At 44.7% G+C, this 114836-nt stretch overlaps 1 protein-coding gene across 1 annotated transcript; it reads right to left on the reverse strand.

The window, feature by feature from the left end:
- Window positions 1-5650: 5650 nt before the first annotated feature.
- LOC115138759 (FERM domain-containing protein 6-like) lies at window positions 5651-70955 on the reverse strand. Its single transcript, XM_029675954.2, has 14 exons — window positions 70486-70955; window positions 39161-39480; window positions 38690-38780; window positions 34413-34492; window positions 31636-31712; window positions 30643-30829; window positions 28795-28950; window positions 28651-28716; window positions 28477-28545; window positions 21694-21868; window positions 20943-21254; window positions 16758-16895; window positions 13455-13546; window positions 5651-9240 (listed from the first exon to the last, which is right to left on the reverse strand). The coding sequence occupies exons 2-14, from the start codon at window positions 39260-39262 to the stop codon at window positions 8944-8946; spliced, it is 1842 nt and encodes a 613-aa protein (XP_029531814.2). The 5' UTR covers window positions 39263-39480; window positions 70486-70955; the 3' UTR covers window positions 5651-8943.
- Between the last annotated feature and the right edge of the window lie 43881 nt (window positions 70956-114836).

Raw genomic sequence — 114836 nt, forward strand, 5'->3', positions numbered from 1 at the left:
GAAAGTATTCAGACCCCTTGACTTTCTCCACATTTTGTTATGTTACAGCCGTATTCTAAAATTGGTTAAAAATAATGTATTTCCTCATCGATCTACACACAATACCCCATAATGACAAAGTGAAAACTAAGTAATTGTCCGTAGAGCTCCGAGACAGGATTTTGTCGAGTCACAGATCTGGGGAAGGGTACCAAAAAATATCTGCATGTCTGAATACTTATGCAAATGTGATATATATATATATATATATATATATATATATGCAAACATTTCTATATATTTTTTTGTTACTTTGTCACTATGGGGTATCTTATGTACATTAATGAGGGGGGGAAACAATTTATTTAGGTTGTAAAGTAACAAAATGTGGACAAAGTCAAGAGGTCTGAAAACTTTCAGAATGCACTGTATACACGTGCTTATAGTGAGCTACAATAAACAACTATGATTATAGTTCTAACCTGGGTTCTGTAACAGCTTTTCATCACACTCAAGTACTAAATATAAACGCAACATGTAGTGTGTTGGTCCCATGTTTCATGATCTGAAATAAATGATCCCAGAAATGGTCCATACGCACAAAAAGCTTATTTCTCTAATGTTGGACACAAATTAGTTTACACCCCTGTTAGTGAGCATTTCTTCTTTGCCAAGATAATCCATCCACCTGACAGGTGTGGCATATCAAGAAGCTGATTAAACAGCATGATCATTACACAGGTGCACCTTGTGCTGGGGACAATAAAAAGCCACTCTAAAATGGGCCATTTTATCACACAACACAATGGCACAGATATCTCAAGTTTTGAGGGAGCGTGCAATTGACATGCTAACTGCAGGAATGTCCACCAGAGCTGTTGCCAGAGAACTGAATGTTTATTTCTCCACCACATTGCCTCCAACATGTTATAGAGAATTTGGCAGTATGTCCAACCGACCTCACATACATAAACACTATTCACGCATACACTGACATACATAAACACTAGTCACTCACACACTCACATGAACTCAGCAAAGAAAGAAACGTCCCTTTTTCAGGACCCTGTCTTTCAAAGATAATTCGTAAAAATCCAAATAACTTCACAGATCTTCATTGTAAAGGGTTTAAACACTGTTTCCCATGCTTGTTCAATGAACCATAAACAATTAACGAACATGCACCTGTGGAACGGTCGTTAAGACACTAACAGCTTACATACGGTAGGCAATTAATGTCACAGTTATGAAAACTTAGGACACTGAAGAGGCCTTTCTACTGACTCTGAAAAACACCAAAAGAAAGATGCCTAGGGTCCCTGCTCATCTGTGTGAAGGTGCCTTAGGCATGCTGCAAGGAGGCATGAAGACTGCAGATGTGGCCAGGGCAATAATACATTGCAATGTCCGTACTGTAAGAAGCATAAGACAGCGCTACAGGGAGACAGGACGGACAGCTGAGCGTCCTCGCAGTGGCAGCCCACGTGTAACAACATCGAAATAGGATCAGTACATCTGAACATCACACCTGTGCGACAGGTACAGGATGGCAATAACAACTGCTTGAGTTACACCAGGAACGCACAATACCAATACCTGAGGGCTTGTAGGCCTGATGTAAGGCAGGTCCTCACCAGAGATCACTGGCAACAACGTTGCCTATGGGCACAAACCCACTACAAACTGGACCAGACAGGACTGGCAAAAAGTGCTCTTCACTGACGAGTCACGTTTTTTTTCCACCGGGGTGATGGTCTGATTTGCGTTTATCGTCGAAGGAATGAGCGTTACACCGTGGCCTGTACTCTGGAGCAGGATGGATTTGGAGGTGGAGGGTCCGTCATGGTCTGGGGCGGTGTGCCACTGCATCATTGGTCTGAGCTTGTTGCCAATGCAGGAAATCTCAAAGCTGTGCGTTACAGGGAAGACAACCTCCTCCCTAATTTGGTACCCTTCCTGCAGGCTCATGCTGACATGACCCTCCAGCATGACAATGCCACCAGCCATACTGCTCGTTTTGTGCGTGATTTCCTGCAAGACAGGAATGTCAGTGTTCTGCCATGGCCAGCGAAGAGCCCGGATCTCAATCCCATTGAGCACGTCTGGGACCTGTTGGATCAGAGGGTGAGGGCCATTCCCCCCAGAAATGTCTGGGTACTTGCAGGTGCCTTGATGGAAGATTGGGGTAACATCTCACAGCAAGAACTGGCAAATCTGGTGCAGTCCATGAGGAGGAGACACACTGCAGTACTTAATGCAGCTACTGGCCACACCAGATACTGACTGTTACTTTTGATTTTGACCCCACCCCCCCTTTGTTCTGGGACACATTATCCAATTTCTGTTAGTCACATGTCTGTTGAACTTGTTCAGTTTATGTCTCAGTTTTTGAATCTTGTTTTGTTCATACAAGTATTTACACATGCTGAAAATAAATGCAGTTGACAGTGAGAGGACGTTTTTTGTGAGTTTACATAAACACTATTCACTCACATACATAAACACTATTCACTCACATTCATAAACACTATTCACTCACATACATAAACACTATTCACTCACATTCATAAACACTATTCACTCACACACTCACATTCATAAACACTATTCACTCACACACTCACATTCATAAACACTATTCACTCACATACTCACATTCGTAAACACTATTCACTCACACGCATATACAAATCAAATCAAATGTATTTATAAAGCCCTCCTTACATCAGCTGATATCTCAAAGTGCTGCACGGAAACCCGGCCTAAAACCCCAAACAGCAAGCAATGCAGGTGTAGAAGCACGGTGGCTTGGAAAAACTCCCTAGAAAGGCCAGAACCTAAGAAGAAACCTAGAGAGGAACCAGGCTATGAGGGGTGTCCAGTCCTCTTCTGGTGCCGGGTGGAGATTATAACAGAACATGGCCAACCTTGAGGAACACCGAAATTTACAGTTGATTTGTCAGAAGACAAACCATCCATATTCATTATTCACTCATACAATCACATACATAAACACTATTCACTCATACATAAACACTATTCACTCATACATAAACACTATTCACTCATACATAAACACTATTCACTCATACATAAACACTATTCACTCATACATAAACACTATTCACTCATACATAAACACTATTCACTCATACATAAACACTATTCACTCATACATAAACACTATTCACTCATACATAAACACTATTCACTCATACATAAACACTATTCACTCATACATAAACACTATTCACTCATACATAAACACTATTCACTCATACATAAACACTATTCACTCATACATAAACACTATTCACACATACACAAGCTTTAAGAAAGTGATATTAGTAACAACGTTCTCTGACCTGTATCCTTGGAGACAGAGCACATAGTGAGGGGCTATAGAGAGACAGGCATGTCCAATCTATGTGCAATGTTTGTGTGTGTGTGACTAAACATTATGTAGCTTCATGATCCCTCATGTCTCCATTAAAAAACTTGCAGTTATGGTTTGTCAACTTGATACACAGACAATTAATTTATCATATTGAATGTTGAATTACATTGAAATATAATTTTAAAACTATATTCATTCAATTCAGTATCAAAACATGAAATACAAGTTCAATTTATGAATTCAACGATTCAATTTGTGAATTACAAATGCAAACATATTGAATTAAAATAGTTAGGGTTAAGGTTATTTTTGAGATACAGTCAACCCTTCTCAGACTGCACAGCTCTGGCACAGTGTTTTGGGACAAAGACAACACTGCCACTTGGTGGCTAACTATAGTATGATGAGGCAGAAAACTAATGACTGCGGAGGTGAGATGTTTTCTACGGACAGCAGAGGGGAGCATGTCTCCATGGATACAGAATATTGGCTTCTCCCAGTGTTCTCAGAATGTCAGTCGAGAGGAGAGGTCTCAGTTCCAATACTTCCCTCTTTGAAGTAATTATTGATCTGACATTATTTGGACATAAAGCAGGGACTCCAATACATATATTTGCTTTGATAAACCCACTGTTAGATCAGTGAAAATGTCAAGGAAGGTTTAGGTATAAGAGCATTAGTCATTTAGTATACGCAATTTACAGTCAGTGGTGCATTCAAAAAAGTATTTGAGTAGGGCACTGCGTTTGACTCTGTTTTCATTGCTCCGTCTGTTATACACAGAGTACACAAAAAACTAAAGACAACTTCCTGATATTGTCACCTAAAACTGTCAGGAGAATTCTATACTCCTGTTCATTTACTAATTAAATTATGTTAACTTCAGTCTGTTATATCAGGACTTGTAAGATACTGATAGAAACTAAAACAGACAGAGTCCCAGTCTACCAAAGTTAAATGTTTATTCACGGGAACGTTCTGACGTGTACAGTACAGGACCTTCAATTTATAGCGACACACATACTTCCACACCAACCATCAAATCCGCCAGCCAATAGAGCCTAGGGGAGTACGTGAGAATAGTGTCTTCCTACCCTCCCCTAAGATAGGGAGAGACCTGGGACTGGGAAGTGTGCCAGCCAAGGTCTCCCCGGATCTGGCTCAGACAGATAGTCTGTTCTCAAAACACTAGACACACTGTTCCCAAAACGTTGATTCTGACTAAAACCACACACAGTATTATAATATAATCCTCGAATGAGTCTAACACTTACACACATGTATTATAATAATCTATTGATTCAAATTAATGTCATACAATCACATGGTATCAGACCTATGGTTTCAGGACTGTAACATTCTAATCATTTATTAAAGCAGTTTTATACAACTTCTCAACATTTTGAAACGTAGTTTTTCTTCATGGAATGGCGGTAGCTATTCACGTTACGTTCTAGCTCTTTTTTTTCCAGAATGTTGGCGCCAATTGGTGTATGACTTGAGGTTAGGAGACGGACTAAGAGAATATTGAGTTTTGATTGGCTCAAGATAAACTGCTCGTCATGCAGCTTCTGACAGCTAATTTGTAATAGCTGTCAACTTAAACATATTAATAGCAATATAGTATAATATGATTGGTTACTGGAATCCCACGAGTAACGATAAGTATTCAACATTAGTTGACCTGCGTTACACAAGCATTAACATCTGCTAACCATGTGCATGTGACCAATAAAATTTGATTTGTGCCTCCCACTTTTGCCCTCAGAACAGCCTCAATTCGTGGGGACATGGACTCTACAAGTTGTTGAAAGCAATCCACAGGGATGTTGGCCCATGTTAACTCCAATGCTTCCCACAGTTGTGTCAAGTTGGCTGGATGTCCTTTGGGTGGTGGACCATTCTCGATACACACAGGAAACTGTTCAGCGTGAAAAACCCTGCAGCTTTGTAGTTTTTGACACACTCAAACGGGTACGCCTGACACCTACTATAATATCTCGTTCAAAGGCACTTAAATCATTTGTCTTGCCCATTCACCCTCTGAATGGCACAGATACACAATCCATGTCTCAATTGTCTCAAGTCCTAAAAATCCTCCCCTTCATCTACACTGATTGAAGTGGATTGAAGAGGTTAAATCAATAAGGGATCATAGATTGACCAGGTGAAAGCTTTCATGGAAAGAGTAGGTGTTCTTAATGTTTTGTACACTCAGTGTATATTGTCTTGCACAACATTGACCAGACAGAATATCAGAGAGGTCAGGACAGCTTAGACAAATAAATGTATTTTTTTTATTGAATATTGTTTCACTACAACAGGGTTTGACAAAACAACGAAATCATTCATTTTTTCCTGAAGGGCGATCCTTTCACAGAAAGGACTATGGATACTTAGTTGCAGACATACAGTAAGGGTGTGTGTAGAAGCTAAGCCACCAAAGGAGAGAGTTGAACAAAATGCTAAGGTTTTTCAGGTTGTTGTTCTGGTTTTATGGCGGTGCACCTGGACACACACTGGCTTTATACAGCATAGAACATCAATGATCTACCAGAAAAACATTTCAACTTGTGAACAAGTCTTTGTTTGCTCGGATACTCAATATTAATAAGTAGAAATTATAAGAGTAAAAAAAGAGAAGCTAGGTACATGTCGTTAGAAATGAAATGTTACAGTATGCGCTTTTACTTTGAAATCACACAACAATATCAATTTTATAAGTGTATTCATTATTACACATTTCTTTCCAACAATCACGTCTTGCTGCCTTGGCCTGATCTGTGGTTCTAGATCAAGACACCTTGCTCTGTGGTTCTAGATCAAGACACCTTGCTCTGTGGTTCTAGATCAAGACACCTTGCTCTGTGGTTCTAGGCCGACGTGTCCAGCTGATGAGACCAGCTGTGAAGAGAAGTGGAACTGTCAGGTCTCTCCACTGTACCACAGCGGAGCTGTTTCTAGAACATTCTTTAAAAAAAAGGTTCTAGAGCGTAGCTCCCTGGAGCAGCATTGGAAAAGCTCAGCTAGAATGTTGATCCAAAACAATTACTTAACTGAGGGACATAGTGGTCTATAATTCCAAATACATCAGGAAGTCGCATTTTGTTTATTACTCCAGAGATATTAGGTAACACAAATGAGGGTAGGATTACAAATGTACATGCATAGTGTACTATTACCATACATGAAATGAAGAGGTTAATGATACTGACACGGCCTTCTCAATAAGGTTTTACTGAGTGGGGAAGAAATGCAAAAGTACTGTGTGAAAGACATTTGGAAGACAAACTTTACTTTCCATTGAGAAGGTATGGTTTGGAGATGTATTAGTTAGAACTCTAAGAGAATAGATCATTGGACAAAAAAAGAAGAACAAAAAGAGGCCAGACAGCCTTGTCTGGATCCACACACAGTAAGGTATAATAAAGACATCTTTATATGAACATGACTTGTGTAGTTGTGTGTTTCAAACCTTGTGAAAATTGTTTAGCTCTTGGCCAATTAACTGAGCAATGTAAAAATCCTTAGGCATCAACTTTCTTCAGCTACTGTAAGATAAAATGAGACTATCGCTGAAAAAAAAAAGGGCACAATATTTTTTTAAAAGTGAATGTGATTTCACAGGTTTGTAATACTGTCAGATAAATGTGCACTGCTTATAATACTGACTGACATCAACCACACAAATAATAACTTTTCAAAAAAATACAATGCATCTCATTGTTCTAAAAAAGCTCCATTCCAAAAAATATTACTTAAAACTTCCAATTAGCTAAAATGATCAAATAAAAAGTAACAAAAATGTTGTAACAAGTTCCAGTTTGAAATAATAAATTGAGACAGAACAAACACGACAACCCCCAAAACGAACAAAGACAGCTGAGTGAATAATAATATCATAATGTTTCAGCATACAGAAAGAAAAGTCTAAATCCCAGTTTGAGAGCTGGCCTAAACACTACCAAACTCCATTTTGTCTGTGTGTGGATTACGTCTTGGATTTTCTCAGCTCTGCGCACACAGACAGGTGAGGGCATGTAGAAACTCATCCTGCCCCAAGCAACAGAGCAGACCTGAAACAGCCAATGACGTCGCCCGTTCTCCACGTCGCGTGACAGGAAACGAACTGTCACAGATTCAAATATGTCTGTTATAAGGATGGTAGGATAGGGATGGTAGATGACATCATTATAGAGGTAATCCCCTTCAATGATTACTGGTTAATAAACAGACTGTTTGAATAATGATTTTTAAAGTCTGATAAATACCAAATATACTGCTGACCAACAATAAAGGTAGAGGGGAGCCTTATGACATAAAAACTGATCTCCGTGATTCGTGTGGGCAAGTGTTGCTAAGCGAGAAGATGGGATTGATTGTCAAGGCACGGTTGTGGTTCAGGACTTGCATAGGTGTAATGAAGGCATGTGGGGTGTGTTCCTAATTTCAGTCTACTCCCCACACTAGCAGACAGCTCTACAGAGGAACTGTTGGCACATTGCACTTCCTGGCAAAGAGAGGAGAAATGGCGTGTCATGTCTAATCTCAGACTAGCGCATGCTGGATTTGGTTCTGGGCTCCGAGATGATGTCATATCATGTCATACATACTACATACTGGAGACCGAGGGAAGGGAGATGCAGGACATCATCAGTGTTTCTTCTTCTGGATCAACCTCTAGATTCTGGATCAATCCAGATCCTGCTCATTGTGACGTCATAATATCCTGTCATGGACTCACAAAGCTGTATCATTTCATTGATTGGTTACACACTACAATAATAATAATAAGTGGACATGACATTTTTTCTTTAGTTTAATGCAACTTGTCTTTGGTTTATAGCACAAATAGCTTCACTATGTCTTTTTTGTAAGGGAAGGAGTGGGATTCACTCTTCATGGCAGAACATTTTGATATTGGCTGTGTGTGTTTCATGGTATGTGTGTAGTACTGCGTTAGTAAAGTCATAGTAGGCAAACACAAGACGTTGATTTTAGTTTTCTGTGAAAGCATTATTTTGCTTAGCACACCCAAGGTTCAGATCCAAAAAAAACATTCTGGATAAAGTACATGCTTTGGAAGAAAGTCAGAGGTTGATGGTGAGATATTCCTTGACGTTCCTTAACTTTTCCCTTTACTCTCCCAACCAGAGTGTCACTGTGGACTATTATCAGTCCGATTAAAAGATGCTGTCAGCTTTTCTTGAAACCCAGAAAAGGTTTATCCTTTTTAAAATTTTTATATTTGTTATTGGCAAAAGATTCCTCTGAAAGGGCTTTCGTTATCAGTTATCTGTCTCTCCGGTGTAGGTCGTCTCAGGTGTTACCATGGTTACGTTGACTGGTGATGTCATTCTGGTGGATATAGGGCTTTTAACCTCCATCTGACTCTTCCCAGTACGGTGCAGATGGCTGTTATGGCTGACAGGTTATGGCAACAGACAGATAAACCAAACCTCAAATGCTCTTCTCTCGTCCCATTCTGTTTCCTGAGGCACCTACAGGTCTGAGCGGTGGAGGCAGGGGTCATGAGGCCACCCTTTTTTGCCTCCCCCATCCATCCATCACACCACAAACTCTGGGACCTCGTCGCTGGTCAGCTCCAGGGAGAAGTACTTGCTGGTCCTCTTGATGGGGAAGCCGTCAAGCTGATCACCGCGGATCCCGGCACACTGCTCGGCAAGGTTGCCCTGGTAACCACTGCTGTCGCTCAGCTCCTGGGCACAGCCGAAGGTGTAGCTGTGGGCGGTGTCCTGGCATAGCTCCGCCCATTGGAGGCAGCCCTTCTGGTAGAGACGCACATCGTCCAGGGATTGGCTGTGGCGGTCCGTCGATGTCTGAGGCTTCCTGCACACCGTCGTCTGGGGAACAGAAGGAAAACGAAACAATCAGTAAATGTATTCCATTTTTTTAACAATGTAAAAACTGCTGTACTTGCCTTTTCCCTTACTATTTCTAGCCAGAGAGCAGATATTTTTTTGTGAAGGTTTTACTTGACAATTTAAAGGAATAAGTGATCAAAATTGATCAAAATTTAGTTCAATGCACTGATTGTAAGTCATTCTGGATAGGAGGGTCTGCTAAGTAACTCAAATGTAAAATGTCAGTACTAGGGATGCAAATTTTGGTAAATGTTGATGCAAAGTAACCGACCCTCATTAACCCGGTTAACAAACGGTTAAATTGGTTCCAAATAGTTAAATGACCAACAAACAAATACAAGGAACAGACATGTTTCATTATAGAGCTTACTTGAATCATGCAACAGTAGCAAGCCAATCATCTCACTGTCAAAAGGCTGGTATTGAACATACAACTACTGTAACGAAGCAGCCAATGTAAAACATTTCCAACATTTGCCAAAATGCAATTCCCAGGAAAACACTGTTCTACACAGCGAACCAGATGCCGGGAGTTCCATATGTGAGAGATGAAAACATCTGTTAGAAACGTAGAATGAGGGAGACTCTAAAGATGCAACAACTAGGATGGGGGTTGTTAATATGACTAGGATGGGGGTTGTTAATATGACTAGGATGGGGGTTGTTAATATGACTAGGATGGGGGTTGTTAATATGACTAGGATGGGTTGTTAATATGACTAGGATGGGGGTTGTTAATATGACTAGGATGGGGGTTGTTAATATGACTAGGATGGGTTGTTAATATGACTAGGATGGGTTGTTAATATGACTAGGATGGGTTGTTAATATGACTAGGCTGGGTTGTTAATATGACTAGGATGGGGGTTGTTAATATGACTAGGATGGGGGTTGTTAATATGACTAGGATGGGTTGTTAATATGACTAGGATGGGGGTTGTTAATATGACTAGGATGGGTTGTTAATATGACTAGGATGGGTTGTTAATATGACTAGGATGGGGGTTGTTAATATGACTAGGATGGGGGTTGTTAATATGACTAGGATGGGGTTGTTAATATGACTAGGATGGGGGTTGTTAATATGACTAGGATGGGGGTTGTTAATATGACTAGGATGGGTTGTTAATATGACTAGGATGGGGGTTGTTAATATGACTAGGATGGGGGTTGTTAATATGACTAGGATGGGTTGTTAATATGACTAGGATGGGGGTTGTTAATATGACTAGGATGGGGGTTGTTAATATGACTAGGATGGGTTGTTAATATGACTAGGATGGGGGTTGTTAATATGACTAGGATGGGGACTAGGATGGGGGTTGTTAATATGACTAGGATGGGGGTTGTTAATATGACCAGGATGGGGGTTGTTAATATGACTAGGATGGGGGTTGTTAATATGACTAGGATGGGGGTTGTTAATATGACTAGGATGGGGTTGTTAATATGACTAGGATGGGTTGTTAATATGACTAGGATGGGGGTTGTTAATATGACTAGGATGGGGGTTGTTAATATGACTAGGATGGGGGTTGTTAATATGACTAGGATGGGTTGTTAATATGACTAGGATGGGGGTTGTTAATATGACTAGGATGGGTTGTTAATATGACTAGGATGGGGGTTGTTAATATGACTAGGATGGGGGTTGTTAATATGACCAGGATGGGGGTTGTTAATATGACTAGGATGGGTTGTTAATATGACTAGGATGGGGGTTGTTAATATGACTAGGATGGGTTGTTAATATGACTAGGATGGGGGTTGTTAATATGACTAGGATGGGTTGTTAATATGACTAGGATGGGTTGTTAATATGACTAGAATGGGGGTTGTTAATATGACTAGGATGGGGGTTGTTAATATGACTAGGATGGGTTGTTAATATGACTAGGATGGGGGTTGTTAATATGACTAGGATGGGTTGTTAATATGACTAGGATAGTGGTTGTTAATATGACTAGGATGGGTTGTTAATATGACTAGGATGGGGGTTGTTAATATGACTAGGATGGGTTGTTAATATGACTAGGATGGGTTGTTAATATGACTAGAATGGGGGTTGTTAATATGACTAGGATGGGGGTTGTTAATATGACTAGGATGGGTTGTTAATATGACTAGGATGGGTTGTTAATATGACTAGGATGGGTTGTTAATATGACTAGGATGGGGGTTGTTAATATGACTAGGATGGGGGTTGTTAATATGACTATGATGGGTTGTTAATATGACTAGGATGGGGGTTGTTAATATGACTAGGATGGGTTGTTAATATGACTAGGATGGGGGTTGTTAATATGACTAGGATGGGGGTTGTTAATATGACTAGGATGGGGGTTGTTAATATGACTAGGATGGGGGTTGGTAATATGACTAGGATGGGGGTTGTTAATATGACTAGGATGGGGGTTGGTAATATGACTAGGATGGGGGTTGTTAATATGACTAGGATGGGTTGTTAATATGACTAGGATGGGGGTTGTTAATATGACTAGGATGGGTTGTTAATATAACTAGGATGGGGGTTGTTAATATGACTAGGATGGGGGTTGTTAATATGACTAGGATGGGGGTTGTTAATATGACTAGGATTGCGTTGCTAATATGACTAGGATTGTGTTGCTAATATGACTAGGATTGTGTTGCTAATATGACTAGGATTGAGTTGCTAATATGACTAGGATTGTGTTGCTAATATGACTAGGATTGTGTTGCTAATATGACTAGGATTGTGTTGCTAATATGACTAGGATTGTGTTGCTAATATGACTAGGATTGTGTTGCTAATATGACTAGGATTGTGTTGCTAATATGACTAGGATTGTGTTGCTAATATGACTAGGATTGTGTCTTTGGCTTCTGGACAACAAAATAGAATTCATATGAATACCATATGAATAGAACAGGTCTCACTGTCCAACCGGTGATTTTGTTGTGCTCATGTAGCATATGCTGTGCGCGTGTTATAAAGAAGATGCATGACGAACTAACGACAATACACACACATCAATTTAATTCCATTACGCAAATTGACCTATAGGCCGATAAGCATGACCGGTAAACGGTTAACTGTTAAAACTTCTTTGGGATAGGGGGCAGCATTTTCACTTTTGGATGAATAGCGTGCCCAGAGTGAACTGCCTCCTACTCAGTCCCAGATGCTAATATATGCATATTATTATTAGTATTGGATAGAAAACACTTTGAAATTTCTAAAACTGTTTTGAATGATGTCTGTGAGTATAACAGAACTCATATGGCAGGGAAAAACCTGAGAAAAAAATCCAAACAGGAAGTGGGAAATCTGAGGTTTGTAGTTTTTGAACTCAGCCCTATCGAATACACAGTGGGATATGGGTCAAGATGCACTTCCTAAGGCTTCCACTAGATGTCAACAGTCTTTAGAAACTTGAATGAGGCTTCTACTGTGAAGTGGGACCGGATGAGAGCTCTTTGAATCAGTGGTCTGGCAAAGTGTCACAGCCTCATGACGCGCGATCACGAGAGAGTTAGCTCTCATTCCATGGTTTTTCTACAGACAATGGAATTCTCCAGTTGGAACATTATTGAACTTTTATGATAAAAACATCCAAAAGATTAATTCTATACTTAGTTTGACAAGTTTCTTCGACCTGTAATATAACTTTTTGAACTGGTCCGACTGGACCAGATCGCGCTTTTGGATTTGTTTACCAAACGCCCTAACAAAAGAAGCTATTGGACATAAATGGACATAAATGATGGACAATATCGAACAAAACAAGCATTTATTGTGGAACTCCGATTCCTGGGAGTGCATTCTGATGAAGATCATCTAAGGTAAGTGAATATTTATAATGCTATTTATGAATAATGTTGACTACCCAACATGGTGGATATTTCTCTGACTGGTTTGGGCTCTGAGCGCCGTTCTCAGATTATGCTTTTTCCGTAAAGGTTTTTTGAAATCTGACACAGCGGTTGCATTAAGGAGAAGTGTATCTAAAGTTCCATGCATAACACTAGAATTTTCATCAACATTTATAATGAGTATTTCTGTGAATTCATGTGGCTCTCTGCACAACCACCGCATGTTTTAGAACTACTGAACGTAACGCGCCAATGTAAAATTAGATTTTTTTGAACGGGGTTCCGCTAGACAGGTTAACATCCCTAGTCAGTACCAAACAGGATAAACTGTCACTGACCTGAGGAAGAGACTCAATGCTCTGGCCTCTCATCTTCACAACGGTCTCAGAGGAACTGGAGGTGGATGAGCTGACCTCCTTCACTATGAGTCCTACAGTGCAGACAGAGAGGATGACATTCATAAAAACAACAACTAATACAACACCATCTGTTGACCACCCAGCCAAGTTCAATTCAACCAGTCTCACTGAGATAGGAGGCTGTCCTAAATGAGTGAATGAAGACAGCAAGACAGTAAGAGGTTGTATGTACCAGAGTCTGGACTGGGTAGAAAATAAAGACCGTGGTTGTATGTACCAGAGTATCCGTTGGTCTGGTGTGGGTAGAAAAGCTACGACAGTGGTTGTATGTACCAGAGTATCCGTTGGTCTGGTGTGGGTAGATAAGATAAGACAGTGGTTGTATGTACCAGAGTATCCGTTGGTCTGGTGGGATAGATAAGATAAGATAGTGGTTGTATGTACCAGAGTATCCGTTGGTCTGGTGTGGGAAGATAAGACAGTGGTTGTATGTACCAGAGTATCCGTTGGTCTGGTGTGGGTAGATAAGATAAGACAGTGGTTGTATGTACCAGAGTATCCGTTGGTCTGGTGTGGATAGATAAGATAAGATAGTGGTTGTATGTACCAGAGTATCCGTTGGTCTGGTGTGGGAAGATAAGACAGTGGTTGTATGTACCAGAGTATCCGTTGGTCTGGTGTGGGTAGATAAGATAAGACAGTGGTTGTATGTACCAGAGTATCCGTTGGTCTGGGTAGAAAAGCTAAGACAGTGGTTGTATGTACCAGAGTATCCGTTGGTCTGGTGTGGGAAGATAAGACAGTGGTTGTATGTACCAGAGTATCTGTTGGTCTGGTGTGGGTAGATAAGATAAGATAGTGGTTGTATGTACCAGAGTATCTGTTGGTCTGGTGTGGGTAGATAAGATAAGAGATTGGTTGTATGTACCAGAGTATCCGTTGGTCTGAGTAGAAAAGCTAAGACAGTGGTTGTATGTACCAGAGTATCTGTTGGTCTGGTGTGGGTAGATAAGATAAGACAGCGGTTGTATGTACCAGAGTATCCGTTGGTCTGGTGTGGGAAGATAAGACAGTGGTTGTATGTACCAGAGTATCTGTTGGTCTGGTGTGGGTAGATACGATAAGACAGTGGTTGTATGTACCAGAGTATCTGTTGGTCTGGTGTGGGTACATAAGATAAGACAGTGGTTGTATGTACCAGAGTATCCGTTGGTCTGGTGTGGGTAGATAAGATAAGACAGTGGTTGTATGTACCAGAGTATCCGTTGGTCTGGTGTGGATAGATAAGATAAGACAGTGGTTGTATGTACCAGAGTATCCGTTGGTCTGGTGTGGGAAGATAAGACAGTGGTTGTATGTACCAGAGTATCTGTTGGTCTGGTGTGGGTAGATACGATAAGACAGTGGTTGTATGTACCAGAGTATCTGTTGGTCTGGTGTGGGTACATAAGATAAGACAGTGGTTGTATGTACCAGAGTATCCGTTGGTCTGGTGTGGGTAGATAAGATAAGACAGTGGTTGTATGTACCAGAGTATCCGTTGGTCTGGTGTGGATAGATAAGATACGACATTGGTTGTATGTACCAGAGTATCCGTTGGTCTGGTGTGGGTAGATAAGACAGTGGTTGTATGTACCAGAGTATCCGTTGGTCTGGTGTGGGAAGATAAGACAGTGGTTGTATGTACCAGAGTATCCGTTGGTCTGGTGTGGGAAGATAAGACAGTGGTTGTATGTACCAGAGTATCCGTTGGTCTGGTGTGGGTAGATAAGATAAGACAGTGGTTGTATGTACCAGAGTATCCGTTGGTCTGGGTAGATAAGATAAGAGAGTGGTTGTATGTACCAGAGTATCCGTTGGTCTGGTGTGGATAGATAAGATAAGACAGTGGTTGTATGTACCAGCGTATCCGTTGGTCTGGTGTGGGTAGATAAGATAAGACAGTGGTTGTATGTACCAGAGTATCCGTTGGTCTGGTGTGGGAAGATAAGACAGTGGTTGTATGTACCAGAGTATCTGTTGGTCTGGTGTGGGTAGATAAGATAAGACAGTGGTTGTATGTACCAGAGTATCCGTTGGTCTGGTGTGGGTAGATAAGATAAGACAGTGGTTGTATGTACCAGAGTATCCGTTGGTCTGGTGTGGGAAGATAAGACAGTGGTTGTATGTGCCAGAGTATCCGTTGGTCTGGGTAGAAAAGCTAACACAGTGGTTGTATGTACCAGAGTATCTGTTGGTCTGGTGTGGGTAGATAAGATAAGACAGTGGTTGTATGTACCAGAGTATCCGTTGGTCTGGTGTGGGAAGATAAGACAGTGGTTGTATGTGCCAGAGTATCCGTTGGTCTGGGTAGAAAAGCTAACACAGTGGTTGTATGTACCAGAGTATCTGTTGGTCTGGTGTGGGTAGATAAGATAAGACAGTGGTTGTATGTACCAGAGTATCCGTTGGTCTGGTGTGGGTAGATAAGATAAGACAGTGGTTGTATGTACCAGAGTATCCGTTGGTCTGAGTAGAAAAGCTAAGACAGTGGTTGTATGTACCAGAGTATCCGTTGGTCTGGTGTGGGTAGATAAGATAAGACAGTGGTTGTATGTACCAGAGTAAGATAAGACAGTGGTTGTATGTACCAGAGTATCTGTTGGTCTGGTGTGGGTAGATACGATAAGACAGTGGTTGTATGTACCAGAGTATCCGTTGGTCTGGTGTGGGTAGATATGATAAGACAGTGGTTGTATGTACCAGAGTATCTGTTGGTCTGGTGTGGGTAGATAAGATAAGACAGTGGTTGTATGTACCAGAGTATCCGTTGGTCTGGTGTGGATAGATAAGATACGACAGTGGTTGTATGTACCAGAGTATCCGTTGGTCTGGGTAGATAAGATAAGAGAGTGGTTGTATGTACCAGAGTATCTGTTGGTCTGGTGTGGGAAGATAAGACAGTGGTTGTATGTACCAGAGTATATGTTGATCTGGTCTTGGTAGAAAAGCTAAGACAGTGGTTGTATGTACCAGAGTATTAGTTGGTCTGGTGTGGGTAGATAAGATAAGACAGTGGTTGTATGTACCAGAGTATCTGTTGGTCTGGTGTGGGTAGATAAGCTAAGACAGTGGTTGTATGTACCAGAGTATCCGTTGGTCTGGTGTGGGTAGATAAGATAAGACAGTGGTTGTATGTACCAGAGTATCTGTTGGTCTGGTGTGGGAAGATAAGACAGTGGTTGTATGTACCAGAGTATCCGTTGGTCTGGTGTGGGAAGATAAGACAGTGGTTGTATGTACCAGAGTATCCATTGGTCTGGTCAGGGGACATGGTCAGCATGTCCTCGGTGATGTGGATGCACAGGTCCTGGTTCAGGTCCAGGGTCAGCTCATGGAGCTCCTCATAGTCTTTCGGGTCGTCCACTAACATCTCAATCTCTGGAGGGAAAGACAGACACTAATATTAACCTCTGGGGGGACAGTCAGACAGAAAGACACTAATATTAATCTCTGGGGGGACAGTCAGTCAGACAGACACTAATATTAATCTCTGGGAGGACAGTCAGACAGACACTAATATTAACCTCTGGGGGACAGTCAGTCAGACACTAATATTAACCTCTGGGGGGACAGTCAGACATACACTAATATTAATCTCTGGGAGGACAGTCAGACAGACACTAATATTAACCTCTGGGAGGACAGTCAGACAGACACTAATATTAATCTCTGTGGGGACAGTCAGACAGACACTAATATTAACCTCTGGGGGGACAGTCAGACAGACACTAATATTAATCTCTGGGAGGACAGTCAGTCAGACACTAATATTAACCTCTGGGGGGACAGTCAGACAGACACTAATATTAACCTCTGGGGGGACAGTCAGACAGACACTAATATTAATCTCTGGGAGGACAGTCAGACAGACACTAATATTAACCTCTGGGAGGACAGTCAGACAGACACTAATATTAATCTCTGTGGGGACAGTCAGACAGACACTAATATTAACCTCTGGGGGGACAGTCAGACAGACACTAATATTAATCTCTGGGAGGACAGTCAGTCAGACACTAATATTAACCTCTGGGGGGACAGTCAGACAGACACTAATATTAACCTCTGGGGGGACAGTCAGACAGACACTAATATTAATATCTGGGGACAGTCAGTCAGACACTAATATTAATCTCTGGGGGGACAGTCAGTCAGACACTAATATTTATCTCTGGGGGGACAGTCAGTCAAACACTAATATTAATCTCTGGGGGGACAGTCAGACAGAAAGACACTAATATTAATCTCTGGGGGGGACAGTCAGACAGACAGACACTAATATTAATCTCTGGGGGGACAGTCAGACAGACACTAATATTAACCTCTGGGGGGACAGTCAGTCAGACACTAATATTAATCTCTGGGGGGACAGTCAGTCAGACACTAATATTAATCTCTGGGGGGACAGTCAGTCAGACACTAATATTAATCTCTGGGGGGACAGTCAGTCAGACACTAATATTAATCTCTGGGGGGACAGTCAGTCAGACACTAATATTAATCTCTGGGGGGACAGTCAGTCAGACACTAATATTAATCTCTGGGGGGACAGTCAGACAGAAAGACACTAATATTAATCTCTGGGGGGGACAGTCAGACAGACAGACACTAATATTAATCTCTGGGGGGACAGTCAGACAGACAGACACTAATATTAATCTCTGGGGGGACAGTCAGTCAGTCAGACACTAATAGTAATCTCTGGGGGGACAGTCAGACAGACAGACACTAATATTAATCTCTGGGGGGACAGTCAGACAGACAGACACTAATATTAATCTCTGGGGGGACAGTCAGACACTAATATTAATCTCTGAGGGGACAGTCAGACAGACAGACACTAATATTAATCTCTGGGGGGACAGTCAGACAGACACTAATATTAATCTCTGGGGGGACAGTCAGACAGACATACACCAATATTAATCTCTGGGAGGACAGTCAGACAGACACTAATATTAACCTCTGGGGGGACAGTCAGACACTAATATTAATCTCTGGGGGGACAGTCAGACAGTCAGACACTAATATTAATCTCTGGGGGGACAGTCAGACAGACACTAATATTAACCTCTGGGGGGACAGTCAGACAGACACTAATATTAATCTCTGGGAGGACAGTCAGACAGACACTAATATTAATCTCTGGGGGGACAGTCAGACACTAATATTAACCTCTGGGGGGACAGTCAGACAGACACTAATATTAACCTCTGGGGGGACAGTCAGACAGACACTAATATTAATCTCTGGGAGGACAGTCAGTCAGACACTAATATTAATCTCTGTGGGGACAGTCAGACAGACACTAATATTAACCTCTGGGGGGACAGTCAGACAGACACTAATATTAATCTCTGGGGGGACAGTCAGTCAGACACTAATATTAATCTCTGGGGGGACAGTCAGTCAGACACTAATATTAATCTCTGGGGGGACAGTCAGACAGACACTAATATTAATCTCTGGGGGGACAGTCAGACAGACACTAATATTAATCTCTGGGGGGACAGTCAGACAGACACTAATATTAATCTCTGGGAGGACAGTCAGACAGACACTAATATTAATCTCTGGGGGGACAGTCAGACAGACACTAATATTAACCTCTGGGGGGACAGTCAATCAGACACTAATATTAATCTCTGGGGGGACAGTCAGAAAGACAGACACTAATATTAATCTCTGGGGGGACAGTCAGACAGACACTAATATTAATCTCTGGGGGGACAGTCAGACAGACAGACACTAATATTAATCTCTGGGGGGACAGTCAGACAGACAGAGGGCCCGTGATGATCACTAGTGGAGCAGGGGAGAAGGCATGACAAAATAATTGTGCGTGTCCCTTGCCGTGTGTGCGCGTCCCTTGCCGTGTGTGCGTGTCCCTTGCCGTGTGTGTGTCCCTTGCCGTGTGTGTGTGTCCCTTGCCGTCCCCTTGCCCTTCCGTGTGCGTGCGTCCCCTTGCCGTGTGTCCCTTTGCCGTATGCGTGTCCCTTTGCCGTGTCGCGTCCCTTGCCGTGTGTGCGTGTCCCTTGCCGTGTGCGTGTCCCTTGCCGTGTGCGTGTCCCTTGCCGTGTGTGTGTCCCTTGCCGTGTGCGCGTCCCTTGCCGTGTGCGTGTCCCTTGCCCTGTGTGCGCGTCCCTTGCCGTGTGCGTGTCCCTTGCCGTGTGCGTGTCCCTTGCCGTGTGCGTGCGTCCCTTGCCGTGTGCGTGTCCCTTGCCGTGTGCGTCCCTTGCGTGTCCCTTGTGTGCGTGTCCCTTGCCGTGTTGCCCCTTGCCGTGTGTCCCTTGCCGTGTGTCCCCCTTGCCGTGTCCCTTGCGTCCCTGTGTGCGTGTCCCTTGCCGTGTGTGCGTCCCTTGCCGTGTGTGCGTCCCTTGCCGTGTGTGCGTCCCTTGCCGTGTGTGCGTGTCCCTTGTCCCTTGTGTGCCCCTTGTGTGTGTGCCCTGTGTCCCTTGCCGTGTGCGTGTCCCTTGCCGCGTGCGTCCCCTTGCCGTGTGCGTGTCCCTTGCCGTGTGCGCGTCCCTTGCCGTGTGTGCGTGTCCCTTGCCGTGTGCGTGTCCCTTGCCGTGTGCGTGTCCCTTGCCGTGTGTGCGTCCCTTGCCGTGTGCGCGTCCCTTGCCGTGTGCGCGTCCCTTGCCGTGTGCGTGTCCCTTGCCGTGTGTGCGTGTCCCTTGCCGTCCCCTTGCCGTGTGTGTGCGCGTCCCTTGCGTGTGTGCGCCGTCCCTTGCCGTGTGCGTGTCCCTTGCCCTTGCCGTGTGTGCGTGTCCCTTTGCCGTGTGTGCGCGTGTCCCTTGCCGTGTGCGTGTCCCTTGCCCCCTTGCCGTGTGCGTCCCTCGGTCCCTTGCCGTGTGCGTGCGCGTCCCTTGCCGTGTGCCCTTGCCGTGTGTGCGTGTCCCTTGTCCCTTGCCCTGTCCCTTGTGTGTGCGTCCCTTTGCCGTGTGTGCGTCCCTTGCCGTGTGCGCGTCCCTTCCCTTGCCGTGTTGCCGTGTGTGTGCGTCCCTTGCCGTGTGTGTGCGTCCCTTGCCGTGTGTGTGCGTCCCTTGCCGTGTGTGCGTGTCCCTTGCCGTGTGTGCGCGTCCCTTGCCGTGTGTGCGTGTCCCTTGCCGTGTGTGTGTCCCTTGCCGTGTGTGTGCGTCCCTTGCCGTGTGTGCGCGTCCCTTGCCGTGTGTGCACGTCCCTTTGCCGTGTCCCTTTGCCGTGTGCGTGTCCCTTGCCGTCCCTTGCCGTGTGTGCGTGTCCCTTGCCGTGTGTGCGTCCCTTGCCGTGTGCGTGTCCCTTGCCGTGTGTGCGTCGTCCCTTGCCGTGTGTGCGTGTCCCCTTGCCGTGTGTGCGTGTCCCTTGCCGTGTGCGTGTCCCTTGCCGTGTGTGCGTGTCCCTTGCCGTGTGCGTGTCCCTTGCCGTGTGTGCAATTGATTGCCTTACCATCATCGTCCAGCATCCGCTCCTTGCCCCCGCTCTCGACCCCCGAGGTGTGTGAGCTCCCATGGCTAGTAGTTAAAGAGCTGCAGGTTCTCAGGGCCCTGTGTAGGGCCCCTCCAGGGGCCAGGAAACTGTCTGTCTCCACCCCAGAGGTTCGTGAGCTGCTGTGGCTGGCAGTGGAGTGGCGAGAAAGGCGTTTGAGGTGAGACACGGTGCTGCCGGCGCTGCTGCCGCTGGCCCGGGAACGCTTGTCCAGCCCGTCCATATCCAGCTCCAACGCATCGCTGATGTACGACTCACGGTACTGCTTCTTGTCTGGAGAGGAGGGATAGACAGAGGGTTAGACACAGCAGTACCACAGATAAAGAGCCTCACAGGAGCTGGTCAGAATAGAGAATTCACTCCTAAGGAATCATGGATATGCCCTACAGGTATATGTGACGGCAGGTAGCCTAGTGGTTTAAGAGCATTGGTCAGGTAACCCGAAAAGGTAGCTGGGTCAAATCTCAGAGCAGACTAGGTTAAAAATCTGTCTGTGCCCTTGAGCAAGGCCCTTAACCCTAATTGCTTCTATAAGTCACTCTGGAAAAGAGTGTGTGCTAAATGATTAAAATGTAAATATCAACATTACAACTGGCTAAGGGAAGGAATGCTGAATTACACAGAGACACCAGGAGAATCCTGGGAGTCAAATTTCTCCAGTATGGCAAGATGGCAGCATGGCCAGGTAGGTGTGTCCAGGTATGTAATGTACCTTCGTTCTCCTCCAGCCTTCGGACTTGTTTGAGAACAGGCTGCAGGTTCATGTAGAGGCGATGGCTGTTGCTGAGTAACTGTAGGAGGTGGCGGGACCGCAGGGGACAACCGGTGTAGTAGATCAGTTTACGGGCCGACGGGAGACCATCCGGCAGGATCTCAAACTTCTTACCCTGAAAACAGACAAGAGAGAGAGGAATAGGAGTTAGAATCCTTGTAGGATATCTCTATGCTATCTATGCTATCTATGCTATCTACACGTCATCCAGCTGACGTAACACTATGATCATGGAAGATCTTGGTGTCTGAGATGCTAATGGAGCGACGATCCTGTGTGATTCAACAGACACCAGTGTGAGTGTTGCATCTTTTTGAATGATCAGTTTGTTTGCAGAGGGATATACATGAGAGGATTCAGACACTTCGCCAGAGAGCCAGATATCCCCACAGGCAAAAACACACAATGGGGGGGCGCAGAACCGTCTCTTCTTTGAAAACTATTCTGCGCCACTTCTTACAACCAAAACAAGAGCTGAATCTCCAGATTGAGGGACACAAACCCAACTGCAGACACGTTTCAAAGTTTTCTTATTTGTTTATTAGGATCCCCATTAGCTTTTGTAGCAGCAGCTACTCTTCCTGGGGTCCACAAACAACACAAAGCATGACAAGTAACAAAACACTGATACAGTGATAGACGAGGACAGTCACGCAAACTCAAAATACGATAAGCAATAATACTAAAAAATATATGAGCATTAATAAAAATATATATAAACAATAAAACAAAAAAAAGTGTGTGTGTTAGACTGTCTGTGTGTCTCTTTACAGACCTCGCCGTTCCACGAGACGTTGTTTCATCCGATTTTAAAAAGGTCATTTTGCTGTTTGAGTAATTGGAGATTGAAGGGAATTGCATGTGATCATGGCTCTGTATATTACGGTGCGCTGCTGTGAATTCAATTTTAACATTCTGATCAGAAAGTTATTTGATTACGCAGACAAAAATCTGGAATTTTCATCACAGTAATATTTATCATTAAAACTAAGAGAAGCAGTTCATCTCTTTTCAACACTCAACCAGGAAAGAATGGCACGCATGCTGTTGTTGTTGTTGGTTCTGTATGTGAGGTTAAGGGCGAGGCGTGCTGCTCTGTTTTGAGTCAGCTACAGCTTTGCTAGGTCTTTCTTTGCTGCATTTGACCACATTACCGGACAGTAATCAAGATGGGACAAGACCACAGTCTAAACAACTAGTACCGTTGATTTGTGTCAAAAACGCAGAACATCTTTTTTTATAAACAGACATAGCCTTCCCCATCTTCACAACTACTTTGTCAATATGACTTGACCATAATTGACCATCCAATGTTATACGTAGGAGATTAGCTTCCTCCACGGTGACACACTTCACACACAACTCCAGTTGAGGTTTAGTTCTTTCAGAATGTATTTGGTTCAAAACAATGTTATAAGTTTTAGATGTATTGAAGATCACTTTATTATTAAACCATGAGAGTTTCAGCCATGTCTAAGCTTGGGGAGTGTCTACTAGGCTATATGGAATTGTTTTAAGAAGGTCATACCATGGATCATTTGGCTATTTGATTTTAAATCTTAAGACCCCTTGACGTATCAATTTAAAGAAAATTAAAAATGGTATTTGGCCTTACTGCTATTAGCCTATACAAAAGCATTGAATAACAGATTCACTACATAGAACAACTGTCATGTATACTCTCACTCCCCTCCGGCGCCCGAGGTAGTCAGGCTGCTCATTATTACACACACCTGTCACCATCGTTAAGCGCATCATCAGACCTAATCACCTGCCTGATTAACCTTCCTGATTAACATGTCACTCCCTTTGGTTCTTTCCCTAGGCTTTGTTTCATGTCTGTACGCTACTAGTGTTTCTTGTTTTGTTCCTTGTGTATTTATTATAAAGTCACTCCCTGAACTTGCTTCCCGACTTCCAGCGTAGACGTTACAACAACAAATAGCCCCCCCCCCCAAATGAAAAGTGCATGTCCTATATCTGAGAGATATAAGAAAGATCAGAAAACATGTATTTAACCGCTTATTTTTAGCACTTTTCAACTGATATCAGGGGACCTTCAGACGAGTCGTGAGGCCTGTGGGTTTCCTAGAGAACAACAACCGTCATGTTTGTGTTCGTGAGAGTCTCACCTTTACACGGAGGGGTCATACTAGTGTGTAGGCCAAACTGTTTGGACGCTACAGACAGAAGTTGGCCGATCAACTGAACCAAATTCAGACGAGTTCCATGCAGAAGATCAAAGCGGAGAACACCATCTTGTTCGTGAGAGTCATCTTTCTCTAGAGGGGTCATAATAGTTTGTTGGCCAAACTGTTCGACAACACAGATGATTTTGTGAGAACACAGATTTGCGGGATGTCTCGTGGTCTAACAAACACAGCTCTAGCTCTGTCACAGCAGATGCACGACATAAAATAGATCTCTAGCTTAAACTGACATGTTGATTTTTTTGTTTGTTTTGTTGTTGTTGTACTATTCACCTGCTTGATAGTGTGTTTGGTGTTAACAGATGTTTGTTTTCTGGTTGACCTGAACATTGACTAGTTGGCAACTAGCTATCCTCCCAAGGGGTAGTTTCTATCCATGACTAACGCCAGTAATATGACTCAGGTTATCACTAAACCAACTAGAGTGTATACCAATAGTGTTGGTTCTGTAACATCCAGTTGTATCGATCATATCGTCACTAATGCTGCAGAGCTTTGCTACAAAGCAATATCAGTTCGCATTGGCTGTAGTGACCCTAACAAGGAAAGCCAAAGTGCCAAAGGTTGGATAATTATTAAAGAGATCATACAAAATGTTCTCAGGACACTTTTGTTGAAGATGTAAAAAAATGTATGTGGGTCTGAAGTGTATGAGGAAGTGAATCCAGATGTGAATGAGGAAGTGAATCCAGATGTGAATGAGGAAGTGAACCCAGATGTAAATGAGGAAGTGAATCCAGATGTGAATGAGGAAGTGAATCCAGATGTGAATGAGGAAGTGAAACCAGATGTGAATGAGGAAGTGAATCCAGATGTGAATGAGGAAGTGAATCCAGATGTGAATGAGGAAGTGAACCCAGATGTGAATGAGGAAGTGAATCCAGATGTGAATGAGGAAGTGAATCCAGATGTGAATGAGGAAGTGAATCCAGATGTGAATGAGGAAGCGAATCCAGATGTGAATGAGGAAGTGAAACCAGATGTGAATGAGGAAGTGAATCCAGATGTGAATGAGGAAGTTAATCCAGATGTGAATGAGGAAGTGAATCCAGATGTGAATGAGGAAGTGAATCCAGATGTGAATGAGGAAGTGAAACCAGATGTGAATGAGGAAGTGAATCCAGATGTGAATGAGGAAGTGAATCCAGATGTGAATGCGGAAGTGAATCCAGATGTGAATGCGGAAGTGAATCCAGATGTGAATGCGGAAATAAATCCAGATGTGAATGCGGAAGTGAATCCAGATGTGAATACGGAAGTGAATCCAGAAGTGAATGCGGAAGTGAATCCAGATGTGAATGAGGAAGTGAATCCAGATGTGAATGAGGAAGTGAATCCAGTGTGAATGAGGAGGTGAATCCAGATGTGAATGAGGAAGTGAATCCAGATGTGAATGCGGAAGTGAATCCAGATGTGAATGAGGAAGTGAATCCAGAAGTGAATGCGGAAGTGAATCCAGATGTGAATGAGGAAGTGAAACCAGATGTGAATGAGGAAGTGAATCCAGATGTGAATGAGGAAGTGAATCCAGATGTGAATGCGGAAGTGAATCCAGATGTGAATGCGGAAATGAATGCAGATGTGAATGCGGAAGTGAATCCAGATGTGAATGCGGAAGTGAATCCAGATGTGAATGAGGAAGTGAATCCAGATGTGAATGAGGAAGTGAATCCAGTGTGAATGAGGAGGTGAATCCAGATGTGAATGAGGAAGTGAATCCAGATGTTAATGAGGAAGTGAAACCAGATGTGAATGAGGAAGTGAATCCAGATGTGAATGAGGAAGTGAATCCAGATGTGAATGCGGAAGTGAATCCAGATGTGAATGCGGAAGTGAATCCAGATGTGAATGCGGAAATGAATCCAGATGTGAATGCGGACGTGAATCCAGATGTGAATGCGGAAGTGAATCCAGAAGTGAATGCGGAAGTGAATCCAGATGTGAATGAGGAAGTGAATCCAGATGTGAATGAGGAAGTGAATCCAGATGTGAATGAGGAAGTGAATCCAGATGTGAATGCGGAAGTGAATCCAGATGTGAATGCGGAAGTGAATCCAGATGTTAATGCGGAAGTGAATCCAGATGTGAATGAGGAAGTGAATCCAGATGTGAATGAGGAAGTGAAACCAGATGTGAATGAGGAAGTGAATCCAGATGTGAATGAGGAAGTGAAACCAGATGTGAATGAGGAAGTGAATCCAGATGTGAATGAGGAAGTGAATCCAGATGTGAATGCGGAAGTGAATCCAGATGTGAATGCGGAAGTGAATCCAGATGTTAATGCGGAAGTGAATCCAGATGTGAATGAGGAAGTGAATCCAGATGTGAATGAGGAAGTGAAACCAGATGTGAATGAGGAAGTGAATCCAGATGTGAATGAGGAAGTGAAACCAGATGTGAATGAGGAAGTGAAACCAGATGTGAATGAGGAAGTGAATCCAGATGCAGCACTGGAAGTATTTGTAAAATGATTCATGCTAATGATTGACAAGCATACACCTGTTATGAAACACGTGCCACCTTTCCAACTAGTTAGTTCATCCAATTTATGCCCTGCTAGAGCTGCCCCGGGTCAAATGTAAGTACTGTTATTGTAAAGTGGAAACGTCTAGGAGAAACAACGGCTCAGCCACAAAGTGGTAGGCCACACAAGCTCACAGAACTGTCAAGTGCTGAAGCGCAGAACGTGTAAAAATTGTCTGTCCTCAGTTGCAACACTCACTACCGAGTTCCAAACTGCCTCTGGAAGCAACGTCAGAACAGGAACTGTTCATCAGGAGCTTCATGAAATGGGTTTCCATGGCCGAACAGCTGCACACAGCCTAAGATCACCATACACAATGCCAAGCGTCGGCTGGAGTGGGGTAAAGCTCGCCGCCATTGGATTCTGGAGCAGTTGAAATGCGTTCTCTGTAGTGATTAATCACGCTTCACCATCTGGCAGTCCGACGGACTAATATGGGTTTGGCAAATGCCAGGAGAACACTACCTGCTCGAATACATAGTGCCAACTGTAAAGTTTGGTGGAGGAGGAATAATGGTCTGGGGGTGTTTTTCATGGTTTGGGCTAGGTCCCTTAGTTCCAGTGAAGGGAAATCTTTACACTACAGCATACAATTACATTCTAGACAATTCTGTGATTCTTGTGGCAACAGTTCGGGGAAGGTCATTTCCTGTTTCAGCATGACAATGCACCCGTGCACAAAGAGAAGTTTGCACAAAAGGGCTTTATTACAGACAGAAATACTCCTCAGTTTCATCAGCTGTCCGGGTGGCTGGTCTCAGATGAATATGCCAGATGAGGAGGTCCTGGGCTGGCAAGGTTACACGTGGTCTGTGGTTGTGAGGCTGGTTGGATGTAGTGCCAAATTCTCTAAAACAACATTGGAGGCAGCTTATGGTAGAGAAATGAACACCGGCAAATGCTCCCCTTCGATGGCCAATGGCACGCTGGAGAAATGTGCTCTTCACAGATTAATTTAGGTTTCAACAGTACCGGGCAGATGGCAGACAGCGTGTATGGCATTGTGTGGGCGAGCGGTTTGCGGATGTCAATGTTGTGAATAGAGTGCCCCATGGTGGCGGTGGGGTTATGGTATGGGCAGGCAACGAACACAATTGAATTTTAGCGATGGCCAGTTGAATGCACAGAGATACCATGACGAGATCCTTGTCATCCCATTCACCCGCTGCCATCACCTCATGATAATGCACGGACAATGTTGCAAGGATCTGTACACAATTCCTGGAAGCTGAAAATGTTCCAGTTCTTCCATGGTCTGCATACTCACCATACATATCACCCATTGAGCATGTTTGGGATGCCCTGGATCGGTGTACGACAGCGTGTTCCAGTTCACGCCGATAACCAGCAACTTCGCATAGCCATTGAAGAGGATTGGGACAACATTCCACAATCAACAGCCTGATCAACTCTATGCGAAGGAGATATGTCGTGCTGCATGAGGCAAAGGGTGGTCAAGCCAGATACTGGACTGGTTTTCTGATCCACGCCCCTATCTATTGTGCATGGGAATACTTTGGAACAGATTTCCAAAATTGAAATCGATTTGAGATTATTTTCTGTAGCTTAAACAACATTTTCTGTCCAACAATTAAAATATATATATTTTTAAACTTGTGGTCCCAACTAAAATCACCTGCGGGCCCCTGCCTTTTGGTAGTGAAGTGACTGTAGGAGCTAGGGGTAAGACCCAACAGAGAAGAGGAGCTCTGTGTCACTATTTCCACAACTATAGTCTGTGTAGGAGCTGAACTTTCACTAACCACTGCCATAAGTCAAGACTGGCTTCAAGTTTCAAAGACGTCATCGCTGAGATCATGAGAGAAAGAAACAGAACTTCCAGAAAGAGAGAGACTCCCCTAGGCCCTCCATGTGCCTAACGACGTCCGACTTCTGACATTTCCTTGCCACGATCCTAACAAGTATTGCGATACTGGCATCGTCTCAGCCTTACCTCTTAGTATATACCATCTCCATGGCTCTACTCACCACAAATACCAGTTTGCCCACATTGGTCCAGGGGAAATCATACAGGAGCTCTTTCACTGTCCCCACGTTCTGAGAGAAAACAGAAACACGATATAAATCGTCATAGAAACCATACATATTAATAACACATGACATAGACACATTTATCCCTCACAGCCAGCCTTCCTACTGTACCTGAAATATTTGGATCCCACGTAAGGTCAGTCCTAAAGTCATGGAACCCTCCACATCCTTTTTGTCCTGGGGAAGAGATAGAAGTTTATTAGTAATTATATGTTTGTGTTTGTGTGTGTGTGTGTGTCTAGGTTGACCTCTGACCTTATAGAGTCTGTAGTAGTGGACTGTAACATCATCCAATTGGGCACACTCCTTGATGTATTTGAGATGAGCCTCTGAGGCGGTGAGGGAAAACAGGTCTTTGTGCATGTTGGGGATGTGTCTCAGGATGTAATCCCGGCCTCGCTTGGCCCTCACCTGCAAGAGACAGAGACAAATAGGCTGGTTTCAGTGAGGTGACAAAGGAATTCTCTCATACAAGCATCTCAGTAGAGTGAACTCCATCTGCTGGTTGTGATGTCAGCTCACTGGCAGAAGGAAGGAAGGAAGGCTTGCCAGTTGGGTTAATGGAGGTGGATGAAACCCCCGCCCAGGGGAAGACAGATGCCTCATATACTGATATTACATCCCAAAAGGCGTTGTCCACCTTATTTCCTGTACATTGAGTATACAAAACATGGCACTAGCCATAACATAGATTTCATCTGGATTCACCTAGTCAGCCTATGATCCCTTATTGATGTCACCTGTTAAATCCACTGCATTCAGTGTAGACGAAGGGGAGGAGACCGGTTAAAGACGAAGGGGAGGAGACCGGTTAAAGACGAAGGGGAGGAGACCGGTTAAAGACGAAGGGGAGGAGACAGGTTAAAGAAGGATTTTTAAGCCTCGAGACAATTGAGTCATACATTGTGTATGTGTGCCATTCAGACGGTGAATGCGCAAGACAAAAGATTTAAGTGCCCTTTGAACAGTGTATGGTAGTAGGTGCCAGGTGCACCGGTTTGTGTCAAGAATGGTCCACCACCCAAAGGACATCCAGCCAACTTGACACAACTGTGGGAAGCATTGGAGTCAACATGGGCCAGCATCCCTGTGGAACACTTTCGACACCTTGTAGAGTCCATGTCCTGACGAACTGAGGCTGTTCTGAGGGCAAGGGGGGTGGTGCAACTCAATATTAGGAAGGTGTTTTTAAAGTTTGGGATACTCAGTGTGTAGTGCACTACTTTTGTCCAGAGCCCTATGGACCATGGTGCACTACTCTGACTATATAGGCGATAGGGTGCTATTAGGGAGGGACCCACAATCCCACTGGACTCTGGATTTTGGGCTTTTCTCCGGAACCCAGCCACTCACTCAGAACCAGTTAGAGAACACCCTGGGAGGATGTATTAATGTACCATTCCTGAATGTACAACCATTTCCTGACCCTGTGGCTTCAAAGTGGATATGGGACCAATGGGACGGCAACAGACTAATCACAGGAAGTGGTTGGTAATTAGAGGGGTGGGGCACCGTCGTGTCCGGGAGGGGGGCATGTCGAATAGGAGAGGAGAGGCAGCAAGTTTAGCCAGCTCGCATGCAGATCATTTCTCTAAAGAGTCAACCGTGCTGTGTGCCACTACCAGGGACGAAAATAAAACTAGCGTCCTAGATCCAGCATGTTCCAATGAGGTAGCGTCCTCAAATTGTTGGAGCTCAGTGATTAATGAAACTGGCCACAGACCTACATTCAGGCTGTGTGCTAGACTACACTTTGCCGGTCCCAATTTACTCCTTATCCCTTTTCCCTCGGTCCTAACCCTTCCATGTTTTCATATCTGTAGCAATATGGTGGAAATTCCAACACTACACTGACTATACCCATTTTCAGGTCTGCAAACAATGAAGGGTTATGGGGGCTAAGGGGGATGGAGAGGAAGGCCATGATACTGCCTGGGCAACTCCAATCAATCACATTCATTAAACCCTTTTTACATGAGCAGTTGTCATAAAGTGCTTTACAGATACCCAACCTAAAACAACAAAAACAAGAGCAAGCCATGCAGATGCACAGTGAAAAACTCAATTTGGTATTGGTTAGGTCAGAAGGATAGATCTACGTACCCATGGAGGGAAGTAGGCCTCAGGTTCAAAGTACTTTCCAAAGTGCTTGTTGCGTTTGAAGTTGCCCAAGTCGGCCTGGAGGGCGAAGGCTGCCAACAGGAAGTAGGCCTCTTCTCTCTGCATACACTGCGATAGCAACACCTGTTTCCTCAGGTGCCAGTAGTAGTAGTACCGGGCTGAGCGGTCACTGGAAGTGAAGAGAGAAGAAGACATGATACAAACACATCCCACTAGGCTAGATCACCATTCTCAGGTTCCTGTAGTACAGTAGGAGAAGACATTACCCTGGGGGAGGAGATGTTACCCTGAGGGGAGGAGACGTTACCCTGGGGGAGGAGACGTTATCCTGGGGGAGATGTTACCCTGGGGGAGGAGACGTTACCCTGGGGGAGGAGACATTACCCTGGGGGAGGAGACGTTACCCTGGGGGAGGAGACATTACCCTGGGGGAGGAGATGTTACCCTGGGGGAGGAGACGTTACCCTGGGGGAGGAGACGTTGCCCTGGGGGAGGAGACGTTACCCTGGGGGAGGAGATGTTACCCTGGGGGAGGAGACGTTACCTGGGGGAGGAGATGTTACCCTGGGGGAGGAGACGTTACCCTGGGGAAGGAGACGTTACCCTGGGGGAGGAGACGTTACCCTGGGGAAGGAGACGTTACCCTGGGGGAGGAGACGTTACCCTGGGGGAGGAGACGTTACCCTGAGGGGAGGAGACGTTACCTTCGTAACGTACTTACTTAATCCTTTTAACCCCCATTGGGACCTTATGCCACAATGAGCTCCCTCACTTTTCTATCCTCGTCCTCAGAAACACGTCATCATATTAGATCTAATCAAGCAGCTTAAGTATCAATCAATCCAAACCACTTATTCAGAATGATTTCACACCTGTCTCTGATTGTTAAACTTAAGTATGTGTAAGAGGAGATTACTCACAGAATTGCATACAGAATCCAATAGTAATTTATAGGATCTCTGTGGGACTACTTGCCTTATTAATCTCCCATTCTCAACGTAATATTGAGCCCTGAAGTGGATGATCATGGGAGGCCCAAATTGATCGATGCCCTGAAAACAACAAGATACAAATGAAAAATACTAGTAAATCAAACCATCAAGACAGTATATTCATTCTACAAATATAAAATCAAAAACTTCCATCATGACAGCGAAAACAACAGCAGTTGCTCACAAATTTGAATTTAATTTTGACTGTCTGTTGGGGGTAATCTTGCAAATCTTGAAACCCTGATAGACCGCTTGCTGTTGAAACGATAGTTTAATAAAGGATTCATAGATTGCCATAGAGTCATACAGTTAAAGTCGGAAGTTCACATACACCTTAGCCAACTACATTTAAACTCAGTTTCACTCAGTTTTTTTTATCCTAGTAAAAATTCCCTGTTTTAGGTCAGTTAGGATCTCCACTTTATTTTAAGAATGTGAAATGTCAGAATAATAGTAGAGAGAATGATTTATTTCAGATGTTATTTCTTTCATAACATTCCCAGTGGATCAGAAGTTTACATACACTCAATTAGTATTTGGTAGCATTGCCTTTAAATTCCTTAACTTGGGTCAAACATTTCGGGTAGCCTTCCACAAGCTTCCCACAATAAGTTGGGTGAATTTTGGCCCATTCCTCCTGACAGAGCTGGTGTATTTGAGTCAGGTTTGTGCGTCACCTGAGTGGGTTGATTCACTGATGTGGTCATCCTGTCTGGGTTGGCACCCCCCTTGGGGTGTGCCATGGCGGAGATCTTTGTGGGCTATACTCAGCCTTGTCTCAGGATGGTAAGTTGGTGGTTGAAGATATCCCTCTAGTGGTGTGGGGGCTGTGCTTTGGCAAAGTGGGTGTGGTTATATCCTTCCTGTTTGGCCCTGTCCGGGGGTGTCCTCGGATGGGGCCACAGTGTCTCCTGACCCCTCCTGTCTCAGCCTCTAGTATTTATGCTGCAGTAGTTTATGTGTCGGGGGGCTAGGGTCAGTTTGTTATATCTGGAGTACTTCTCCTGTCCTATTCGGTGTCCTGTGTGAATCTAAGTGTGCGTTCTCTAATTCTCTCCTTCTCTCTTTCTTTCTCTCACTCGGAGGACCTGAGCCCTAGGACCATGCCCCAGGACTACCTGACATGATGACTCCTTGCTGTCCCCAGCCCACCTGACCGTGCTGCTGCTCCAGTTTTAATTGTTCTGCCTTATTATTATTCGACCATGCTGGTCATTTATGAACATTTGAACATCTTGGCCATGTTCTGTTATAATCTCCACCCGGCACAGCCAGAAGAGGACTGGCCACCCCACATAGCCTGGTTCCTCTCTAGGTTTCTTCCTAGGTTTTGGCCTTTCTAGGGAGTTTTTCCTAGCCACCGTGCTTCTACACCTGCATTGCTTGCTGTTTGGGGTTTTAGGCTGGGTTTCTGTACAGCACTTTGAGATATCAGCTGATGTACGAAGGGCTATATAAATACATTTGATTTGATTTGGTTTGTAGTCCTGTAGCTTTTTCAGTTCTGCCCACAAATGTTCTATGGGATTGAGGTCAGTGCTTTGTGATGGCCACTCCAATACCCTGACTTTGTTGTCCTTAAGCCATTTTGCAACAACTTTGGAAGTATGCTTGGGGCCATTGTTCATTTGTAAGAAGCATTTGCAACAAAGCTTTAACTTCCTGACTGATGTCTTGAGAAGTTGCTTCGATATATCCACAATTTCCCTCCACATGATGCCATCTATTTTGTGGAGTGCACCAGTCCTTCCTGCAGCAAAGCACCCCCAAAACATGCTGCCACCCCCGTGCTTCATGGTTGGGATGGTATTCTTCGGCTTGCAAGCCTCCCCCTTTTTCCTCCAAACATAACGATGGTCATTTTGGACAAACAGTTCTATTTCATCAGACCAGAGGACATTTCTCCAAAAAGTACGATCTTTGTCCCAATGTGCAGTTGCAAACCGTAGTCTGGCTTTTTTAAATGGCGGTTTGGAGCAGTGGCTGCTTCCTTGCTGAGAGGCCTTTCAGGTTGTTGATATAGGACTTGTTTTTACTGTGGATATAGATATTTTTGTACCCGTTTCCTCCAGCATCTTCACAAGGTCCTTTGCTGTTGTTCTGGGATTGATTTACACTTTTCGCACCAAAGTACATTCATCTCTAGAAGACAGAACACGTCTCCTTCCTGAGCGGTATGACGGCTGCATGGTCCCATGGTGTTAATACTTGCGTACTATTGTTACTATTGCATTTGGAAATTGCTCCCAAGGATGAACCAGACTTGTGGAGGTCGACCATTTTTTTCTGAGGTCTTGGCTGATTTCTTTTGATTTTCCCATGACGTCAAGCAAAGAGGCACTGGGTTTAAAGGTAGGCCTTGCAATATGTCCACAGGTACACCTCCAATTGACTGAACCATGAAGAAACGTTATGCTGAAGTACTGAAATTTCTAAATAAGGTTGTTTAACTATTTGAGAACATTCCCAATGTCAAACCAGCTGTAGAACGTTCATAGAATATCACCATTTGAACTTTTGGGAAACATTCTGTTGGAAGTAATGAAATACCAACTAATTAAAGTAGATTTTTTTAGTCAAAGTCCTTACATTTACTGAGCAAAGCCAAGCAACTATCCTGCACCTTTCCCAGAAAGTTGAGGGAGGTTGTATGCAAAATAACCATAGGACAACCACGCTCACAGCAAGCCCTAAGAAACATATGGTTCTCAGAACGTTATGTGCTTGCTGGGTACTATTTGGTTGTGCAGACTGACTCACCTTGCTGGCCTCTCTCTTCCACTCCTTGGGACAGTACTTAGACAGCTTCTGACCCAACTCCATGTAGATGTGCTCATTGTCTGGAGGGACACACACAAAGGGTTAACTTAAGTCGCTTTATGATGACAGAGTTGTCTCTGCGTCGGTGATATGCATGGAATGAGTCACTCCTGTATAGCAGTATAGCAGACAGACATAGGTAGTTGACAGACAAAGGCAGTGACAGTTGCAAGCAGCTGCAAAGGAAAACAAATCACAGCAGGGCCAGTCAGCCAGTGCTGTTCTGAAAATTGGTTCATCTCATCTGATGGCAATCATATGCCCTTGCAGGACAGGTCTATTGACCAGGAACCAGTGGGGCTGATTTAGGGACATTCCTGAGCTGCTTGTCAGAACAAGGCAAACAGTGACTAACCAAATCAAATCAAATTTTATTTGTCACATACACATGGTTAGCAGATGTTAGTGCGAGTGTAGCGAAATGCTTGTGCTTCTAGTTCCGACAATGCAGTAATAACCAACAAGTAATCTAGCTAACAATTCCAAAACTACTACCTTATAGACACAAGTGTAAGGGGATAAAGAATATGTACATAAGATATATGAATGAGCGATGGTACAGAGCGGCATAGGCAAGATACAGTAGATGGTATTGAGTGCAGTATATACATATGAGATGAGTATGTAAACAAAGTGGCATAGTTAAAGTGGCTAGTGATACATGTGTTACATAAGGATGCAGTAGATGATATAGAGTACAGTATATACGTATACATATGAGATGAATAATGTAGGGTATGTAAACATTATATTAGGTAGCATTGTTTAAAGTGGCTATTGATACATTTTACATCATTTCCCATCAATTCCCATTATTAAAGTGGCTGGAGTTGAGTCAGTGTGTTGGCAGCAGCCACTCAATGTTAGTGGTGGCTGTTTAACAGTCTAATGGCCTTGAGATAGAAGCTGTTTTTCAGACTCTCGGTCCCAGCTTTGATGCACCTGTACTGGCCTCGCCTTCTGGATGATAGCGGGGTGAACAGGCAGTGGCTCGGGTGGTTGTTGTCCTTGATGATCTTTATGGCCTTCCTGTGACATCGGGTGGTGTAGGTGTCCTGGAGGGCAGGTAGTTTGCAGGTAGTTTGCCCCCGGTGATGCGTTGTGCAGACCTCACTACCCTCTGGAGAGCCTTACGGTTGTGGGCGGAGCAGTTGCCGTACCAGGCGGTGATACAGCCCGACAGGATGCTCTCGATTGTGCATCTGTAGAAGTTTGTGAGTGCTTTTGGTGACAAGCCAAATTTCTTCAGCCTCCTGAGGTTGAAGAGGCGCTGCTGCGCCTTCTTCACGATGCTGTCTGTGTGGGTGGACCAATTCAGTTTGTCTGTGATGTGTACGCCGAGGAACTTAAAACTTACTACCCTCTCCACTACTGTTCCATCGATGTGGATAGGGGGGTGTTCCCTCTGCTGTTTCCTGAAGTCCACAATCATCTCCTTAGTTTTGTTGACGTTGAGTGTGAGGTTATTTTCCTGACACCACACTCCGAGGGCCCTCACCTCCTCCCTGTAGGCCGTCTCGTCGTTGTTGGTAATCAAGCCTACCACTGTTGTGTCGTCCGCAAACTTGATGATTGAGTTGGAGGCGTGCGTGGCCACGCAGTCGTGGGTGAACAGGGAGTACAGGAGAGGGCTCAGAACGCACCCTTGTGGGGCCCCAGTGTTGAGGATCAGCGGGGTGGAGATGTTGTTGCCTACCCTCACCACCTGGGGGCGGCCCGTCAAGAAGTCCAGTACCCAGTTGCACAGGGCGGGGTCGAGACCCAGGGTCTCGAGCTTGATGACGAGCTTGGAGGGCACTATGGTGTTAAATGCCGAGCTGTAGTTGATGAACAGCATTCTCACATAGGTATTCCTCTTGTCCAGATGGGTTAGGGCAGTGTGCAGTGTGGTTGAGATTGCATCGTCTGTGGACCTATTTGGAGTGGGTCTAGGGTGTCAGGTAGGGTGGAGGTGATATGGTCCTTGACTAGTCTCTCAAAGCACTTCATGATGACGGAAGTGAGTGCTACGGGGCGGTAGTCGTTTAGCTCAGCTACCTTAGCTTTCTTGGGAACAGGAACAATGGTGGCCCTCTTGAAGCATGTGGGAACAACAGACTGGGATAGGGATTGATTGAATATGTCCGTAAACACACCAGCCAGCTGGTCTGCGCATGCTCTGAGGGCGCGGCTGGGGATGCCGTCTGGGCCTGCAGTCTTGCGAGGGTTGACACGTTTAAATGTTTTCCTCACGTCGGCTGCAGTGAAGGAGAGTCTGCATGTTTTAGTTGCGGGCAGTGTCAGTGGCACTGTATTGTCCTCAAAGCGGGCAAAAAAGTTATTTAGTCTGCCTGGGAGCAAGACATCCTGGTCCGTGACGGTGCTGGTTTTCTTTTTGTAATCCGTGATTGACTGTAGACCCTGCCACATACCTCTTGTGTCTGAGCCGTTGAATTGAGATTCTACTTTGTCTCTATACTGACGCTTAGCTTGTTTGATTGCCTTGCGGAGGGAATAGTTACACTGTTTGTATTCGGTCATGTTTCCAGTCACCTTGCCCTGATTAAAAGCAGTGGTTCGCGCTTTCAGTTTCACGCGAATGCTGCCATCAATCCACAGTTTCTGGTTTGGGAATGTTTTAATCGTTGCTATGGGAACGACATCTTCAACGCACGTTCTAATGAACAGGCTCACCGAATCAGCGTATTCGTCAATGTTGTTGTCTGACGCAATACGGAACAGATCCCAGTCCACGTGAAGGAAGCAGTCTTGGAGTGTGGAATCAGTTTGGTCGGACCAGCGTTGAACAGACCTCAGCGCGGGAGCTTCTAACCCCTATCCCAAACCCAGTTCTATACCTACCACCCATGCCCAACCCCCTGCTCTACCCCCAGCTCCACCCCCCAGCTCCAACCCCCTCGCACTGACCAATCACTCTACCCACATACTTCTGTCACCCCACCCAACCCTCGATCTAGCGCAGCTAGGTAGCAGACTAGTCAGCTGTTTTTGGGGAAGGACATTGTTTGTATCCATGAGCTAGCTAGCTTTTTTTTTTAAATGACCAGCACTGTAGGTGCACGAGACAACTTTACCAGCATCATAGCCTACATGTCGATGAATCGTTGTCACATATGAAATACGAGTGATAGTGTAATCAATGTGAAACTACGTAAATAATGAATGAACGCGTTAAATGATGTGACGTGCAGTCATATTCAGGTCCTGATTGGTCAACTTGTGTTATTAGACGTGTATCTTTCTTTGACAGCAAAGACTCAAACTGCGCTCCATAGCAAAGACCCAAACTGCGCTCCATAGAAATCCTGGTTGAGAATGAAACGACTGAACAAATGAACAACGAAACAGCACAGCAAGTAAGTGAAATAAATACGTTTTGATTATATTTTACTGGTAATGGGGACATACGTAAATGCCAACAAAATAACTTTTCGGTCAGTGTGGTGTGTGTGTTACCTTTATTTAACTAGGCAAGTCAGTTAAGAACAAATTCTTATTTACAATGACGGCCTACCCCGAACGATGCTTGCCAATTGTAGTGACACCTCTTTCACTGAGATGCAGTGCCTTAGACCACTGCGTCCATGTGTGTGTGTGTTAACTATTTAACTGTACTAGAATGCTTAAAAGGCTGTTAAAATGTTAAATATCGGTATTGTTTTTTTTTGGCAAGGAAAATATTGGATATCGATATCGTCCAAAAATGTCATATCGATGCATCACTAACAGAGTCAGAGAAACCAACAGACAGAGAAACCGACAGACAGAGAGACAGACAGACAGAGAAACCGACAGACAGAGAGACAGACAGACAGAGAAACCGACAGACAGACAGACAGACAGACTGACAGAGAAACCGACAGACAGAGAAACCGACAGACAGACAGACAGACAGACAGACAGCACCAGAAGGACTGGTTAAGGCTGTCTGACAGAGATGGCTCCTCCCATGTATACACACCAATATAATGCTTTTCATTGTGTGGGGAGAAGTACACACTTCTGGAGAATTGAGGTGTAACTCATTGGGACTGTACAGAGGGAAGGCTAACTGCTCATAGCGCTGATATAACACACAGTAAACTATGCTGTGACTTTAACCACAGAGACATTGGGCCCCATTCAGTAAGGCTGAGATGGGAAAAGACATTACAGTGAGGTGAGAGATGTCAGGCACAGCAAACAGAGACACACACAAAATGGTAAACCATTCTTACTCTGAATGACGCTGAGTCCAAACAGGTGACAGTCCTTCAGTCGGAGCAGGTCACACACCTGGACCAGCAGCTCCTGACACAATGTCTTCACCTGAGCAGAGAGAGAACACACAGCATGGGGTTAGAGGTCAGGACATACAGGAGGAGATCAGAGAGTCATTTAGACACACTGTGAAACAACCATGAATGGTATTGCCAGTTTGAAAACAATTACTGCCATTCCTGACCCTGGCTTTTGGACAATACACTATAATATGTGTGTTACTCACAAATATAATCCAATCATACATATAACTGTTTCCCTGCTGCAGTCTTCATACCAGTGGTCTTATCTCATATGTACCTGAAAAGTATTGAGGTACTATAGACACACATTTCCATTTGAGTCATTTAGCAGACGGTCTTATCCAGAGCCACTTACAGTAAGGCCATTCATCTTAAACAGCTAGGTGAGACCCCCACAGAACTCACATTGACAATTACGTTGAGAGTGTCGTCGTTGGGGAGGAAGACGCAGACACAGCGGCGGTCCTGCATAGCTTTGTTGTTGTGGAAGCTGGTCAGTTTGTTCATCTTCGTGTGTCTGGGAGGTGGTCCAGAGAGGCCCCTTGGCCCAGACGGACTAGGCTCCTCCAGGCCCCTGCGATGGGACACTCACCAGCACCAGTAGAAGCCCTGGTTCAGCTCTAGCCCAAGCCCAGCGAGCAGACACCAGACCCAGCAGCAGCCACAGCCTCAGCCTCAGCAGGCCAGGACATGGGAGGCACCAGGACACAGGGCAGTCCCACACACTGTAGAAGACAGACAGAGGGGACATCACGTTAGCACTGCTGCATGGGAATGTAGAGTTCGGGGAACCCCCAGTTGTTCTATGTATTTGAACTATTCCAGAGCTAGCACACCTGTTTCCACTTGTCAACCAACTACCAAGCCCGTAACTAGGTGAATTAGGTGAGCTAGTTCTGGGCTACAACACAATTGTGAAACATCTGGGGGTTCCCGAGGAGAGGTTTGAAAAACAATGAGGTAATACTAGAGGTCGGCCGATTAATTGGAATGGCCGATTAATTAGGGCCGATTTCAAGGTTTCATAACAATCGGAAATCGGTATTTTTGGACACCATTTTTTTTTTTTTTTTTACACCTTTATTTAATCTTTATTTAACTAGGCAAGTCAGTTAAGAACATTCTTATTTTCAATGACGGCCTAGGAACGGTGGGTTAACTGCCTTGTTCAGGGGCAGAATGACAGATTTTCACATTGTCAGCTTGGGGGATTGTTGTAATTGTCATTAGTACAAAAAAATTATTATAATAATAATAATTTGAAATCGGCCGATTAATCGGTATCGGCTTTTGTCTGGGCCTCCAATAATCGGTATTGGTATCGGCGTTGAAAAATCATAATCAGTCGACCTCTAGTTAATACACAACATAATAAACCGATAATAAACATAATAAACCGTTGCCGTGCAACCAATGATGTATATAAACCCTGGATTGCTGATGCTATGCAATGACCATTAAGAGGCCTTTGAAACTGTCAAATCATTTTGTGTAACTGATTCCCCTGCTTAGTGCAACGATAACGCAACTGTTCTTGGAGATCTATTTCATCCCTATTCAAAACGTGTTCTGATGTACACAAACACACCCTGACAGCTGGTAGCAGTGTATCAGATCAGGCTGGCTGAGCACAATCAACAAAGAGCTTTTGATGGGCCATGTCCAGGAGGTGTGTGTGACTGGTGAAGAACCATCACTTACTTCCTGTCTAAAACAGAACAGCCATCCCCGCACTACAGACCAGAACAGCCATCTCCCGCACTACAGAGCAGAACAGCCATGCCCATACTACAGAGCAGAACAGCCATCTCCCGCACTACAGAGCAGAACAGCCATGCCCATACTACAGAGCAGAACAGCCATCCCCCGCACTACAGAACAGAACAGCCATCCCCGCACTACAGAGCAGAACAGCCATCCCCACACTACAGAGCAGAACAGCCATCCCCCCACTACAGAGCAGAACAGCCATGCCCCCACTACAGAGCAGAACAGACATCCCCCGCACTACAGAGCAGAACAGCCATCCCCCCACTACAGAGCAGAACAGCCATCCCCCCACTACAGAGCAGAACAGACATCCCCCGCACTACAGAGCAGAACAGCCATCCCCCGCACTACAGAGCAGAACAGCCATCCCCCGCACTACAGAGCAGAACAGCCATCCCCCGCACTACAGAGCAGAACAGCCATCCCCGCACTACAGAGCAGAACAGCCATCCCCGCACTACAGAGCAGAACAGCCATCCCCCGCACTACAGAGCAGAACAGCCATCCCCCGCACTACAGAGCAGAACAGCCATCCCCCGCACTACAGAGCAGAACAGCCATCCCCCGCACTACAGAGCAGAACAGCCATCCCCCGCACTACAGAGCAGAACAGCCATCCCCCGCACTACAGAGCAGAACTCTCTCTCTACAACAAAACACAGCACACACACACAGAGAGAAGAAGAGAGAGAGAGAGAGAGAGAGAGAGAGAGAGAGAGAGAGAGAGAGAGAGAGAGAGAGAGGAGAGAGAGGGCGTGCTAACAACCACCATTATCCATCATGTCTGACCTTTTCTTTACCTACTGTCTCTAGTACCAAACATAAATAAACTCAATGACTTATGTAATAAAATATTTGTCTTTATGTGCGAGACCCCAACTGTGTATATAAATGTATATACAATATAAATAATCACATTATCCTGTTATTCCTTATGGTCATGAGATGTATTTCAAATATATATATATATTTCACCTTTATTTAACCAAGTAGGCTAGTTGAGAACAAGTTCTCATTTACAACTGCGACCTGGCCAAGATAAAGCATAGCAGTGTGAACAGACAACACAGAGTTACACATGGAGTAAACAATTAACAAGTCAATAACACAGTAGAAAAAAAAGAGTCTATATACATTGTGTGCAAAAGGCATGAGGAAGTAGGCAATAAATAGACCATAGGAGAGAATAATTACAATTTAGCAGATTAACACTGGAGTGATAAATGATCAGATGATCATGTGCGGGTAAGAATTCCATGAGTTATTAATAGCATCCTGTAGTAAAGTAAGGAAGTTAGTTGAATGCTGCGGTTTCAGCTGTGTCCTCTATTAAAATCACATCCTTTTACACTTTCAGGTGGGAATATAATCCTCACTCCCAACGTAGTAACAACACCATTCAGCGACAAAGGCATTTCACTCTACTTGTGCACCTGACAATAGAAGAAAAGGGAAACTTGACACTCAGTACAGTTGAGCTAAATGATGAGGATGCATGTGTTGGGCGGGCCGGGTGAGGAGGGGTAAACCGCCAGTCAATAAGACACTGTGTGAGATAGGGGTGAGTCATCAGATCACTAATGGTTTAGAACCCAATTGTGTCATGTCTAATCAACACATTAGACATCCCAATGTTCCATAGACTGTTAAAGACGGAGCTCTACACAGATTCCCCCAGTGTCCACAGCAGTCCAGTGATGAAATACCAGAGCAGTGTCCACAGCAGCCCAGTAGACTAGTGATGAAATACCAGAACAGTGTCCACAGCAGCCCAGTAGACTAGTGATGAAATACCAGAGCAGTGTCCACAGCAGCCCAGTAGACTAGTGATGAAATACCAGAACAGTGTCCACAGCAGCCCAGTAGACTAGTGATGAAATACCAGAACAGTGTCCACAGCAGCCCAGTAGACTAGTGATGAAATACCAGAGCAGTGTCCACAGCAGTCCAGTAGACTAGTGATGAAATACCAGAGCAGTGTCCACAGCAGCCCAGTAGACTAGTGATGAAATACCAGAACAGTGTCCACAGCAGTCCAGTAGACTAGAACAGTGTCCACAGCAGCCCAGTAGAAATACCAGAACAGTGTCCACAGCAGCCCAGTAGACTAGTGATGAAATACCAGAGCAGTGTCCACAGCAGCCCAGTAGACTAGTGATGAAATACCAGAACAGTGTCCACAGCAGCCCAGTAGACTAGTGATGAAATACCAGAACAGTGTCCACAGCAGCCCAGTAGACTAGTGATGAAATACCAGATGTCCACAGCAGCCCAGTAGACTAGTGATGAAATACCAGAGCAGTGTCCACAGCAGCCCAGTAGACTAGTGATGAAATACCAGAGCAGTGTGAAATACCACAGCAGCCCCAGTAGACTAGTGATGAAATACCAGAGCAGTGTCCACAGCAGCCCAGTAGACTAGTGATGAAATACCAGAGCAGTGTCCACAGCAGCCCAGTAGACTAGTGATGAAATGAGAACAGTGTCCACAGCAGCCCAGTAGACTAGTGATGAAATACCAGAACAGTGTCCCAGTGACTGTGATGAAATACCAGAACAGTGTCCACAGCAGCCCAGTGATGAAATACCAGAGCAGTGTCCACAGCAGCCCAGTAGACTAGTGATGAAATACCAGAACAGTGTCCACAGCAGCCCAGTAGACTAGTGATGAAATACCAGAACGGTGTCCACAGCAGTCCAGTAGACTAGTGATGAAATACCAGAACAGTGTCCACAGCAGTCCAGTAGACTAGTGATGAAATACTAGAACAGTGTCCACAGCAGCCCAGTGATGAAATACCAGAGCAGTGTCCACAGCAGTCCAGTAGACTAGTGATGAAATACCAGAGCAGTGTCCACAGCAGTCCAGTAGACTAGTGATGAAATACCAGAGCAGTGTCCACAGCAGCCCAGTAGACTAGTGATGAAATACCAGAGCAGTGTCCACAGCAGCCCAGTGATGAAATACCAGAGCAGTGTCCACAACAGCCCAGTAGACTAGTGATGAAATACCAGAGCAGTGTCCACAGCAGCCCAGTAGACTAGTGATGAAATACCAGAGCAGTGTCCACAGCAGCCCAGTGATGAAATACTAGAACAGTGTCCACAGCAGCCCAGTAGACTAGTGATGAAATACCAGAGCAGTGTCCACAGCAGCCCAGTGATGAAATACCAGAGCAGTGTCCACAGCAGTCCAGTAGACTAGTGATGAAATACCAGAGCAGTGTCCACAGCAGTCCAGTAGACTAGTGATGAAATACTAGAACAGTGTCCACAGCAGCCCAGTGATGAAATACCAGAGCAGTGTCCACAGCAGTCCAGTAGACTAGTGATGAAATACCAGAGCAGTGTCCACAGCAGTCCAGTAGACTAGTGATGAAATACCAGAGCAGTGTCCACAGCAGCCCAGTGATGAAATACCAGAGCAGTGTCCACAACAGCCCAGTAGACTAGTGATGAAATACCAGAGCAGTGTCCACAGCAGCCCAGTGATGAAATACCAGAGCAGTGTCCACAGCAGTCCAGTAGACTAGTGATGAAATACCAGAACAGTGTCCACAGCAGCCCAGTAGACTAGTGATGAAATACCAGAGCAGTGTCCACAGCAGAACAGTGATGAAATACCAGAACAGTGTCCACAGCAGTCCAGTAGACTAGTGATGAAATACCAGAACAGTGTCCACAGCAGCCCAGTGATGAAATACTAGAACAGTGTCCACAGCAGCCCAGTAGACTAGTGATGAAATACCAGAACAGTGTCCACAGCAGCCCAGTAGACTAGTGATGAAATACCAGAGCAGTGTCCACAGCAGCCCAGTAGACTAGTGATGAAATACCAGAGCAGTAGACTAGTGATGAAATACCAGAACAGTGTCCACAGCAGCCCAGTAGACTAGTGATGAAATACCAGAGCAGTGTCCACAGCAGCCCAGTAGACTAGTGATGAAATACCAGAACAGTGTCCACAGCAGCCCAGTAGACTAGTGATGAAATGTCCACAGCAGCCCAGTAGACAGTGATGAAATACCAGAGCAGTGTCCACAGCAGCCCAGTAGACTAGTGATGAAATACCAGAGCAGTGTCCACAGCAGCCCAGTAGACTAGTGATGAAATACCAGAACAGTGTCCACAGCAGCCCAGTAGACTAGTGATGAAATACCAGAACAGTGTCCACAGCAGCCCAGTAGACTAGTGATGAAATACCAGAACAGTGTCCACAGCAGCCCAGTGATGAAATACCAGAGCAGTGTCCACAGCAGCCCAGTAGACTAGTGATGAAATACCAGAACAGTGTCCACAGCAGCCCAGTAGACTAGTGATGAAATACCAGAACAGCAGTCCAGTAGACTAGTGATGAAATACCAGAACAGTGTCCACAGCAGTCCAGTAGACTAGTGATGAAATACTAGAACAGTGTCCACAGCAGCCCAGTGATGAAATACCAGAGCAGTGTCCACAGCAGTCCAGTAGACTAGTGATGAAATACCAGAGCAGTGTCCACAGCAGTCCAGTAGACTAGTGATGAAATACCAGAGCAGTGTCCACAGCAGCCCAGTAGACTAGTGATGAAATACCAGAGCAGTGTCCACAGCAGCCCAGTGATGAAATACCAGAGCAGTGTCCACAACAGCCCAGTAGACTAGTGATGAAATACCAGAGCAGTGTCCACAGCAGCCCAGTAGACTAGTGATGAAATACCAGAGCAGTGTCCACAGCAGCCCAGTGATGAAATACTAGAACAGTGTCCACAGCAGCCCAGTAGACTAGTGATGAAATACCAGAGCAGTGTCCACAGCAGCCCAGTGATGAAATACCAGAGCAGTGTCCACAGCAGTCCAGTAGACTAGTGATGAAATACCAGAGCAGTGTCCACAGCAGTCCAGTAGACTAGTGATGAAATACTAGAACAGTGTCCACAGCAGCCCAGTGATGAAATACCAGAGCAGTGTCCACAGCAGTCCAGTAGACTAGTGATGAAATACCAGAGCAGTGTCCACAGCAGTCCAGTAGACTAGTGATGAAATACCAGAGCAGTGTCCACAGCAGCCCAGTGATGAAATACCAGAGCAGTGTCCACAACAGCCCAGTAGACTAGTGATGAAATACCAGAGCAGTGTCCACAGCAGCCCAGTGATGAAATACCAGAGCAGTGTCCACAGCAGTCCAGTAGACTAGTGATGAAATACCAGAACAGTGTCCACAGCAGCCCAGTAGACTAGTGATGAAATACCAGAGCAGTGTCCACAGCAGAACAGTGATGAAATACCAGAACAGTGTCCACAGCAGTCCAGTAGACTAGTGATGAAATACCAGAACAGTGTCCACAGCAGCCCAGTGATGAAATACTAGAACAGTGTCCACAGCAGCCCAGTAGACTAGTGATGAAATACCAGAACAGTGTCCACAGCAGCCCAGTGATGAAATACTAGAACAGTGTCCACAGCAGTAATTAGCGATGTGCAGTTGGCGAACAAGTCATTCTTTTTGCATGACTCTTTACTGACCCAAGAGTCATCATTCGTTAATTTTAGTTGCACTTTTAACTTGCTGGAAAGAATGAATGCAATGAATTGATTATTGAATATTACGATGGACACAGCTTTGTAGAACCAAAAACACACACAGCCTCTGGTCAACAAACTCAAACTAATCGTTCAGGGGGTGGGGGGGGGCTGCAGTGCACGAACAACTGTGCTTATCACCCACGCGACAGTCAAGCAATGCATGAGTTCACAATCTAGTCCGGTAGCGACCACAACTAGACCTTGATTCAAATGTATCAAGAAATAATCGTATTTGTTTGCCAATTCAATCAACACATTTACATTGTTTAAACCACACGTTTACAAGTCTCATTCAAACAAATGACTGCTCCAATAAGCCCCCTATGGTGAACCACATGTGAACGAGAGGCTCGTAGAATCATGACTCAAGTTTTCAGTTCGTCGTTCGCCCCTAAGTGTTCCTGCATGCTCTGGGCAGTAATGTCAGTAAAGTCAGTAAAAAGAGCTGAACTTCCCATCATTAAACAGTGATTCAACACCAGAGCAGTGTCCACAGCAGCAGCCCAGCAGTCAGACAGAAAGAGAGACCCACTTCCTGCCTTCAGCCCGGGATAGCGGCCAGGATGGAGTATTTCTGTCAACGTGGCAAGCTATCGTCAGAGCCAGGCAGACCCACGACACAGAAGAGCACAACAGAAGAGCCCCGCAGAGATTCCTGCCTTCAGCCCGGGACAGGATGGAGTATTTCTGTCAGTGGCAAGCTATCGTCAGAGCAGGCAGACCCAGACCCCCCGGAATACAACAGAGCAGTGTCAGAGCAGCCCAGCAGTCAGACAGAAAGAGAGACCCACTTCCTGCCTTCAGCCCGGGATAGCGGCCAGGATGGAGTATTTCTGTCAACGTGGCAAGCTATCGTCAGAGCCAGGCAGACCCACGACACAGAAGAGCCCCGGAATACAACAGAGCAGTGGTGGAAAAAGTACTTCAAATGTCCTACTTGAATGAAAGTAAAAGACACCTTAATAGAAAATGACTCAAGTAAAAGTCACCCAGTAAAATACTATTTGAGTAAAAGTCCAAAAGTATCTGGTTTAAATGTACTTCAGTACAGTTGTGGGAAAAGTACTAAATTGTCATAATTGGGTAAAAAGTAAAAGCTATACATCAAACTCCTGATATGATGTAAACCGAACGGCACGATTCCTGTTGTTTTCATGGACAGACAGGGACACACGCTAACACTCAGACATCCTTTACAAACACTCCCGTTGTGTTTAGTCAGTCCGCCAAATCAGAGGCTGTAGGCATGACAACGTGCTATATTGATAGGTGTGTGGATTGGAACATATTGCTGTCCTGCCTGAGCATTCGAAGCATAACGAATACGTTTGGGTGTCAGGGAAAATGTATGTAAAGTAAAAAGTACATTATTTTCTTTAGGAATGTAGTGGAGTAAAAGTTGTCAAAAATAGTAAAGTACAGATACTCCCAAAAACTTAACAAAAAAATACTTGAAACTACTACTTCAGTATTTAACACCATTGAGACAGAGAATTTTTTAAATATCTGAATGTCTCGGTCTCTCCCAATGCCTTGTTTGACATCACAGTGGTGGGATGCTCCTCTATGAACCCTTCCAGAACTACAGACAGAGGTTGGGCCAGAAATCCCCTGGAACACAAACAGAGAGACTAAAACCAGAGGGAGACTGAGGAATACATTTGAATCTTACAGAGAGAGAGGAGGAAGAGAGAAACTGACTGGGGAAAAAATAACAGTTTTAGATAGAAAATACATGTAGAGATTAAGACAGTATAGAGAGAGAGGGGGGGGGGAGAGAGACACCGCCAAAGATAAGAGTGAGGGAGAGCGAAAGAGACATGGAGAGAGAGCCGGAGAGAGAGGGGGGGAGAGAGAGACACCGCCAAAGATAAGAGTGAGGGAGAGCGAAAGAGACATGGAGAGAGAGCCAGAGAGAGGGGGGGAGAGAGAGACACCGCCAAAGATAAGAGTGAGGGAGAGCGAAAGAGACATGGAGAGAGAGCCAGAGAGAGAGAAAAGGAGAGGGAGAGAGGGAGAGAGAGATAGAGAAAAGGAGAGGGAGAGAGAGGAAAAAGGGAAAGAGGGAAGCTCAAAGCACAGCCGTGAGAAACTGCTGCAGTCAGGAGAATTCCATTCTAACATCTGTTTCTCATTCCAACAATGGAGGCCTTTGACACCCACCCACGTCTCCATGTACCCCGACTCCTGCATACACAGGCTCCATGTACCCCGACTCCTGCATACACAGGCTCCATGTACCCCGACTCCTGCATACACAGTCTCCATGTACCCCGACTCCTGCATACACAGGCTCCATGTACCCCGACTCCTGCATACACAGGCTACATGTACCCCGACTCCTGCATACACAGGCTACATGTACCCCGACTCCTGCATACACAGGCTCCATGTACCCCGACTCCGGCATACACAGTCTCCATGTACCCCGACTCCTGCATACACAGGCTCCATGTACCCCGACTCCTGCATACACAGGCTACATGTACCCCGACTCCTGCATATACAGTCTCCATGTACCCCGACTCCTGCATACACAGGCTACATGTACCCCAACTCCTGCATACACAGGCTCCATGTACCCCGACTCCTGCTTACACAGGCTCCATGTACCCCGACTCCTGCATACACAGGCTCCATGTACCCCGACTCCTGCATACACAGGCTCCATGTACCCCGACTCCTGCTTACACAGGCTACATGTACCCCGACTCCTGCTTACACAGGCTACATGTACCCCGACTCCTGCATACACAGTCTACATGTACCCCGACTCCTGCATACACAGTCTACATGTACCCCGACTCCTGCATACACAGTCTACATGTACCCCGACTCCTGCATACACAGGCTCCATGTACCCCGACTCCTGCTTACACAGGCTACATGTACCCTGACTCCTGCTTACACAGTCTACATGTACCCCGACTCCTGCATACACAGTCTCCATGTACCCCGACTCCTGCATACACAGGCTCCATGTACCCCGACTCCTGCATACACAGGCTCCATGTACCCCGACTCCTTCTTACACAGGCTACATGTACCCCGACTCCTGCATACACAGTCTACATGTACCCCGACTCCTGCATACACAGGCTACATGCAAAAATTCCTGACAGCTCCACGGGATAGGGAATGTTTTGATTCAACAGGAATGTTAGGGATGTAGAGACATGTACAGAACGGTGGGGGAGCTAGCTACACGTTTAGAACCTTGTTCATCACCAACAAACCTTTCTATTCTATTCAGAACCTTTTAGTAATTACATGGAACCTTGTATTATCGAAAGGGTTCCACTTGGAACCAAAAATAGTTATTTTCATAAGGTCTTCCTATGAGGACAATTGAAGAACCTTCTTTCTAAGAGTGTTGCTAGTGGGAAAGGAAAGACCAGAATGTGGGGGACGATGGATGAACATGATGTTTCTACTATCCCAGTGGTTCCCAAACTGTGGCGTCGGCAGGGGGAACCCAGTCCGGCTTTAAACTTACTCTTGAATGTTGTAATAGTAGAATGCACAAGAAGCAATTTCCAAAATAGGGTAGCGCATCATCAGTTCCTCTTGTCATATTAATGATTGCATACCTTAGTGAGATGTTTACTCAGGGGGCCAGAGTATTAAAGGTTGGGAACCCCTGTACGATCCCTACTCCTCCACTGTGTTTAGAAGACATGGACTGTAAGTTGAGCAAGAAAAACAGTCAGTGTACCACGGAGCTCCAGGAAGTTATGGAAATAGAGACAGGAAGGACTGACAGACAGCACTACCATATCCCCAAGGCATGCTGTAATCATAAACATTACACGATAGAGAGGACGAAGAAGAGGAATATGAAGAAAAGAAGTGCGGAGAACAAGAGTCATGAAGATGCTAGGTCAATACAGACAGGATACAGTAGTGTCATCAGACTGAGGTGACCTTGTTTTCCCTCTCCAGTTGGAAGTGCTGTTCTAAACAGTCATACAGCTGGACCCTGGTACAGGTCAGTGTGGCCCTCCCATGGTCTCGCTTGGTTTTTACATTTGGTAGGGAAATGTTGCCCTCAATCATACACTGTATATCAGCTGCATCTCAAATGTATAGTCCCGGATGTGTTTGTGCTCTTGACAAATCCATTGTCATTGTCAGACAAAACATGTTTGTTTTGGCACACAGACTGACTCCGGCTAGAAATCACCTCTGTGGACCCCCAAAACCACTTCCTACTTCTTCCTAGCATCTGTCCCAGATCAAACACAGCGGCCGAAGAGGATGTGACTATTTAGTGTGATCCTCTGGCCAACTCTGGCTTATCAGGGGCGGCAGGTAGCCTACTGGTTAGAGTGTTGGACCAAAAGGTTGCAAGGTTGCAAGATCAAATCCCACCGAGCTGACAACGTAAAAAGCTGTCGTTCTGCCTCCTGAACAAGGCAGTTAACCCCAATTTCTAGGCCATCATTGTTCATTGGCCGAATTTGTTCATAACTGACTTGGCTAGTTAAATAAAATAAAGATGTATATAAATACAATATCAGCTGAGTAGCTTACAATCTGCAGTAGGCCTGGCTGGCAGAGCTCCACGGGAACAGGGAGAGAGGGAAGATGTACGCTACTCAACTGAAGATGGATCAGAAATGTGGGCGGGGCACTGGGCAGATTGTATCATATCATATGAACCAATGTGATGCAACGCTTTGTAATAAGGGGAATGGCCCATTATACTACATCCACTCTTTATCTATGGCAGCCTGCAGGAATAGCCGTGAGATCAAACTTCACGTGGTCTTCTACACCTCAGAGCACCAGGATAAGCCTCAGACAAATAACTGTTGATATGAAAAGAGGTTATGACAAAGTGTTTCCTTTATCTATGGCAGCCTGAAGGAATAGCCGTGAGATCAAACTTCACGTGGTCTTCTACACCTCAGAGCACCAGGATAAGCCTCAGACAAATAACTGTTGATATGAAAAGAGGTTATGACAAAGTGTTTCCTTGACAATCAAATATCACTCATCGTCTCCAGCACCTAACAATCCACTCATACTGCCAAGGGCAGGCATCCGAGTAGAGGTCGGAGGTGTCTGCCTTTGCCAAGCATGTCATCGTTGTGTTTCACTATGAAACGTTGTAACCAACTGGGTTATTACCATGGTTACCAGTTACAACTTTATTCCGTGCTGTAAGTGCTGGCGTAAAAAAGTCATTCAGGTCGATATCAGCGTAAAATTCCATCCCACATCCCACTCCATAAGATCAGCCTCCAGACATGTTTGTTTGTCAGACAGGGAAATAACAGCCTATAATAGCCTATTTTAGGGTGCTGTGTAGGACGCAGACTGACTGGCCCCAACTAAATTTCCATCAGCACGGCCTAACTGAAGTAGAAAGTTGTGAATGGTATTAACTCTATACTACAGGGCATCAGGACATGACATGTGAATGGTATTAACTCGATTCACTACAGGGCATCATGTGTCACCCAGTTGATAAAAGCACTAACACCCAAGGTTGTGGGTTCAGTTCCCGCAGAGATCATATACATGACTAAAGATCCAGTGGTTTTTCAACCACTCCACAAATTTCTTGTTAACAAACTATTGTTTTGGCAAGTCGGTTAGTACATCTACTTCGTGCATGAATTTTTTTCATTTTTTTCATTTTTTTCAACAATTGTTTACAGACAGATATATTCACTTATAATTCACTGTATCACAATTCCAGTGGGTCAGACGTTTACATACACTAAGTTGACTGTGAATTTAAACAGCTTGGAAAATTCCATTTGAGTCAATTGGAGGTGTACCTGTGGATGTCTTTCAAGGCCTACCTTCAAACTCACTGCCTCTTTGCTTGACATCATGGGAAAATCAAAAGAAATCAGCCAAGATCTACAATTTTTTTTCTGAGACCACAAGCCTGGATCATCTTTGGGAGCAATTTCCAAGCGTCTGAAGGTACCACGCTCATCTGTACAAACAATAGTACGCAAGTATAAACACGGGACCACACAGCCGTCATACCGCTCAGGAAGGAGACGTGTTCTGTCTCCTAGAGATGAATGTACTTTGGTGCGAAAAGTGCAAATCAATCCCAGAACAGCAAAGGACCTTGTGAAGATGCTGGAGGTATCTTTTTCCACACTAAAACGAGTCCTATATCGACATAACCTGAAAGCCGCTCAGCAAGAAAGAAGCCACTGCTCCAAAACCGCCATAAAAAAAGCCAAACTACAGTCTGCAACTGCACATGGGGACAAAGATCGTACTTGTCATCTTGTCTGATGAAACAAAAATAGAACTGTTTGGCCATAATGACCATTGTTATGTTTGGAGGAAATAGGGGGAGGCTTGCAAGCCGAAGAACACCATCCCAACCATGAAGCACGGGGGTGGCAGCATCATGTGTTGGGCGCGCTTTGCTGCAGGAGGGACTGTATGTATGTATGTATGTATGTATAATCACATCTGTTATATTTTATTTGTATTTATTTAACTAGGCAAGTCAGTTAAGAACAAATTCTTATTTACAATGCCGGCCTACCCCGGCCAAACCCTAAGGACGCTGGGCCTAATGTGCGCCGCCCTATGGGACTCCCAATCACGGCCGGTTGTAATACAGCCTGGAATCGAACCAGGGTCTGTGATACAGAGTCTTAGACCGCTGTGCCACTCGGGAGCCCCTATGATGATAGCAGCAGTATGATGATGTATGATAAGCAGATGGTGGGAAACTGACACCTTCGTTAAGGTATAGAACTGATAAGTGGTTTATAAACTAATGTATTAGTGTCAACACATTGGTTGATATTATGCCAAATTAGGGGGGGGTAGGGGGCACTAATCCTGCATAGCCTTAGCCTTATATAGTTTCAAGTGTCATCATCAGAATCCAGCAAATCTTCTAAGTTAATTTGGGTATTCACGGAGGTGTCACGATACCTGATCATGGAGGTGTTATATTAAAATACAGAGCCAGTTTAACAGGTTAAGCCAAGGAATCAAGAGGCTCAACAGTCTGTAGCAGTCTGAACGCCTGGTCTACGTCCCAAATGGCACCCTATATAGTGCCCTACTTTTAACCAGATCCTCTATATAGTGCCCTACTTTTAACCAGATCCCCTATATAGTGCCCTACTTTCAACCAGATCCTCTATATAGTGCCCTACTTTTATCCAGATCCCCTATATAGTGCCCTACTTTACATATACACCCTACTTCCATTTTTTAGAACTTTTTGAAAACAAGTTATTTTTTAATTTCACTTCACCAATTTGGACTATTTTGTGTATGTCCATTACATGAAATCCAAATAAAAATCTATTTAAATTACAGGTTGTAATGCAACAAAAAAGGAAAAACGCCAAGGGGGATGAATACTTTTGCTGTATGTCAGTGTTGGAGCCCCTGGCTATCCAGAAAACAACATTTAAAAAAAAAAAACCTTAATAAAGGAATTTGAAATGAGTTATACTTGATTCTTAAGTATATTTAAACAAAATACTTTCCCTCAAGTAGGATTTTACTGGGTCCTTTTTCCACCACTGGTGCCATGTAAGAGTAAATGTTGTAACATAGCCGACAGCCAAGACAACATCATCAAGGTGTGTTTGAAGTCATGAAAGGTGACTAACGGTTATTATGATTGACTAAATGAATAGCAATTTCCTGTCATCGTTTGACTCAACTTGTCTACACATTCATGGTGAATGTATAGACTGCAATCACACTTATTTAGTTGTGATAATTTAATCGTCATAGTGAATTAACAAAAACATTTTTCAACGGTGCTTCTGGACAGGGAAGGTGTTAATCATTTGTAAACCATTTGTTACCTTTCACTACCTTTAGATAAAAAAGTACTTCAGAGTAGAACCTTACAGTTAAATCAAGAGAAAATGTCACCATTACGATTCCTGCTGAGCTGGAACAGACCAACAGTTTTAGAGTGTTAATAATAATTTTAAAAAGGTTAGGAATAATATATATATTTTTTTAAATGTTTCAAATCATTTCACATTTTGTTCCCAGATTCATTCGATTTTATGGTTTTCGGCACGTTATTCCAAATGCCTGTATCACAAGAATCTAGTTGTGTTTTTCGTTTTTATGAGTGTTTATGTCCGCTTGTTCTCATGTTGTCTTTGGTGTCGTCGTCACCACCTTCCCATTAACACACACCAAGCCCCTCCATATGCCCCTACACATATTTTGCAGATGTTAGCAGGTGTAGCAAAATGTTGATGTTCTTCCAACAGTTCTTCCTCTCTGACAAGTGGGTTTAACTTGCTATTGCATTTGAGGTTCTATAATGCCTGCTAGTCATTATTAGTGAATGTACATTATGTATGCATGGTTCTGGTTAAATTTATCTTCAAAATTGCATTTTTCATAGACAAACCTGTAAGGCAGAGCAGTGAGTTTTGCAAAAAAAAAAGAATCACGTTGCGGAAGGCTTATATTTAGCCTAGGTATAATTTCACAAGCCCTGAATTACGTACATTATTGCTGACTGTTTGAAATGCACTAAATCTGACCTTTAAATATTGTACAACAAAGCTTATTTCGAGATTTGTTTTAAGCGAGATACTCTACATATAGTGAATCGGCCATAAGTTTGAAAACAATATAGATATGATTTATAGGCCATATCACCCAGCCCTACATACTAGACTCACACACACACCCGTAGTATACACACACACACACACAACCTCAAACCGCCCGAGCTTCCAGGCATGTTTAAACAGTCAGCAGCAGTCTCTCTTTCTCACCTCGCTCTTTCACCTGCTCCTCTCTCGCTCCTCTTCCCTCCCTCCCTCCTCCCTCCCCTCTCCTCCGTCCCTCCCCTCCCTCCCTCCCTCCCTCCCTCCCTCCCTCCCTCCCTCCCTCCCTCCCTCCCTCCCTCCCTCCCTCCCCTCTCCTCCGTCCCTCCCCTCCCTCCTCTCTCGCTCCTCTCTCGCCCCTCTCCTCCCTCCCTCCCTCCCTCCCCCCCCCCTCCCTCCCTCCCCCCCTCCCTCCCTCCTCTCCCTCTCTCTCTCTCTCTCTCTCTCTCTCTCTCTCTCTCTCTCTCTCTCTCTCTCTCTCTCTCTCTCGAGGCTCATCATGGAGCTCTGTATTCAGCTCTGTGACATGCTAAACTAGCACAAGAAGACCCATGCTCTGAGAAGAGAAATCACCTCAACCGTTATATCCGCTCAGAACAGAGTATGTGGCCATAAATAAAAGGGTTGGGGAAAACAAACTGGTATTATTCATATACAATACACCCACAGCCTGGCGTTTTGTTTTAAATGAGGCAAATCCTTCTGTTAAAAACAACTTAGCTGATGAAAGGTATTGTATGACACAACAGGATATGCACAGGCATATCAATACAAAATCTGGGATACTCCCCTGGTTCTGAAGATCATGTTAACAGCCACATTCAATAGAAGCCTGGGATACTCCCCTGGTTCTGAAGATCATGTTTACAACCACAGTCAATAGAAGCCTGGGATACTCCCCTGGTTCTGAAGATCATGTTTACAACCACAGTCAATAGAAGCCTGGGATACTCCCCTGGTTCTGAAGATCATGTTTACAGCCACAGTCAATAGAAGCCTGGGATACTCCCCTGGTTCTGAAAATCATGTTTACAACCACAGTCAATAGAAGCCTGGGATACTCCCCTGGTTCTGAAAATCATGTTTACAACCACAGTCAATAGAAGCCTGGGATACTCCCCTGGTTCTGAAGATCATGTTTACAACCACAGTCAATAGAAGCCTGGGATACTCCCCTGGTTCTGAAGATCAAAGCCACAGTCATGTTTAAAATCAACAACACAGTCAATAGAAGCCTGGGATACTCCCCTGGTTCTGAAGATCATGTTTACAACCACAGTCAATAGAAGCCTGGGATACTCCCCTGGTTCTGAAAATCATGTTTACAACCACAGTCAATAGAAGCCTGGGATACTTCCCTGGTTCTGAAAATCATGTTTACAACCACAGTCAATAGAAGCCTGGGATACTCCCCTGGTTCTGAAAATCATGTTTACAACCACAGTCAATAGAAGCCTGGGATACTCCCCTGGTTCAGAAAATCATGTTTACAACCACAGTCAATAGAAGCCTGGGATACTCCCCTGGTTCTGAAAATCATGTTTACAACCACAGTCAATAGAAGCCTGGGATACTCCCCTGGTTCTGAAAATCATGTTTACAACCACAGTCAATAGAAGCCTGGGATACTCCCCTGGTTCTGAAGATCATGTTTACAGCCACAGTCAATAGAAGCCTGGGATACTCCCCTGGTTCTGAAGATCATGTTTACAACCACAGTCAATAGAAGCCTGGGATACTCCCCTGGTTCTGAAGATCATGTTTACAGCCACAGTCAATAGAAGCCTGGGATACTCCCCTGGTTCTGAAGATCATGTTTACAGCCACAGTCAATAGAAGCCTGGGATACTCCCCTGGTTCTGAAGATCATTGTTACAACCACAGTCAATAGAAGCCTGGGATACTCCCAGTGAGTTGAACATGATGTGAGACACTATGGCTGCATCTAGCACCGCTGGTAGTCTGGTAGTCTAGCACCGCTGGTAGTCTAGCACCGCTAGTAGTCTAGCACCGCTAGTAGTCCAGTAGTCTAGCACCGTTGGTAGTCTAGCACCGCTGGTAGTCCAGCACCGCTGGTAGTCCAATAGTCTAGCACCGTTGGTAGTCCAGCACCGCTGGTAGTCCAGCACCGTTGGTAGTCTAGCACCGCTGGTAGTCACGCACCGCTGGTAGTCTAGCAGCGCTGGTAGTCTAGCACCGCTGGTAGTCCAGCACCGTTTGTAGTCTAGCACCGCTGGTAGTCCAGCACCGTTGGTAGTCCAGCACCGCTAGTAGTCTAGCACCGCTGGTAGTCCAGCACCGCTAGTAGTCTAGCACCGCTGGTAGTCCAGCACCGCTAGTAGTCTAGCACCGCTGGTAGTAGTCCAGCACCGCTGGTAGTCCAGTAGTCTAGCACTGCTGGTAGTCCAGCACCGCTGGTAGTCCAGCACCGCTAGTTGTCCAGCACCGCTAGTTGTCTAGCACCGCTGGTAGTCTAGCACCGCTGGTAGTCCAGCACCGCTGGTAGTCCAGTAGTCTAGCACTGCTGGTAGTCCAGCACCGCTGGTAGTCTAGCACCGCTGGTAGTCCAGTACCGCTAGTTGTCTAGCACCGACCGCTATTTGTCCAGCACCGCTAGTTGTCTAGCACCGCTAGTTGTCTAGCACTGCTAGTAGTCTAGCACCGCTAGTAGTCCAGCACCGCTAGTAGTCCAGCACCGCTAGTAGTTCAGCACCCCTAGTTGTCCAGCACCGCTAGTAGTCCAGCACCGCTAGTAGTCTAGCACCGCTAGTAGTCCAGCACCCCTAGTTGTCCAGCACCGCTAGTAGTCCAGCACCGCTAGTTGTCCAGCACCGCTAGTAGTCTAGCACCGCTAGCTGTCCAGCACCGCTAGTTGTCTAGCACCGCTAGTAGTCTAGCACCGCTAGTAGTCCAGCACCGCTAGCTGTCCAGCACCGCTAGTTGTCCAGCACCGCTGGTAGTCCAGCACCGCTAGTTGTCCAGCACCGCTAGTTGTCCAGCACCCCTGGTAGTCCAGCACCGCTAGTTGTCCAGCACCCCTGGTTGTCCAGCACCGCTGGTAGTCCAGCACCGCTAGTTGTCCAGCACCGCTAGTTGTCCAGCACCGCTAGTTGTCCAGCACCGCTAGTAGTCCAGCACCGCTAGTTGTCTAGCACCGCTAGTTGTCCAGCACCCCTGGTAGTCCAGCACCGCTAGTTGTCCAGCACCGCTAGTTGTCCAGCACCGCTGGTAGTCCAGCACCGCTAGTTGTCCAGCACCGCTAGTTGTCCAGCACCGCTAGTTGTCCAGCACCGCTGGTAGTCCAGCACCGCTGTAAGCGCCAACTCCAGAAGGAGACCAAGTATGACTGGTAGGGAAAAGCAATCCAATAAGGGAAACAGACACCTGCAGGAAGGATGGAGTGACCTATTTCCATTTAGTCCTGGTGGTAGATTTCTCTAATGGACACTAGGAGGAGGAATCTGACCACAGTGTTGGACAAAGAATAGAGTTACTGTTGGTTAAATGGGAGCAAGCCAACGGCATCTTTCTGCTTGACAACTTTACAATGAGAGGGAGGTTCGAGTGAGTAAAATCTAATTTGATTTGTCACATGCACTGAATACAAGGTGCTGACCTTACCGTGAAATGCTTATTTACAAGCCCTTAACCACATATGCAGTTTTAAGAAAATAAGAGTTAAAATGTGTGTGTGTGTGTGTGTGTGTGTGTGTACCAACCTTCGAGGAGTTGGAGATAAAAGACAGGCAGAATGGAAGGGAGAGTATCTCTCCGTTTCAATGATGATAACAGTCGCCCCATCCTTTCTCATGGTGCCATCAGTCTTACGTTACTGTGCCATATTGTCCTCAGACACTTACAACTCCAGGAACACAGTTCACAGATAAGATATGACTAAAGGGTAAAGTATACTCATGGACTGTCCCCCAAACAGCGCCACATTACTTATATAGTGTAGGACAAGTAACAGACTTAAAAATGGCCAGTGCATTCGGAAAGTATTCAGACCCCATGACTTTTTTTTTTGTTACGTTACAGCCTTATTCTAAATGGATGAAATTGTAGTTGTTTTCATCAATCTATACACCATAATGACAAAGCAAAAACAGGTTTAGACATTTTTGCAAATTTACACAAGTATGTGGACCATTTACTCAGTACTTTGTTGAAGCACCTTTGGCAGCAATTACAGCCTCAAGTCTTCTTGAGTGTGACGCTACAAGCTTGGCACACCTGTAATTAGGGAGTTTCTCCCATTCTTCTCTGCAGATCTTCTCAAGCTCTGTCTAGTTGGATGGGGAGCGTCGCTGCACAGCTATTTTCAGGTCTCCCCAGGTTAAAGTCCGGGCTCTGGCTGGGCCCCTCAAGGACATTTAGAGACTTCTCACGAAGACACTCCTGCGTTGTCTTGGCTGTGTGCTTAGGGTCGTTGTCCTGTTGGAAGGTGAACCTTCGCCTCAGTCTGAGGTCCTGAGTGCTCTAGAGCAGGTTTTCATCAAGGCTCTCTATACTTTGCTCCGTTCATCTTTCCCTCGATCCTGACTCGTCTCCCAGTCCCTGCCGTGGAAAAACATTCCCACAGCATGATGCTGCCACCACTATGCTTCACCATAGGGATGGTACCAGGTTTCCTGCAGATGTAATGCTTGGCATTCAGGCCAAAGAGTTCAATCTGGGTTTCATCCAGAGAATCTTGTTTCTCATGGTCAGAGTCCATTTTGGTAAACACCAAGTGGGCTGTCATGTGCCTTTTACTGAAGAGTGGCTTCCATCTGGCCACTACAATAAATGGTTGTCTTTCTAGAAGGTTCTCCCAACTCCACAGAGGAACTCTGGAGCGTGACCCGAGTGACCATCGGGTTCTTGGTAACCTCCCTGACCAAGGCACTTCTCCCCCGTTTGCTCACAGCGGCCAGCTCTAGGAAGAGTCTTGGTGGTTACAAACTTCTTCCATTTAAGAATGGAGGCCACTGTGTTCTTGGCGACCTTCAATGCTACAGACATGTTTTGGTACCCTTCCCCAAATATGTGCCTCTATGGACAATTCCTTTGACCTCATGGCTTGGTTTTTGCTCTGTCATGCACTGTCAACTGTGGGACCTTATATAGACAGGTGTGTGCCTTTCAAAATCATGTCCAATAAATTGAATTTACCGCAGGTGGGCTCCCAATCACGTTGTAGAAACATCAAGGATGATCAAAGGAAACAGGATGCACCTGAGCTCAATTTTGAGTCTCACAGCAAAGAGTCTAAATACTGTTTTTGCTTTGTCATCGGGGTATTGTATGTAGATTGATGAGGGGGAAAAAAATTCATCCATTTTAGAATAAGGCTGTAACATAACAAAATGTGGAAAAGGGGTCTGAATAGTTTCCAAATGCACTGTATGCCAAACAAAAATCATTGATTTCAAAGGTGAATAAACTATACAACAAAATGACAACTTTACAAAAACACATTTTCTGGAAGAACAGATGCCAAGATTGGTAACAGAATTTCTGTCAAATCCCCCTCAGTTTTTTTATTCCCACGTTTTCCAAAAATGTAAATATCCGCTCCGAATTAAGATTCAACGATGTCTGCGGAAAGAAGGGGGTGTCAGCTATGACGTGACACATTGAAAAACATCTATTTTGATAATTTAAGTGGATTTACATCCTGTAACGGAATTGCGAAAAAAGGAATTTCATCATGGGTTCCGGATCTGTACAACAAATAAATGCATAATGATGGATATGAATGTCATTCTCTTCACGGTGAAGTATCCTAAATAGATACACAAATATAAATATGCAAAATCCTCTTTGTATATATGGGTATTATTCTACACACCTGGCTATTATTTTAATGAGCTCTGACCCCAAACAAGACCAAATTTGGATGGCACAGACCAAATCTGAACCAATCCTAGAAGTTAAGAAAATTTCGAAGATAACGCAGAGACAGAGGACGACAGGTCAATAAAGTACTAAGGATCAAGGGAAATGGTGGATTTTCTGTAACAGGGGATTAATGCAGAGACATGGGAGGAATTTGTCTATATATTGAGTCTGAAACAGGATAGTTGGTATTTGGCCATTGGCCCAGTTTTATTGCAAAGAATTCTAATTGGTCAACCACAGGCTAGGGCGGGGTTATAAACTACATCCTGTCTCTTTGTTCAGGAGAGAATCACTGAACACATGAACATCTACCTCCCCGCATGATTCGTCCTATTTGAATAAGAATAAATCCATTTTCCTTTCCCTAATTTGCTTTGGGGGTCTGTGTTATTGAAGAGTAACATCATCTGCTAACAAAGTCTACCTTTTCACAAGTTTGGACATCAAAGTACAGCACAGTAGAGTTCAGTATAGTAGAGTTCAGTATAGTACAGCACAGTAGAGTTCAGCACAGTAGAGTTCAGCACAGTAGAGTTCAGCACAGTAGAGTTCAGTATAGTACAGCACAGTATAGTACAGCACAGTAGAGTTCAGTATAGTACAGCATAGTAGAGTTCAGTATAGTACAGCACAGTAGAGTTCAGTATAGTACAGCACAGTAGAGTTCAGTATAGTACAGCACAGTAGAGTTCAGTATAGTTCAGCACAGTAGAGTTCAGTATTGTACAGCACAGTAGAGTTCAGTATAGTACAGCACAGTAGAGTTCAATATAGTACAACACAGTAGAGTTCAGCACAGTAGAGTTCAGTATAGTACAGCATAGTAGAGTTCAGTATAGTACAGCACAGTAGAGTTCAGCACAGTAGAGTTCAGTATAGTACAGCACAGTAGAGTTCAGTATAGTACAGCACAGTAGAGTTCAGTATAGTACAGCACAGTAGTTCACAGCAGTATAGTACAGCACAGTAGAGTTCAGCACAGTAGAGTTCAGTATAGTACAGCACAGTAGAGTTCAGTATAGTACAGCACAGTAGAGTTCAGTATAGTTCAGCACAGTAGAGTTCAGTATAGTACAGCATAGTAGAGTTCAGTATAGTACAGCACAGTAGAGTTCAGCACAGTAGAGTTCAGTATAGTACAGCACAGTAGAGTTCAGTATAGTACAGCACAGTAGAGTTCAGTATAGTACAGCACAGTAGAGTTCAGTATAGTACAGCACAGTAGAGTTCACTATAGTACAGCACAGTAGAGTTCAGTATAGTACAGCACAGTAGAGTTCAGCACAGTAGAGTTCAGTATAGTACAGCACAGTAGAGTTCAGTATAGTACAGCACAGTAGAGTTCAGTATAGTACAGCACAGTAGAGTTCAGTATAGTACAGCACAGTAGAGTTCAGTAGAGTTCAGCACAGTAGAGTTCAGTAGAGTTCAGCACAGTATAGTTCAGCACAGTAGAGTTCAGTATAGTACAGCACAGTAGAGTTCAGTATAGTACAGCACAGTAGAGTTCAGTAGAGTTCAGCACAGTAGAGTTCAGTAGAGTTCAGCACAGTATAGTTCAGCACAGTAGAGTTCAGTATAGTACAGCAAAACACAGTAGAGTGTAGTCCATTATAATATATTCAACTTGAAATCATTGGTCACTTTAATAAATGGAGCACTAGTTACTTTAATAATGTTTACATATCTTGCATTACTCATTTCATATGCATATACTGTATTTTATACAATCTATTGTATCTTAGCCTATGCCGCTCTGTCATTGCTCATCCATATATTTATATATTATTATTCATTTCCTTTACTTAGATTTGTGTGTATTAGGTATTTGTTGTGGAATTGTTAGATATTACTTGTTAGATATTGCTGCACTAGAAGTACAAGCATTTCGCTACACTCGCAATAACATCTGCTAACCATGTGTATGTGACCAATACATTTAATTTGATTTCAACTCGTGTGCTGTACTGTACAGTACTATATTTTTCTTTGCTCTACAGAACTCAACTTTGGTTTGTGACTACTATGACCTCTCATTGTAGCCAATTCAACTGCAGAAATTCTGTTAACAATTTTTCACAAATTCCATTACTGATTTTTCAGTAATTGCCTTACCGATTTTGTAATGGAATTTCGAGGTTTAAACACTTAATAATTCATAAACTAAATTGATATCAGTAAAAACACTAACTAATTGATAGGCCGACCTTTACTTGTTACTTTGTGAACTTTCATTATCCCTCTCCTCACGAGGGAGAGAAATTAGACAATATCTTCAAGATGTGGGTTTTTGGTAACAGATTTTCAAGGCACAAGGCAACGTTGTTGATATTAGTTGGCAAGGGTCTTCCCTTCAACATTGTGTTTATATGTATATCCATAAACGTTTAAGACTTTTTCTGAGAGAGGTTTTCTAAGACCCATTTTCCATCTGTTTGACCCAGAAATCAAAGCCTTTACTTATTCCTAAATGGTTGAAAAATTGACATTACCACATTAAAAAAAAGGTGTGTGGTGTACTAGAACAGTCTGCAGCGCCCGGCCTCACCCTAGTAGACTCTGAAGTGAAATGTCTACTGTTTGCAGATGATCTGGTGCTTCTGTACCCCAACCAAGGAGGGCCTGCAGCAGCACCTAGATCTTCTGCACAGATTCTGTCAGACCTGGGCCCTGACAGACCTGGGCCCTGACAGACCTGGGCCCTGACAGACCTGGGCCCTGACCGTTAATATCAGGAAGACAGAAATGATGTTCTAAAAAAAAGTCCAGTTGCCAGGACCATAAATACAAATTCCACCTAGACACTTCTGCCCTCGAGTGCACAAAAACATATACCTACCTCAGCCTGAACATCAGCACCACAGGTAACTTCCACGAAGCTGTGAACGATCTGAGAGACAAAGCAAGAAGGGCCTTCTACGACATCAAAACTAACATAAAATTTGACATCCCAATTAGGATCTGGCTTAAAATACTTGAATCAGTTATATAACCCATTACCCTTTATGGTTGTGAGGTCTGGGGTCCACTCAACAACCAAATTGAGACTCTGCATGCAGAATTATGCAAAAACATTTGTATACAACATAAAAACACCAAATAATGCATGCAGAGCATAATTAGGAAGATTCACGCTAATGATCAAAATCCAGAAAATAGCCATTCAATTCTACAACGACCTAAAAATAAGTTCCATAACAAAGCCCACACCTACAGAGAGATAAACAGGACAGCAACACAATCAGACACAACCAAATCATGAGAAAAACTAAAAGATAATTACTTGACACATTGGAAAGAATAAACAAAAAAACAGAGCAAACTAGAATGCTATTTGGCTCTAAACAGAGAGTACACAGTGGCAGAAAACCTGACCACTCTGACTGACCCAAACGTAACGAAAGCTTTGACTCAGTAAGCATAGCCTTGCTATTGAGAGAGGCCGCCATAGGCAGACATGGCTCTCAAGAGAAGACAGGCTATGTGCTCACTGCCCACAAAATGAGGTGGTAACTGAGCTGCACTTCCTAACCTCCTGCCCAATGTATGACCATATTAGAAACACATATTTCCCTCAGATTACACAGATCCACAAAGAATTTCAAAACGAATCCAATCTTGATAAACTCCCCTATCTATTGGGTGGAATACCACAGTGTGCCGTCACAGCAGCAAGATGTGTGACCTGTTGCCACAAGAAAAGGGAAACCAGTGGAGCACCAACACCATAGTAAATACAACCTTTATTTAATGGTATTTATTTTCCCTTTCATATTTCAACTATTTGTACATTGTTACAACACTGCCAACAACCTTTGAAATGTCTATACATATTGTTTTTACTTGTGTGTGTAATATTTACTGTTCATGGTTTATTTTCCCTTTTCTTTTTTGTCTATTTCACCTGCTTTGGTAATGTAACCATATGTTTCCCATGCCAATAAAGCCCTTTGAATTGAATGTAAGAGTCTGTGTCAGGCAGCTTTGGGAGCTCCAGTTCCAGCACCCAGAACTATGTTTTCTGGTTATCACTGCAGAATAATTGCGACAGTAGCAGTGAAAGAGAGAGAGCCCTGAGGTTATGGTCTTTGGTGTGGAGGAGGAGGAGTCAGTGAATCAGTCAGGTTTTACACATAAAACCAAACAGCGAGTGTAACTCCAAACTGAAGATCCTCAGGAGGATAGAGTGACCCAGGCTCAATAATTAAAAACAAAGGCAGGATGCTCCCTCACACAGATTGTCACCAAACTAGGTAGGATGACTTGGGCATGGGCAGAAACAAATAGGTTCAATTGAAACAGCACAAACAGCTGCTCAGAGGAAAAAAGGTCTGTCCCGTGTACAGCTGGAAGACCCTGGAAAGACCTACTTACATAAATAATTTCTATTCCGCAACAAAGCCTCCTTCACTCACGCCGCCAAGCTTACCCTAGTAAAACTGACTATCCTACCGATCCTCGATTTCGGCGATGTCATCTACAAAATGGCTTCCAACACTCTACTCAGCAAACTGGATGCAGTCTATCATAGTGCCATCCGTTTTGTCACCAAAGCACCTTATACCACCCACCACTGCGACTTGTATGCTCTAGTCGGCTGGCCCTCGCTACATATTCGTCGCCAGACCCACTGGCTCCAGGTCATCTACAAGTCCATGCTAGGTAAAGCTCCGCCTTATCTCAGTTCACTGGTCACGATGGCAACACCCATCCGTAGCAACGCTCCAGCAGGTGTATCTCACTGATCATCCCTAAAGCCAACACCTCATTTGGCCGCCTCTCGTTCCAGTACTCTGCTGCCTGTGACTGGAATGAACTGCAAAAATCGCTGAAGTTGGAGACTTTTATCTCCCTCACCAACTTCAAACATCAGCTATCCGAGCAGCTAACCGATCGCTGCAGCTGTACATAGTCTATTGGTAAATAGCCCACCCATTTTCACCTACCTCATCCCCATACTGTTTTTATACTGTTTTTTTATTTTATTTATTTATTTACCTTTCTGCTCTTTTGCACACCAATATCTCTACCTGTACATGACCATCTGATCATTTATCACCCCAGTGTTAATCTGCAAAATTGTATTATTCGCCTACCTCATGCCTTTTGCACACATTGTATATAGACTGCCCATTTTTTTTTTTTTTTTTTTTTTTTTTTTTTTCTACTGTGTTATTGACTTGTTAATTGCTTACTCCATGTGTAACTCTGTGTTGTCTGTTCACACTGCTATGCTTTATCTTGGCCAGGTCGCAGTTGCAAATGAGAACTTGTTCTCAACTAGCCTACCTGGTTAAATAAAGGTGAAATAAAAAAATAAATAAAAATAAAAAAATACAAAACATATATTTGTTTAAATATTTTTGTTGATACTTTTACCCCTTTTCTCCCCAATTTCAGTCTTGTTCCATCGCTGCAACTCCTGTACGGACTCAGGAGAGGCGCAGGTCGAGCCATGCATTCTTCGAAACGTGACCCTGCCAAGCCGCACTGTTTCTTGACACACTGCTTGCTTAACTCGGAAACCAGCCACACCAATGTGTCGGAGGAAACACCATACAGCTGGCGACCGTGTCAGCGTGCATTGCGCCCGGCCGCCACAAGGAGTCACTAGAGCTCGATGGGACAAGGACATCCCAGCCGGCCAAACCTTCCCCTAACCCGGACGACGCTGGGCCAATTGTGCTCCACCTCATGGGTCTCACGGTCGCGACACAGCCCGGGATCGAACCCGGATCTGTAGTGACGCCTCTAGCACTGCGATGCAGCGCCACTCGGGAGGCCTACTTAAAACATGTCATTTTGTTTCCTGCTCAGGCAGTGGAGACTTCATTCCTGTCCCGACAGACACAGCACCATTCACTTTACTGTCTCTGTGTCTCTTTCCGATCTATGTGTCTCGATCTCTACGGTCTTTAATATGGCTCTGTCTCTCTACTCTGGTTCTACTGTCTCCAGTCTTACCAGAGAACATCAGTTTGGAGCAGGTGGGGCTGCTCTGTATCCTCAATCAACTAGACAAATAAGCACAAAAACAGGCAATTGTTTTTCTTCTGTTTTCTTTCAACAGCTGGAGAAGGAAACATAGAATGTATGTAGTAGCCAGAGGTAGCTGATTGGACTGCCATGTGTTAAGCCGGACTGTACCATTTTAGCCGTCTTATGTGACGATTTCGCCGTCCTTGACAAAATGTCCACGTTGTGGGCAAATTCGTAGGCCATAGACGATTGTCAGACGTCTTGGCCCGTTCAGCGTGACAGAGTCTACGTCCTGGCCCGTTCAGCGTGACAGGGACTACGTCCTGGCCCGTTCAGCGTGACAGGGTCTACGTCCTGGCCCGTTCAGCGTGACAGGGTCTACGTCTTGGCCCGTTCAGTGTGACAGGGTCTACGTCCTGGCCCGTTCAGCGTGACAGGGTCTACGTCCTGGCCCGTTCAGCGTGACAGGGTCTACGTCTTGGCCCGTTCAGCGTGACAGGGTCTACGTCCTGGCCCGTTTAGCGTGACAGGGTCTACGTCTTGGCCCGTTCAGCGTGACAGGGTCTACGTCTTGGCCCGTTCAGCGTTACAAGCTGATCCCGGTGACTGACCAATAGGAACATGGCCGGCACGGAGTGTGCACACAATAATACAATTATTGTGAATAGTTAGAATAATATAATACTGTAGTTTGATTTAAACGTTTTCATGCTGTGCAAGAAGAGTGATTTCCCTAATAATGTTGTTTATATGATACATCTGAAATCAGGCTACCGGATAGGATTTTAAGAAATGCACAAAACGACCAATCAAAATAGAATGTTCTACTACAGGCGCTGCTGGTGCTGGCACATTGGCAGATCAAATACACCGCTGCAGAGGACGTAGCCTACGTTGGCTGATGTAGCCTCTCAAGGTAATCGCAGAATGTGACGACAGAACTGAAGCGAATCGTACAATCTGGTCAGGTTGATATCAAGATTTCGCACAGTGTGACGTGATGATCGTAAAAGACGGAATCCGACGTACAGTCTGCAACGGCCTTTAGGGGGCTGCATGTCTATCCACCAAGCTACCAGATCCTGTCAGCCATAAGGCCTAGTGTTACAGCTGATCCCAAACCAGGTAGAGCAACGAAGGCATAAACTACAGCTTCACTAGTACTCCTTAAACTATTAGGCATAATTGTGTGGAGGAAACTACCACTGGGTTATTGCATTAGCCTACAAGGGTAAACTTCTTTTCCAGGTAATTCAATCAAACAGGTATTCAGGTCGAAATATGGACAGTATGTTAAATTGAGTTATATAAGAAAATATGACGATATCATCTGCACAAAGTAATTGTATGTCTTTAGTTCAGAATAAAACGTGCAGAGATTTCCCCTGCCTCTTGTCCATGATAGAAATGAAATGGAAGGAAAGCCACAGGGAGGGAATTGTTGGCATTCCTGAACACTGAAGCAAACAGGATGAAAGGTCCCCAACAAGCAAACATATAGGCCTGCTGCAACCTGGTCTCAGAGCATATCCTATTATTCTGTATGTAAATCCCAGACAATCCATTTAGTATGATATGTTGTTTTGTATGGTTATGCATTAATTTGTGGATGTCCATCACATGTATCTTATGATATGTTACGAATTTACAATGTGTATTATATACTGAACCAGAATATAAAACACAACATGTAATGTGTTGATCCCATGTTTCATGAGCTGAAATAAACGATCCCAGAAATGTTCCATACGCACAAAAAGCTTATTTGTGTGACATATCAAGAAGCTGATTAAACAGCATGGTCATTACACAGGTGCACCTTATGCTGGGGACAATAAAAGGCCACTAAAATGTGCTGTTTTGTCACACAACAAACAATGCCACAGATGTCTCAGGTTTTGAGGGAGTGTGCAATTGACATGCTGACTGCAGGAATGTCCACCAGAGCTGTTGCCAGATAACTGAATGTCCATTTCTCTACCACAAACCGCCTCTGTTGTTTTAGATCATTTGGCAGTACGTCCAATTAGCCTCACAACCGCAGACCACATGTATCCACACCAGCCCTGGACCTCCACATCCGGCTTCTAATTTCAGTTTCCCAAATGTATATTTACTATGCTACGTCTAGGTTATGAGACCAGGCTGGACACACACACACACCTCTCTTCTACCACATTTCCTAGTTCTATGCTAGTTGTATCCTTCTATACCCATTTCTAATATTCTATTCGATTTCTATACAGTCTCCCCTTCAACAGCCTACATGTCTCCCCGTGCAGAGTCATTTAATTCCAGAACAGTAGTATAGCATGGTTATAATAGAATGCCAGATTTAATTCCAGAACAGTAGTATAGCATGGTTATAATAGAATGCCAGATTTCATTCCAGAACAGTATTATAGCATGGTTATAATAGAATGCCAGGTTTAATTCCAGAACAGTAGTATAGCATGGTTATAATAGAATGCCAGATTCCATTCCAGAACAGTAGTATAGCATGGTTATAATAGAATGCCAGATTCCATTCCAGAACAGTATTATAGCATGGTTATAATAGAATGCCAGATTTAATTCCAGAACAGTAGTATAGCATGGTTATAATAGAATGCCAGATTCCATTCCAGAACAGTAGTATAGCATGGTTATAATAGAATGCCAGATTCCATTCCAGAACAGTATTATAGCATGGTTATAATAGAATGCCAGATTCCATTCCAGAACAGTATTATAGCATGGTTATAATAGAATGCCAGATTCCATTCCAGAACAGTAGTATAGCATGGTTATAATAGAATGCCAGATTCCATTCCAGAACAGTAGTATAGCATGGTTATAATAGAATGCCAGATTCCATTCCAGAACAGTATTATAGCATGATTATAATAGAATGCCAGATTTCATTCCAGAACAGTAGTATAGCATGGTTATAATAGAATGCCAGATTCCATTCCAGAACAGTATTATAGCATGGTTATAATAGAATGCCAGATTCCATTCCAGAACAGTATTATAGCATGGTTATAATAGAATGCCAGATTCCATTCCAGAACAGTAGTATAGCATGGTTATAATAGAATGCCAGATTCCATTCCAGAACAGTATTATAGCATGGTTATAATAGAATGCCAGATTTCATTCCAGAGGACAGGAAGCCTAAAATAAGAAGTCAAAAAAAGTGTGACCCCTTCCAGAATGGAAGTGATGATGTTCTAGGGAAGACATTTAGTAATGCGCAACTTAATCACAAATTGAGCATGCTGGCTGCTGTTATTAGGTTTGAAAAACATACCACTTCCAGGTGGCATTTGACACGAGAGACCGCATCCTACAGTAAACTTGGTGCCAGTCTTTTCTTTACGGAAAGAACGACTATAGCCAACTGTAATGATAACAAGTACTGCACTAGCTGGTGTATGTAAATGCATTGGAACGAAACAGTGAGGGGAGAGTCATATAAAAAGCAAAACGTCGATGAGCCAGAGGCATTAAATAACGATGAGAGGGTCAAATTAGTGCTCACAAAATGTAGAATAAACATCAGCCATTATAGTAAGAAGGATCGATACATTGTTCCAACAAAATGCATCTCTGTCTCAAGTTTGTAATGTTGCCTATAACCGATAGCGGCAACATTCTGACAGCATCGCTAGCTAAATTGTAGGCACAGGAATTGATCGGGTCCGGGTTGTTTTGAACAACCAACCGTTGACCACACTTTAATCAGTTTTGAAATACTGTTTGAAAACATATATTGCAAACATAGAACGAGTGAATACATTTTATAACATTCGTGTAGCCTAATATAGTTTAGAAATGTTGGAATAGCAGGACAGAATAACTTCGTCCATGCGCGCAGAGGAGGTGGATCAGTTAAATTAGTGGCAAGAGAAATGACAAAGAACGAAAGCAGAGATGTAAAATGCAGCTTTTGAAATAAACTTACCTTTCAATGAGAAAAACTAATCCTAACTCATTTAAAACAAAAAGTATTATCCGATGAAGTTGTATCCAAACGCTTTAGTATATCCAATTTATCGTCAGCAAATGCAGGCTAAAGTTTGAAATAAAGACGGTGGCAGAGCTGCTTCGTCGAGCGCCACATTTATATGCCTTGGATCAGTAACAAGTAGCCTAGGATTACATGTGCAATTGTTGGAAAGACGGCTTCAAATCACGGATGGCGGGGGTTCGTTTAGATTTGACATCATTTCGTTTTTGTTGTAATAGCAAATGTTCTTCAGTGAAAATATCCTTAAATTCATGTTAATTATAATAATCCAAACATTATCGTACAGATATTCCGTTGCTCTTTTGATATGTAAGAAAAATACTATATAGAACGTACTGATACCCCTCAAGGACCAATAGTTGGTATCGCTAACGGCTGTCTGTCATTCCATTCCTCTCGTCCCATTCCCGATTGTAGCAGTGCAGCAGTATTTTGGAAGCCTGGTGGCAGTGAAGAGGGAAATACTACCGGCTCTTAGAATACCCATTCGTAGGAAGCGGGTTCAGCCTAGGGACATTAACGCCCTATAGGTTTAGAGTTTCACACAATAAACGGGTCCGCTTGGTTTTATATGCATAAATCATAGACTTTGGATAGGGAGAAGCAAATAACAGACTACCTTTTCCAACAAAGAATAACAGAATGTTCTCAGAATGTAGACGTTCTACTACAGTAAGCTTACCCACTTGGGAGAGTAGGAGGCTACAGACTACACAAGTCTGAGCATTGTAGAAGTGGATCAGTTTTAGAGAGAAGGTGTCTGTCTGTATTTTCCCATTGTGGAGAAGTGACATGGTGTGGCCCTACTACTCTTGTTACATAGGGCTCTGGAGGGCCATAAGACTTTCTCCTGCTAGGCCAGAGCTTCTTCCCTTACAGCAGGTCAAGAAATAATATGGAACAGAGACAGCATGCCTCCTACATGGTACCCTGTTCCCTATATAGTCCACTACTTTTGACCAGAGCTCAATAGGGCCCTGGTTTAAAGTAGTGCACTAAATAGGGAATATTGGATGACATTTGGGACACAAACAGAGTTAAGGAACCGTATGGTGGGGACTCTTAAACTCTTAAGGTGAAACAAAGACGTAGTTTGAAAATAATGCAACAACATCCTGCTAGTGCACATAACCTACACAGTATGCTATACATGTGACAGTATTTGTATGTGTCCAAGACTGGGTTAAGGCTCATGCACCAGATATTCTCCCCAAGCTCTGTGCAAAGCCTGGGGATGAGTTTAGACTGAGTTTGATGAAAAGGAACCCTCGAGGAGTATGTCAATACATGTGTAATACTTCCACGGCATAGAGTTAGTCATTCTATGAATCATATCACAGCCCTAGCTGCAACACCTACCTAAGAGAGAAAATGTCTGCAATACCAAATGGCACCCTATTCCCTACATAGTGCACCTGTGGGCCCTGGTCAAAACGAGTGCACTATATAGGGAATAAGGTGCCATTTGGGATACAGACATCCCCTGTCTTGCCCTTTCCAGTATGATTAAGCATTTGCAACGTTGTCAACAAGGAGTGGGTTGTATCACAAATGCCTCCTTATTCCCTATATAGTGCAGTCATTTCGACCAGGGCCCATAGGGTAGTATGTAGTGCACTATATAGGGAATAGGGTGCCATTTGGAAAGAACGGCGATCTCTGATTGGGACACACTGTGATACCGTTGTTGCTCTGTTGACCTGTAATTAGGGTTAGGAGTTGAGGTCCAGACCAACCATAGAAATATAATTACCAGAACAGGCAAAGTCCCTCAGACCACCATTAATTTATACATTATTGGGAGTGCTCGTACTAGTAATTCAATTTCTATGGACCAAATCAAATGCAGACAGCCTGCCTGTCAGTTTAGAGAAATAGAGTGGCCAACATTAAAGGGGCATGGACTGAAGTACGCCTTCTAAGGCCTCCCTAAGCCCCTTTGGCTCTGCTCGGGTCACAATGCTTTGATGTGACTGTAGAAAAGCTGAGACCTTAGAACTACAAAAGCCACCGAGACGATCCACCCCCAGGACACATAGATCACAAATCTCCGATCTCTGTCCTGTCTGTCTCCACCACGGAACTCCTCAGGTTACTCACTCTGTTATGTCGAGGGAGGGAGGGATGGTAACAGGTCAGGAACACAAGCTAATTCATTAGAACAGGATCCAGTGACAAGATGAGAGAGAGAACTTGTATTTTCTCTGTCAATACAGTTGTTTTCTACCATATTCAACAGACTTTTACAACAGGCTTACTGTCCTGCAATACACACACACAGACACACACACACAGCACATGCACTCTACACACAGTACATTGTAATTTTGTTGTATGGTGGTATTATATTTGTATTTGTATGTATTATGGATCTTCATTAATTGCCAAGGCAGCAGCTACTCTTCCTGACATCCAAATGCATTAAGACAGTTACATCACACAAACAACAAAAAATACATCATATAACACGATTACACCACTAAATATTTAGAAGACAAAATGTATACCACCAACAAAATACAACAAAATTGCAATGTAGTGTGGAATAGAGTTTGATGTAGTCATGGCTCTATGTAGTAATGTGTGTTTCCTGGAATGTGTTCTGGACTTGGGGATTGTGAAGAGACCCCTGGTGGCATGTCTTGTGGGGTATGCATGGGTGTCCAAGCTGTATGCTAGTAGTTTAAACAGACCCCTGGTGGCATGTCTTGTGGGGTATGCATGGGTGTCCAAGCTGTGTGCTAGTAGTTTAAACAGACCCCTGGTGGCATGTCTTGTGGGGTATGCATGGGTGTCTGAGCTGTGTACTAGTAGTTTAAACATACCCCTGGTGGCATGTCTTGTGGGGTATGCATGGGTGTCTGAGCTGTGTGCCAGTAGTTCAAACAGACAGTTCAGCACTTTCAACACGTCAATACCTCTCACAAAGACAAGTAGTGATGAAGTCAATCTCTCCTCCACTTTGAGCCAGGATAGATTGATATGCATATTATTAATGTTAGCTCTCTGTGTATATTTAAGGGCCAGCCGTGCTGCTCTGTTCTGGGCCAACTGTAATTTGTCTATGTCCCTCATTGTGGCACTTGACCATACCCAATTGAAGTCGGAAGTTTACATACACCTTAGCCAAGTACATTTAAACTCAGTTTTTCACAATTTTATCAACAAACAAAAAAATCCCTGTTTTAGGTCAGTTAGGATCACCACTTTATTTTAAGAACGTGTAATGTCAGAATAATAGTAGAGAGAATTATTTATTTCAGATGTTATTTCTTTCATCACATTCCCAGTGGGTCAGAAGTTTACATACACTAAATTAGTATTTGGTAGCATTGCCTTTAAATTGTTTAACTTGGCTCAAACGTTTCGGGTAGCCTTCCACAAGCTTCCCACAATAAGTTTGGTGAATTTTGGCCCAATCCTCCTGACAGAGCTGGTGTAACTGAGTCAGGTTTGTAGGCCTCCTTGCTCGCACACGCTTTTTCAGTTCTGCCTGCAAATTTTCTACAGGATTGCGGTCAGGGCTTTGTGATGGCCACTCCAATACCTTGACTTTGTTGTGCTTAAGCCATTTTGCCACAGCTTTGGAAGTATGCTTGGGGTCATTGTCCATTTGGAAGACCCATTTGCGACCAAGGTTTAACTTACTGACTGATGTCTTGAGATGTTGCTTCAATATATCCACATAATTTTCTGTCGTCATGATGCCATCTATTTTGTGAAGTGCACCAGTCCCTCCTGCAGCAAGGCACCCCCATAACATGATGCTGCCACCCCGTGCTTCACGGTTGGGATTGTGTTGTTTGGCTTGCAAGCCTCCCTCTTTTTCCTCCAAACATAATGATGGTCATTATGGCCAAACAGTTCTATGTTTGTTTCATCAGACCAGAGGACATTTCTCCAAAAGGTACGATCTTTGTCCCGATGTGCAGTTGCATTCTAAAAACTGACAACAGCTCTTTGTCAAGTGTTGCAGTGATTTCACTTGATGTGCTAGCTGATGTGTACAATGTTGAGTCATCAGCATACATAGACGCACAAGCTGTACTCAGAGCCAGTGGCAGGTCATTGAAAACAGTAAGGGGCCTAGACAGCTGCCCTGGGGAATGCCTGAATACCTAGATCATGCAGGAGAGGCTTCCATTAAAGAACACTTTCTGTGTTCTGTTCAACAGGTAACTCTCGATTCACGATATAGCAGGGGGTGTAAAGCCATAACACATATGTTTTTCCAGCAGCAGATTATGATCGATAATGTCAAAACCTGCACTGAAGTTTAATAAAACAGCCAATCATCAGTAATTATGTGTAAGTGCCATACATGTTGAGTGCCCTTCCCTATAAGCATGCTGAAAGTCAGTTGTTCATTTGTTTGCTGTGAAATAGCATTGTATCTGGCCAAACACATTTTTTCTCGAAAGGTTTACTAAGGGTTGGTAGCAGGCTGATGATCGGCTGTTTGAACCAGTAAAGGGTGTTTTGCTATTCTTGGGTAGTGGAATGATGTTTGCTTCCCTCCAGGCCTGAGGAAACACACTTTCCTCCAGGCTTAGATGGAATAGATGGCAAATAGGAGTGGAAATATAGTTCACTACCATCCTCCTCCTCACGCCTTCATCTACCTGTACATCACTTATCTTCTTACATCTCCTGAGTGATTAGACTCTCCAGCTAAACACATTACATCCCAGAGCCCCACACTAATGTGCTACAGACACCAGACATCTCCCCTCCCTACTCCACCCCACCCCACATGTCCGCCTCTCCTAGCCTCCTTCCGTGTCTGAAAAACAAATCTTGATTTGATTAGTTGTTCCAAGCCAGGCTGATTCTGTGGAGGGAGAGGTGGTAGGCTTTTTGATTAGTTGTTCAGAGCCAGGCTGATTCTGTGGAGGGAGAGGTGGTGGACTTTTTGATTAGTTGTTCAGAGCCAGGCTGAGTCTGTGGAGGGAGAGGTGGTAGGCTTTTTGATTAGTTGTTCAGAGCCAGGCTGAGTCTGTGGAGGGAGAGGTGGTAGGCTTTTTGATTAGTTGTTCAGAGCCAGGCTGAGTCTGTGGAGGGAGAGGTGGTAGGCTTTTTGATTAGTTGTTCAGAGCCAGGCTGAGTCTGTGGAGGGAGAGGTGGTAGGCTTTTTGATTAGTTGTTCAGAGCCAGGCTGAGTCTGTGGAGGGAGAGGTGGTAGGCTTTTTGATTAGTTGTTCAGAGCCAGGCTGAGTCTGTGGAGGGAGAGGTGGTAGGCTTTTTGATTAGTTGTTCAGAGCCAGGCTGAGTCTGTGGAGGGAGAGGTGGTAGGCTTTTTGATTAGTTGTTCAGAGCCAGGCTGAGTCTGTGGAGGGAGAGGTGGTAGGCTTTTTGATTAGTTGTTCAGAGCCAGGCTGAGTCTGTGGAGGGAGAGGTGGTAGGCTTTTTGATTAGTTGTTCAGAGCCAAGCTGAGTCTGTGGAGGGAGATGTGGTGGACATTTTGTTGTGGCAGAATCCCACTAATTAAAATTTCTCCCCCCTGTGTCTCACTCCTGGCCCCCTCCTTCTGCCTCCTCCTTTCACATTCTCTCTTTTGTCCCTCCCCTCCCCTATTCCTCCCCTTGCATCCTCTCTCACCTTTCCTTCCCCGGTAACTCCCCCTCTCTTTCCCTGCCTCGGGGGAGGTTCTGTCATTATGGAAAGCGCTTGCACAGAGCTCGGCCTTTAGCTTTAATGAGCGACGTGCTGCGTTTTCACACCTCAGAGCAACAGTACATCCGCTTCTCATTGAAATGTGGCTGTCACCTATACTGAGACATCAATACACATGTATAATTTAGTATTTTGGAAATGTTGGGGCATAGGTGTGTGTGTGTGTGTGTGTGTGTGTGTGTGTGTGTGTGTGTGTGTGTGTGTGTGTGTGTGTGTGTGTGTGTGTGTGTGTGTGTGTGTGTGTGTGTGTGTGTGTGTGTGTGTGTGTGTGTGTGTGTGTGTGTGTGTGTGTGTGTGTGTGTGTGTGTGTGTGAGAGAGAGAGAGAGAGAGAGTGAGAAAGGGAAAGGGAAAGGGAAAGGGAAAGAGAGCTGGTTGGGTGATATGATCTGTATATATTTTCTAATGGTCATTACACTTGTTGTGACATGTTATCTGTCTTTGATGATTGTTGTACATCACTCACAACCCATTCTAAATCCACAGCACCAGATATACTTTCTCTCCATCTTCACTTAACCAGTCGTTCCTTGAGAATAACAACAGTCACCAAGCTTCCTGCTTGAAGTCATTCCTCTTCATGTAACACTGTATCCTTGCCTTGAGTGGGATGCTTTAGAGATGCCTTCTATCCTACTCTGACAACAACAGGCATCTGTTTTTCCAAACCCCGGGAGCTGGCTTTGAAATCGGAGAAGGCAAGCAGTATAAAAATGAAAGCTGAGCAGATGTTCTCTAATTGCTGCTCTTTAGTGCTGGGTCTTATGTAAGAATGATGCCGAACACTCCTGGCTTCTCTGGACCAATCCAGAGTCAGGAAAAGGGAAAGGAAAAGGAAACCACACAATTCTGGCTGCCAGGTCAAATGTCGAGGGCATCCTAAATGGCACACTATTCCCTGGCACCTACTACTGTGTTTAGGTGATAGGGTGCCATTTGTGATGCACCCATTACCAGCAGAACTCTGAGCTCCAGAACTTTAACAGCCTTGTTAATCTAGATCTGTTAAAAGTCTCTGTGCTCCAGAATTTTAACAGCCTTGTTAATCTAGATCTGTTAAAAGTCTCTGTGCTCCAGAATTTTAACAGCCTTGTTTATCTAGATCTTTTAGAAGTCTCTGAGCTCCAGAACAAGCCCAGTAATGCTTTTCCTTCTTTTGGTTTGGGTTTGCTAATAGATTTTAAAATAACATTTTAATCTCTGTGTGTTCTGCAATCTCTCGTAACATCTTTCTCATGATGTCCCCTTTTACTGGGTGGAGCGTGGTGCTTGCAGCGCAATTGTTGTGGATTTGATTCCCACGGGAGACCAGTATGGAGAAAATGTACTGTATGTACTCACTACTGTAAGTTTCTCTGGAAAAGAGTGCTTGCTAAATGACTAAAATGTAAATATACTCAAGCCTGTGTCCCAAACTGAATTGTTTCACTATACAATATTGTGATGTTAAACAGAACAATTCAGTTATTGTGAAGGTGGGGAGTGATTTTAGGATGAAGAAGGAGTAAATTAATGGGGGAGGAGGGGGAGACAGCAAGCTAAGGAGGTGAGGTTAGAGAGGGAGGATAAACAGTGTCCAGGGGTCAGGAAGGGTCATTGATCTGATTGGCCAGCTCTCCGCTAACTACTCTGTTGTTATTAGGTTACCTAGCTACATGATTATGACACAATAATGAATGTCCTATACGACTAAAACGGTAAAGAATGATCCAACTGACTGGCGGTCACAAAGTACCTAGAGAGATATGGACTCAAGGAGAATTGAATCCACTCAGGTTCACTCAGAGTCATGAAACTAAGAGCAGGTCAAAAGTGTCACTAAGGAGGATCGATAGTGCACTTTATAGTGCACTTTATAGGGCACTACTTTTGACCTGAGCCCTTTGGGAATAAAGGGCTGTTTGGGACGTGGACAAAGAGGTTATATGTTATATGAGTAGGTATCATGATGACAGTATAAGCTCAACCTACGAGGAGGGAGAAAACATTTATTGATGTGAAGAAGAGATTTCGTAATAGTCTCTTGGTAGTTTGCATTAGTTGTAGATAAAGTCCTTATCATCTGATGGAGATGTGAACTGAGGATGGTGATAATATAATGTAGAGCCCCCGGTGAATTGTACAGTATGTCCTTCAGAGGCACACATAAGTCTGAGGATCCCTGCAGAAAGAAAGAGGGAGGGAGGGAGGGGGGGGGGCATTGATTTTAGTAATTTTGCCAAAGACTTTTTCCTTCCTTTGCGGTCTGCAGAATCCATATGGCTGTCATTAGTCTTCATCCACAGCACTGATGTTATTATAATGCTGCAAGTCACAAAATATGATATCTAGCTTCACAAATACAGCCTGTTTTTATTGCGGTTATATTAAATGTACTGAATATGCCAGCGTTTATATTGTTATTTATAAATGTACTGTATGTGTTATTAGTATTATTAGTATTTGAAAAGCCATTTCCAGGGACCCTGGTTTAGAAAAGACTTCACTGTATTTAAGTGGAGAGAAGTTTAACATTTGAACTGAGAAATTATTGTTTTTCATCATCAATAAAATATAACATTTGTAGGTTTTAGTAAATTAGCAGACACTCTTATCCAGAGAAACATACAGAAGCAATTAGGGTTAAACAAAAACAAATTCACCCAACACCACTCATTCTACTAATTTACAGTATTACAATTATTTTACCTTTATTTAACTAGGCAAGTCAGTTTAGAACAAATGTTTATTTTCAATGACGGCCTAGGAACAGTGGGTTAACTGCCTTGTTCAGGGGCAGAATGACAGATTTTTTTTACCTTGTCAGCTCGGGGATTCAATCTTGCAACCTTTTGTTTGTTGTGGAAAATTGTTGTGGAAATCTGTTGCAGCTCAAGTCGACTACAAAATCCACAATGCAACGCTCTCTCTATGGGCTGGCTGACTAGCTAACTAGCTAGGTAGCTAGATAGCAAACATAGCTACACATAATAATAACAAAGTCAACATCAGCATGTAAAGTAGCTAGTTAGCTGTAAAATCACCTAAACAAACTTCACTATCAATTTAGGAGTCTAGAATCTCACTATGTTCAATCTGAAGGTCGATTTGCCTCACAGAGTGGAGTCTAACATTCGCAACGGCAGATATTGTGAAGCCTAATTGGTTATTGTTTTTGTATAAAGTAAAGTTGATCCAAATGTGGAACAGGCTCTTTGTATTTCCATTATTATTGGACCTGATTTAGACATCCACAATTACAGAAAGTTTAAGTAAACCGTAATTGGATATGATGTTATTGTTAATTGACAGTAAAAAAAATAATTAAAAAAATAAAATAATAATCTGTAGTGTTTAATAAAAAAAATTAAGTAAAAAAAAAATATATATAAATAATAAAATAAATACTTTAGAGGAGATTGGAAATGTGCTACGCAATGGTCCGAGCAGTACATTCCGGGCAATTCTGGGACAAGGAACATTCTCCTTCAAAGAGTGAATGGGAGTCTATTGGGCTCTAGCTCAAAACCCCAACATTAGCACAAATATTTCGTCAACAAAAAGTACAACACTTCAAATCTTTTCCGATGTGAGATAACTAACTTGCTTTTTGTAGTATCGTGTAACTTTGGAATCGTGACATTACGTATTTTCGAGGAAAATAGGCACATTTCTCCACATATACATACACTGACTTTGAGAAGGGATTGCGTGATGTTTAGCTTAGCAACCGCATGACGCAGCATGACAACTCGAATGTGACAGACTGCTGAGTGGGGAACTATATCCAAGATGGCGTAGCAGTGCAGACGTTGTTTGTCGTTCTCCAGTGTACATTTTTTTGTCTTTCTTTGTATATATTTCAATATATTTCAATCTCTTTTTCCATTTTTAAATTAAATATAGCTTCCGGTAACCCACCTCACCCAATGGGATACGGATCTGCTATTTTTAGACCTTATAGCCAGAACCTCCATCAAAAGCTAGCCATCAGAAGCTAACCAGCTACTAGCTATTTAGTCATTGTTAGCCACTGATAGCGGCCTTTACCTGTAGCACAGACACTAGCCACTTTTAGCCTGGTTTTTCTCCACAACAACACCGGATTCCTGCCATAAGCCCTGGACCATTACTCCTGTTCATCGCAGCTAGCTAGCTGCTATCGAGTGACCCAGCCCCGAAGCTAGCTTTGAGCCAGACCCATCTCCCGGACTGCTCAGTGGACCCTATGATCCCTCGGCTACACAGCTGATGCCTCCCAGACACTTCACTAACACCTGCCCGCCCATCTAGCATCACTACTCTGGACGGTTCTGACTTAGAATATGTGGACAACTACAAATACCTAGGTGTCTGTCTAGACTGTAAACTCTCCTTCCAGACTCACATTAAACATCTCCAATCCATAATTAAAACTAGAATCGGCTTCCTATTTCGCAACAAAGCCTCCTTCACTCATGCTGCCAAACATACCCTCATAAAACTGACTATCCTACTGATCCTCGACTTCGGCGATGTCATTTACAAAATAGCCTCCAACACTCTACTCAGCAAACTGGATGCAGTCTATCACAGCGCCATCCGTTGTATCACCAAAGCCCCATATACCACCCACCACTGCAACCTGTATGCTCTCATCGGCTGGCCCTTGCTACGTATTCGTCGCCAGAACCACTGGCTCCAGGTCATCTATAAGCGTCTGCTAGGTAAAGCTCCGCCTTATCTCAGCTCACTGGTCACCATAACAACACCCACCCATAGCATGCACTCCAGCAGGTACAGTATATCTCACTGGTCATCCCCAAAGCCAACACCTCATTTGACCGCCTTTCCTTCCAGTTCTCTGTTGCCAGTGACTGGAACGAATTGCAAAAATCGTTGAAGTTGGAGACTTATATCTCCCTCACTAACTTTAAGCATCAGCTATCTGTGCAGCTTATTGATCGCTGCAGCTGTACACAGCCCATCTGTATATAGCCCATCTAACTTCCTACCTCATTCCCATATTGTTTTATTTACTTTTTTGCTCTTTTGCACACCAGTATTTCTACTTGCACATCATCATCTGCTCATCTATCACTCCAGTTCTTAAACTAGTGTTTCCAGTATTTCTACTTGCACATCATCATCTGCTCATCTATCACTCCAGTTCTTAAACTAGTGTTTCCAGTATCTCTACTTGCACATCATCATCTGCTCATCTATCACTCCAGTTCTTAAACTAGTGTTTCCAGTATCTCTACTTGCACATCATCATCTGCTCATCTATCACTCCAGTTCTTAAACTAGTGTTTCCAGTATCTCTACTTGCACATCATCATCTGCTCATCTATCACTCCAGTTCTTAAACTAGTGTTTCCAGTATCTCTAGTTGCACATCATCATCTGCACATCTATCACTCTAGTGTTAATTTGCTAAATTGAAATTACTTCGCTACTATGGCCTGTTTATTACCTTACCTCCTTACCTCATTTGCACACACTGTTTATAGACTTTTTTTATTGTGTTATTGACTGTATGTTTGTTTATTCCATGTGTAACTCTGTGTTGTTGATTGAGTCGCACTGCTTTGCTTTATCTTGGCCAGGTCGCAGTTGTAAATGAGAACTTGTTCTCAACTGGCCTACCTGGTTAAATAAAGGTGATCTGGCCTACCTGGTTAAATAAAGGTGATCTGGCCTACCAGGTTAAATAAAGGTTAAATAAATAAATAAATAAATAAATGTCCTTCCTTTGTAACGGCGTTCGTCTGTTGAAGGAGAGTCGGACCAAAATGCAGCGTGGTGGTTACTCATGTTCTTAAATGAAAATTGAACGATACATGAAATAACAACTATATATATATACAAAAACAACAAACGGAACGTGAAAACCTAATTACAGCCTATCTGGTGAACACTACACAGAGACAGGAACAATCACCCACAAAATACACAGTGAAACCCCGGCTACCTAAATATGGTTCCCAATCAGAGACAACGAGAATCACCTGACTCTGATTGAGAACCGCCTCAGGCAGCCAAGCCTATGCTACACCCCTACTCAGCCGCAATCCCAATGCCTACAAAACCCCAATACGAAACACAACAAAATAAACCCATGTCACACCCTGGCCTGACCAAATATATAACGAAAACACAAAATACTATGACCAAGGCGTGACAGAACCCCCCCCTAAGGTGCGGACTCCCGGACGCACCTCAAAACCATAGGGAGGGTCCGGGTGGGCGTCTGTCCATGGTGGCGGTTCTGGCTCGGGACGTGGACCCCACTCCATTAATGTCATAGTTCCTCCCCCTCGCGTCCTGGGATAATCCACCCTCGCCGCCGACCATGGCCTAATAGTCCTCACCCAGAACCCCACTGGACTGAGGGGCAGCTCGTGATTGAGGGGCAGCTCGGGACTGAGGGGCAGCTCGGGACTGAGGCAGCTCAGGACTGAGGGGAAGCTCGGGACTGAGGGGAAGCTCGGGACTGAGGGGCAGCTCGGGACTGAGGGGAAGCTCGGGACTGAGGGGCAGCTCGGGACTGAGGGGAAGCTCGGGACTGAGGGGCAGCTCGGGACTGAGGGGCAGCCCTGGACTGAGGGGCAGCCCGGGACTGAGGGGAAGCCCGGGACTGAGGGGAAGCCCGGGACTGAGGGGAAGCCCAGTACTGAGAGGAAGCCCAGTACTGAGTATCTCACGTCATTTCCGGTCACAACTTGCAGGCTTGTTTTCGAGTTGCTGTGCGTTTTGTTGCCAACCTATTTTGCTACCTGACAACTTTACGGTTTTCACTTTTTAATTACCGTTCATATATTTATTTATTTTTTCCTCAACTTTTTCACTCCGGACGCTTTATCTGGACACGATTCGTCAGGACCTCCAACAGCCGAAGCTAAGTAGTAACATTAACATGATGCCTTCTAATTGCAGCCGCTGTGCTCGCCTTACGGCGAGGATAGCTGTACTGCAAGCCCAGCTTCAGACGCAATCGTTAGGCAAGGGTAATTTCAGTGTAGGAAAGGATGAAACAGCGTCTGTGCCACCAGTAAGTACAGATAGTAGTATAAATCCCCTGGCACAGTCCCCGCAGCCGGACAACTTTCTCACGGTTTCTGGAAGGAAATGCTGTAGGAACGCTCAACCGGTGTCGCTCATTCAGCCGACAGAAACTTTCAACCGGTTTTCCCCATTAAGCAGCAGGTTGGTGTCAGAGGCCGAGTCTTCTCTGGTCTCTACTCCTCCCGTTACGGGGTCTGAGACGCCGAAGCTTCCCACCATTAGCTCTGACAAATTGAAAACTCTAGTCATTGGCGACTCCATTACCCGCAGTATTAGACTTAAAGCGAATCATCCAGCGATCATACACTGTTTACCCGGGGGCAGGGCTACCGACGTTAAGGCTAATCTGAAGATGGTGCTGGCTAAAGCTAAAACTGGCGAGTGTAGAGAGTATAGAGATATTGTTATCCACGTCGGCACCAACGATGTTAGGATGAAACAGTCAGAGATCACCAAGCGCAACATAGCTTCTGCGTGCATATCAGCTATAAAGATGTGTCGGCATCAAGTAATTGTCTCTGGCCCCCTCCCAGTTAGGGGGAGTGATGAGCTCTACAGCAGAGTCTCACAACTCAATCGCTGGTTGAAAACTGTTTTCTGCCCCTCCCAAAAGATAGAATTTGTAGATAATTGGCCCTCTTTCTGGGACTCACCCATAAACAGGACCAAGCCTGACCTGCTGAGGAGTGACGGACTCCATCCTAGCTGGAGGGGTGCTCTCATCTTATCTACCAACATAGACAGGGCTCTAACTCCTCTAGCTCCACAATGAAATAGGTTGCAGGCCAGGCAGCAGGCTGTTAGCCAGCTGCCAGCATAGTGGAGTCTGCCACTAGCATAGTCAGTGTAGTCAGCTCAGCTATCACCATTGAGACCGTGTCTGTGCCTCGACCTAGGTTGGGCAAAACTAAACATGGCGGTGTTCGCCTTAGCAATCTCACTAGGATAAAGACCACCTCCATTCCTGTCATTACTGAAAGAGATCATGATACCTCACATCTCAAAATAGGGCTACTTAATGTTAGATCCCTTACTTCAAAGGCAATTATAGTCAATGAACTAATCACTGATCATAATCTTGATGTGATTGGCCTGACTGAAACATGGCTTAAGCCTGATGAATTTACTGTGTTAAATGAGGCCTCACCTCCTGGCTACACTAGTGACCATATCCCCCGTGCATCCCGTAAAGGCGGAGGTGTTGCTAACATTTACGATAGCAAATTTCAATTTACAAAAAAAAAAATGATGTTTTCGTCTTTTGAGCTTCTAGTCATGAAATCTATGCAGCCTACTCAATCACTTTTTATAGCTACTGTTTACAGGCCTCCTGGGCCATATACAGCGTTTCTCACTGAGTTCCCTGAATTCCTATCGGACCTTGTAGTCATTGCAGATAATATTCTAATCTTTGGTGACTTTAATATTCACATGGAAAAGTCCACAGACCCACTCCAAAAGGCTTTCGGAGCCATCATCGACTCAGTGGGTTTTGTCCAACATGTCTCTGGACCCACTCACTGTCACAGTCATACGCTGGACCTAGTTTTGTCCCATGGAATAAATGTTGTGGATCTTAATGTTTTTCCTCATAATCCTGGACTATCGGACCACCATTTTATTACGTTTGCAATTGCAACAAATAATCTGCTCAGACCCCAACCAAGGAACATCAAAAGTCGTGCTATAAATTCACAGACAACACAAAGATTCCTTGATGCCCTTCCAGACTCCCTCTGCCTACCCAAGGACGCCAGAGGACAAAAATCCGTTAACCACCTAACTGAGGATCTCAATTTAACCTTGCGCAATACCCTAGATGCAGTTGCACCCCTAAAAACTAAAAAAATGTCTCATAAGAAACTAGCTCCCTGGTACACAGAAAATACCCGAGCTCTGAAGCAAGCTTCCAGAAAATTGGAACGGAAATGGCGCCACACCAAACTGGAAGTCTTCCGACTAGCTTGGAAGGACGGTACCGTGCAGTACCGAAGAGCCCTTACTGCTGCTCGATCATCCTATTTTTCTAACTTAATTGAGGAAAATAAGAACAATCCGAAATTCCTTTTGATACTGTCGCAAAGCTAACTAAAAAGCAGCATTCCCCAAGAGAGGATGACTTTCACTTTAGCAGTGATAAATTCATGAACTTCTTTGAGGAAAAGATTATGATTATTAGAAAGCAAATTACGGACTCCTCTTTAAACCTGCGTATTCCTCCAAACCTCAGTTGTCCTGAGTCTGCACAACTCTGCCAGGACCTAGGATCAAGAGAGACGCTCAAGTCTTTTAGTACTATATCTCTTGACACAATGATGAAAATAATCATGGCCTCTAAACCTTCAAGCTGCATACTGGACCCTATTCCAACTAAACTACTGAAAGAGCTGCTTCCTGTGCTTGGCCCTCCTATGTTGAACATAATAAACGGCTCTCTATCCACTGGATGTGTACCAAACTCACTAAAAGTGGCAGTAATAAAGCCTCTCTTGAAAAAGCCAAACCTTGACCCAGAAAATATAAAAAACTATCGGCCTATATCGAATCTTCCATTCCTCTCAAAAATTTTAGAGAAGGCTGTTGCGCAGCAACTCACTGCCTTCCTGAAGACAAACAATGTATACGAAATGCTTCAGTCTGGTTTTAGACCCCATCATAGCACTGAGACGGCACTTGTGAAGGTGGTAAATGACATTTTAATGGCATCGGACCGAGGCTCTGCATCTGTCCTCGTGCTCCTAGACCTTAGTGCTGCTTTTGATACCATCGATCACCACATTCTTTTGGAGAGATTGGAAACCCAAATTGGTCTACACGGACATGTTCTGGCCTGGTTTAGATCTTATCTGTCGGAAAGATATCAGTTTGTCTCTGTGAATGGTTTGTCCTCTGACAAATCAACTGTAAATTTCGGTGTTCCTCAAGGTTCTGTTTTAGGACCACTATTGTTTTCACTATATATTTTACCTCTTGGGGATGTTATTCGAAAACATAATGTAAACTTTCACTGGTATGCGGATGACACACAGCTGTACATTTCAATGAAACATGGTGAAGCCCCAAAATTGCCCTCGCTAGAAGCATGTGTTTCAGACATAAGGAAGTGGATGGCTGCAAACTTTCTACTATTAAACTCAGACAAAACAGAGATGCTTGTTCTAGGTCCCAAGAAACAAAGAGATCTTCTGTTGAATCTGACAATTAATCTTAATGGTTATACAGTCGTCTCAAATAAAACTGTGAAGGACCTCGGCGTTACTCTGGACCCTGATCTCTCTTTTGAAGAACATATCAAGACCATTTCGAGGACAGCTTTTTTCCATCTACGTAACATTGCAAAAATCAGAAACTTTCTGTCCAAAAATTATGCAGAAAAATTAATCCATGCTTTTGTCACTTCTAGGTTAGACTACTGCAATGCTCTATTTTCCGGCTACCCGGATAAAGCACTAAATAAACTTCAGTTAGTGCTAAATACGGCTGCTAGAATCCTGACTAGAACCAAAAAATTTGATCATATTACTCCAGTGCTAGCCTCTCTACACTGGCTTCCTGTCAAAGCAAGGGCTGATTTCAAGGTTTTACTGCTAACCTACAAAGCATTACATGGGCTTGCTCCTACCTATCTCTCTGATTTGGTCCTGCCGTACATACCTACACGTACGCTACGGTCACAAGACGCAGGCCTCGTAATTGTCCCTAGAATTTCTAAGCAAACAGCTGGAGGCAGGGCTTTCTCCTATAGAGCTCCATTTTTATGGAACGGTCTGCCTACCCATGTCAGAGACGCAAACTCGGTCTCAACCTTTAAGTCTTTACTGAAGACTCATCTCTTCAGTGGGTCATATGATTGAGTGTAGTCTGGCCCAGGAGTGGGAAGGTGAACGGAAAGGCTCTGGAGCAACGAACCGCCCTTGCTGTCTCTGCCTGGCCGGTTCCCCTCTTTCCACTGGGATTCTCTGCCTCTAACCCTGTTACGGGGCTGAGTCACTGGCTTACTGGGGCTCTCTCATGCCGTCCCTGGGGGGTGCGTCACCTGAGTGGGTTGATTCACTGTTGTGGTCAGCCTGTCTGGGTTGGCGCCCCCCCCTTGGGTTGTGCCGTGGCGGAGATCTTTGTGGGCTATACTCGGCCTTGTCTCAGGATGGTAAGTTGGTGGTTGAAGATATCCCTCTAGTGGTGTGGGGGCTGTGCTTTGGCAAAGTGGATGGGGTTATATCCTTCCTGTTTGGCCCTGTCCGGGGGTGTCCTCGGATGGGGCCACAGTGTCTCCTGACCCCTCCTGTCTCAGCCTCCAGTATTTATGCTGCAGTAGTTTATGTGTCGGGGGGCTAGGGTCAGTTTGTTATATCTGGAGTACTTCTCCTGTCCTATTCGGTGTCCTGTGTGAATCTAAGTGTGCGTTCTCCTTCTCTCTTTCTTTCTCTCTCTCGGAGGACCTGAGCCCTAGGACCATGCCCCAGGACTACCTGACATGATGACTCCTTGCTGTCCCCAGTCCACCTGGCCATGCTGCTGCTCCAGTTTCAACTGGCCTGTGCCCTAGGACCATGTCCCAGGACTACCTGACATGATGACTCCTTGCTGTCCCCAGTCCACCTGGCCATGCTGCTGCTCCAGTTTCAACTGTTCTGCCTTACTATTATTCAACCATGCTGGTCATTTATGAACATTTGAACATCTTGGCCACGTTCTGTTATAATCTCCACCCGGCACAGCCAGAAGAGGACTGGCCACCCCACATATGCTCTCTAATTCTCTCTTTCTTTCTCTCTCTCTCGGAGGACCTGAGCCCTAGGACCGTGCCCCAGGACTACCTGACATGATGACTCCTTGCTGTCCCCAGTCCACCTGACTGTGCTGCTGCTCCAGTTTCAACTGTTCTGCCTTATTATTATTCGACCATGCTGGTCATTTATGAACATTTGAACATCTTGGTCATGTTCTGTTATAATCTCTACCCGGCACAGCCAGAAGAGGACTGGCCACCCCACATAGCCTGGTTCCTCTCTAGGTTTCTTCCTAGGTTTTGTCCTTTCTAGGGAGTTTTTCCTAGCCACCGTGCTTTTACACCTGCATTGTTTGCTGTTTGGGGTTTTAGGCTGGGTTTCTGTACAGCACTTTGAGATATCAGCTGGTGTACGAAGGGCTATATAAATACATTTGATTTGATTTGATTTGATTTGATGAAGCTCAGGCAGGTAGTTGGCTCCGGTAGATCCTGGCTGGCTGGCGGATCTGGAAGATTCTGGTTGACTGGCAGATCTGGAAGAGTCTGGTTGACTGGCAGATCTGGAAGAATCTGGTTGACTGGCAGATCTGGAAGATCATGGCTGACTGGCGGATCTAGCTGCTCTGGCTGCTCCATGCAGACTGACAGCTCTGGCTGCTCCATGTAGACTGGCAGCTCTGGCTGCTCCATGCAGATTGGCAGCTCTGGCTGCTCCATGCAGATTGGCAGCTTTGGCTGCTCCATGCAGATTGGCAGCTCTGGCTGCTCCATGCAGACTGACAGCTCTGGCTGCTCCATGCAGACTGGCAGCTCTGGCTGCTCCATGCAGACTGGCAGCTCTGGCTGCTCCATGCAGACTGGCAGCTCTGGCTGCTCCATGCAGTCTGGCAGTTCTGGCTGCTCTGAACAGGCAGGAGGCTCCGACAGCGCTGTAGAGGAGGAAGGCTCTGGAAGCGCTGAACAGGCGGGAGACTCCGACAGCGCAGGAGAGGAGGAAAACGCTGGCTGCGCTGAACAGGCGGGAGGCTCCGGCAGCGCTGTAGAGGAGGGAGGCTCTGGCAGCGCTGAACAGGCGGGAGGCTCCGGCAGCGCAGGAGAGGAGAAAGGCTCTGGCTGCGCTAAACAGGCGGGAGACTCCAGCAGCGCTGTAGAGAAGGAAGGCTCTGGCTGCGCTGAACAGGCGAGGCGCACTGAAGGCCTGGTGCATGGTGCTGGAACTGGACCGAGGACACGCACAGGAAGCCTGGTGCGGGGAGCTGCTACCGGAGGACTGGAGTGTGGAGGTGGCACTGGATAGACCGGACCGTGCAGGCGCACTGGAGCTCTTGAGCACCGAGCCTGCCCAACCTTACTTGGCTCGATGCCCACTCTAGCCCGGCTAATACGAAGAGCTGCTATGTACCGCACCGGGCTATGCACCCGCACTGGAGACACCGTGCGCTCCATAGCATAACACGGTGCCTGCCCGGTCTCTCTAGCCCCCCGGTAAGCACAAGGAGTTTGCGCAGGTTTCCTACCTGGCATCGCCATACTCCCTGTGAGCCTCCTCCCAATAAATTTTTGGGGCTGACTCTCAGGCTTCCATCCGCGTCGCCGTGCTGGCTCTTCATACCAGCGCCTCTCCACCTCCAGTTCTTCTTTGGGGCGTCGATATTCACCAGGCTGTGCCCATGGTCCTTTTCCGTCCAATATCTCTTCCCAAGTCCAGAAGTCCTTTGATCGCTGCTCCTCACGATTAACAGGGAGAGTTGGCTCAGGTCTGACTCCTGACTCTGCCACTCTCTCCCTGAGCCCCCCCCAATACATTTTTGGGGCTGACTTTCGGGTTTCTTTCCATTCTCCTATAGCCCTCTTCGCACTGCTCCAGCGAATCCCAGGCGGGTCCGGCACTCTCTCTGGGTCGACCGCCGACCTGTCTATTTCTTCCCAAATCAAATCAAATCAAATCAAATCAAATTTATTTATATAGCCCTTCGTACATCAGCTGATATCTCAAAGTGCTGTACAGAAACCCAGCCTAAAACCCCAAACAGCAAACAATGCAGGTGTAAAAGCACGGTGGCTAGGAAAAACTCCCTAGAAAGGCCAAAACCTAGGAAGAAACCTAGAGAGGAACCAGGCTATGTGGGGTGGCCAGTCCCCTTCTGGCTGTGCCGGGTAGAGATTATAACAGAACATGACCAAGATGTTCAAATGTTCATAAATGACCAGCATGGTCGAATAATAATAAGGCAGAACAGTTGAAACTGGAGCAGCAGCACAGTCAGGTGGACTGGGGACAGCAAGGAGTCATCATGTCAGGTAGTCCTGGGGCACGGTCCTAGGGCTCAGGTCCTCCGAGAGAGAGAGAAAGAAAGAGAGAATTAGAGAGAGCATATGTGGGGTGGCCAGTCCTCTTCTGGCTGTGCCGGGTGGAGATTATAACAGAACGTGGCCAAGATGTTCAAATGTTCATAAATGACCAGCATGGTTGAATAATAGTAAGGCAGAACAGTTGAAACTGGAGCAGCAGCATGGCCAGGTGGACTGGGGACAGCAAGGAGTCATCATGTCAGGTAGTCCTGGGACATGGTCCTAGGGCTCAGGTCCTCCGAGAGAGAAAGAAAGAGAGAAGGAGAGAATTAGAGAACGCACACTTAGATTCACACAGGACACCGAATAGGACAGGAGAAGTACTCAGATATAACAAACTGACCCTAGCCCCCCGACACATAAACTAATGCAGCATAAATACTGGAGGCTGAGACAGGAGGGGTCAGGAGACACTGTGGCCCCATCCGAGGAAACCCCCGGACAGGGCCAAACAGGAAGGATATAACCCCACCCACTTTGCCAAAGCACAGCCCCCACACCACTAGAGGGATATCTTCAACCACCAACTTACCATCCTGAGACAAGGCCGGTATAGCCCACAAAGATCTCCGCCACGGCACAACCCAAGGGGGGCGCCAACCCAGACAGGCCGACCACAACAGTGAATCAACCCACCCAGGTGACGCACCCCCCCAGGGACGGCATGAGAGAGCCCCAGTAAGCCAGTGACTCAGCCCCGTAACAGGGTAGAGGCAGAGAATCCCAGTGGAAAGAGGGAATCGGCCAGGCAGAGACAGCAAGGGCGGTTCGTTGCTCCAGAGCCTTTCCGTTCACCTTCCCACTCCTGGGCCAGACTACACTCAATCATATGACCCACTGAAGAGATGAGTCTTCAGTAAAGACTTAAAGGTTGAGACCGAGTTTGCGTCTCTGACATGGGTAGGCAGACCGTTCCATAAAAATGGAGCTCTATAGGAGAAAGCCCTGCCTCCAGCTGTTTGCTTAGAAATTCTAGGGACAATTAGGAGGCCTGCATGTCTTGTGACCGTAGCATACGTGTAGGTATGTACGGCAGGACCAAATCAGAGAGATAGGTAGGAGCAAGCCCATGTAATGCTTTGTAGGTTAGCAGTAAAACCTTGAAATCAGCCCTTGCTTTGACAGGAAGCCAGTGTAGAGAGGCTAGCACTGGAGTAATATGATCAAATTTTTTGGTTCTAGTCAGGATTCTAGCAGCCGTATTCAGCACTAACTGAAGTTTATTTAGTGCTTTATCCGGGTAGCCGGAAAATAGAGCATTGCAGTAGTCTAACCTAGAAGTGACAAAAGCATGGATTAATTTTTCTGCATCATTTTTGGACAGAAAGTTTCTGATTTTTGCAATGTTACGTAGATGGAAAAAGCTGTCCTCGAAATGGTCTTGATATGTTCTTCAAAAGAGAGATCAGGGTCCAGAGTAACGCCGAGGTCCTTCACAGTTTTATTTGAGACGACTGTACAACCATTAAGATTAATTGTCAGATTCAACAGAAGATCTCTTTGTTTCTTGGGACCTAGAACAAGCATCTCTGTTTTGTCCGAGTTTAATAGTAGAAAGTTTGCAGCCATCCACTTCCTTATGTCTGAAACACATGCTTCTAGCGAGGGCAATTTTGGGGCTTCACCATGTTTCATTGAAATGTACAGCTGTGTGTCATCCGCATAGCAGTGAAAGTTTACATTATGTTTTCGAATAACATCCCCAAGAGGTAAAATATATAGTGAAAACAATAGTGGTCCTAAAACAGAACCTTGAGGAACACCGAAATTTACAGTTGATTTGTCAGAGGACAAACCATTCACAGAGACAAACTGATATCTTTCCGACAGATAAGATCTAAACCAGGCCAGAACATGTCCGTGTAGACCAATTTGGGTTTCCAGTCTCTCCAAAAGAATGTGGTGATCGATGGTATCAAAAGCAGCACTAAGGTCTAGGAGCACGAGGACAGATGCAGAGCCTCGGTCCGTTGCCATTAAAATGTCATTTACCACCTTCACAAGTGCCGTCTCAGTGCTATGATGGGGTCTAAAACCAGACTGAAGCATTTCGTATACATTGTTTGTCTTCAGGAAGGCAGTGAGTTGCTGCGCAACAGCCTTCTCTAAAATTTTTGAGAGGAATGGAAGATTCGATATAGCCGATAGTTTTTTATATTTTCTGGGTCAAGGTTTGGCTTTTTCAAGAGAGGCTTTATTACTGCCACTTTTAGTGAGTTTGGTACACATCCAGTGGATAGAGAGCCGTTTATTATGTTCAACATAGGAGGGCCAAGCACAGGAAGCAGCTCTTTCAGTAGTTTAGTTGGAATAGGGTCCAGTATGCAGCTTGAAGGTTTAGAGGCCATGATTATTTTCATCATTGTGTCAAGAGATATAGTACTAAAAGACTTGAGCGTCTCTCTGATCCTAGGTCCTGGCAGAGTTGTGCAGACTCAGGACAACTGAGGTTTGGAGGAATACGCAGGTTTAAAGAGGAGTCCGTAATTTTCTTTCTAATAATCATAATCTTTTCCTCAAAGAAGTTCATGAATTTATCACTGCTAAAGTGAAAGTCATCCTCTCTTGGGGAATGCTGCTTTTTAGTTAGCTTTGCGACAGTATCAAAAAGGAATTTCGGATTGTTCTTATTTTCCTCAATTAAGTTAGAAAAATAGGATGATCGAGCAGCAGTAAGGGCTCTTCGGTACTGCACGGTACCGTCCTTCCAAGCTAGTCGGAAGACTTCCAGTTTGGTGTGGCGCCATTTCCGTTCCAATTTTCTGGAAGCTTGCTTCAGAGCTCGGTATTTTCTGTGTACCAGGGAGCTAGTTTCTTATGAGACATTTTTTTAGTTTTCAGGGGTGCAACTGCATCTAGGGTATTGCGCAAGGTTAAATTGAGATACTCAGTTAGGTGGTTAACGGATTTTTGTCCTCTGGCGTCCTTGGGTAGGCAGAGGGAGTCTGGAAGGGCATCAAGGAATCTTTGTGTTGTCTGTGAATTTATAGCACGACTTTTGATGTTCCTTGGTTGGGGTCTGAGCAGATTATTTGTTGCAATTGCAAACGTAATAAAATGGTGGTCCGATAGTCCAGGATTATGAGGAAAAACATTAAGATCCACAACATTTATTCCATGGGACAAAACTAGGTCCAGCGTATGACTGTGACAGTGAGTGGGTCCAGAGACATGTTGGACAAAACCCACTGAGTCGATGATGGCTCCGAAAGCCTTTTGGAGTGGGTCTGTGGACTTTTCCATGTGAATATTAAAGTCACCAAAGATTAGAATATTATCTGCAATGACTACAAGGTCCGATAGGAATTCAGGGAACTCAGTGAGAAACGCTGTATATGGCCCAGGAGGCCTGTAAACAGTAGCTATAAAAAGTGATTGAGTAGGCTGCATAGATTTCATGACTAGAAGCTCAAAAGACGAAAACGTCATTTTTTTTTTGTAAATTTAAATTTGCTATCGTAAATGTTAGCAACACCTCCGCCTTTGCGGGATGCACGGGGGATATGGTCACTAGTGTAGCCAGGAGGTGAGGCCTCATTTAACACAGTAAATTCATCAGGCTTAAGCCATGTTTCAGTCAGGCCAATCACATCAAGATTATGATCAGTGATTAGTTCATTGACTATAATTGCCTTTGAAGTAAGGGATCTAACATTAAGTAGCCCTATTTTGAGAAGTGAGTCGTATACTCCATACTCCTGGAGTACTTCCCAAGTCGTATACTCCATACTCCTGCTGTCCATAACGTCCTCCCATGTCCATTCCTCCTTTCGCTGCTCCTGCTGTCGCTGCCTGTTACCACGCTGCTCGGTCCGGGTGTGGTGGGTGATTCTGTAACGGCGTTCGTCTGTTGAAGGAGAGTCGGACCAAAATGCAGCGTGGTGGTTACTCATGTTCTTAAATGAAAATCGAACGATACATGAAATAACAACTATATATATATATACAAAAACAACAAACGGAACGTGAAAACCTAATTACAGCCTATCTGGTGAACACTACACAGAGACAGGAACAATCACCCACAAAATACACAGTGAAACCCCGGCTACCTAAATATGGTTCCCAATCAGAGACAACGAGAATCACCTGACTCTGATTGAGAACCGCCTCAGGCAGCCAAGCCTATGCTACACCCCTACTCAGCCGCAACCCCAATGCCCACAAAACCCCAATACGAAACACAACAAAATAAACCCATGTCACACCCTGGCCTGACCAAATATATAACGAAAACACAAAATACTATGACCAAGGCGTGACATCCTTTAATTGGATTCCTATCTCCTTTCTATAGTACTGTATCTCTGGCAATGTCACCATGCAACGCACCCTGGACTAAAGATGCAGAAAAATTTGAAAAATGTGCTTGTACCTCCATTAAATTACACATTTCTAAAGGTAGGAATATGTATTAAAAAAAAAAGAAATATATAAAAAATATGATCAATGGCTCATTCAAAAAAGACCTCCTCCTGAGTTATGACATCGCCAGTATTGAAATCTGACATGTATGATAGACGTTTTCACCATCCAGAAGTTCTATTCCTGTTAAGTTCCAGTGTAGTGAGAGAGACTTTATCACGGTGCTACGTCATACTGGCTGTATTTCTGCCTGCTTGAACGCCAAGAACTCAGGTACACATGAAATCATGACATGACCCAGGGAATCAACAGAACATCACTCAGATCACTCAGAGATGCACACAAACAATATAACTTTCAAATTGGGGGACCCTTTCCTTTAAGTTCCTTGCTCAAGGACACATCGGTAGATTTTTCACCTAGTCAGCTTGGGAATTCAAACCAGCGACCTGCCACCCTACTAATTCAGAAGAAAACAAGAACAACCTTGATGCTGCTATTGTAATTGTCAGGTAAAAACAATTCCCTCTGTATTGTCTAGACAGAGAGGCCTGGCATAACCATCACACACACACACACACTGACTCACGCACACACACACACACACACACACACACACACACACACACACACACACACACACACACACACACACACACACACACACACACACACACACACACACACACACACATACACACACACACACAGGGTGCCATTTGCGACACATTGCATTCGGAAAGTATTCAGACCCCTTTGACTTTTTCCACATTTTGTTACGTTACAGCCATATTCTAAAATTGATTAAAAAAATAGTTTTTCCGCCTCATCAATCATTAGGAGTCTACAATCTCACCATGTTCAACCTGAAGATCGATTTGAGTCATGAGGTCGTAGGAATTGTAGAGCTCCAAGACAGGATTGTGTCGAGGCACAGATCTGGGGAAGGGTACCAAAACATGTCTGCAGCATTGAAGGTCCCCAAGAACACAGTGGCCTCCATCATTCTAAATCGAAGACATTTGCAACCACCAAGAATTCTTCCTAGAGCTGGCCGCCCGGCCAAACTGAGCAATCTGGGGGAGAAGGGCATTGGCCAGGAAGGTGACCAATCACCTTATGGTCACTCTGACAGAGCTCCAGAATTCCTCTGTGGAGGCAGAGGAACCTTCCAGAAAGACAACCATCTCTGCAGCACTCCACCAATCAGGCCTTTATGACAGAAGCCACTCCTCAGTAAAAGGCACATCAGCCCGCTTGGACTTTGTGAAAAGGCACCTAAAGGACGCTGACCATGAGAAACAAGATTCTCTGGTCTGATGAAACCAAGATGGAACTCTTTGGCCTGAATGCCAAGGGTCACATCTGGAGGAAACCTGGCATCATCCCTACGGTGAAGCATGGTGGTGGCAGCATCATGCTGTGGGGATGTTTTTCAGCAGCAGGGACTGGGAGACCAGTCAGGATCGAGGGAAAGATGAACAGAGCAAAGTACAGAAAGATCCTTGATGAAAACCTGCTCCAAAGCGCTCAGGACCTCAGACTGGGGTGAAGGTTCACCTTCCAACAGGACAATAACCCTAAGCACACAGCCAAGACAACGCAGGAATGGCTTCGGGACAAGTCTCTGAATGTCCTTGAGTGGCCCAGCCAGAGCCCGGATTGAACCCGATCGAACATCTCTGGAGATAGCTATGCAGCGACACTACCCATCCAACCTGAGTGAACTTGAGAGAAGAAGAATGGGAGATACTCCCCAAATACAGGTATTCCAAGATTGTAGCGTCATACCTAAGACTCATGGCTTTAATCGCTGCCAAAGGTGCTTCAACAAGGTACAATGACGGCCTACACCAGCCAAACCCGGACGACGCTGGGCAAATTGTGCGCCGCCCAATCACGGCCGGTTGTGAAACAGCCTGGAATTGAACCAGGGTTCAAACCCATCGTCCGGGTTTGGCTGGTGTAGGCCATCATTGTACATTGTACATTTACTTGTCATTCAAGCACTGAGTGACACCTCAAGCAGTGAGATGCAGTGCCTTAGCCCGCTGCGCCACTTGGGCTTGGTGGTTACAAACTTCTTCCATTTAAGAATGATGGAGGCCACTGTGTTGGCAGACATTTTTTGGTACCCTTCCCCAGATCTGTGCCCCGACATGTCATACATTTCATCATTGGGTTGACTAGCTAAACAAACATTTAGTTTATTTGTGTGTGAGACAGAGAGACAGGGCCAGGAAGGTGGCCTTCAGGAGAGAAATGGTCACAAATCAGACGCATTCTAGCAAGAATACACTAATGACAATGTAGGAACCAAAACTTCCTTTCTCCTTGAATCATTGATAACGATTTAATCTGTAGGCCTATCTGCTGTATGATGTAAAACAGAGAGAGAGAGAGAGAGAGAGAGAGAGAGAGAGAGAGAGAGAGAGAGAGAGCAGGGGTGACAGGCTAAGCAGTGAGGAGAATGGGCCAGGCACTCATCTCATTATTTTGAATTGGCTGATGTGTTAAGTGGGAACTGTTTTTGCCCTCCACACCTACTGTACGTCCATTTCCTGTTTATGCTACAAAACACATTCTCTTTCTCTGTGTTTCTATAGCCACATATTATCCGGTCAAAACATGATGCACCGTTTCGCACATATATTTAGAGAGCGTTGTATCTGTCGTCACCTCATCCCATCAGTAAAGATGGCATCACACACACAGGAATCCAGGTCACAACAAACCCCTGCAAAAGTTTCAAACGTGTTCTTTTCATTTTCACAAGTCACGTTTGGGCTTCATCAGACCATATTTTTTAAAATATTTTTTTAATGTTTTAATTTCACCTTTATTTAACCAGGTAGGTTAGTTGAGAACAAGTTCTCATTTGCAACTGCGACCTGGCCAAGATAAAGCATAGCAGTGTGAACAGACAACACAGAGTTACACATGGAGTAAACAATTAACAAGTCAATAACACAGTAGGAAAAAAAAGGGGAGTCTATATACATTGTGTGCAGAGATACAGAGGAAACCCAAAGACTAGCACAGCAAAAAGGCAGATATTGACTTCAGTCTTCTCCTCCATGTCCTTTCACTTAAAATTAACAATCACTTCTATAGCCTACCACCTGAATCTATATCAGATATAACCTTCCCTTTCTCTTGTATCCTGTATCCTCTCTCCTCTCCTGTTAAGGTCAAGGGTTATGGAGATATTGCCGCTTTGCACACATACAGTATATCTGGCCTGTGGGACTGTTGTAACCCTGCCATAACCTTGTTCTTTGCTGCAGTACATTCAACATACTGTGTTAAAAACACTTGGCATGTGTGTGTGTTTGTCTGTGTGTCTGTGTGTGTGTGTGTGTGTGTGTGTGTGTGTGTGTGTGTGTGTGTGTGTGTGTGTGTGTGAGTGCGTGCGTGCGTGCGTGCGTGCGTGCGTGCGTGCGCGTGTGTGTGTGTGTGTGTGTGTGTATTATGTTAAACTACCTCACCATTTCACTGCAGAGAGAAAATACACTGAGTCATTTACGGTCAAAGTAAAGCTGTAATTTACTCTGAAACCTGCTTCTGTCCAACAGGATTTCCCTTCTTTAAAAATCTATCCTTCTTTCCTCCCTACTTCACCCCTGTTATATTACTGCAGGACGCATGGGGGAGGGAGCAATGACCTCTTCTCTTCCCTTCCTCCTGTACTCTACCTCTTCTCTACTTTCCTCCTGTACTCTACCTCTTCTCTACTTTCCTCCTGTACTCTACCTCTTCTCTACTTTCCTCCTGTACTCTACCTCTTCTCTACTTTCCTCCTGTACTCTACCTCTTATCTTCCCTTCCTCCTGTACTCTACCTCTTCTCTACTTTCCTCCTGTACTCTACCTCTTATCTTCCCTTCCTCCTGTACTCTACCTCTTCTCTACTTTCCTCCTGTATTCTACCTCTTCTCTACCCCTCCTCCTGTATTCTACCTCTTCTCTTCTTTCCTCCTGTACTCTACCTCTTCTCTTCCCTTCCTCCTGTATTCTACCTCTTCTCTACTTTCCTCCTGTATTCTACCTCTTCTCTACTTTCCTCCTGTACTCTACCTCTTCTCTTCTTTCCTCCTGTACTCTACCTCTTCTCTACTTTCCTCCTGTACTCTACCTCTTCTCTTCCCTTCCTCCTGTACACTACCTCTTCTCTACTTTCCTCCTGTACTCTACCTCTTCTCTACTTTCCTCCTGTATTCTACCTCTTCTCTTCCCTTCCTCCTGTATTCTACCTCTTCTCTTCTTTCCTCTTGTACTCTACCTCTTCTCTTCTTTCCTCCTGTACTCTACCTCTTCTCTTCCCCTCCTCCTGTATTCTACCTCTTCTCTTCTTTCCTCCTGTACTCTACCTCTTCTCTTCTTTCCTCCTGTATTCTACCTCTTCTCTTCCCTTCCTCCTGTACTCTACCTCTTCTCTACTTTCCTCCTGTACTCTACCTCTTCTCTTCCCCTCCTCCTGTACTCTACCTCTTCTCTTCCCTTCCTCCTGTGCTCTACCTCTTCTCTACTCTCCTCCTGTACTCTACCTCTTCTCTACTTTCCTCCTGTACTCTACCTCTTCTCTTCCCTTCCTCCTGTACTCTACCTCTTCTCTACTCTCCTCCTGTACTCTACCTCTTCTCTACTTTCCTCCTGTACTCTACCTCTTCTCTACTTTCCTCCTGTACTCTACCTCTTCTCTTCCCCTCCTCCTGTACTCTACCTCTTCTCTACTTTCCTCCTGTATTCTACCTCTTCTCTTCCCTTCCTCCTGTACTCTACCTCTTCTCTACTTTCCTCCTGTACTCTACCTCTTCTCTACTTTCCTCCTGTACTCTACCTCTTCTCTTCCCTTCCTCCTGTATTCTACCTCTTCTCTACTTTCCTCCTGTACTCTACCTCTTCTCTACCTTCCTCCTGTACTCTACCTCTTCTCTACTTTCCTCCTGTATTCTACCTCTTCTCTACTCTCCTCATGTACTCTACCTCTTCTCTACTTTCCTCCTGTACTCTACCTCTTCTCTACTTTCCTCCTGTACTCTTCCTCTTCTCTACTTTCCTCCTGTACTCTACCTCTTCTCTACTTTCCTCTTGTACTCTACCTCTTCTCTACTCTCCTCCTGTACTCTACCTCTTCTCTACCAAATGACCCAGTACTCACCTCTCAGTGTTCAATGTATAATGTATACTGAAATACTATTCAGAGTAAATAAAGATGAATACTGTATACTGATATGTTATGCAGAGTATATAACGATGCATGTAGTGTCTTAGGAGAGAGTTAGAGAGAGTTTGATAGAGTTTGAGAGAGTTTGATAGAGTTAGAGAGAGAGAGAGAGAGAGCGTTTGATAGAGTTGAAGAGAGTTTGAAGGCTTACAGAAGCATGTTGGTCTTGTGGTATTTGTGGCAGGGATAAGCAACCACTGACACATGTTGAGAGTTGACAATGGAGGCTAGAGGAAGCAAATGTGCACATTCCATGGTTGGGGGTGGGGTCTGAATGAAATGTGTGTGTTTGTGTGTGTGGGGGGGGGGACTTGAGGAAATGTATGGGGGTGTTTGTGATTGTTGTTTTAAGGCAGACAGCCTGTAGGCTTTCCCTGCATGCCCTGTGGCTGACTGACCTGGTCGACTGGGATGGATTATTTGTGTTCACAATCAGCTTACATAGAGACGGTTTCCTTTGACTGACCTAACCACTGACACACACACACACACACACACACACACACATCAAATACACACACACACACCCATCAGTGGATGCGCGTTTCAGATTAGAGCGCAGTGCCACGTTTCGCACATTTGTTGACATTGACAAGTTGTGTTTGGAGCGAGGATTTAAACTTGTTTGTGAGCTGTTTGATCCTAATTTACAAGCTATTTTATATTTGACTTACTTGAGTGTATCGTCAGATGGCCTGTACAGGTCCGGACCGATGCCCTCGTATTTGTGTTTGTTCTTTTGACCTACGTTCGCCTGCTATCCGATGAGCTGAAGCAGGAGAGCCTTTTTGATGAGTTCACCAATGTAGCTACAGCCCAGGCTAAACACATGGTGTGGTGAAGAGTTGGGCGAAGTCGACCTGTCGCACTTCTCAGAACAGGCGGCTTGATCCTTCTTTCCTGCCTTGGAGGATCCCCTCTGTCTGGCAAACAGTTTGCACCGTTGGAAGTGGCCCTGCCTTCTAGGCAGTGACACTCCTCGCTGCACCGTGCTGCACCCCCTTCAATGATTGTTGGGGGAAGCTCCACGTGCCCTCCATGCCCTTCCAGGCCACTGTCTCCATGCTACATGTAAATCCACAGCCTGCCATCTTCCAAGACAGCCATCGCTGGGAGTTCCATCGTATGAGATGTGGTGGTTGATGGCGCAAAGACATTCTGCTTCCCTGGTGCCAGATTGCGTGACATCACTCCGGACAGTCATTCTAGACCAAAACCCGGAGCTGCACACGGTTGTTGTGCATGCTGGTACAAATGACATCACTCCGGAGCGTACAGTCATTCTAGACCAAAACCCGGGGCTGCACACGGTTGTTGTGCATGCTGGTACAAATGACATCAAGCTGCGTCAATGGGTTGAGTTGATACTGGACTTTTAATACCTGAGAGACAGACTGTTAAAGATTCCGTCTAATCTGAAATATGTGGCCTTGGACTGATCCATGTAAATGTCAAAAGTTTGATTTTGAAAATGGATCTTATTGTAATTCTAGATTTTCAAAGTAACGCAGACATTTTGTCAAAGAAGTCTGTGTCAGACTCTGATGTGCCTCTGAATGGATTTAATGTTTAGACTCTGATGTGTCTCTGAATGGACATACTGTTGAGATCTGACAGAGCTGACAGAGGTGGAGTTGTCGCCATATTTATAAAGAACAACTTGAATGTTGCTGTGTGTATTACCACCCCCGTTTTAAGGAATTTGAACGTTTTGTCCTAAATGTGGGCCTAGTAATGACCAACTAACGTTACTGGGAATTTATCGCCCTCCCAATTGCGCTTAGTAAATTGTCTGACTTGCTGTCTAACTATGCTAAACGGAATTATTAATTTTGGGTGGTCATAACCCAGATTGTTTGATGCCAATATCAGATAGACTGAAATGTGTTTGTATTGAGCTAAATTGAACTCAAATGATAACTAAACCAACCAGTCCCAACTTAAAACACCCTGACAAATCTACTATTTTGGATATAATTCTGACAAATGCACCTAATAGGTATACAGACAATATAATATTTGCTAACGACCTCAGTGACCATAGTCCCATTGCCTGCATTAGAGATACCAAGCTACCTTAATTGTGTCTGCACATTATTACAAAGATACATTTTAGAACTTTCAATGAGCAACATTTCCTGTATGACCTGGCGTTGTATAATTTGGAAGGAGTGTCCTCTATATCTGATTCGGATCAGGCCCTTAAATGTGTTTAACCTTTTTGTTTAACTCTGTTGCTGATCAGCATGCCCCATATAAAATATTAAGGGTAAAGGACAGATCTAACCCATGGTTCACGCATGAATTGTCTGAAAGATTTCATGAAAGAAACGTAGCTTGGGCTAAGGCTCGATGGACTGATTCTACCTCTGACTGGCAGACATCCTTCAGACATTTGAGAAATAGATGTCTTACTCTGGTTAGAAAAGTAAAGTCAACAGACTTCTTGAATTCTATATCAAATCAAATCAAATTTTATTTGTCACATACACATGGTTAGCAGATGTTAATGTGAGTGTAGCGAAATGCTTGTGCTTCTAGTTCCGACAATGCAGTGATAACCAACAAGTAATCTAGCTAACAATTCCAAAACTACTACCTTATAGACACAAGTGTAAGGGGATAAGAATATGTACATAAAGATATATGAGTGAGTGATGGTACAGAGCGGCATAGGCAAGATACAGTAGATGGTATTGAGTGCAGTATATACATATGAGATGAGTATGTAAACAAAGTGGCATAGTTAAAGTGGCTAGTGATACATGTATTACATAAAGATGCAGTAGATGATATAGAGTACAGTATATACATATACATATGAGATGAATAATGTAGGGTATGTAAACATTATATTAGGTAGCATTGTTTAAAGTGGCTAGTGATATATTTTACATCATTTCCCATCATTTCCCATTATTAAAGTGGCTGGAGTTGAGTCAGTGTGTTGGCAGCAGCCACTCAATGTTAGTGGTGGCTGTTTAACAGTCTGATGGCCTTGAGATAGAAGCTGTTTTTCAGTCTCTCGGTCCCAGCTTTGATGCACCTGTACTGACCTCGCCTTCTGGATGATAGTGGGGTGAACAGGCAGTGGCTCGGGTGGTTGTTGTCCTTGATGATCTTTATGGCCTTCCTGTGACATCGGGTGGTGTAGGTGTCCTGGAGGGCAGGTAGTTTGCCCCCGGTGATGCGTTGTGCAGACCTCACTACCCTCTGGAGAGCCTTGCGGTTGTGGGCCGGAGCAGTTGCCGTACCAGGCGGTGATACAGCCCGACAGGATGCTCTCGATTGTGCATCTGTAGAAGTTTGTGAGTGCTTTTGGTGACAAGCCGAATTTCTTCAGCCCTCCTGAGGTTGAAGAGGCGCTGCTGCGCCTTCTTCACGATGCTGTCTGTGTGGGTGGACCAATTCAGTTTGTCTGTGATGTGTACGCCGAGGAACTTAAAACTTACTACCCTCTCCACTACTGTCACATCAATGTGGATAGGGGGGTGTTCCCTCTGCTGTTTCCTGAAGTCCACAATCATCTCCTTAGTTTTGTTGACGTTGAGTGTGAGGTTATTTTCCTGACACCACACTCCGAGGGCTCTCACCTCCTCCCTGTAGGCCGTCTCGTCGTTGTTGGTAATCAAGCCTACCACTGTTGTGTCATCCGCAAACTGTATCTGAGAGTGGTGGAAATCCAGCTAAATTCTGGAAAGTGGTCAAATGTGTGAAACAACTCCAGCTCCACATTGCCCCAGCAGGTTATGCCAGCCTCTGGTCCCATAACAGCTGGCCACCTAGTAGAAAGAATAGTTCCTGAAAATATCTCAAGTTCTACTAGACCTGGGAGTCCTTTATTCACCTCTAAACAGTCAGTATGAAAATGTGTTTTCTCCTCATTTGAACCATTTTAGGTCAACAACTAGGTTTCCATCCAATTGGCAACAGATTTTCATGTGAATATTCAAACATCCACATAAAACAAAGATGCACATTTTCACTCCAGAGATGTGTTTCTGTCAAATGGACTTTTTGCAGATGTATAGCCTACATGATGAGATTATTATTATGGACAAAAGACTGAGATTATTTTCATTTGTCAAACAGCAGCTACAGTAAGCATCGATGATCATGTCACCAGAATAAGACCCTCGAAATATATTGGAAAGGAGCATCAAGCTCATCACCTTGCGCTTTCACCAGTCTGTGAAGTCCATCATAACGTTTAAAAAAATATTTTAGCCTAAAGAACTGAATGGTTTCCCGAGTCGTAGTGGGACGACCACACGACATGTCATCGTGTGACTCCAAGTTGACTTCGATATGATGGTTATTATATCAATATTTGTGCATAAAAGTGCCTCCACCGACATTTCTCGCATAATTCATTTTACCGACACAAAAAGATCCCACCTTGTCTAGCGTATCTAGTTTTTAATCAACATTTGGAAAGTTTATCAAAACATTTTATGTTCTCATCAGGCTGGTCATTAAATGCATGTAAAACATGTTTGATGTAAACCTACTTAGTGAAGTACTAAGTGTAAACCTACTTAGTGAAGTACTAAGTGTAAACCTACTTAGTGAAGTACTAAGTGTAAACCTACTTAGTGAAGTACTAAGTGCAAAAAAGCAAGTCAAAAGTTCATGTAAGAAAATCCACAGGAACTGATTTGATTGATCCCTCTTTTCTGCAGCTTTCACCCATTTTTTTGTATTCAACAATTGTCCTCCCCCTTTAAAAAGCTGGGGATCCGTCTGACCTAGATAACTAAGGAGATGATTGTGGACTTCAGGAAACAGCAGAGGGAACACCCCCCTATCCACATCGATGGAACAGTAGTGGAGAGGGTAGCAAGTTTTAAGTTCCTCGGCATACACATCACAGACAAACTGAATTGGTCCACTCACACTGACAGCGTCGTGAAGAAGGTGCAGCAGCGCCTCTTCAACCTCAGGAGGCTGAAGAAATTCGGCTTGTCACCAAAAGCACTCACAAACTTCTACAGATTCACAATCGAGAGCATCCTGGCGGGCTGTATCACCGCCTGGTACGGCAACTGCTCCGCCCTCAACCGTAAGGCTCTCCAGAGGGTAGTGAGGTCTGCACAACGCATCACCGGGGGCAAACTACCTGCCCTCCAGGACACCTACACCACCCGATGTTACAGGAAGGCCATAAAGATCATCAAGGACATCAACCACCCGAACCACTGCCTGTTCACCCCGCTATCATCCAGAAGGCGAGGTCAGTACAGGTGCATCAAAGCTGGGACCGAGAGACTGAAAAACAGCTTCTATCTCAAGGCCATCAGACTGTTAAACAGCCACCACTAACATTGAGTGGCTGCTGCCAACACACTGTCATTGACACTGACCCAACTCCAGCCACTTTAATAATGGGAATTGATGGGAAATGTTGTAAATATATCACTAGCCACTTTAAACAATGCTACCTTATATAATGTTACTTACCCTACATTATTCATCTCATATGCATACGTATATACTGTACTCTACATCATCGACTGCATCCTTATGTAATACATGTATCACTAGCCACTTTAACTATGCCACTTTGTTTACTTTGTCTACATTCTCATCTCATATGTATATACTGTACTCGATACCATCTACTGTATGCTGCTCTGTACCATCACTCATTCATATATCCTTATGTACATATTCTTTATCCCCTTACACTGTGTACAAGACAGTAGTTTTGGAATTGTTAGTTAGATTACTTGTTGGTTATCACTGCATTGTCGGAACTAGAAGCACAAGCATTTCGCTACACTCGCATTAACATCTGCTAACCATGTGTATGTGACAAATACCATTTGATTTGATTTGATTTGATAACTACAATCCAATTTCTAAACTTACAAAATAGGAATCACTGTGCTGTTCACATTTATAGACCTATCCAAGGCCTTTGATAATGTCGACCATCCCCTACTCATTCAAAGGTTGTGTGAAATGGGCCTCGGCCAGGCATCTTCCAAGTGGTTTGGGAACTGTCAGACAGGACACAATGTGTGCTTTATGATGGTGTCAAGTCAAGTTACCTCAACTTTACTAAAGGTGTCCCGCAGGGGTTGATTTTGGGACCTGTCCTCTTTACTATTTATATAAATAATATCGGTGTAACTGCAACAAGCTATAACATTCTTCTGTATTTCTATACAGCCCCTACTGCTGACCAGGCAGAGCTTTGGTTTCTGTTGCCTTGCAGAAAGCACTTGTTGATTTAAAATGTGTACTTAATGTGGGGAAAATTAAATGTACTGTATGTTGCTTTCAAATTATCATAGCAGTATCCCAGATGGTTTACATGTTTATGCATTGGATGGTTCTTTCATCGAGCAGGTTCCCACATATAAATATCTTGGGGGTTTTGGATTGACAAAATAAATGTGATGTTTAAAAAAAAAACATACTGATGAGCTAGTTAAGAAGCTGATGTTTAAAATAGGCTTATTTTATTTTACGCCTCTCCTTAAACAGTAGGAAGTAAGTTGTAGAGGCAACCGTCCTGCCAACTCTTTATTATGGTGGCACCTTTTATCAGAATGCAGCAGCCACTAGTCTAAAACCCCTGGATGTGAAATAGATCAGGGTGTGACAGTATGTAGTGTACCAGAGCTTTATTCAGGGTGTGACAGTATGGAGTTTACCAGAGCTTTATTCAGGGTGTGACAGTATGGAGTGTACCAGAGCTTTATTCAGGGTGTGACAGTATGGAGTGTACCAGAGCTTTATTCAGGGTGTGACAGTATGTAGTGTACCAGAGCTTTATTCAGGGTGTGACAGTATGGAGTGTACCAGAGCTTTATTCAGGGTGTGACAGTATGGAGTGTACCAGAGCTTTATTCAGGGTGTGAGCTTTATTCAGGGTGTGACAGTATGTAGTGTACCAGAGCTTTATTCAGGGTGTGACAGTATGTAGTGTACCAGAGTTTTATTCAGGGTGTGACAGTATGGAGTGTACCAGAGTTTTATTCAGGGTGTGACAGTATGGAGTGTACCAGAGCTTTATTCAGGGTGTGACAGTATGGAGTGTACCAGAGCTTTATCACAGGTGACAGGTTTAATAGTCATTACTGCATTCTTCATCAGATGGTTGGCTGGACTTTCCCGTAGATCACATTTCTCCCTTTTTATTTACAAAGCTCTGCTGCACAAGATTCCAACATATCTCATATCTCTCTGTTAGCCTTTTACTGCAGTGGGATAAATCAGGATCACACAGTGTTTCTTGGTAGTTTTGAACAAATCTACTTTGAAACAAGAGTATTCACCTCACACACATGGTTATGGGCTTAACAAAAGAAGGCACCTGTACCATGTCAGATATAGAGTTGAAATGTATTCCATTTGGTTTGCATCCAAATATCACACTTTATATACATCACAGAAGACTGAAATATAACAAAACCGTTTGACATAGAAACACAGTATTTCCATTGTTACATTTTTTATTTATTAAATTATGAAAATGATTAATAGCATTCCACCCATGAGGCCAAAGAGGGCGCTTTTCATCATTGACTGCAAGAAAGGGCTCCAGTATAAAAATATGTGGCACCAAACCCACTCACAGGGTTGGTTAACCCTTGAGGTCCCTCATGTCTCTACCAACCTTGGTAAAGCAGCCTTTAGTTCTACCGCCCCCAATGTTTGGAATAATTTACAATCCTCATTACATCTTGAATCCCTGGTGCCAATAGGACAGTTTATAACACTGATGAGGGATAAATTCACTGAGGTTGCAAAGTGTTTTGGTTGATTGTAAAAAATAAAATAAAAACATGTATTTGTGTTGTTGAAATGTTGTGTATCTGATCTGTTGTATCTTGTAGTTTTTTTTCAAGGTTTTATTGAATTATGATGTTGATTTGTGAATTGTTTGTTCTCCAGACACCATTTGAGAATGAGACCCTGGGGTCTCAATTGGGCTTCCCTGAAGAAATAAAAGTTCAACTAAAAATAAGCACACAAACACACACACAAACTTACCAACTAATTCTGTTTCAGTGTCCTATGAAAGTTAGAGAGAGAGCTTGTGCATCAACAGTCACATTGAGAGCTTCTAATTGTCCCTAGAATTTCTAAGCAAACAGCTGGAGGCAGGGCTTTCTCCTATAGAGCTCCATTTTTATGGAACGGTCTGCCTACCCATGTCAGAGACGCAAACTCGGTCTCAACCTTTAAGTCTTTACTGAAGACTCATCTCTTCAGTGGGTCATATGATTGAGTGTAGTCTGGCCCAGGAGTGGGAAGGTGAACGGAAAGGCTCTGGAGCAACGAACCGCCCTTGCTGTCTCTGCCTGGCCGGTTCCCCTCTTTCCACTGGGATTCTCTGCCTCTAACCCTGTTACGGGGGCTGAGTCACTGGCTTACTGGGGCTCTCTCATGCCGTCCCTGGGGGGGGTGCGTCACCTGAGTGGGTTGATTCACTGTTGTGGTCAGCCTGTCTGGGTTGGCGCCCCCCTGGGTTGTGCCGTGGCGGAGATCTTTGTGGGCTATACTCGGCCTTGTCTCAGGATGGTAAGTTGGTGGTTGAAGATATCCCTCTAGTGGTGTGGGGGCTGTGCTTTGGCAAAGTGGGTGGGGTTATATCCTTCCTGTTTGGCCCTGTCCGGGGGTGTCCTCGGATGGGGCCACAGTGTCTCCTGACCCCTCCTGTCTCAGCCTCCAGTATTTATGCTGCAGTAGTTTATGTGACGGGGGGCTGGGGACAGTTTGTTATATCTGGAGTACTTCTCCTGTCCTATTCGGTGTCCTGTGTGAATCTAAGTGTGCGTTCTCTAATTCTCTCCTTCTCTCTTTCTTTCTCTCTCTCGGAGGACCTGAGCCCTAGGACCATGCCCCAGGACTACCTGACATGATGACTCCTTGCTGTCCCCAGTCCACCTGGCCATGCTGTTGCTCCAGTTTCAACTGGCCTGGGCCCTAGGACCATGTCCCAGGACTACCTGACATGATGACTCCTTGCTGTCCCCAGTCCACCTGGCCATGCTGCTGCTCCAGTTTCAACTGTTCTGCCTTACTATTATTCAACCATGCTGGTCATTTATGAACATTTGAACATCTTGGCCACGTTCTGTTATAATCTCCACCCGGCACAGCCAGAAGAAGACTGGCCACCCCACATATGCTCTCTCTAATTCTCTCTTTCTTTCTCTCTCTCGGAGGACCTGAGCCCTAGGACCGTGCCCCAGGACTACCTGACATGATGACTCCTTGCTGTCCCCAGTCCACCTGACTGTGCTGCTGCTCCAGTTTCAACTGTTCTGCCTTATTATTATTCGACCATGCTGGTCATTTATGAACATTTGAACATCTTGGCCATGTTCTGTTATAATCTCTACCCGGCACAGCCAGAAGAGGACTGGCCACCCCACATAGCCTGGTTCCTCTCTAGGTTTCTTCCTAGGTTTTGGCCTTTCTAGGGAGTTTTTCCTAGCCACCGTGCTTTTACACCTGCATTGCTTGCTGTTTGGGGTTTTAGGCTGGGTTTCTGTACAGCACTTTGAGATATCAGCTGATGTACGAAGGGCTATATAAATACATTTGATTTGATTTGATTTATGCTGTGTTTGTTTTCTATGACTGACTGTGTTCTGTGTCTCTGCTGTCCTTTTCATAATGTATTGATGTGTATATTGTCGTAATTACAGGGCTCATCTCTAAAAGAGACCTTGATCTCAGGATGACCCCCTGTAGTAAAAAGAAAAGGTTAAATAAATATGCTGCACTTGATTTATAAGTCAGTCAATAACTAGCAGGAACCTGTATCAGGACACAGAATAACATAGTGACTGAGTTGTAATAGCAGGGACCTGTATCAGGACACAGAATAACATAGTGACTGAGTTGTAATAGCGGGGACCTGTATCAGGAGACAGAATAACATAGTGACTGAGTTGTAATAGCAGGGACCTGTATCAGGACACAGAATAACATAGTGACTGAGTTGTAATAGCAGGGACCTGTATCAGGAGACAGAATAACATAGTGACTGAGTTGTAATAGCAGGGACCTGAATCAGGAGACAGAATAACATAGTGACTGAGTTGTAATAGCAGGGACCTGTATCAGGAGACAGAATAACATAGTGACTGAGTTGTAATAGGAGGAACCTGTATCAGGAGACAGAATAACATAGTGACTGAGTTGTAATAGCAGGGACCTGTATCAGGAGACACAATAACATAGTGACTGAGTTGTAATAGCAGGGACCTGTATCAGGAGACAGAATAACATAGTGACTGAGTTGTAATAGCAGGGACCTGTATCAGGAGACAGAATAACATAGTGACTGAGTTGTAATAGCAGGGACCTGTATCAGGAGACAGAATAACATAGTGACTGAGTTGTAATAGCAGGGACCTGTATCAGGAGACAGAATAACATAGTGACTGAGTTGTAATAGCAGGGACCTGTATCAGGAGACAGAATAACATAGTGACTGAGTTGTAATAGCAGGGACCTGTATCAGGAGACAGAATAATATAGTGACTGAGTTGTAATAGCGGGGACCTGTATCAGGAGACAGAATAACATAGTGACTGAGTTGTAATAGCGGGGACCTGTATCAGGAGACAGAATAACATAGTGACTGAGTTGTAATAGCGGGGACCTGTATCAGGAGACAGAATAACATAGTGACTGAGTTGTAATAGCGGGGACCTGTATCAGGAGACAGAATAACATAGTGACTGAGTTGTAATAGCAGGGACCTGTATCAGGAGACAGAATAACATAGTGACTGAGTTGTAATAGCAGGGACCTGTATCAGGAGACAGAATAACATAGTGACTGAGTTGTAATAGCGGGGACCTGTATCAGGAGACAGAATAACATACTGACTGAGTTGTAATAGCGGGGACCTGTATCAGGAGACAGAATAACATAGTGACTGAGTTGTAATAGCAGGGACCTGTATCAGGAGACAGAATAACATAGTGACTGAGTTGTAATAGCAGGGACCTGTATCAGGAGACAGAATAACATAGTGACTGAGTTGTAATAGCAGGGACCTGTATCAGGAGACAGAATAACATAGTGACTGAGTTGTAATAGCGGGGACCTGTATCAGGAGACAGAATAACATTTACATTTACATTTAAGTCATTTAGCAGACGCTCTTATCCAGAGCGACTTACAAATTGGTGCATTCACCTTATGACATCCAGTGGAACAGTAGTGCATCTAAATCTTTTAAGGGGGAGGGGGGGTGAGAGGGATTACTTTATCCTATCCTAGGTATTCCTTAAAGAGGTGGGGTTTCAGGTGTCTCCGGAAGGTGGTGATTGACTCCGCTGTCCTGGCGTCGTGAGGGAGTTTGTTCCACCATTGGGGGGCCAGAGCAGCGAACAGTTTTGACTGGGCTGAGCGGGAACTGTACTTCCTCAGTGGTAGGGAGGCGAGCAGGCCAGAGGTGGATGAACGCAGTGCCCTTGTTTGGGTGTAGGGCCTGATCAGAGCCTGGAGGTACTGAGGTGCCGTTCCCCTCACAGCTCCGTAGGCAAGCACCATGGTCTTGTAGCGGATGCGAGCTTCAACTGGAAGCCAGTGGAGGGAGCGGAGGAGCGGGGTGACGTGAGAGAACTTGGGAAGGTTGAACACCAGACGGGCTGCGGCGTTCTGGATGAGTTGTAGGGGTTTAATGGCACAGGCAGGGAGCCCAGCCAACAGCGAGTTGCAGTAATCCAGACGGGAGATGACAAGTGCCTGGATTAGGACCTGCGCCGCTTCCTGTGTGAGGCAGGGTCGTACTCTGCGGATGTTGTAGAGCATGAACCTACAGGAACGGGCCACCGCCTTGATGTTAGTTGAGAACGACAGGGTGTTGTCCAGGATCACGCCAAGGTTCTTAGCGCTCTGGGAGGAGGACACAATGGAGTTGTCAACCGTGATGGCGAGATCATGGAACGGGCAGTCCTTCCCGGGAGGAAGAGCAGCTCCGTCTTGCCGAGGTTCAGCTTGAGGTGGTGATCCGTCATCCACACTGATATGTCTGCCAGACATGCAGAGATGCGATTCGCCACCTGGTCATCAGAAGGGGGAAAGGAGAAGATTAATTGTGTGTCGTCTGCATAGCAATGATAGGAGAGACCATGTGAGGTTATGACAGAGCCAAGTGACTTGGTGTATAGCGAGAATAGGAGAGGGCCTAGAACAGAGCCCTGGGGGACACCAGTGGTGAGAGCACGTGGTGTGGAGACGGATTCTCGCCACGCCACCTGGTAGGAGCGACCTGTCAGGTAGGACGCAATCCAAGCGTGGGCCGCGCCGGAGATGCCCAACTCGGAGATGATGGAGAGGAGGATCTGATGGTTCACAGTATCGAAGGCAGCCGATAGGTCTAGAAGGATGAGAGCAGAGGAGAGAGAGTTAGCTTTAGCAGTGCGGAGCGCCTCCGTGATACAGAGAAGAGCAGTCTCAGTTGAATGACTAGTCTTGAAACCTGACTGATTTGGATCAAGAAGGTCATTCTGAGAGAGATAGCGGGAGAGCTGGCCAAGGACGGCACGTTCAAGAGTTTTGGAGAGAAAAGAAAGAAGGGATACTGGTCTGTAGTTGTTGACATCGGAAGGATCGAGTGTAGGTTTTTTCAGAAGGGGTGCAACTCTCGCTCTCTTGAAGACGGAAGGGACGTAGCCAGCGGTCAGGGATGAGTTGATGAGCGAGGTGAGGTAAGGGAGAAGGTCTCCGGAAATGGTCTGGAGAAGAGAGGAGGGGATAGGGTCAAGCGGGCAGGTTGTTGGGCGGCCGGCCGTCACAAGACGCGAGATTTCATCTGGAGAGAGAGGGGAGAAAGAGGTCAGAGCACAGGGTAGGGCAGTGTGAGCAGAACCAGCGGTGTCGTTTGACTTAGCAAACGAGGATCGGATGTCGTCGACCTTCTTTTCAAAATGGTTGACGAAGTCATCTGCAGAGAGGGAGGAGGGGGGAGGAGGATTCAGGAGGGAGGAGAAGGTTGCAAAGAGCTTCCTAGGGTTAGAGGCAGATGCTTGGAATTTAGAGTGGTAGAAAGTGGCTTTAGCAGCAAAGAGAGAAGAGGAAAATGTAGAGAGGAGGGAGTGAAAGGATGTCAGGTCCGCAGGGAGGCGAGTTTTCCTCCATTTCCGCTCGGCTGCCCGGAGCCCTGTTCTGTGAGCTCGCAATGAGTCGTCGAGCCACGGAGCGGGAGGGGAGGACCGAGCCGGCCTGGAGGATAGGGGACATAGAGAGTCAAAGGATGCAGAAAGGGAGGAGAGGAGGGTTGAGGAGGCAGAATCAGGAGATAGGTTGGAGAAGGTTTGAGCAGAGGGAAGAGATGATAGGATGGAAGAGGAGAGAGTAGCGGGGAGAGAGAGCGAAGGTTGGGACGGCGCGATACCATCCGAGTAGGGGCAGTGTGGGAAGTGTTGGATGAGAGCGAGAGGGAAAAGGATACAAGGTAGTGGTCGGAGACTTGGAGGGGAGTTGCAACGAGGTTAGTGGAAGAACAGCATCTAGTAAAGATGAGGTCGAGCGTATTTCCTGCCTTGTGAGTAGGGGGGAAGGTGAGAGGGTGAGGTCAAAAGAGGAGAGGAGTGGAAAGAAGGAGGCAGAGAGGAATGAGTCAAAGGTAGACGTGGGGAGGTTAAAGTCGCCCAGAACTGTGAGAGGTGAGCCGTCCTCAGGAAAGGAGCTTATCAAGGCATCAAGCTCATTGATGAACTCTCCGAGGGAACCTGGAGGGCGATAAATGATAAGGATGTTAAGCTTGAAAGGGCTGGTAACTGTGACAGCATGGAATTCAAAGGAGGCGATAGACAGATGGGTAAGGGGAGAAAGAGAGAATGACCACTTGGGAGAGATGAGGATCCCGGTGCCACCACCCCGCTGACCAGAAGCTCTCGGGGTGTGCGAGAACACGTGGGCGGACGAAGAGAGAGCAGTAGGAGTAGCGGTGTTGTCTGTGGTGATCCATGTTTCCGTCAGTGCCAAGAAGTCGAGGGACTGGAGGGAGGCATAGGCTGAGATGAACTCTGCCTTGTTGGCCGCAGATCGGCAGTTCCAGAGGCTACCGGAGACCTGGAACTCCACGTGGGTCGTGCGCGCTGGGACCACCAGATTAGGGTGGCCGCGGCCACGCGGTGTGGAGCGTTTGTATGGTCTGTGCAGAGAGGAGAGAACAGTGATAGACAGACACATAGTTGACAGGCTACACAAGAGGCTACGCTAATGCAAAGGAGATTGGAATGACAAGTGGACTACACGTCTCGAGTGTTCAGAAAGTTATGCTTACGTAGCAAGAATCTTATTGACTAAAATGATTAAAACGATACAGTACTGCTGAAGTAGGCTAGCTGGCAGAGGTTGCGTTGTTGACTATGTAGGCTAGCTGGCATTGGCTGCGTTGTTGACACTACACTAATCAAGTCGTTCCGTTGAGTGTAATAGTTTCTACTGTGCTGCTATTCGGGGCTAGCTGGCTAGCTAGCAGTGTTGATTACGTTACGTTGCGTTAAAAGAACGACAATAGCTGGCTAGCTAACCTAGGAAATCGCTCTAGACTACACAATTATCTTTGATACAAAGATGGCTATGTAGCTAGCTATGTAGCTAGCTACGATCAAACAAATCAAGCCGTTGTACTGTAATGAAATGAAATGAAAAATGTGATACTACCTGTGGAGCGAAGCGAAATGCGACCGGATTGTTGAGTGCAGAAGTTCTGTTCGGTAGACGTTGGCTAGCTGTTGGCTAGCTAGCAGAGTCTCCTACGTTAAGGACGACATAAAACTACACACTCTAAACTACACAATTATCTTGGATACGAAGACAGCAAAGACAACTATGTAGCTAGCTAACACTACACTAATCAAGTCGTTCAGTTGAGTGTAATAGTTGTGCTGCTAATCGGTAGACGGTGGACTAGCTAACGGTGG

The sequence above is a fragment of the Oncorhynchus nerka genome, linkage group LG12, assembly GCF_034236695.1.
Source record: "Oncorhynchus nerka isolate Pitt River linkage group LG12, Oner_Uvic_2.0, whole genome shotgun sequence".
NCBI lineage: Eukaryota > Metazoa > Chordata > Actinopteri > Salmoniformes > Salmonidae > Oncorhynchus > Oncorhynchus nerka.

Bases quoted from the DNA above. Each gene is read 5' to 3' on its own strand.
- LOC115138759 (XM_029675954.2), bottom strand. From the start codon at position 39,262: ATGAACAAACTGACCAGCTTCCACAACAACAAAGCTATGCAGGACCGC. The intron at 34,493-38,689 runs GTAAGAATGGTT...GTGTCCCTCCAG, and splicing joins TGGACTCAGCGTCATTCAGA to ACAATGAGCACATCTACATG. The intron at 9,241-13,454 runs GTCAGTGACAGT...TCTGTTCCCCAG, and splicing joins GCATTGAGTCTCTTCCTCAG to ACGACGGTGTGCAGGAAGCC.